The sequence below is a fragment of the Onychostoma macrolepis genome, chromosome 04 (genome assembly GCF_012432095.1).
Source record: "Onychostoma macrolepis isolate SWU-2019 chromosome 04, ASM1243209v1, whole genome shotgun sequence".
In the NCBI taxonomy this organism is placed as follows: domain Eukaryota; kingdom Metazoa; phylum Chordata; class Actinopteri; order Cypriniformes; family Cyprinidae; genus Onychostoma; species Onychostoma macrolepis.
Genome location: NC_081158.1, coordinates 14,626,615 through 14,729,602, shown reverse-complemented (window position 1 = coordinate 14,729,602; position 102,988 = coordinate 14,626,615). Strand labels below are relative to the sequence as shown.

Here is a 102,988-nt window from a genome sequence, read left to right as displayed (position 1 = left end):
AGTTTAGTCGAGCGTCCTGTCAGATTAGGCGGAGGCTCAGACCGGCTCACGCAAACGCTGTTAAATCGCTTCTGTGACAAAACATGATGACTAACATAAAACTATAAAACAAAAGTTACTTATTAAACTCAAATAAAATAAGAATAAATTAAATATTTCGAGCAGTAGCTGTTTGTTTGTGATTATCATTTGAATAGTAGCGCCGTGCATAGGACAATTTGGGTCATCTAAATCGGCGATTAAGATGATTAATTGTTACATTTCAGGTTTGTGATTGGCCAGAACATATATATTGCATTTTACTGCCAATATGACATAATTTTATAAGATGTTGCGTCCTAATTGCAGATTAGGACGCAACATCCTGTTCTAACTGCAAAAAAATACATAAAAATAATCCCTCAAGTAGTTTTACAAAACTGTCAAGAGGCTGGCAGAGAATCTGTTGTACAGACACAGGTTTACTTAGTTTACACACCACCACAGACATAGTGTTTGGATACATTCTTGGTCCTCAAAACAAATTTCAACACCACTGCAAACAATTAAATTGGCATAGTCAACAATTAAATGTAGTTTTTACACTCTGAATTTCTTATGTAGGCCTAAAACTCACAGTTACTAAATGAATTACTAGCGTCACAGCTCCACGTGCAGTGGAGTGTGAGCATTTATTGTGTAACTTAACAGGAGATTTAGAGCTACCATTTATCCAGCATTTACACACAACAATGAAAAATTAAATCCGAATTATTTCCTGGTAAGTGAGCACAAGTGTTTACGGTTAGTAGAAGTGTGTGGGTTATTCTTGGTTACAGTTGATGAGAAACTATTGTTTTGATCTGCAGGATAATCTTTTTTTAGTGAAGCCAGTGTGTGATAATTTCAAATGAAATTATATTATTTTTAATAATAATAATAATAATGAAAAAGATTTATGTGATAAAATAAAACAATAAAAAATGAATGTGATTTCCGTCAACACGCAGGGAACTTGTGAAAAGCACAGACACACATGCAAACGCAACATGACTCAGACTCACACACAGTTCTGTATGAGAATTTATTACACACATTTAGGCTATCTGACATGTAACAAAAACTCAGCTGTAGTGTTAATGTAGAAAATAAGTGACTATAACATCTACTGTTTTATCATGCAGCTCAAAGCATCATGGAATCTATTCTGATATATCACAAAGTTTCACTGATGATCCATAATAAACCCACAACCCCGGATAGAGCGGCTGGGTGAATGTGGTCTGGACTGTGTGGATGAGGCTCATTGTGTCAGAAATGCTGTAGAAGGACAGAGTTCCTGCACTGTGATCCACATACACTCCTATTCTTTGGCTGGACACTACAGGGAGATCAGTCTTTATGTTATTGTGGCAGACCGAGCATCTGGAGGGAGAGCAGAACAAACTCCAAGACTGATCATTACCTCCAAACACACACTCAGTACCGTCTCCCTTCCTGCTGATGCTCTTATATGAGACTGATAGAGACACACACATCCCACTCCACTCAAGCTCCCAGTAACAGCGTCCACACACACTCTCTCTACACAACACCTGACACACATCAAATCTGTCTGGATGATCAGGATACGGCTGCTCTTTATCAGTAACTGTAATTACTTTATTATTCTCAAACAGACAGAGAAATTCATTTACTGTGTTTGTATCCAAAGTGAGCTGGTAGGAATCTAATGGAGAGAAAACACATAACAGCAATTATGAATCTGTTTTATCTTTTAATATATTTGAACTCTTAATGGTCTTTGTTTAATATTTAACCAGATCATCTTTTAAATTATCGGCTGAACTCTTCTATCATGTTTTCATTCACTTTCTAAAGGAAATACATGAATATATCAGTGAGGATTTCTGCATGTTTTCTTAGCGACTTACACTGAAGCAAGTCATTCCTGGTCCAGGGAATCATGTTGGTGGATGTGACTATGGAAATCAACAGACATGAACAGTGTCACTGTTGTGTCAAGAAAATTTTATTAAAGGGTTAGTTCACCCCCAAAGTGAAAATTCTTTCATTAATTACTCACCCGCATGTCGTTCCAAACCCGTAAGACCTTCGTTTATCTTCGGAACACAAATTAAGATATTTTTGATGGAATCTGAGAGCTCTCTGACCCTCCCATAGACAGCAAGGGTAATACCACGATCAAGGCACAGAAACGTAGAAGGGAGATCTGTAAAATAATCCATGTGACATCAGTGGCTCAACTTCAATTTTGAGAAGCTACAAGAATACTTTTTGTGTGCAAAGAAAACTAAAATAACATAATTTATTTAACAATTCTTCTCCCCGAGTTACGTCTTCCGCCATTTTGGAGAGTTCTACTTAATCAGCGTTGTTTCCGTTCGGGGGGGAAAGCACGCGCATGAACGTAATCGCCGTAATCAGCATTGTTTATGCTTAGGGTAAAGCGTGCGTACGCTTTGTGATACTCTCCAAAATGGCAGAAGACAGTAACTCAGGGGAGAAGAGTTGTTGAATAAACTCGTTATTTTTGTTTTCTTTGCGCACAAAAAGTATTCTCGTAGCTTCGCAAAATTTAAGTTGAGCCACTGATGTCACATGGACTGTTTAAGTGATGTCCTTACTACGTTTCTGTACCTGGGAACATTACAGCTGCGTTGCTGTCTATGGGAGGGTCAGAGAGCTCTCGGATTCCATTGAAAATATCTTCATTTGTGTTCCGAAGATGAACGAAGGTCTTACGGGTTTGGAACGACATAAGGGTGAGTAATTAATGACAGAATTTTCAATTTGGGGTGAACTAACCCTTTAATCTATTCTTAAGACATTTCTAATATATGTTCAGATGAATCTCCAAATCTTTACCTCTTTCAGAGATCTTTTTGAGCTCCTCCTTGAGGACATCCTCCAGTTTGTCCCTCAGATGACAGATGGATTTTCTCACGCCATCAAAGGAAAAGAGAGAACTGAAGGGAATTATAGGTACGTCTGTAGATTCAAGAGGTGCCGAGAGAGACTTGACACTCTAGTAAACAGATATCATCAGCATTATTTTACCAAATAACCTGCATTGCTATCAGTCCAGCACTTTCTTCTAATCTTCATTATGTGACATTAAAGCCACAAATATTAGCATTCGCTACACACTATATGTGAAGGAAATAGTTTGGATGATAAAACATCTGCTTAGAACATAAATGTCCATGTAGCACATTGCATAAGTAAGTAGATTTGCAATGGAAAAGCAGTTTAAAATCTACAAGTATAGTGATTATTTATAACTCTTCATTGGTTAGTGGCACTGTCCTGAAACCTCACAAGAACCTTTAGAGCACAGTTTCAATATCAGGTTTTGTCTGGTTTCAGTACACCAAAGCAGTCAGCTGCTCATTTTGCTCTTGTGAAATCTGTTCGGGTCTTCTATAATAGCAGGAAGTTCTTCAAGATCTTGGTTACCTGCAGGAAATGAATGTGATTCTGTGTCTGTGAAAGCTGTTCCAGCTCAGTGTCTCTCCTCTTAAGATCAGCAATCTCCTGCTCCAGTTGCTCCAATAGTCCTTCAGCTCGACTCACTGCAGCCTTTTCCTGATCTCTGATCTGCTGTGTGACTTCAGAGCGGATTTTCTCAATGGAGAGTATCAGCTCAGTGAAGATCCTCTCACTGTCCTCCACCGCTGTCTTTGTAGAGCGCTGTTAGTAAACACATCGCAATCACACAGTGGGCTTCGGTGGAACTGAAAGAGCTCCATCACTGGATGAGTGTCCTAACTGAGACCTCTTAAACGTCTTTTCTTCTCTGCACTTACCTTATGAGACTCCACATCCTCTCTCAGCTGCTTAAGATCTTTTTTTCTCTGCTGGATTCTCTGATGGAAGGTTCTCTGCATGTCCTTTAACTGTTTCTGGAGGACAATTAAATGACAGTAAATGTTAAAACTACTATAATGGAAATAACTGATATTAATCCAGTATTAATGGTGAGCTGAAATGATTTATTTTTCTGAAATGAGATTATGAATTAACATAAAATGTGTCAGTATTATTTCATCATTACCTAGATATAAAGGGATACTTCACTCCAAAATTACTCACCCTCAAATCACACACAAGACCGCACTGATTTCTCTTTTACAGCTTATGATATAGCTCTCTCAGCATCAACCATGTCCTGTATTGTACTGCCATACAAAACTGCAGGATGTTGAGCCTCCAGGAGCAAAGTTGAACACCCCTACCGTATTTGATTTAGGCTATGTACACATGAGCTGATCAATGATTTAATTTGAGAGTGACTTAAATGTTCCACTGCTTCAGAAGGCTTGGAACAACTGGATTTATGTCTTTTTTGAGCTTGAATTTTTTTTTTTACACTATTGGCTTTCAAACTAGATATAAAAACTGATGTGACATTAAAATAAATCATATGAGATTGGAACAACATTAGGGTGAGTCAATGATGACAGATTTTATTTGTAATGGGGTGAACTATCCCTTTAAGTTCATACCTGTTGCTCTGTCCTCTGCGCTGCAGCTGATTCAATGTTGTGGTTTTTATGCTCATATTTTGTGCACAGTACACAAATGCATTGTTGGTCAGTGATACAGTACATGTCCAGCTGTTTATCATGTTCACAGCAGATCATCTCCTGCAGTCGTCCAGTGGCTTCAGTCAAATTGTGTTTCTTTTCTTTAAAGAAACTCTCATGTTGTTCAAGATGAGTTTGACAATAAGAGTTCAGACACACCAGACAGGACTTGACGGCTTTGTATTTTCTTCCAGAACAGACGTCACACTGCACATCTCCAGCTCCAGCATAACAGTCAGCAGGAAGTTTCTTCAGTCTCTCCACCACTTCAGCCAGGATGGTGTTTTTACCTAAAGCAGGTCTTGGACTGAAGGTCTGTCTGCACTGAGGACAGCTGTAGACTCTAATCTGGTCCTCCTGATCCCAGCAGTCTGTAATACAGCTCTTACAGTAACTGTGTCCACAGGGAATGGCAACTGGATCTTTCAGGAGTTCCAAACACACTGGACAGATAAACTCATTTTGATCCACTGAAATTCTGGCTTCTGCCATGTTACTGAATTGGCTATATACAGAGTGAGACAGACAAACACACAACAGCTCAACTACACTTAAGATTCCTTCCTTAAACTAATTTCCTGTTTCCTGGTCCTGTGTTTCAGTGACGTGTAAAACTGGTTTGCCTGCAAGTCTGTAAAGTCACATAACTAAAAGTCCACTAGATGTCAGTCTCAGACAGACCCTCATAGAATAAGAGTTACACAGAAGCAAGACATGCTTGAAACTGCTTCATCCTAATTACTACTTGTACTGCGGGGCAGAAAACCAGATTGTGTCCAAATTTACAGTTCTTTCATTACCCATGAATGTTTTCCCTTTGTGTAACATGAATGTGTTTCAGACAGGTGTTTCTGTATACCTTATCAGAGGTTGAAGTGGAAACAAAGGAGGGGCGCTGATCAAGTATTAATGAGAGTTTTAAGGCTAAGTGAATTGAAAATGCAAATGTTCTTAATGTGAATTTATTAGTCATGTTTAAATTGTATGGCTTGTTGAGGGTTGATACTTTTCAGTTATCAGACTAATAGTTTTCCCTAGATGGATTATAAAATCCAATAAACTTCATGATGTAAAAGAAGACGCCTGAACCACAGAGAAATCAGAATATTAGTCACGCTGTTGTTTCTATTTTTTGTAAGAATTTCTCCTACTTTGCCCCACAGTCTTTTTGTATTCTGCTTCACTGTGTTCATGTTTCATTAATTAATTTTCATATGTTTATACCAGTTTCCTTGGTTACTGATTATGTTCACCTGTTTCTAGTTGATTGATAGTTGATAGACCCTTGATTTCTTAAGGGTTAAAATAGTTCTAAACCCTGTGTAAACAGAATTCTGGGTTATCTTGCTTCACTGCTCATAATTTACCCAGGGTTAACAGTTAGTTTTGAGCACTCATATGTTGATATTTTGCACTGTGTTAACATTCTTATTGGCATATTTAAAGCAGTGTCATTGATTGGACCATTTTCAGTGGCTAAGAATTTTCTGTAGATCTTCCAAAGAGGGGAGGGGACAACTGAAAACCTTCTGGGCAGTAGTGATGACCTACTATAACCACACACAGATGCAGTATGTCAAAATGCTCTCTATAGAACAACAGTGAAAAGACACCAACAGTTTTTTGTGAGATGGTAATTCCTGAGTATTTTCAGAAAGTGCAATCTCTGCCGTGTCTTGATTGGTAGTAGTGGTGTTGACACTCCAGGTCAGATTTTCCTCTATGTTGATGTCCAGTAACCGGAAGTCCTCTCCCCACTGATAAACAGAGTCTGAATTTTTGTTTTGTTCCTTCTAAAGTCTATGATTAGCTCCTTTGTCTTGGTGGTGTTCAGGATCAGGTTGTTTTCTGATCCACAGAAACCGATAGCTGCTCCAGCTCATCCCGGTAAGTGGACTCGTACCCCCCAGAGATGAGCCCCGCCACAGTGGTGTCATTAGCAAATTAATTATGCTGTTGCTGGTGTGAACAGGGGTTCAGTCATGTGCATAGAGGGTTCAGGTTGCCTCTGGCAGCACAGTACAACACCCTAACACCAGTCCTAAATGCAGAATTCCTCTCCCTCAGCAGGCACTGCACTTCTTTGGTCATCCAAGGCTTTTTGTTGGGATAGAACAGGATGCATTCGTCCTAATGCAGCCCGGGACAGCTGTTGTATACTGCTCCAAGTCAAGTCAAGTCACCTTTATTTATATCCTATTTCCAGAATATCGATCTGGCTGTAGATGTTGTTCGCTTAGCAGGTTATCTTCAGGACAACACACACAAACAAAAAAACAAAAGGGAGAGCACTGAACTGCTGCATCTATGTGCACTGTTAGAACTGCTCTGGGCTGTATATTTGCTCTCAGTTCTGTGGCCTTTTCTTGAGCTATAATTGAAAAAGAGGTTCTTAAGTCCATATTGAGGCCAATATGTCAAATTCAGATCACTTTTTCAGTACCTTAAAAACTAAATTCCATTAAACATTAAAAAATTATTTTAATTTGATGTTATGTCTTGCCTGTTTTGTCTTATTTTGAAGTTTTCCATTCCATTGTTCCTGTTTTTTCTTTACTGTGTTTAGTTCCTGTTTTCTTAGTTTTCTAGGTTTTGTTCACCTGTGTCTCATTTGGTTCTCTTTTAGTTTGTGTATTTATAGCTCTCTATTTCAGTGGTTTGTTGTGGTTTGCAATACTCCTACAACTTTTCCTATGCAGTGTTGCCAACTTAGCCATTTCTTTTGCTAAATATAGCAACTTTTCAGACTACCCTAACAACTTTTACTTCCAAAAGCACCTAGCAGCAAATTTAGCTATTTTTAAAATTTATTTGGCAACTTTTGATAAGTGACTCAAACGACAAAAAATGCACACATTTTCCATCTAAATTACACAAAAAGAGAAAACCTAAGATATCTAGCAGTACACACATCACATGAATTAAGTTAGCTATTTGCAATTGTTCAGTTTAGTAATAATAATTGAATATTTTTTCATTTATGATACACCTTGTTAGTAGCTTGTACCTGTGATTGTTGATCAGTTAGTGCACTGTAAGAAAACTAGAAAGAAAGAAATCTAGAAAAATGGAAAAGGTACTAGTAATTTTCCAGGACATATCCGTTATTCATTATCCATTACTATTGCCCTATTTTTACAGACTCTTCTTAGAGTGTAGCATAATAACTGACTAATACACTGCTTAAAACTATAATTGCACAGAATGTATTTACTAGCTAATAAAAAAACAATAGAAACAATCAAACCAACAAAAGAGCAATAATGTGTAACTGCTGTGACAAATCCCGGTTAGTCTAATGCAGCACACATATATTTCATTATTATTATAAAAAAAGTAAGTGAAAAGTGAAAGGACGTGTGGCCAAGTATGGTGTCCAATTTGTGCTCTGCATTTAACCCATCCAAGTGCACACACACACCGTGAACACACACCCAGAGCAGTGGGCAGCCAATGTTGCGACGCCTGGGGAGCAGTTGGGGGTTCGGTGCCTTGCTCAAAGGGCCTCACCTCAGTCATAGTGCCCTGCACAGGCCTAAAATCTAGGCCCTAGCCCAGCCCTGGCCCGACAGCTTATCAGAATTCTTGGCCCGAGTCCGACCCGAGCCAGTCTTTTTTTCCCCTTCTCCCAAAACAGCTTATACTACTGTTTCAGCTATTAAAATAGTTCAGTTTTGTATGAAATGGCAAAATGATTGTATTTTGTTTCATTATTTTATAGTTAATTTAGAAAAACGCTTGGAACATTTTTTAAGTTTTTGTTTTTTTAAAGTAACGACCAAGTGGCCAGCGGCAGACAGTGAGTTGATCATATATGTTTGATCAATTTATCCTTCTCAAATCATCACGACTTGTCTAAAATTAAATCTATAGTTATAAAACAGCTCCACAAAATTAGTTTAAATGCTTAACCTAGATAAATGTGCAGTCGTTTGTGCGGAAAATGGAAGCTGAAGCACACTTTACAGGACGCGCAAGAGTGATCACTTGGATTGGAAACATTTCAAAATACGCTGTCATTTTTGCTCATAAAAGTAAGAGTAATAGGCTACATTGTTCGGAACTGTAAATGGTCTACTTTTATTTGTGTGCACTCAAAATATCAACAAAACGTGCTTTTATGATCCATAACGTGGATCAATTACAGTTGTGTTAAACTTGTGCTCTATAAATAAAATTTGCCTTGCCTTGCCTTGCCTTGCCTTATAAAATAAAGGGGGAAAAAAGTTTTGGTTTTGACCAGGAGCATTTCTGAAAAACCGAAACACAGCGAATACTTGCTTCACTGACTTGATAAATAGCATCTATAGAAAGCTTTGAATTACTATTTTAAAATGAAATAATTCGAATTGAAAACAAAAACTCTTTCACTATAAAATCCCTAAAGATGCATTTCTCTCTAAAGGCGCATCCAATGAGGAGTCAGGATCATCATCAAATGAATGAATGATCCAAAATGCAGTTTTTCCCGAAGTATTGGGAACTTTTAGTAGCTCCTCACGCTCCAACTTCTCCCTGATGCTCTGCATGGTCAACTGTCACCTGTATGCTAATGCGTGCATATATGCGTTGCATATTGCGTAGGCGATGTATAATATTTATAAAATAATCAGTATTTCATACAGTAGCCATCTGTGCTCTGCGTGTATATGGGCACAATAAAAGGAGAGAAGCTAAATGAGCCCGAGTCCAACCCGAGCCGTAGTCAAAAAAATAGGCAGAGTCAAATATCAGCAAACAGGTATAGCATGGGCAAGGCACAGAGTATTCCGAGGGCATGCGTGGGTCATCGAATAGCGAACAATATCCAGAGGGCTTGACAAGAGGGGTAATCCGATAACGAGAGCAATAATCTAGGCGAGGTGCAAACAGAGTCCGAAACAGCAAGCAAAGGGTTAATCCAAGATACGTGGCAAGAATCAGGAACCAGGAAATCAGGCAAGGCAAGACTATGACTAGATTTAGAAAACTATAGCAGGCTCCGTAAAGTAGCTATCAGCTATCACAGTGATAAACGCTAAACAATACTTGGCTACTTAACGAGGAAGTCCATGGCTTATAAAATATGTCTGATTGGATACAGCTGTGTGCGTATGATCAGGTGAGCATGTGATTAGTGAGATGGCTGATGGGAAATGCAGTCCATTGTGATGTGTGGTGTGAAAGTCAATATGATGGAAAGGCGACCTCTTGTGGCAGTCAGACGGAAGGCCGCGAACCAGATTCGTGACACAAGTCCGACTCTCTATCCATAAGGCCACGACTGCCTAATAAGTAGAATAGAAAAGAATAAATAATGCTAGTGTTAGATGGTAAAATTTTGTATATAATAAATAAAAAGAAAAGTAGGTAGAATAGAAATAGCATAGAGATATTACTAGTGTTAGGATCGAGTGTATATGGAAGAGATGTGTCTTTAGCTGTTTCTTGAAGATGGCTAAGGACTCACAGCTGCTCGGATCACATTGGGCAGGCCATTCCACCAGCAAGGAACACTTAAGGCTGTAAAAGTGTTTTTGTTCCTCTTTGGGATGGCACTATAAATATGCAGTTCACTTGCAGAACGTAAGCTTCTGAAGGACATGTAAATCTGAAGCTGTGAATTTAGATATAGGGGAGCAGAGCCAGTGGTAGTTTTGTAGGCAAACATCAGTGGCTAGGATTTTATGTGAGGGGCTCTTGGGAGCCAGTGCAAATTGATGAATAGAGGTGTGACATGCTCTTTTTGGCTTGTTAAAGACTAATCTTGTAGCCACATTCTGTATTAGGTTCAGAGGTTTGATTGAACTGCTTGGAAGACCTGCCAAGAGAGCACTGCAATAGTCCAGTCTGAACAGAACAAGAGCTTGAACAAGGAGTTGTGTAGCATGTTTCGATATAAAGGGCTTGATCTTCCTCATGTTGTATAAGGCAAATCTGCAGGACCTGGCAGTTCTAACAATTTGGTCTGTGAAATTCAGCGGATTATAAATCGCAACTCCAATGTTCTTGGCTGTCCTGGAAGGTGTTATGCTTGATGTGCCTAGCTGGATGGAGAAATTGTGATGAAGTGATGGGATAGCTGAAACCACAAGCAGTTCTTTCTTGGCAAGGTTGAGTTTAATATGATGGTCCTACATCCAGCAAGAAATGTCTGTTAGACAAGCTGAGATGCAAGCAGCTATCGTCGGATCATCAGGATGGAATGAGAGGTAGAGCTGAATGTCATCAGCATAGCAGTGAAATGATAAACCATGTTTCTGAATGGCTGAACCTAGTGATGCCATGTAGACAGAGAAGTAGTCCAAGAACTGAGCCCTGAGGCACCCCGGTAGCTAGATGTTGCTACTTGGACACCTCACACCTCAAAGATACCTTGTAGGACCTATCTGAGAGGTAAGACTCAAACCACTGGAGTGTGGTTCCTGAGATGCCTTTTGCCAGTAGGGTTGACAGGGGGGTTTGGTGGTTAACAATATCAAAAGCAGCAGACATATCCAGCAAGATAAGTATTGAAGATTTGGAAACTGCTCTTGCCAGTCTTAGGGCTTCAACAACTGAGAGCAGGGCAGTCTCAGTTGAATGTCCACTTCTGAAGCCAGACTGGTTGCTGTCCAGGAGGTTGTTTGTGAGAAAGGCAGAGATTTGGTAGAACACAACTCATTCAAGTGTTTTTGCAGAAGGGATACCCGTCTATAGTTTTCTAAAAGTGCTGGGTTAAGAGATCATTTCTTAAGTAGTGGGGTAATCCAAGCTTGTTTAAATGCTGAGGGAAAGACACCAGTGTGAAGGTATGTGTTAATGATGTGAATGAGACCAGGTACAACTGAAGGAGAAATGGCTTGAAGGAGATGAGATGGAATAGGATCAAGCGGACAAGTAGTAGGATGATTGGAAAGGATGAGTTTAGAGACCTCTGCCTCTGAGAGCAGAGAGAAGGACATGAGTGAATGTACAGTATGTTTGCTGGTAAGATGTTTGACAGTTTGTGGTGTGGAGAATTGTGCATTGAAATGTGTACTTAAATGAGAAGAACACAGCACTGTTGTGGCACAGTTACTAAACCTTAAGAATTTTTTTTCCAAGTATTTTTTTAATCTCAAGACATTTTTTGCTTCTTTTTTCTTAAAATGCCCATGTATACTGTAAGGTAATATGTAATGTAAGGGAAACAAGGTCAATTTAGCTCAAAGGGAATCATTTATGATTTTATAGGGAATTTGAACAGAATCACTGTTTCATGGCTGATCACTGATTTGGCCGGCGATTCACTGAACGAGCCTCATAACATCAACTCTGCACTGCATATTAAAATCCAAAATATAGTGAAAACACAATTAATAAGCACAGTAACAAGATCGGCAGTTAAAGACATTAACTTGTTAGCACAAAACACAAGATTTTTATTTTCAATATAAATAAGACTTTATTGGATAAATCTAAGACATGTAAACTAATCTAACACATGAACACACGCATTCACACATTCACACAAGTTGCAGAAAGAGAGAAAGTGAGGAAAGGATGAGTTTAGAGAATGAAAATGTGAAATCCCAAGTTTACAGCAATATTCACAATTGCATAGACCTGAACAACCATCAATCAACTACAAACTAAAGTAAAAGAATAAAATGATGTAATGAGACTAGGTGGTTTTTCTTCTCATCGTGGTAGCAGCTGGCATGCAGGCCGAATCACGCTGGAACGGCGCTCAAACACAGAAAGTGATGACAAAAAGCATGGCTAAAAGTTAGAAGCTAAAGAGAGGGATTTGATAGTGTCCTGAGTTTTTAAACTCGGCTTTTGGACACACCCCAACTGGTGTGTTGACCAACTAGATATTATCTTATCACGGGGTGTTACGCTGTTTCTCCTCCCAATACATAAATCAGTTATCTGGTCAGTCACATTATCTGAACTTTCCCGCTCTTGGAGAGTATAATTTTGGACAGGATTTCTATAACCAGAATATGATACATTTGACAAAGAATTGATTGATAGAAAAGTTTAAAGCGTGAATTTTCAATCTCAAACATACCAAACAAGAATATTAACCCTTAAGCTATTCCCTAGTTATTAAAAAGACATACATAATATGTGATTAAAACATGATAGTCTAATGTGTGGGTTACATACTGTACATAATATGGAGTTATGCATAGAAATCATTAGTTGCTCATAAGTCCTTTTAAGATGATTTTAGGTGCATATGGAAAAGACAGTCTCTAGTTCTGTGTAGAACAAAAAGGTCATGTTCTGTGAACAAAGGAATTTCAGTCTGGTCTGCATCTTGGGTGTGGGGACCCGCCCAAGAAAGTCTGTAGCTCGTGATTTCTATCACAGATTTACATGTGACGGTCACGCTGTGCATCTCTTTGACCATTAATCTTGATTATTTGCCTCCAAATTTGACACTCGCCTTCCTGCATTGGACTTATCAATACGTATTCTTTTGTTTTAATGTTGCAAATTGTTCATTGGAAGAGGCTTGTTGGTTAGGCTTGCTCCAGACTCATGGCGCCAGGGTACCGTGGACAGATTTATGACGTTGTCTTGTTATCCGGGGCCTCTCTGTGGACTTTCAGCTCCTCATGTTTCGATGTTCTGATCGAATCTTAAATTGTCGGATTCGCTCTGATCCTACAATAGACATATTTTATTTTATATCTTCCTTTTAAACAGTGCAAGCCTCCACTGCTACTTCCAAATTGTCATTTTACAACTAATTAACTGAGGCTTGAGGCCTTGCTATGCGGTTTATTAGTTAATAAAGAGAGAGAGTTTAATCTTGTGTGAATTACCTGTGCTTGCATGTCTATGTGGTTTTTTGTTCTTTTGCTGTTCTAGGCTTTAATGCCCTTTGAAATAACTGAAATAATTTGATAAAGTGAAATAAACCTGTAATCTGTTCAATAGACCTAGAACTAGGGACAAGGCCCCAACACTACAAAACAGCTTTCAGTCATGCCAGCTTAAACTTTTAACAGTTTTATAGGTTATTACAGTTTTTATATTAAATCATATACTTTAACATTATCAAGATAGCACTAGCTGTATGTCACCTTTCATGTCGAGATGTTTCTTTTTATTTAACACAACATTGTGCTCCCATTGAACGCCAGTTCTGTTTTTCATGACACACATTACAAGATATTTTAATGTAATTTTGTAAAACTTTTGCACACATTGCAGTACCAGCTCCAACTCCCTGCTTCTTTTTCTATCTAGGTACAGTGCTCCTTTGGTCATATTGCATCATTGCTGGATCGTACACACCATAGAACGTGACCAATCATAAGCATTCAACAACCCCATGGTTTAACTCTCTTTTTAAACTCTCTTCTTATTTATATCAACCTGTTTTCATCTGTATGCAAATAATACGGTTTTATTTTTAAGATAAGATATTATATCTGAATAGGTGGATTTTACATCCTTGTCAGAATTGCTTCAACTATGAGCTATAAGCAAATATTTCTTTGAGTACCATAGTGTGTGAGTCTAAGAGAGATTATTTACCAAAGTTTCTCCAGTTTACACTGAGGATCCTCCAGTCCAGCAGAGAGCAGCTTCACATCTGAGTATCTTAGTTTATTTCCAGACAGACAAAGTTCTCTTAGGTTTTATCTTAGAGCTGAATCCAAAGCAACATAACCTTCACCTGTGCCACCACAATCAGTCAATCTGTAGAGAACAATGACACTCTTCATTCTGTCAGAGTGATTTAAGAGAACAATATTTTTTCATTATTTACCATAAATGGAGGAGGATGCTGACATGTTTAAACAATCTTACAATCTCCTATTTCATTCTGAATCAGATCCAGATGTTTCAGGTGTGAGGGTTTTGATCTCAGAGCTGAAGCCAGAGCTGCACAACCTTCACCTGTGACACCACACCTCCATAACCTGTTGAGAACAATGGCACTCTTCAGTCTCTAAGGAGGATACACATCTTAGACAATCAGAAAGAGACACTTAATTCATAGCACATTAAGGCTATGACTACATTAAGACCAGCTCTATAAACATGTCTCAGGGTTAATTTCAATTGATTTAAATTGATAAATAATGCAGGAATCCTTTTTTATGCGAGTACACCAAAATCCACTCAACACATCTTTATGGTTTTTATGTACTCAGAATGTTGATTATAACATATTTCATTCTATTTATTGATTGATTGAAAGAAAGAAAGAATACAATTATTAAGAATGTATGCAATAAATTGATCAAAATGTTTCTATTTCATATGAATGTTGTCCCTTTGAACTATCTACTTATCAAAGAATCCTGAAAAACTTACACCAATATATTAAGCAGCACAACTGTTGATTACATTGGACATTAATAATAATGAAAAATGTTTCTTGAGCAGCAAATCAGCCTATCAGAATGATTTCTGAAGGATCATGTGACACTGAAGCTGGAAAAATGATGCTAAAAAATCTAGATCAAAGTCTGAAAAGTGTGTTATATTCTGTCAGGTGTGATTTAAGCCACGTATGTTCTGTTCCTGTGTTATGTGTTATTTTTGAGAACTGCACACTCGTGTGTGGGTGGTGTTTTTTGGGGGGAAAGTTGGATAAGTGTTTCTGTTTTTGTCTGAGCCCATGCTGTGGTTTTCACGAGCATTTACGTTAATAAAAGCAAAGCCTAGAATCATCAAGTGAGTCTTTTGACTTATTTTGATTGCTACAATATATTAAAACAGAAAACATTTATTTTAAATTGTAAAAACATTTTGCAATATTACTGTTTTTACTCTATTTTTGAACAAATAAACGCAGCATTGGTGAGCATGAGTGACTTCTTTCAAAAGCACTTTGAACAAAAATGTAGCTTAGTTAGTTTCATCTCATTTTAAATTTCAGATAATTGGAATCAATGTTTCATATAAATTTATTATTAATATTTTTTTTAATAAGCAGTTGTCTAATTCCTTATCAGAGCTCCTAACTATAACTATATGTGAATATTTGTTTGTGATTTCCTGCATGTGTGTGATTCTCAGAGAGATCTTACGTAAGTTTCTCCAGTTTACAGTGAGGATCCTTCAGTCCAGCAGAGAGCAGATTTAGTGCTGTGTGTCCTAGTTTATTTAACGACAGATCCAGTTCTCTCACGTGTGAGGAATTTGATCTCAAAGCTGAAGCCAGAGAAGCACAGCCTTCATCTGTAACGCCACAATTAATCATCCCGTAGAGAACAATGACACTCTTCACTCTGACAGTCAAAAAGAGAGACCTAAGACCTGTTCATACCAAGATTTGCACACCGTCTATGCATCTTCATTTTTTATGGAGATCTGTTCTATTATTTTTTTTTCTTCATACTATGAGAAAACTGGTGAACCAAGGAAAGGTTTTGGTCACAGTATGCTAAATGACAGTAAACAGCCAAGGAAAAATCTAGGAAACAACTCTCTTGTTTGAGTACTCTTGTATTTGGTGTTGTTTGAAACTCATAGTGAACAAAAAAAAAATGAATGGAATTGAAAACATGTAAATACTGTTTGACTTCTTTTATTGTATTTAATTGATATAACTCTCTATATATCAGATAATACACAATTCTATTTTTTTTTTTTAAGCCAAACTCCTCTCTGAAGACCTGAGTGCACAATCCTGAGTAAACTGATGCTTCGGCCACATCAATGCCACACTCTCTCAGATCTTCCTCATAGAAGATCAGGTTGCCCTTCAAAAGCTGCTGAAAAGCCAGTTTCCCCAGTTTGAGAATCATGTCTTCACCTTTTACTTTCTTCTCACAGTCCTTCTCATGTTTGATGTTGGTCTGAATACTCAGGAAGTGTGTGTACATTTGAGTGAGAGTCTTGGGAATCTCTCCACTCTCTGCTTCACTCAGTATCTTCTCTAGAAAAGTGGCTGAAATCCAGCAGAACACTGAGACGTGGCACATGATATAGAGGCTCCTTGATGACTTCAGTTGTGTGATGATACTGTTGGCCAGACTCTGATCACTGATTCTCTTTCTGAAGTATTCCTCCTTCTGTGGGTCATTGAAGCCTTGTACCTCTGTCATTCGATGGACACACTTAGAGGGAATGAGATCAGCTGCTGCTGGTTTGGTGGTGATCCAGATCAGAGCAGAAGGAAGCAGATTCCCCATAATGAGGTTCATCAACAGCATGTCCACTGAGGCTGATTCACTTACATCACACAACCTCACATCGCTCTGGAAATCCAGCGTCAGACGACACTCATCCAGGCCATCAAAGATGAACAGCACTTCATTGGATATTTCCATTTCTTTTGTCATTCAATTTGATGGGTGTGTCCTCTGTTTCTGCTGCTCTCCTGTATTGTTTCTCAAGGTGTCTCACCTCATGCTCATTACTGGTCTCTGCACTCTGACTCTCTGTGATGTACAGCGCTGTTTCAATCTCATTCAGGAGTGTTGGGTTGCCATGCTTTGCTTTTCCTTCATACAAACACTGAAACTTCTTCATCAGATTTGATTTGAATGTGCTTTTGACCAGTTGAGAATCATGACTGAAAGATTGAAATAACAGATTACAGCATGAATTAAAAAGGTAAATCTATCTATCTATATATACAGGTGCATCTCAATAAATTAGAATGTCGTGAAAAAGTTAATTTTTTCTTGTAAGTTATTTCAAAAAGTGAAACTTTCATATACGTTAGATTCATTGCATGTAAAGTAAAACATTTCAAAAGTTTTTTGTTTTCATTTTGATGATTAGAGCTTACAGCTCATGAAAGTCAAAAATCAGTATCTCAAAATATTAGAATATTTACATCTGAGTTTGAATAAATGAACATCCCCTACAGTACAAATTCTAGGTATCGCTTGTTCTTTGAAACCACAATAATGGGGAAGACTGCTGACTTGGCAATGATCCAGAAGACGAACATTGACACCCTCCACAAAGAGGGTAAGTCACAGAAGGTCATTACTGAAAGGTGTGGCTGTTTACAGAGTGCTGTATCAAAGCATATTAAATGCAAAGTTGACTGGAAGGAAGAATTTGGGTAGGAAAAGGTGCGCAAGCAACAGGGATGACCGCAAGCTTGAGAATACAGTCAAGCAGAGCTGATTCAAACACTTGTGAGAGCTTCACAAGGAGTGGACTGAAGCTGGAGTCAGTGCATCAAGAGTCACCACGCTCAGACGTCTTCAGGAAAAGGGCTACCAAGCCACTTCTGAACCAGAGACAACGTCAGAAGCATCTTAACTGGACTGTGGAGAAAAAGAGCTGGACTGGCTCAGTGGCCCAAAGTCCTCTTTGTTGTAAATTTTGCATTTAATTTGGAAATCAAGGTCCCAGAGTCTGGAGGAAGAGTGGAGAGGCACAGAATCCATGTTGCTTGAAGTCCAGTGTGAAGTTTCCACCGTCAGTGTTGATTTGGGCTGCCATGTCATCTGCTGATGTTGGTCCACTGTGTTTTCTGAAGTCCACAGTCAACACAGCCATCTACCAGGAAATTTTAGAGCACTTCATGCTTCCTTCTGCTGACAAGCTTTATGGAGATGCTGATTTCATTTTCCAGCAGGATTTGGCACCTGCCCACACTGCCAAAAGCACCAAAAGTTGGATCTATGGGGTATTGTCAAGAGGAAAATGAGAAACAAGAGACCAAAAAATGCAGATGAGCTGAAGGCCACTGTCAAAGAAACCTGGGCTTCCAGTGCCACAAACTGATCACCTCCATGCCACACCGAAGTGAGGCAGTAATTAAAGCAAAAGGAGCCCCTACCAAGTATTGAGCACATATACAGTAAATTAACATACTTTCCAGAAGGCCAACAATTCACTAAAAATGTTTTTTTTTTAATTGGTCTTCTGAAGTATTCTAATTTGTTGAGATAGTGAATTGGTGGGTTTTTGTTAAATGTGAGCCTAAATCATCACAATTAAAAGAACCAGAGACTTAAACTACTTCAGTGTGTGTGCATTGGATTTATTTAATACACGAGTTTCACAATTTGAGTTGAATTACTGAAATAAATGAACTTTTCCACAACATTCTAATTTATTGAGATGCACCTGTATATCTAAATGCCGTATGTCTGCCTGTGGTGTTTAATAAAATAGACACAAGTGAATAAATCTGAAATAATACAAATTTTAATAAATTACAATTATTTGATTTTATATTGAGACCATATGAAGACTTTGATGTACCTGCATCCTGGAGAAAGATCTTCTGTGTGGAATGTTTCCTCCATGATTCACTCAGGCTTCATGGAACTGCATGGGTAGGTCTGATGAGCCAGAAACACTGATTAAGACATACTGACAAAGTATTTTACTTTTATTTGTAATTTACTTAAATATAGTCTATCTGTCCCTATCTGTCTTTGAGAAGTTGACATAAACACTAAAGTCTCATATTTGCTGTTTCTTTCATTGCTTTACCCCATTATTGTGATAACAGTGCTGTCCAATGTACTTATAGCCGACTGCAGTGGTTCTCGACCAGGGGGTCCTGAAAGAAACTGAGTATTTTAGTATTCTTAATTCTAAATGGAATTCCTAATCCTTATCCAGTAAATCCAATTGTGTTAATGGATACATACACAAAGTTCTCTGTTAGTTCATACTGCATGAACTAAAAAGTACATACTCTTTTTAATTTAAAAACTATACTAATAAATTGTCATGTTACAAATAGCACTTAAAGAAACAAAGTATGGACATTTAATTTAATTAGCCTATATGAAATATAATAAAAACATAGGGGAGAGCGGGGCACAAAGTAACACTTTCTGACTTTCTCAAATTGTGTAAATCCACATGGGGTTCAGAGTATAATTTTTTATCCACTGTAATTTCACACTTGTCTAGTACAAATATGTTGCTTTTTTTTTCATAATTACAGTGTATAGGTTTTTCTTTATTTACCCTTTATTTTTCTTTATCAAAAATTGGAAATTTGACAACATGCCCCATAGGTGGGGTAGATGGTTACATCTGAGAGGCACGTTGTAACATGACCATAAATGCTTAAAATGTTATCTGATCTCATGACAAAAATTTACAAATCAAACTTAAATATTTTGTCAATAAAACAAAATAATTATTTATTTCAAATAAAATAATGGCGATTTTTAAGAATTACAAATAATCCGATTTTTGAGTTTGACAATGAACACTTTGCAACCATGCTTGGCAAAATGCTTTACATGTCTTGAAATAATAATTAAACATTGACTGTCAGTCTTTATTCACCTGTTTCTCGTCGTTTCTCATTCAAATGTATTAAAGTAAATAGTGTGAATTACATCGCTAATGTCATACAGTAACACGGCAGGGCACATTGTAACGCAGTGTAATGTACCCCATCAGCGCAACTGGAATTTAAAACCGGTTTGTGTCTTCTGTTAGTTATTGAAGCATTAAAAAATAATTTGATAAATAACAGATTGGAGATCAAAATAACAGCAGATTTGTCTAATTTTAAATGAGTAATAAAAACTGAGATGGAAAATTTACTTAAGCCAGAAATATAATTTTACTACAGTAAAATAAATGTTCCGCGATATCTTCAAAAGACTTTTGAATTTTGGCGCACTTTTTTTTTCTCTCTATATAATGTTGATAAGGTAACTAGTAAATCCTATAAATTTTGTTATGCTACCATGTGTGGAAATATTTAAACCACGTGTGTTACAACTAACCCCGTATTACTTTTTGCCTCGCGCTCCCCTACATTTACAATAAATAGATACAATACAGGATAGATACATATCCATACATCAATTCAAAATACATATTAATTTACTTACTTTAAGTGATGGTTACGTTGTCACTTTCATGCGCCGTACGTGTTTTCAAAATGTTCCTGGTTTTCCAAGTCAAGAGCGAATATATTCCTGCCTAAGCAGCAATAAAATACCGAGTGTAAAACTGCGCATGTGCGTACTTTCATTTTTGCTATAGCTGCTAGGTTTGCTTACTAAGAAAAATATCGATTTTTTTTTTTTTTTAAGATCATGAATATCAAGTCATGCACGAATAAAATCACATATATTAGTTATGGAGATCGTAGCAGAATATCTGCCCATTTCAAATCATAATTGATAATTATAATAACGCACGTACATGTTTATTGCAGGATTTTTTTTTTATGTTATTGAATACAAAATAAGATTATAACAAAATGGCACAAATAGTCTAGTCTGACACGAAACCTCAACATGTGTAAGGAGATCAATCTGTTTCATTGCATTTAATTTTATTTATTTATTTATTTTTTGTGCTTCTGAGAAATGTTTCATTCATTTAATTTATTTTATTTATAAACGTTTATTTATTTATGAATCATGAATTTGTGTATACAATATTTGGTCAATGTTACAATGTTATTGTAGTAATTAAAAAACCACACGCACGCACACACACACGCACACGCACACAGTCTTTCCTTATACCATTATATTGTCCTAAATTCCAAAAGATAAGTGTCCAGAAGGGTCTGAAAATGCCTCCAAAAGACGAAGTGTTACTTAAAGTAGCTACCCCTGCAGATAATATATATTTGTATGTGTTTTCTGTGTGCAGATTTCTATTCACTTTTGTCCTTACAGGACTTTTTTTTTTGGTCCGGCGTTGTGACGCTATAAGGCTGCGCCGCATTTCTCCACTCTCCGGCGTCTGCGATCAGGTTGTAGAAAGGTTTGTGCTTTGAAGCTTTTAAAGTGTTTAAGTGTTTTTAATGAATAAAAAGTGTTAATTTAATTGTATACTTGTTTAATTAGTTAATTTATTATTAAATTATATGTCATTATTTAATATATTACTATAATGCTTAATGTAAAATTAATTAACGTTATTTTTGGGCGAAATAGACAAGGCGCGTCTTAGTTTGTTCTCTGTATCGTGAATCAGTTCATTGTAAACAGGAAATCGGTCACTGGGAAGTGGTGATGCGATAAACGGAAACGCAGCTTTCGAAACTGAATGATTTGAACTAATTTTTTTTTTTTTTAATTATTATTATTTTAATTATTCACTATTTTTCTTAACACCAAATGTTGACGTCGTCTGCTGGTCAAAGTAGTGTAAATGCAATGAAAACGAACAAGAATAATGACAAGTTTTACTAATCAGTTAGGAATGTGAATGTGAAATATGCAATTTAGCTGTGATTTTGGGAGGTCTTGCTAATACGATCAATTAGAAACCATTAACTGTGTGTTCTTCTGTTAATTATTCTCATCTTAAATATGACAGAGTGTCCAGACACATGGAGAAATTCCCGGTAAAGCAACTGGGATCCACGTGACAAACTTTCATAAAGATGGCATTTATTAAAGAGGAGAGTGAAGACATGAGGATTGAAGAAACATTCAGAGTGAAACAAGAAGATACTGAGGAACAAACAGGTTGGTTTTCATTTTCAAAGCTGAACTCTACGATAGTTTTAAAGAATGTAATACGAGTGTCCTAATTAAAGTGCTTTTATTTGATGTGGAGCGGGTTGCCTCACGTGGGCAAATTTGTTGAAATTAAAGGTGCCATAGAATGCATTAATACAATATTTTAAATTGTTCTCTGATAACTACATAAAAGGTATGTGGCTTAGGTAAGGGCAAAAGCGTGTTTCAACACAATATTGCAGACACGGCAAGAGTGGAAGGCACTATTATTGTAATATTATGCGCTTTGTACTGTAATGTTTCCTCCCCTGTGAATGAGATATGAGATGTCCCTAAAATGTACACACTGCATCTTTACATAATTAAGAACCATTTTTTTGCACATCCAAAACATGTTCCAGTCTGTCACTCAAAATCTGTAATACAATCCAAACTGTGAATTGTGTGATCTGTTGCACCCCTTTTCTCTTGACTTGTTATTTGAAGGAAAAATACAATCACAGAAGTTTTTGATCATGCTGACTTGCCCACAGTGAAGTTTAGCTGATGTTTCTTTTAATTGGACTAGTTAAATTTAAATTTGGGCTATCAAAATCAGAAGAATGCCTGCCAGAAGGGCTACCAGGGATTTAGACATTTTCAAAGCCATGGACGTTTATTGTGAACAGTGCTATACAAATAAATATTGACTTGAACGAGCCAACTGCAAGATTCCTTCAATATTAAGGCCCGTTCACATCAAGCACGATAATGATAAAGATATAGTTCTAAAAATCGTTCTCAGTATTAAAGAATAGCAGAGTCCACACCACAGCTATAATAGTAAAGGCACAGAGAACATGTATAGTTGGAATCACTTTCAGAATGATTTTTTCCTGCTGATGAATGATACATACACTGACAATCAGAATCCATCTTGCTATAACGAGCTCGAGAATTTAAAGCGGCAGACAAGCATGCGCTTACAGATGATATCGTTTGCTGGTGTGGGCGCTAATATCGTTATCTTTAAAGTTATAATTCTTAGTGTGAACGGGGCTTTAGAGATGCCAAACAAGGAAGCATTGAAGTCATATCGGTTATTGGCTCTGATGCTGCCATTCTCTGCCTGAGTTAGACCGGGCCGATCCAAATCCGATATTGTGCATACTATTCTGTGTTACTGTTGTCGCACAAAAGGCATAAAAGCATTATAAAGTACAAAGTTTATGTGCATTATATTCTAAGTCTTCTGAAGGTATATGATTGCTTAATGTGGGATACAGATGAATATATAAGTTCTTACATTAAAGCTGCAGTCCGTAAGTTTTGCCTCTTTGTCGCCATCTATGTTTGAAAACCTGGAATTGCAAGCTGCTTGTGGAATTATCTCGCTTGCGTGGGTTGTGAGTTGGCACGGCTCCAGCGCGGATGAATCTAATGTTTCGAGTTGAATGTGTGGCTGTCAGTCAGTGTCGATGTTTACTGTACTTTGCAATCACAGATTCTAGCCTATGTCCTGGAAAATATGACCCAAATAAGAATTTTCACCGTATATTGCCATCTGAACAAGTAAGTAACAAGTCTGCCACGTTTGTTCTGACCAGCTGAGGAAAAAAGCATTACCATAATTCGCGCTACCAATGGTGATTTAATCTAAAGATCAGTTAGCTCATATCACATCCAACCGTGCAAAGTATTATTATTGTTATACTTTATTTTATTCTCAAATTATTAATGTTAACAACATCAGAATTGCGTGCCTATGAGTATAGTGTGTATTAATGTGTAGATTTCAATTTCTGTACAGTCTAATATCTAATTGTCATGCCATTCGAATTTCATATTAAGAAATTATTTTAACCCAAAAAGCAAATTATTCTCCCTTCGAACTGGTTTTCTTTAAAATGCAAATCTTGTGTAATCCCAGGCTATCTGTAATCAGAAGCACATTTAAAACTGAAATATTATTTAATTTCATTCACATGTTTCATAAACACATAATCCTTTCTGGATTACAATCCGCCATCAAAATGATACATTTAATTATTCTAGCTGCTGTGAGAAAAGGCTATAAATGATCCGTCACCTGCAGGATCCTCACATACGATAGCTAACCGGGATAACTTCTTCATGTTTACAGACGTGACGTAATGACGCAGAGCCATGCTCGAATTTCCCGCGAAAACCTACCCCTACCACTCAAATTAGAAAACATTATTATAAGCTAACCGTTGTGAATCGGGCTACAGTAAGGTGATAGTTTTGAACACTGGCTGGTTATGTACTTGCTCAAATATTGATTTCGGATCATTTTTAACCTAAAAACGTTACGGACTGCAGCTTCAAAGTTCATGTAAATTCTTTCTCTGCTGCGGCTGTCAGTAATTCTCCAGTCGGCATTCAATGTTGCGTTCAGTTACGACAGTCAACTCAGTAAAACTATCTCCAAGATTATTCAGTGCTTGTAGATGATTTTGCATAAAATGACTTTATCTTGCTGGAGTTTATTGTTGTTTCTAAATCATGTAACTTGCTACCGGGTATATGTTAGAACAAAACACAGGAGTAGAAAAGACTTTAAATTGTTTTTAACGGCCACAGTAACTGAAATTTAAAACTTAAAAAGAACAGATTGCACAGATGTAATACTTTTTTTACGCATCAATATCTCTTCCCTTTGTACTTTGAACTTCTTAATGCAAAGCACTGCATGCTGTGACTCTGTGTTGCTTCAAGCGCATCATTCTGTGCACTGGATGCATTTTGTCCTATCTATCATATGTTGATACCTCATAAAAAATATGCTATACATTTAAAAGAAATGTCTTTTAATTTTATAGTATACAGTGCTGCTTGAAAGTTTGTGAACCCTTTAAAATGTACTATATTTCTGCATAAATATGACCCAAATCATAATCAGATTTTATGGAAAAAAAATTTCAGAAGTCCTGAAAGTAGACAAATGAGACAAACATATTTTCATATTTTTAGAAAATTACTGTCTGCATTGCAAAAGTATGTGAAACTTCTAGGATTAGAAGTTAATTTGAAGGAGAAATTAGAGTCCAGAAGTGCTTCAATCAGTGGGATGACTATCAGGTGTCAGTGTGTGCTCTGTTTTATTTAAAGAACAGGGATCAGTTACACTTTATTTTGATAGTCCACTTTAGACATTTTACTAACTATAAGTAACTTAGTAACAACGTCAACTACATGTCAACTAATTCTCATTAATTTGCAACTACATGTCTACTAACTCTCAGAGTAGACGTTTAGGGTTAGTAGAATAAGTTGACATATACTTGCAAAGTTTCTCATAGTCAGTATTTTGTATGTTGTGGACTAGAGGTCTTCACGGGTCCAAAAATTCATACCCGAACCCGAAGAGACCCGTAAATGTGCTGCACTGAACCGACCCGGACCCATGTTTTATTTGAAAGTGGGACCCGAACCCAGCTGGGAAGACACAGACCCGACTGCACCCGATCGGCACATATTGCACAGTAAAGTGCTATTAAGTCAATAACCAATAAAAAAATAAATCCCTTACTACTGTTAGTAGCCTTCTCCCTGACTGCGATGCATACAATCCTTCTAGACAATAAATTTCCATCCATGGCTGTTCCTCTCTATTGCCGACTGAAAGAGCCTTCTTAATCCACTGATTATTGCTTTAAAAGTCTACATGCTGTCACGGTCAGTGACGGATGACTAATGCAACTTCGCAGTTTTTTTTTTTTCTTTTCTCCATCTCGAGTTAACTTCGACTGTGCAGAACAAGAAGTGCGTTACACTTTACTGCGTGCGTGTTCAATAACAGGTGCGTCTCTTCTTCAGTTTTGTTTCAGCTTTTTTTTTTTCAAAATCACTCATGAAGGAATCCATGATCACTGTCCGCGTGCAGTTGGCTACATTAACTCCGCCCGCATTCTGCTTCTGGCGGCTCGAGGTAACGCGTGTTTTTTTTTTTTTCTTTCACCTTATTTCCCACTCACAATTTTCTCATCCTAATTTTACAAACTGCAAGTTACAAAACACACGCATGCTGACTGACACTGATCACTGGCGTGTGCGGTGTTCTCCGATCGACTCTGGTATTACACACAATGTTAAACAGAGCCGGGACCCGAAGTAATAGATTGGGACCCGACCCGGACCCGACTGACCATTTAAAATATAGACCCGAACCCGTACGGGTCCCGGGTCTCGGGTCCTCCGTGAAGACCTCTATTGTGGACCCATCAAAATAAAGTGTTAGAAGATATTAAGCAGACAGTCTACTAATACTCTAATGACTGCTAGTTGACATGTAGTTGCAAAGTTACTTACTGTTAGTAGAATGTCTAAAGAGGACTATCGAAATAAAGTGTTACCCAGGGATCTATCAAAGTTTGATCATGCTTGTGGAAGTGTATCATGGCATGAACAAAGGAGATCTCCGAGGACCTCAGAAAAAGAGTTGTTGCTTATCAGGCTAGAAAATGTTACAAAACCATCTCTAAAGATATTAGACTAGACAAATCCACAGTAAGACAGATTATATACAAATGGAGGAAATTCAAGACCACTGTTACCCTCCCCACAAAGATCACTCTAAAAGCAAAACTTGTAGTAGTCCACGAGGTTGTAAAGGACCCCGGGGTAACTTCTAAGCAACCAAAGGCCTTTCTCACATTGTTTAATGTTACTGTTCATGAGTCCAAAATAAGGAGAACACTGAACAACCACGGTGTGCATGGCAGTAGGACCGCCCCGTAATACTCGACCGTTAGTTGACCAGAAGAGGCATTGGCGAAGTCACGCAGTACGTGACATACAGTTTGTTAATGGCTGGTCTATGTGGTAGCATAGTACATCGGGCAGGACATCCAAATGCTCAACTTTCATTCATCGACCTCAAATATGGAAGTGTGGAAGCTGAACAGTAGCACGCTCACTGCATGACAGATGGAGGTGCGGTTGGAAGTTGCTCTTCCGGCATTTTTGCTCATACAGATAAGAATAATACATCTTTCAAATCTGTAAAGACTCTACATTTATTTACGTGCACTCACAATAACAACAAAACATTGCACTTTGGTAAAATAATGAAAGCAAACAGGATGCACTTTCTGCCATCTCGGTCTTACATTTACATTTATTTAGCAGACGCTTACAAAGCGGCTCAAAATTGGGGAATGCATCAAGCGATTCATCTTGAGGCAAATAGACACAGGAAGTGCTCATAATACCAAGTTTCAAGCATTGTTCAAATATGTACAAGCTAGACAGGGAAAGATTAAAGAAAAGAGAAAAAGAACTTTTTTTGACGAAGTCAGATAGTGTTGTCAGCTGTCGCTTAAAAATTGTCAGGGAATCAGGATTCCGGAAAGAGGTTGGAAGATCATTCCACCAGCCAGGAACAGTGAACGAAAATGTTCTGGAAGGTGATTTTGTGCCTCTCTGTGATGGTACCACAAGGCGTCTCTCACTAGTGGATCTCAGATTTCTGGTGGGAATGAAGATTCGTAAAAGTGAGTGGAAGTAGGCGGGTGCTGAGCCTGTGGCTGTTCTATATGCAAGCATCAGTGTCTTGAACTTGATGCAAGCCATAACCGGCAACCAGTGCAAGGAGATAAAAAGAGGTGTGACATGGGCTCTTTTGGCCTCGTTGAAGACCAGTCGTGCCGCTGCATTCTGAATCATTTGTAAAGGTTTGATTGCGCATGATGGAAGTCCAGCTAGAAGAGCATTGCAGTAGTCCAGCCTAGAAATGACAAAGGCCTGGACAAGAAGTTGTGCAGCATGCTCCGTTAGGAAGGGCCTGATCTTTCTGATGTTGTGCAATGCAAACCTGCAAGATCAAGCAGTTTTTGCAATGTGGTCTTTGAAAGTCAGCTGGTCATCAGAGATTACACCCAGATTTCTGACCGAACTTGATGGGGTAATTATTGATGAACCTAGCTGGATGGTGAAGTCATGCTGTAGAGTTGGAGTGGCAGGGAAGACAAGAAGCCCAGTCTGAGCTGTAGGTGACGTTTTTTCATCCATGCCGAGATGTCCGCCAGGCAGCCTGAGATCCGTGCAGCTACTGTTGGATCATCTGGATGAAATAAGAGATCATCAACATAGCAATGGTAGGAGAAGCCATGTGCCTGTATGATGGGTCCCAGTGATGTAGTGTATATGGAGAAGAGGAGGGGTCCAAGAACTGATCCCTGAGGAACCCCAGTGACCAGTTGGTTTGCTTTGGATACCTCCCCTCCCCAGGGCACCCTGAAAGTCCTACCAACTTGAGCGCGAAACTCAGAAACTCTGTCTGCATGCTTTACAGACATAAAATAATATATCTATAGAGAATGAAATGTCTACTTTCAAATGAATTCAGATGGAAAACAAATATGTAATCCATATAAAACCTGCATATAGGCGCGTCCACTACTGTGGAGATGACGAGTCGGTGTCACGAACTTCCTCTCTTAAATTGAGACTGTAAAAATGTTAAAGCATCCTCCTTACTGTTTTTCCCTGACACATTCATAAACATTACTTCTGCCAAGTTGCTGTGGCAAGCTTTATACAATGTGGCAATTAAATGCTCATTATTATGATTTAAATGGTTTATTAATAAATGTGCATTTAGTCGACTAATGCTTCAAATTAACGACTACTTGTCGACCAGACAAATTTTTAGTCCAAAAGGACATTGCTGGCCATCTGCAGTTTCCTAAGATCATGTGGACAAGCCAGAGGGCTATTAGAGAAATGTTTTCATTGTGCAGAACTGATCAGCAGTTACAAGAAACGTTACCTGCAATTATTTCTGTAAAAGGGGGAAAAGAAAGATTAACATACTTTTGCAGTGCACAGATATGTAACAATGGATACATTTTCTCAATAAATAAATGACGAAGAAAATAGTCGTCTCATTTGCTTGTTTGGGTTCTCTTTATCTACTTTCAGAACTTGAAATTCTGATTATGTTTTTGGTCATATTTATGCAGAAATATAGAAGATTCTAAAGCGTTCACAAACCTCTTAAGCAGCACTGTATATTTATATATAAATACTGTTTTTCATAAATGGATTTTCATAACAATACAAATAGCAACGTGTAACATTTTAACAGATTTAGTGCTACACTTTTATTTGTTCCGCAGTTTTTTTTCACTAAAAACTGTGCACAGATTTTTCTAGAATAACTTTTGCTGCTGAATTATCCACTGACCTAGTTTATTTTATTTTATTTTTTTGTCATAGATTAAGAGTATATATTTTTTTCATATTTATTTGTATTTTATTTTTCTTTATTATGAAATAGTCTGTATTTGATAGATTGTGAGTGAGTGGTTATCAGTTCCATACAGAGATATAATAATTCTAAATTGACTTAAAAAAACTGCACTGGTATCATAGTTCAAAAGAAGATATCAGGTGTCAGGTAGCTAGCTTGAAGCCAGTGGGGCTGTCGGTAAGAACAGGTCCAGTCTAGTCAAACCAGGTATAGGAAAGTTTATTGTACATCCAAGGAGGTTTTGTGCATCTAGATGTGTGGGTGTGCGTGTGGTTTCTATAAAGGGAATAGATACATTTTAGTTTACCAATAAAGTGTGCCAAATCAGGTACAAGGCAACCACAATGGTACATCAACTGCTCTTTAGATAAATAAAGTACATGCCTAAACAGAAGCAATCATGAAAATAAACATTAAGCCAAACTTAAGTTATACAAAATATCCAAGCATCAAACAAAGGCACTTACATGGTCAATTACGCACACGCAGGAAAAAAAACACAGAAAGGAGTAAAACTCAGTCCTCTGCACTGTGTAAACACATGCAACAAATGGCAAGCTGTGGACACAGGTGCAGCTAATAAAGTCTGAGAGATAGCTCTAATTGGCTTGAGTTTGGGTGGGTGGAGCTTGGGGCTAACAGGGAACTGAACAGGCTAAGAGGGGTGTGACACTGCATTGAGGGTGCAGATTAGAGACAAAAACTTCTTAACAATAGTGGTATTGGCCAATACTGAATCTCGGGTATCAGAGACGAAAAAGGTGGATCGGAGCATCTCTAGGATGTTAGACACATGGTGCCCCTCAGGTATTCAATAGGGTTCAGGTCTGGAGACATACTTGGCCACTCCATCACCTTCAGCTTCATCAGCAAGGCAGTTGTCATCTTGGCAGTGTTTTTGGGGTCGTTATTATGTTGGAAAACTGCCGTTCGGCCCAGTTTCTGAAGAGAGGGCATCATCTTCTGCTTCAGAATGTCACGGTACATGTTGGAATGCATGTTTCCCTCAATGAACCGCAGCTCCCCAGTACCAGCAGCACTCATGCAGCCCCAGACCATGATGCTACCACCACCATGCTTGACTGTAGACAAGACACAATTTTCTTGGTACTCCTCGCCAGGGCGTCACCACACATGCTGGACACCATCTGAGCCAAACAAGACTCATTGCTTAGACTCATCAGACCACAGGACATGGATCCAATAATTCATGCTCTTGGCCAGGTTGTCTTCAGCAAACTGTTTGCAGGCTTTTTTGTGAGCCAGCTTCAGAAGAGGCTTCCTTCTGGGATGACGGCCATGCAAACCGACTTGTTGCAGTGTGCGGCGTATGGTCTGAGCACTGACAAGCTGATCTTCCACTTCTGCAACCTCTAAAGCAATGCTGGCAGCACTCATGCGTCTGTTTTTTGAAGCCAGCTTCTGCACCTGACGCACAGCACAAGGACTCAACTTCTTTGATCGACCCTTGCGAGGCCTGTTCCGAGTGAAACCTGTCTTGGAAAACCTCTGTATGACACTAGCCACTGTACTGTAACTCAGTTTCAGGGTGTTACCAAACTTTTTATAGCCTAGGCCATCTTTGTGGAGAGCAACAATTCTAATTCTCAAATACTCAGAGAGTTCTTTGCCATGAGGAGCCATGTTGAACATCCAGTGGTCAGTATGAGATAATTGTACTCAAAGCACCAAATTTTAACTGCTCTAAAACAAGATACACAAATTTGTATGGTCCTCTCAAGCAGACAAAAACATGAACATGATGAATAGGACGTGGCTTTGCATGGTTAAACGACGTATAGCTGTTTTCACATAGGGTGTACTCACTTTTGTTGCCAGCTTTTTTGACAATAATGGCTGTATGTTGAGTTATTTTCAGAGGACAGTAAAGTTGCACATTGACTACTCTAAAATGTATCCAAGTTTCATTTCTATAGAATTGTGCCACTGGAAGCCATGCATGCTCATGCCATCACACTGCTCCACCATGTTTCACAGATGATGTTGTATACTTTGGATAATGAGCTGTTCCAAGCCTTCATACTTTTTTCTTCCCATCATTCTGGTACAGGTTGATCTTAATTTCAGCCATCCAAAGAATGCTTTTGCAGAAGTGGTCTGGTTTTTTAGATGTTTTTTGGCAAAGTCTAATCTGGCCTTGTTTGCACCTTGCAGTGAACCCTCTGTATTTGTTCTTGTGAAGTCTTCTCTTGATTGTAGAAGTCTTTTCGATTTTCCACTGCATGGTACGGCACGGTATGGTTCAGTATGGCTCACTTTTGGGGGGTTTTCCACTGAGTACAGTACCTGGTACCTGGTACGTTTTTTAATACCACCTCGGCCGAGGTTCCAAGCGAACCGTACCGTTACCAAAACGTGACGTGTAAACTCTGCTGATCACTGATTGGCTGGAGAAAATCGTCACTGCCTGCGTCATTGAACTTGCGGCACGAGGCACAACAGACCCGCTAGATTTAAATCAGCACAGCCATCGAAGGATCGAACGCAACTGTTTTGAATGAGCGCACCTTTCTTTTAACAACCAAAAAATGGCTGTTTCGTTGTCTGTTGAGAAAGTACAGACTGTCCTCTCCTTGATAGCCGAGGAGCAGATCCAGCGAGAGCGTGATGGAGCGACGCGGAATTAAAAGGTTTTTCAGGAGTCACGGCAGTAGAGGCGGCACAATATAACGACACGTGAATAATCCTTCCCACTCTAAAGTGGTACTAAACTGCAGTGGAAATGCAAACCGAGCTGAACTGAGCCATGCCGTTCTGAACCGTGCCGAACCGAGTCATACCACGCAGTGGAAAAGCGCCATTTGACTGTGACACGCATACCTCCTGGAGAGTGTTCTTCTCTTAGCTGGATGTTGTGAAAGGGTTTTTCTTTACCGTGGAGAGTATTGTCCGATCATCCACCACTGTTGTCCTCCATAGATGCCCAGGCCTTGTTATGTTGCTCACTAGTGCATTCTTTTTTCCCCAGAATGTACTGTTGAGTTGGCCACTCCTAATGTTCCTGCTATCTCACTAATGGATTTGTTTTGTTTTTAAAGCCTAACAATTGTCTTTTTCACTTGTATGGAAAGCTCCTTTGACCACATGATGTGGGTTCAAAGCAATAGCTTCCAAAAGCAAATGGCACACTTAGAATCATCTCCAGACTTTTTTCCTGCTTAATTGATGTAGAATTAACAAAGGAATAGCCTACGCCTGTTCATGAAACAACTTTTGAGTCAATTGTCCAATTACGTATGGTCCCTTGAAAAATGGGGAATGTACAGGTGCATCTCAATAAATTAGAATGTCGTGGAAAAGTTCATTTATTTCAGTAATTCAACTCAAATTGTGAAACTCGTGTATTAAATAAATTCAATGCACACAGACTGAAGTAGTTTAAGTCTTTGGTTCTTTTAATTGTGATGATTTTGGCTCACATTTAACAAAAACCCACCAATTCACTATCTCAACAAATTAGAATACTTCATAAGACCAATAAAAAAAAAACATTTTTAGTGAACTGTTGGCCTTCTGGAAAGTATGTTCATTTACTGTATATGTACTCAGTACTTGGTAGGGGCTCCTTTTGCTTTAATTGCTGCCTCAATTCGGCGTGGCATGGAGGTGATCAGTTTGTGGCACTGCTGAGGTGGAATGGAAGCCAAGGTTTCTCTGACAGTGGCCTTCAGCTCATCCGCATTTTTTGGTCTCTTGTTTCTCATTTTCCTCTTGACAATACCCCATAGATTCTCTATTGGCGCTTTTCCACTGCATGGTACGGCGCGGTACGGTTCAGTACGGCTCACTTTTGGGGGGTTTTCCACTGGGAACAGTACCTGGTACCTGGTACTTTTTTTAGTACCACTTCGGCCGAGGTTCCAAGCGAACCGTACCGTTATCAAAACATGACGTGTAAACTCTGCTGATCACTGATTGGCCGGAGAAAATAGTCACTGCCTGCGTCACTGAACTTGCGCCACGAGACACAACAGACCTGCTAGATTTAAATCAGCAGCCAGCGAAGGATTGAACACAAAAGAAAGGTGCGCTCATTCAAAACAGTTGACAACCAAAAAATGGCTGTTTCGTTGTCTGTTGGGGAAGTACAGACTGTCCTCTTGTTGATAGCCGACGAGCGGATCCAGCGAGAGTTTGATGGAGCAACGCGGAATTAAAATGTTTTTCAGGAGTCACGGCAGTAGAGGCGGCGCAACTATAACGACACGTGAATAATCCCGCCCACTTTAAAGCGGTACTAAACTGCAGTGGAAACGCAAACCGAGCCGAACTGAGCCGTGCGGTGCCGTTCTGAACCGTGCTGAGCCGAGTCGTACCACGCAGTGGAAAAGCGCCATATGGGGTTCAGGTCTGGTGAGTTTGCTGGCCAGTCAAGCACACCAACACCATGGTCATTTAACCAACTTTTGGTGCTTTTGGAAGTGTGGGCAGGTGCCAAATCCTGCTTGAAAATGAAATCAGCATCTTTAAAAAGCTGGTCAGCAGAAGGAAGCATGAAGTGCTCCAAAATTTCTTGGTAAACGAGTGCAGTGACAAAAAACACAATGGACCAACACCAGAAGATGACATTTCACCCCAAATCATCACAGACTGTGGAAACTTAACACTGGACTTCAAGCAACTTGGGCTATGAGCTTCTCCACCCTTCCTCCAGACTCTAGGACCTTGGTTTCCAAATGAAATACAAAACTTGCTCTCATCTGAAAAGAGGACTTTGGACCACTGGGCAACAGTCCAGTTCTTCTCCTTAGCCCAGGTAAGACGTTGTCTGTGGTTCAGGAGTGGCTTAACAAGAGGAATACGACAACTGTAGCCAAATTCCTTGACACGTCTGTGTGTGGTGGCTCTTGATGCCTTGACCCCAGCCTCAGTCCATTCCTTGTGAAGTTCACCCAAATTCTTGAATCGATTTTGCTTGACAATCCTCATAAGGCTACGCTTCTCTCGGTTGGTTGTGCATCTTTTTCTTCCACACTTTTTCCTTCCACTCAACTTTCTGTTAACATGCTTGGATACAGCACTCTGTGAACAGCCAGCTTCTTTGGCAATGAATGTTTGTGGCTTACCCTCCTTGTGAAGGGTGTCAATGATTGTCTTCTGGACAACTGTCAGATCAGCAGTCTTCCCCATGATTGTGTAGCCTAGTGAACCAAACTGAGAGACCATTTTGAAGGCTCAGGAAACCTTTGCAGGTGTTTTGATTTGATTAGCTGATTGGCATGTCACCATATTCTAATTTGTTGAGATTGGGTTTTTGTTAAATGTGAGCCAAAATCATCACAATTAAAATAACCAAAGACTTAAACTACTTCAGTCTGTGTGCATTGCATTTATTTAATACACGAGTTTCACAATTTGAGTTGAATTACTGAAATAAATTAACTTTTCCACGACATTCTAATTTGTTGAGATGCACCTGTACATATTAAAGAGCTGTAATTTCTTAATCTTCCAATTTTGATGAGAATATCCTCAAATTAAAGCTCAGAGTGTGGACTTTAAGCCCATACTCATTTTATAACTGTAGCTTGAATATGTTTTGGTCAGCAGCTAAAATAATAAAAAGTGTGCATGTGTCCAAATACACACAGACCTTGACTGTATGTATGTACAGAGGCTCAAATCTAAGCTTGTGTAGTCATGTTTAAAGCTTTATCTATTAATTCTGAAGCTCATTTATATCACATATTATCTGTCTGTGTGTGTGTGTGTGTGTGTATGTATGTATATATATATATATATATATATATATATATAAAATACTAATTTAAAATAATAACTTTTTTATTTTTATTAAAACGGCTTGTGTAATGAATTACAGGCATAATAATTATAAATGTTTTACTATGTGGTGCCCTTTAATTTGGAGCAAGAGAAACTGAGGGAGTGACTTACTGAGTGTTAGAGATATGTCACGTTGCTTGAAGCTGATTGGTCAAATTTTGGTTTGAGATCTTTAAATCAGAACATAACCTGCCTTAGAGCAGGTTAGCCATGGAGCTTAAGTTACTATGGCAATAAACACTGCTAAAAGCCAAACCACTTTTATGGTGCCTAAAAATTGTCACAAACTAAACTGAAACTTAACTGGCTAGCAAGCTAAAGCGGCTTTATAGTTTAAACTCCAGTTCTCCTGGGTTAAGCTGTGTTTAATAAATGGTATTACAAGAGGATTCTAGCATTCATGTTGTTGGCTTTGATGCTTTAATGCATTCATGTTGTTGGCTTTGATGCTTTAATGCATTCATGTTGGTTTTGGTGTCTGTTGCCTTGTGCCATTAAATTGAGGTCAACTTGTATTTGTATTTTTTCACCGTAGGTCTGAAGACACCGAAAGATGAGAGTCAAGAACTGAATGAAATTGAAGAGAAAAATCACTACATGAATCATGATTTCATTATTGGAGAAAAATCCAGACAGACAGAAAAGATTTCATCACAAAAAAGTTCTCTGAATACAAAATCTAACAAATGTTTCACCTGCCGTCAGTGTGGAAAGATTTTCAATCAAAAACAAAACCTCAATGTCCACATGAGAGTTCACACTGGAGAGAAACCTTTCAGCTGCCAACAGTGTGGAAAAACTTTCACTCAAATAGGAAACCTTAAAGTCCACATGAATATTCACACAGGAGAGAATGCTTTCACCTGCCAACAGTGTGGGAAAAGTTTCACTCAAAAAGGAGCTCTTAAAAGGCACATGAGAATTCACACTGGAGAGAAGCCTTACATGTGTCAACAGTGTGAAAAGAGCTTCACAACAGAACTAAACCTTAGATATCACATGAACATTCACACTGGAGAGAAGCCGTTCACGTGTGATCAGTGTGGAAAGAAATTCACACGTAAAGTAACCCTTACTTGCCATATGGGTATTCACTCAAAAGATAGCCATTTTAAATGTCATGAGTGTGGAAAGAGTTTCAGTCATAAAGTAAACCTTAAGAATCACTTGAAACTTCACACGGGAGAGAAGCCTTACACGTGCGTTCAGTGCCGAATGACATTCAGATATAAAGCAGCCCTTAATGCCCACATGACAACTCACACTGGAGAGAGTCCTTACACCTGCAAACTGTGTGGGAAGAACTTCACACGAGAACTAAACCTTAAGCATCACATGAACATTCACACTGGAGAGAAGCCGTTCACATGTGATCAGTGTGGAAAGAGTTTCATACGTAAAGTAACCCTTAGTCGGCACGTAAGGATTCACTCAAGAAAGAATTGTTTTATATGTGATCAGTGTGGAAAAACTTACACAAGCATGAAACGCCTAAACACGCACGTAGTAATTCACTCTGGAGAGAAAGTTTTCAATTGCCAGCAGTGTGGAAAAAGTTTCAGTCACAAAATAAGCCTTAAGGCTCACATGAGACTTCACACTGGAGAGAAACCTTACACGTGCCCTCAGTGTGGAGAGCGTTTCACTTATAAACCATCCCTTGATTACCACATGAGAGATCACACTGGTGAAAGGCCTTATATATGCAAACAGTGTGGGAAGAGCTTCTCACAAAAAGGAAATCTGAAGACTCACATGATAATTCACACTGGAGAGAAGCCTTTCAAATGCCAGGACTGTGGAAGGTGTTTCAATCGTAAAGTAAGCCTCAAGACTCACATGAGAATTCACACTGGAGAAAAGCCTTACACATGCCCTCAATGTAAAAAGCGTTTCAGATATCAAGGAGACCTCAAACGTCATTTGCAAGCGGGTTGTGGAAAGAAATTGCAGTGTTCTGAGTGTGACAAAAGCTTTAGGAAAAGTAGCAATTTCAAAAATCACGTGTGCATTCGCTCTGGAGAAAGACGATTTAATTGTGGTCATTGTAATAAAAAATTTATTTTGCCATCCCGCCTACAGATACACCTAAAAAGTCACACAGATGTGAGACGCTATTTGTGTTCCTTGTGTGGTAAGAGGTTTAAATGGCTGAGCGGTTTTAAATGGCACCAGAAATTACGGATCTGTCGGAAATTAAGGCTCCGTTCACACCGTAGCTGAATGTGGGCCAAATCTGATGATCTTTACCTCTTTATAGTTTACATTTAGACTTTATTTTCTTTTGTCATGTACACATGAACACCTCTGAACTCCACACATTTGACCATCTCAATTTCTAATATTGAGTGTTTGCAGTAGATGCCCACTAATTTTGCTTGTATTGAGGTGTTACTCCATTTCATATATTGATACCTTGGGATCAAAATATTAGTAATATTAAACTTCTATCTTGCTATGGAATGCCACAATGTCACTGAAAGATTGTAAATAAAAGTATACAAACTGAATGAAATTAAAATTAAACTGCATTATTTGATTGGTCTTTAGTGAGACAATGAACAGGTAAACATCTTTTCAGTCTGAGGGGACATCAGCTGCCCATTTTTCACAAGTTGATATGATTCTTTAGGGTCTTCATGAAATGTCTGTAACACACTTTGGTTGAAATTCCTCAATGGTCATGTAAAAACACAATTTTTACCTTGTCAAAAACAGCTCTGTTCACAGCGATCCTTTTCGGTGATAATAAACTATGATCATATTAAATGATAATAAGCTACAGCTTATCCCACCTCTCTCTTCTGTGGGGCATGTCAACAAAAGAATCGCCTTGGACTCCGTATATGGCTTATAAGGTGGTCTTATTCAAACAGCTAGCTATCTACATAACCAGCTGCAAACTGAAACACAATTTCAGACTAAAAAATTGCTAAAAAATACAGTGAAAATTTCATCCAATGTGCCCTTCGATATGAATACGGTTGGGGCCCATCTTATGACATGAAGCTGGTTCCAGCTTTGGGTTGTGTAACAGCTAAACATTCTAGAAGTCGCACTGCTAATCCTGAGTTTCTTCGTTTTATTAGGCAATCAGGCTGCAGGTAAATGTCATGATTTTTTTTTCGGAGTGTCTATTTACACTAAGTGCATATAGCCCGCCTTGTTGGCAAAGGCTATTTACACTAACTCACGAACGTGTGATTGGGATAATCAACACTGAAAAAAGATGCTCGTTCAACATCAGCTTCAGTGGTGTAGATGGAAAGGCGTGTGCTTTTTGACGCGTTCGACCCGAGTTCGAACCCACCTCTTGCCGAACTTTTTTTTCTCCCTTTTCAAATCTCATATCGCATTGGAAAGGCATTTATTTTCAATAAAAATGAAGGAAATAATCAAAAAGTTGAAAATAAAGTATCGGGTACGGTTAGGGTAGGTGTAGGTGTAGGGAGGGCTTTATTGTCCCAATAAGGTGGCATCCATTTAATAATTTCAATTAAAACTATAATTTACACTCAATACATTATTACTGCTTACTGTTTTATAATGTACTACAGTACTGAGGTGCAGATAATTGCCACTATTTGCAATAAGTAGTATATAAATAGCAGAAAATCTTGCTATTTTAATATAGTGTAAATAGAATCTATAGCTATGTGCACTTAGTGTAAATAGCATATTGTTAAAAAATACTGCTATTTTCACTTAGTGCAAATAGCTGCTGCCTCTTTTTTTTTCTTTTTTCTTTTTCAAATCAGATCTTTTCAGGCAGACTGTTCACACTATTCATTGCAAGTGATATAATCAGATTTGTGTGTCCAGACATAACCAACTTATCTGCATGAGTTTCTTTGGTTTTACCCAAGGCTTAAAAACAGATGCAGGAAAAATGGAGGTGCATCCTCGATCTCCAAATAAGTGCCTTGTCGTGTCACAGTGCAGAACTCCTCCATCACACAAGAAGAACTCAGGGATGGAAGAAACTGCTTTATATAGTGATGTTCTGTGCTGTAGTCACACCTGGCTTCGGCTTCATTTGAATACGGTGTGAATATTTCTGGCATTTCCGTTACCAGTTTTGATGTTATTGTGTGTTGCGTGAAGAGTGATGCAAAAGACAATTTGAAATCTCATTGTGTGCCCAGAATGTGATGCATTTATAAAAATCTGATTATAATCACATTTTAAAATACCTTTGTATGTGGTTTTAATCAATTTGAAGAAAAAAAAAAAAAAATCATGTGCTTGTTTGTTTTTCCTGTCTAGACTTTCAAAAAAAACAACATATGGATAATATCTGGATATGCAAAAAATCATATTTTTGCTGACTGTCTGAATCGTCTGTTAAAGCTTCACAAATTGCAGTAAAGACCAAATTATTCTTCAGACTTGAAGTGAATGCTTGGCATATGCGTGAATGCTTCTGTCATTATCTGAGTTAGAGAGTGATTCATTACCTTGTAAAAACTTCGCACACATTTGAGTAGGATAAACTTTTTATCCGATAAGAAAAAATGCGCATAAACTACGATGGGAACACATTTACCGAATAAATTCCACCATGCACATCAAAGAAAGTCGTGACTTTTATGGGATAACTGTTATGGGATGGGATAACTTGACTAATCTGCGGACCGATCTTGTTGCACAGCATTTGAAATGTTGTTTTGGTTGTTCTGAAATGCCTGAGTAAAGTCTGTCATCAAAGTATTTCAGTATAATTGTCTTACACCGGCGCGTTCCCAAACAGCAGGCATCCACCTCTGAAAGCAATGACCGCATTTATTGTGTTTTGTCTGTTCGCTCTGAGGTGCATTTTCATATATGACTTAGTTCACACTGCAGGTCTTAATGCTCAGATCGGATTTTTTGCTGAAATCCGATTTTTTTTGCGCTGTTGTTCACATTGTCATTTAAATGCGACTGCCATCATTCTCATGTGTGAACCGTATACGACCCTGAAGTGACACGCATGCGCAGAAGGCGGCGTGACGTCAGACGCAGCGCACTGTGTTTGCGGAAATAAAAATGGATGCTGCTCGTGTTAGTGTGTGTTTAGCAATTTTTAAGTTAATGTGCAATCGGAGCCTAAATAACGAAGTGATAAGAAGAATAATATTAAGAAGAAGGAGAGCACGATTTCCTCCAGCGCAGAATTGTGACGTCTGTTGCATTTCAATGACGTAAAAATCGCATGAAATGCGACATGGCCGTTCAGACTGAAGTCGTATTGCAAAACATTGGATATGTATCCGATTTAGGACCACATATGAAAGTGGCCTGGCCTGATTTGAATAAATCGGATTTGTGCTGTTCAGACTGTCATAAGAAAATCAGATATGGGTCACATATGGACAAAAAAGTCGGATTTGGGCCACTTCAGCCTGCAGTGTGAACTAAGCCTATGTGACCCTGGACCACAAAACCAGTCTTAAGTCGCTGGGGTATATTTGTAGCAATAGCCAAAATTACATTGTATGGGTCAAAATTATCCATTTTTGTTTTATGCCAAAAACCATTAGGATATTAAGTAAAGATCATGTTCCATGAAGATATTTTGTAAATTTCCTACCATAAATATATCAAAACTTAATTTTTGATTAGTAATATGCATTGCTAAGAACTTAATTTGGACAACTTTAAGGACAATTTTCTCGATATTTAGATTTTTTTTGCGCCCTCAGATTCCAGATTTTCAAATAGTTGTATCTCGGCCAAATATTGTCCGATCCTTGTGGTCCAGGGTCACATGAATTACATCATATATGAAAATGCATATATTAAGTGGCTTCTCCTACTTTTCTTAGTGATATATATATATATATATATAGTGCCAGTTTATCAGGAAGTGACGATTTTATTCTCTTTGACTCGTTGAAAGGAAACGGTGCTTTATTCGCAAATGTTTTATGCAATATTCCAGTTTTGCGCATAAGTTAAATTCGAATCTTTGGATGGAAACATAGCTAATGTCATTGATTAAGTGCTTTGTACCAACCTTAAATGAGCATTAACATCATCAGGTGGTGATCAAAGGTCAAATATTTTGACAAATGACTAATTTGGTTGAGTGGTCTTTTCTCACTCATAAAGACACTTGCCATAATCTATTGGCATAACAATGTAACCTGCAAGTTGCCAAAAAAAAACATCAATGAAATTTGAGGACTGGAGCTGTTGTATAAATAACATTTTAATTAAAAAAAACAACTGTAATAGAATGTTAGCACATTGTTTGGGGAAGAGCACATCCTCAGCAGGAGATACACCTTCAGACTAGCCTAGTCAAGTTTTGCATCAGTGTCATTTTGTGTACATGTAAGCTGTCTGAAAAATCTGATTAATCTAGAATGTGTTTGTTTCCCAACAATGACTACAATTATTTGAAACAATCATTTGCCTTTATATAATTCTTTTTCAAAAGATTCATGGTATATTATTAATAACCTATTTTTATCAACAGTATATTTTAATAAAATCTTTTAATTATCATGACCTTCGTGACTAATGCTTTGGTAACATGGAGCTGATCCACAGTAAGAAAAAATAAGTTAATTTGAATATATTTTTTGCAGCTGAACTGAATCTTTATTATTATTTAAATTCCTATTTACATTTATTTTTAAGTATTTGTAATTGTTAAATCAGCGTTTTTATATGCTCATGTAATTTTTTTAAATGTATTTTTATCTGTGCTTTTTTAGCTGTAATTTTCACTGACTTAAAAGGTTTGAACGAAGCCCATGTTGGGCTTGATGCGTCTCAGGAACAAAATCACCTGTGAATGGATGCCTTTGTTGTTTACAACAGAGAGGGAGGACGCACGCGTGTGCAGAAGGTGGTATCATCAGCCATTGCAATGCCAGGTTCATTTAAAGTACTTTACTGGCTGCTGTTAAACTGCTGGTAAAGATATTTGGTCTACACATGCATCAGTTCACTCTTGAGTTTGCTATTGTGAATACCTCCTCATACTGTTTGTCTGAGGCAATGGATTACAAGTAATAATGTAAATAACGTTCAGTTTCAGAGCGATTGTTTTGCTTCATAAGGAGCCATCAGTATTTATTTTGTCCTCCGTTTTAGTTTTTTGACTCTCAGAGTGATGGCACCCATTGATTTGGGTAAGTAAATTAACAGCAAATTTTTATTTTTGGGCAAGTTCTTCTTTTTTTTTTTTTTTAAGTTATATTTATGGGCTTTTTTATGCCTTTAATGAACAGGACAAAAGATTGGCATTGTGAAACAATCGTGGCGATTTCTGTGATTGTGGCTCCTAATCGGTGCTCTTATGTCGTACAGTGAGAGAGGTTCTAAGACGGCCGTTGTCAAGGTCTTGCGACCAAAGATAGCCTACGATACAGCATGATCATTGCACACTGTGTTTGCTGGTACGATTCACATTTACTGACCAACCAATAAAAAAGCAACATGAAATCAATGCAACATGGCGCTAAAACATAAAACTGTTTACGTCAAGCTCTTATCCCTTCCTCTTTCGCCGTTTCACTTTTTTTCAGCACACATAAAAAAATACAACTGCTAAAGTTTATCATGCTCTTTTTGTTTACCACTAGCGCATGCTGAAGACGTTTTATTATTTTATAATAGTAATGTGCTTAGGAAGGTACGAGTCATCGTACAGTCTACACACACGTTGTAGCCAAGTTATAGTATTGCTAAAATCGTGCAGTGTGTTTTGGCATTAAGAAAAAATCCAATCAGCACAATAGAGGGTATTCACTGACGTCACTTTCCCGCCGGTGCGCACCCCCTCAGCCGGACTGAGCAGCAATAGAGCCTACAGTACTGCATGACTGAATTTAATAGGGAAGCTGTGAAAACGCAAGTAAAAAAAGATAATCAGTTTAAACTAAAGGTTGTTGGACTTGATATAGTGTTCCTTACAACTTATCAAAGATCCAGTGAATATCATGGATATTGATGTGCAGCCAGTAATTGTGTTTCCTGACATTTATATGTGCCTGATTTCGACACCGGGGACACACATAAAGCAAATTTGCCAGTGAATGCATTTTGTAAATACAAAGTAGGTTGGTCTAAATCCGGGTGACCACTTATATCAGTGTTATATTTATCGTCCAGCCCAAAAACCTGTATAGTTTTTGTCAGTGTTTATTTAAAAACCTCCAGTCATGCAGAATATAAGATGGTAAATGCTTAATTGATGAGTAGTCGACATATATAACAATACAATATCTAGGGTATGATTTTGCTGCAAAATTCAACATTAACATAAAATGATAACTACAAATCCATGTTTCGCTGCCTAGAGTCCATTTGTTTCTTTGAATTGCAGGGATCCATTTGCTTCTCTTTTCTATAGCTTTCAGCAGTCTGTAAAATATACCTCAGATTTCTTGCCAAATCTATTTGTTGTTTTAGATGTGTTTTGTGTGTCCTCGCACAGCTTTCACGCTGAAAACCAATGCTGTCATTCAGTCTTTTTGCCACTCAGTGGGTAGAACTGTAGTCACTCCAGCTGACGGTGACGTCACGTGCATACCCTCTATACTCATGAGGCCAACAGCGTTTTAGCCAGGTATTCACATAACAGCAAGCAATATGCATTCTAGCTGAGACAAAAGGGCAGGGATGTGGATATTGTGTGAAGCACAAAAAATAGGAGTGTGCACCATGCTCATGGATGATGAATTGCATGCTACCACATGAAAAAAATAAGCATTCTTAACTACTTCTGTAAATCTATGAAGTAGACTCTATAAATCTACATTATACTTTGGTTTTTAGGTGTACAGTAGGGTTTACAAACAGTGTGTAACAAATTTCATCATCAGCATAGTATGAGCATATCTACATGCAAAGCCATTTTCTTCTAACCGCATACACTGCACACTCAGCTCATGCTCATGGGGGGGGGGGTTTGCACTTGGACACTAGTTTGTTCACAAAGTGGCCCTGGCAATTGTTTCACATTTGAAACATAGAACAGCTGACAGAACAACAAACAAATTACTGGAGACACAAAAGATGCCTACATTGACAAGTTGTTGTTTAAAGGCGCCCACAATTCTACTCTAAACAAGTAAATTTTTAACAAGACATTTTTATTACTAATAACTTCTGGAGAGAAATAGTGCAGACACTGGACAGAGATTAAACTTTCTAGTGCACCTGTGTTCGCACATGCTATCAAAAGGAGTATACTAGGCATCTGCATCAAAGCTGATGTATACTTTAACTTTTAATGCATTTTTTGTAATGCTGTGCAGTGTTTATTTCGTTAACGAAGATGACGACGAAAAATATTCGTTAACGAACCTTTTTCTGTTACTAAGACGAGATGTTGACGAGCTAAAATTAATATCTGAAATTAAAAACTATGACGAAATTTATGCCGCGTCTTCGTTAACAAGACGAGATGGGACTAGAATGTTATTTGAGGACTACTGGACATTCAAAATACATCTTATAGGCTTAGTTACCTGTCTTGTCTTTCAAAATGTGCGTCCCTGTCATTGGATTACAATCAGATGAGGTGCGTTCGCATATCTAGTCTTGTTATGGCAGCCGCAGTGGATAGATAGGCTACCAAAACTAGAACTAGCGATCTGAAACAATGGCCTCAGCACCTGAAGGGTTAGGGACTGGGTAACCAGACGTTCCGTTTTTCCTGGGAGTCACAATTTGTGGTCGATTAACTTAAAAGTTAGTGAAGGCGGGATAGACAGAATCGCACTGATAGAAGCGCTCTCTCACGCACACACTCCACTTCAGTTCTCAGTGCTCAAATACGAAACAGCAGTCCAAGTGTCTATTGTGTAAAGTATCTCACGTAAATACAGTCGGTTATGGCTTAAGTGAGCATAAACAGGTGGGTGGAAACTGAATGTGTGTCAGTAAGTATTACATGCATCCGTCTTAAATGTGACCTATCTGTGTCATTAGTTAAGTATAATTAAGTATAGTTAAGTAAACCTACTGTATCTGAAAAATGAGTTTAATTTGTATCTCTAACAAAAAAATGAATATTTATTCCAGTTTTTCCAAATTCAATCCTTGATTCAAATTTCTCAAAAGCTTGATTTAAAGAGAGAAGAATTAATGACTATTTTTGTTTGAAGACTACATATAAAATGGCTACCAAAATAAATGTTGGTAACTGCAGTTTGACTAAAAGTAATGACTAAAAGTTTACTTTTCGTCGACAAACTATGAAAGACTCAAATGACTAAAATGTGACTAAGACTATTAAGCATTTACGTCTCAATATAAAGACTAAGGCTAAATCAAAAATGCCTACCAAAATTAACACTGATGCTGTGTTAACTGTTCATTATATAAGCTAAAAACACAAGACAGGAGTGGGACTGCTTTTACACAACTTTGCTTCCAGATGTCACCAGATGATCCCAAACATCCATGTTAAAGTCCAGATAACATATCTTTAACTGTGCATTTTTCAGTTTTTCATTAAGTTTATGTCCTTTTATTTATAGTCTTTCTTATACTGTATATTGTAGCAATTCACAGCAAGACAGAAGTTTAACCAATATTACGATTCAAGTATATGGAATGGAGCGACGCCTCTATAGAATCAAAATTAGAGGGTGTCTTCCGTAACCACTCAATATTCTATATAGCAAAGGAGATGGTGAGGTGTGGCCACAAAAGTTCATAAGTACATGAGAAAAGGAAATAAGAAGTCTCAAGACAAAAATATACAGAGGCAAATGGTCATGAAGCTGGACACTCAGATTTGGCCCGCATTCAGCTGAGGTGAAATTTTCAGTTTCACACAGATCCGTATTTTCTGATGCCATTTTAAATTGCTGAGCCATTTAAACCTCTTACCACACAAGGAACACAAATAACGTCTCACATCTGCATGACTCTTCAAGTGTATCTGTAAGTGTGATGGCAAAAGAAATTTTTTATTACACTGATGACAACGAAATCGCCTCCCTCCGGAGTGAATGTGCAGGTGATTCTTGAAATTGCTATTTTTCCGAAATCCCTTTCCACACTCGGAACACTGTAATTTCTTTTCAGAATGAGTTTGCAAATGACGTTTCAAGTCTCGTTGATATGTAAAACTCTTTTCACACTGAAGACATGTGAAAGGCTTCTCTCCTGTGTGAACTCTTATATGAGTCTTAAGATTCCCTTTAAGTGTAAAACTTTTCCCACACTGAGGGCAGGTGAAAGGCCTCTCTCCAGTGTGAACTCTTATGTGAACCTCAAGATTCGCTTTGTTTGTGCAATTCTTTCCACAGTGATGGCACATGAAAGGTTTCTCTCCAATGTGAGTTGTTACATGACTCTTAAGGTGATTCCTGTCTGTAAAACTCATTCCACACTGATAACATTTAAAACAGTTCTCTCTTGAGTGAATCCTCAAGTGGTAATTAAGGTTTCCTTTGCGTGTGAAACTCTTTCCACACTGACCACATATGAACGGCCTCTCTCCAGTGTGACTTCTCACGTGGGCATTAAGCGTTGCTGTATATGTGAAATTCTTTCCGCACTGAGGGCATGTGTAAGGCTTCTCTCCAGTGTGAAGTCTCATGTGAGTCTTAAGGCTTACTTTATAACTGAAACTCTTCCCACAGTGATGGCATTTGAAAGTTTTTTCTCTGGTGTGAATTTTCATGTGAGTCTTAAGATTTTTATTGAATTGGAATCCCTTTCCACACTGTTGGCATTTAAAAGGCTTCTCTCCAGAGTGAATTATTACATGTCTGTTCAGGTGTTTCATGTCTGGGAAACTCTTTCCACATTCATGACATATAAAACAGTCCTCTCTTGAGTGAATCCTCATGTGGCAATTAAGGGTTACTTTACGTGTGAAACATCTTCCACACTGAACACACATGAACGGCTTCTCTCCAGTGTGAATTCTCATGTGAGTCTTAAGATTTCCTTTTAGCGAGAAGCTCTTCCCACACACTTTGCAGGTGTAAGGATTCCTCCAGCGTGACTTCCCATGTGAGAATCAAGGGATGCTTTGTACGTGAAACTCATTCCGCACTGAGGGCATGTGTAAGGCTTCTCTCCAGTGTGAAGCCTCATGTGAGTCTTGAGGCTTACTTTATGACTGAAATTCTTTCCACAGTGATGACATATTAAACCATTTTCTCCCGAGTGACTTCTTGTGTGGTAATTAAGGGTTACTTTACGGGTGAAACTCTTTCCACACTGATCACAAGTGAACGGCTTCACTCCATTGTGAATGTTCATGTGATACTTAAGGTTTGGTTCTGCTGTGAAGCTCTTTCCACACAGTTTGCAGGTGTAAGGCTTCTCTCCAGTGTGAATTCTCAAGTGACTTTTAAGGTTTCCTTTTTGAGTGAAACACTTTCCACACTGTTGGCAGGTGAAAGGTTTCTCTCCAGTGTGAACTCTCATGTGGACTTCAAGGTTTTGTTTTTGATTGAAACTCTTTCCACACTGACAGCAGGTAAAATAACTGTTAGATTCTGTCTTTTGAACTCTTTTTCGTGAGGACGTCTTTCCAGTCTGATGGGATTTTTCTCCAATTATAAAATCTTGAAGCTTCTCACACTTATCTTTCTCTTCCATTTCATTCAGTTCGTGACTTTCTTCTTTCAGTATGATCAGATCTAAAAATGGAAAAACAAAACAAATAAAAAATATTATGTAAGTTAACACAATTGTAATGTCACAAAATAGACATCAAAACCAACATAACCAGAATTAAAGCATCAAAACAAACATATAGCATCAAAACTTACTGAAAAATGTTACTGAAAGAGGTGTTTCCTGTAATCTCAGAACTTTCAAGAGGATGTCTCTTCTCGCACAAGCATTCGTGCAATGTACTTCACATCATTACAATTAACAATATGTTAACTTTACGTCAAGTGAGAACGCATGAATGTATGACAGTTGGCCAGAAGCAATGTTTTATAGTTTTGAAAGTAAAACGTCATTATTTTTCTCCAAAACCTATTGATCCACTTCAGAAGACACCGATTCATCCACTGGGGTTGTATCGTTTGCCATCGTGGTTGTTGTGGGCTTTTTGAACCATCAGCTTTTTGGGTTGCATTATATAGACTCACAGAGTTGGATTGCTTTACTAAAAATCTTTGTATGTGTTCATTTAAAGAAAGTAAGTCAGGTACCTATGGGATGGCATGTTGAGTAAATAATAAAGAGACTTTTCATTTTTGGATGTAGCTTCCCTTTAAAATACAATGGTTGTCAATACATAAAAATAAGTAATCATTATTAAACTCACAAATTTGCAATATATAAATCTTCATTCACAACTTGATCCGTTATTTTAATAATGACCACTTCAATTTTAATGTTATCAGTAATATTATTTGTTTTTGGTACAAATCTTAGGTTTTGTGTTGATTCTGCAAAGGATGTGTCATTTTTAGCTCAAAAGGTCGAGATGGTAGTGGATTTTCACTTACTTGGGTTGGTGCCACACAAAGTCTATTCTATAATACATAATATTTTGATAACACGGTATTAGTAGGAATAAAATATTGTAGTTTTTCCTAATCTTCTTTTCTCAAAAAAAGTTTAAAAAAAAAGTTCAGCCAGCAGTGCAGAGTGCATGCATTTAGTAACTTAGTTGCTAATTTTTAAATGAAGGTACAAAATAAAAGCTGACATCAGGCTTCCAAAAACAAGTCAGAATACAAAAGCTCTTGCCATCAGTGAATTGAGAAAATGTCAAAAATATTTTTTATCAGCCATTAAACTATAGTCACACCAGCACTGCTTTTCATTAGATAGACTGTTGTATAATTAAGTGATAGAAATGAATGGTTATCATTATTTATTGTCATAAATGTTACACTAAATATTTTCTTTTTATTAGGCTCCTTATTTCATAATTTAATGCATGACACGTTGTAAAAATGAAGGCAAAATTTAAACGTAGGAGCTTCTTGTCGGTGCTCATAGCCTTGTGGGTAGTGCACTGACATACAGCGTCACTGCGCTACGGGCGTCCCAATTTTGTATACCAACTCGAGGACCTTTCCTGATTCCACCCCCCATCTCTCGCCTACTTCACTCCCTGTCAGTTCTGACCTGTCCTATCATAAAAAAGTTGAAAATGCCAAAAATAAATCTTAGGGTGTATTCACACCAGGAAAGTCTGCTAGTTCACTTGCTTTGGTCCGGACCAAATACAATGTTGATTTTTTTTGTTTGGTGCGGTTCGCTTTCACACTGCCCTTTTTGCAAGTGAACCAGAAATTGTAAACACAACTAAGGTCATTCGTTCACTGGACAGAAATTCTCAAGCAGGGAAAAACAGGAAGTGCAAAAACAGGCTAATCATGGAGATCTTTCGTAGTGCAATTTTTATTCTTTTACTGATTTGCTGTTATGAGATAGAAACGCAATATGAAGAGCATCATATGAGACAATGTCATACGATGCTGTAATTACGACTTGCCAAAAATAAAATCTATAGATATGAAATACTTAAAAGCATATGAAAATGTTAGTTTAAACATTTAACCTAGATAAATGTGCGCTATTAGGCGCATATCCAATCGTTTGTGCAGAGAGTGGAAGCTGAAACACGCTTCAGGACATCAGTGGAAACAAATTAAATATGCCGTAATTGTTGCTCATAAAAGGTAAGAATAATAAATTCTGCTTTTCTAAAATAAAGAAAACTAATAGGATGCGCTTGCTGTCCAGGTCTTGAACAGGAGCGCTTCACAAAAATGAACCGAAACTCAGTGAATATTTTCCTTTCAGACATGATGAATATATGTATAGAAAGCTTTAAATTACTACAAAACGAAATAATTCATATCCAAAACAAAAAATGTCATTATAATCCGTAGAGATGCATTTCTTTCTAAAGGCGCGTCCAATGAGGAGATGGCGAGTCAGGATTTTTAACTTCATCTTTGAGAGACTGACTCAGAAAACACTAGTTTATTAATAAATAATTCAAATATCTCCTTACTATTTCCCCAGACACATTCATTGTAACTTTTGCTGGGGCTTAGCAGCAAGCTTTAGCCTATTTAGTGCACCATGGTCACGAAAACTCATATTTTACACACGTTTTTAAGCATTGCGGTTTAAAAACAAGTGATTTAAGCTACTGAAATGCAAACAACAGCGCTATATGCGCGAGCTGTGTGTTTCTAGAGCGTGATTTCTGCAATTGGGTCGGATCGAGGCCTGTTCATATTCACACCTTAAACGAACCGTACCAGAGTTCATTTGGAAGCGGACCGAGACCACCTCTTCATCTGGGTCTCGGTGCGGTTTGGTGCGTACCCGAGTGCGATTGCTGTATTCACACCTGCCTAAATGATCCGCACCAAAAGGGGAATCTAACTTGAGTTTGTTTCAATCGAACCAAACAAGACAGGTGTGAATACACCCTTAAAAAATAGTAGTAGGAGGAGCTTCTCAGGTGCAGTTTCTCATTACTATCAGGTTAGTCCTGTGATCTCAACACGTCTTCACACGAGGCAACCTGATCTATCAGGGCTTGAATTTCGGCGCGGGATTGCGGGGATCGCGCATAATTTAAACCATTCCCGCAAGTTTAACTTCTATAATGCGAGAAATTCCCACACAAATATATTTGCTTCATCTCAGATTATATTATGAAATACATCTACAGACGTGAAAAAAATAACTGGTTCACAGCCTGTCTTTTTTTTTTTTTTTTAAACAGCGCTGCACCGGCCTTCTCTGTCGTTTAGTCCTGTAGAGCATCGGCGTGTTCTCCGTGGCCCGCGTCGCACTGATTCACACAAGGCTATGTAACGTGCTCTAATATCCTGAGTCATAATGAGCTGCTTGTGAAGATAGTATCGGCTTCCAAATTATATTATTTTCAAACATTAAATGCTGTTTTGCTCTTTATAGTGTGTGAGTGGATAGAGCGCGCCTGCCGACTCAATACAGCAGCAGCGAAGCGCGAGTAAATCATCATCTCCTTATCTTAAAATGCGCATTTTAATCGAAAGCTAACGTGAATGAACATAAGATAAAATAGACTCTTGTTCACTCATCGTCATCATCTCTCACGTAACGACCCATGTTTCAACCTCTAGAAGACGCCAACAGCTTGGTATGCATAATATTTGTCCTTGTGTTATTTAATTTATGTCGGAATAAAGATCATTCACTGAAATTGTTTTTAATTTTTGGAGAGCTTTTTTTCTTAAATAAAAACAAATATAACACTGATTAGATTATTTCACAATGCTTAAACGTTAGGGGAAAAAAATGATGTGTCTATAGAAAGTCAAGAAAGAGATTTCTTTTTCATTCAGAAGGCACAAAAATGAAAGCAACTCAAAATATGAAGCATTAAGTGATATTAAATTTATCCAAAAAATTCCAAATTAATTCAGTTCAAGTGAAGGTTTTTGATTGTTTGAACACGTGACTGCGTGTTTCTGCTTGTTTTCTACTGTTATGCGCAGCATATTTCCCGCGCATCCGTACAATACACACACACGATGAATTAAACGGTTCGGTGAGCGCTTTTTAAATATGGACCGATGGCTGAAGCGAAAGACAAGTTCTGATGATCCAGATCACGGTCCAAAGAAAAAAGTGTCTGACCCCAAAAAGCTGACAAGCAGCCAAACTGAAGATCCACAGAAAAATGAGGTGAAGCAGTCAAAGGATAAATTTCAAACGAACTGGCTAAAAATTTACCCTTGGCTAGAAATAAATGATGGAATAATGAGCTGCTCAGATTGTAAGATGTACAGCAGTACACAATTTACCAGCCAATGCTACAAAACATCTACATTAATTAGACATGCCAGTGGAACGGGCCATACAGCAGCTTTAAAGAGAAAGAAAGAAGCAGAAACATCCAAAAATGCTATGGCTAATGCTATCCAAACTGCACAGCTGCAGGGAGAAGAGGAGTTGAAGGGATTGCTTAAAACTGCTTACTTTCTTGCAGAAAATGAACTGGCCAATTCAAAATTTCATAATCTTGTGAAATTTATGAAGGAGATGGAGTGTCCTTCTTTCAAACATCTGAAGACAGACTCAAGCTATGGAAGCTATCTTAATGACAAAGCATTGTCAGAAATGCACCAGGCTATTGCAAGTACACTTTGTGATGACATTGACAAGGGTGTCCTAAAAAGTCCAGTGTTTTCTTTAATTCTGGATGAGTCCACTGACATAAGCAACAGCAAACGACTGATTACATATGTAAGGTACATCGAAAACAACAAAATTCAAACAAAGTTGTTTAGAAACTCTGAAATTATGGATGGAAAAGCAGACACCATTGTTGAGGATGTGAAGCGACTGCTAACAGAGAAGAATTTAGATGGAAGAAAACTTGTAGCAGTCTGTACAGATGGTGCTGCTGTTATGACAGGATGCCGTAAAGGAGTTGTTCAAAAACTCAGAGAGGACTACAATTCTGAATTGGTAGGAGTGCACTGTACAGCTCACCGTCTTTCTCTCTGTGCAAGTGATGCAGCCAGATCAGTTGAACAGGTGAAGAAGTTTCAGCAAAATTTAAAAGCAATTTTTGTGTTTTTCAGCAGCTCTGCTGTCAGAAGCAATAAACTTCATGAACTGCAAAGACAACTAGATGAGCAACAACTCAAGTTTACCCAACCTCACACAGTGAGATGGCTATCAGTTCACAGTGCAGTGTCAGTGGTGTGTAGATCCCTGAAAGCCCTAAGAGATGTACTGGAACACATGGCTGCCTCGAACAGTCAGGACTCAGAAAAAGCCAAAGGGTTATTGATTGCTGTTCGGCAGTTCAACTTTGTGGCCCTGTGTCACATGATGAAGGATGTGCTTACACATATAGTCCTTCTTTCCAAGCATTTTCAAAGGGAAGATTTGGACTTCTCCACAGTCCAACCAATGATCCAGGGTACCAAAGAAGCATCGAGACAATTAATAACCCATCCTGGTCCTGCAGAACAAGAATTCTTCAGCTGTCTTGAGGGAAACAAATTTAAAGGAGACAAACTTTTTGAATGCCATACTCAAAAGCCAGCTTTTGATAGCATGAAGAGCAGGTATGTGGGATCCTTGATTGATGAGATTGACAGAAGATTCCCTGCTGACACAATAAATCTTCTTTCATGGTTCACAATTTTGGAGCCAAAGAAGGCCATCGCTGCTAAACAATCTTCAGAGAATTTCAGTCTCTACGGTGTAGAGAAATTAGACAACCTGCTGAAACACTTTTCATCGAATGTGAAAGTGTCAGAAGCTCCCCAGGAGTTCACAATGCTGAAGCAAGTCATGGTCTCCTGTGATTCATATACTTCACTGTCTTTTCAGCAGTTTGCAGAGACTGTGTTAAGTGAACATAGTCATGTTTTCACTGAAATGGAGAAGCTCATTCAGACAGCCATGGTCATACCAGTTGCAAGTGTGTCATGTGAACGTGGATTCAGCACACAAAACCGGATCAAAACTAAATTCAGAAATTCATTGAACAATACAAGTCTCACAAATCTTATGGTCATTTCAGAGCTTGGACCTTCTCATGAACAGTTTGACTTCAACAGAGCCATCATCAAATGGAAAGAGATGAAGAGGAGGAGACAGAGGAAAGAAGTCACAATGTCACAAGCAATGGAAAAAAGTGACTAAAATTTAACTGAAACATGAAAGACACTGAAACTGAGATACATTAATATATAGTTTAAACAGTTCTTAACGTTAATTTGAAGGATAGCATGACGTATTTTGTATGAAGTTTTGAAAAAGCAAAGAACTGAACTGATCTGAAACCCATGAAATACACTGAAATTGAGAGACCTTAATATATAGTTCTTAATGTCAGTTTGAAGGAGAGCATGGTGTATTTTGTATAAAGTTTTTTAAAAACAAACAAAGAAATTGAACTGAAACTGGAATATACAAATACAGTGATTCTTAATATATAGTTTTAATACAGTTCTTAATGTCAATTTGAAAGAGAGCATGTTTTGTTATAATTCTTTGAAAACCAACATACATTAAAAACTGTAGACATAAATAAATGAAGATGATTAATTTAGCCCGATGTGTCAATTTATTCTCCCCATGTGACCCATGTAAGGGGGGAGTTCCCCAGTTTAAAATCCGAAACTCAGGCCCTGTCTATGTCAAACAAAATCACTTTAATCAGGCAACTCAAAGTATTTTTCAAAAATATCATTTATTTCTGAAAAGTGGAACATTTCAATAAGGAAAAAATGAACGGAGTTCACTTTTAAGAATAAAAACCAACCTGCTTGTTCCTCAGCATCTTCTTGTTTCACTCTGAAGTCCTCTTCGATCCTCATGTCTTCACTTTCCTCTTTAATAAACGCCATCTTTATAATAGTACGTCAACTGGATTTTCTGTGTTTGGACACAAACTGCGTGTTTAAGATGACATTGCTTAACAGGAAGAATAAAAACCAAACTAAATCTCTGGATGCTTCTCAATCAGCTCCCTAGTTCAGCAGTCAGCGCGCTGGCCAGGGAGGTCAGTCAGAGTGACAGTTAATAGTCTTAAATGGTCTGATTAGCCAAGCCCTTCCAAAAAAACTAGCCCATCAAATTATTAGACTAATTATACAGACACTTCATATTTAGTTAACTGGTAGTTAATGATTTGTAGATAAATTTATAAGATTACAACTTCATGAAAACATTTGCAATTTGTTAAAAGTTGTCAGTACACATTGTAAAAGTTGAATTTGCTCAATTTTGAGCAGCAGTTGATGGTAGTGTGCTATGTTTTGCAAATCGCTTAAAAAAAGAAAAAGTGAATCATTTTCTAAGCAATTCATTGAATTGACTGTTTCAAAAAGTTCCGGTGTTATGGTTAACCTGGGGGCTGTTTCATAAAACCAAAAATTTGGTTTAAAATAAATCAGACTAAATTAAATAAACCTGGCTTATTTGGTAAACTTGTTTTATGAGTACAGCCCCCTGGTGTCCATGTTCAGTTGTTTCTTCTGCTTCAGATAATAATTTTCTTATCTCATAAACACATTAAACTTTTAATTTTTTTAAACTTTTAAATGATTTTGGTATTATTGTGGTTTTCCTCTGCATATTATTTTTAACATCAGTTTTCCACAATATTTCTTGAATGCAGACAATCAAAAAAAATTGTTTTTGTCTTCTGGGAAACGTGTAAGTATTAGCTTCCGAAGGGCAGTGCTAAATGAAAAAAAAAAAATACCTTTGCACCCCCTGCTCTTAATGCATTGTTTCGTTCTTGAACATCAGTAAATCTTTTCACCTTTTGTAATAGTTGTGTTTGAGTCCCTCAAGTTGTCCTTAGTGTGAAAAGATGGATCTCAAAATCATAGTCATTGTTGAAAAGGTGTTAAATATGCATGAGATGCTGGAAAACCTGAGAACGTGAACAGTGGACAGTTTAACTGTTTAGGACTCTTGAACAACTATCACAAAACATGAAAACAATTGTGGATCAAGTTAAGATTCAACATATCCAAATCTGTATGTAAAGTTTTGAATGGGGCAATTTTTTATAAATTCAGTTATTTGTGTGTAAACATCTGTTATGTGAAATAGCGTATTCAGGACAGTACTCCCAGGTGGGGAAAAAAGTACACTTCCATAATGTACTTAAAGTGCTCTATTTTCGCGCACTAATATACTAAAAATGAGTCTTTAGTACTTCTTAAGATCATACAAGTGTACTCAACTGTACTATTTTGGAATTCCATGAATATGAATTAGAATGTTAAAATATCTCTGTATTTTAAAAAAAAATTTATGAAAATGGTTCAAGTGTACTACAAGTGGTAACTAAATATACATGTTTTAAATACAGAGATAGTATGTTAAAAGTGCATTTTAGTTCATATTCATGGTGTCCCAAAATAGCACAGTTGAGTACACTTAGATGATCTCAAGAAGTACTAAAGAATCATTTTTAGTATATTAAGTACAAAATTAGTGCACGAAAATAGAGCACATTAAGCACATTATGGAAGTGCACTTGTTTTTCACCCGGGCTAAATAAAAATAACGACTTTTTTTTGATCCCTCTTTTGTTAAAATTAAAACATTTTTGCATATTCCGCAAGGACTATTAAACTTATGAGAAGAACTGTAGCTTAAGATGCTTTTGCAGAGTGTCAGAGTTAGAGAATCACCAATTGCTGTTTACATTAATTGCCCATTACCGTTTACATTCATGTTTAAATGAAGAAAATAATCATTCAAATTCAAAGTAATCACTTTGGTAATCTAAAAAAAAAAAAACTTTTTGGATGTAACTGTAATTTGATTACCACCTATTTAAAATGTAGGCTACCTATAATTAAATAGTTACGTAATTTAAATTTCAAAATATGAGTAACTAAATTACATGTATTCTGTACACTGACTCATATTAACAAGCATGCTTGTATTAGCAAGTGAACATGAACCACATTTGATTACATTTTATGAAACTTAAATGATATTTTCTCATCAAAATGCTTGTCCCCCAAATATAATGTCACATACTAGCCTACTTCATAAATGATAAATGATGCGGTTTGCTAAATTAAAGCACGTGGAAGAAAAAAAAAACAGTTTAATGTTAATATTGTTAGTAATTTTAAGGAAATAGGAATAATATCGTATGACACGTTATCTTGCCGTTACACAGCCACGCAATAATAAAATATCCAGTTAAATGAGTTATGCAGCTTCTTATATTAATAAATAAGCGGCCGATCTTTAAGTCTGCATAAAATTTACAGCTGAACACGGACACTAGTTAAATAGTTAAAAACGTTTCTCCCATTACTACTTGCCAGTGGCCGAATTTGTTTTAAAACAAACTGATTCATGATACAGGGAGCCAAATGAGACGCACCTTTTGTGTGTGAGGATGCGTTTTACTCACAAACAATGCGCCGTTCATAAAGGTTAAGTAAAAATATTGTTACTTTCAACAATAAAAATCATGTTACACCGCACGTAAAACGTATACGACTGACTGAACGGTTTGTATCATTTTAAACACCTTGCATGCGTTAAAACACAAACCTTGTTTCAGCAGAACGCGGGACCGCGGTGCAGCCTTATGACGTCATTTCGCCTGTCCAAAATAAAAGTTCTGTTCACGCGCCACGGTCAAAAAAAAGTGAATAGAAATACGCATACAACATATAATAAGTAAAATAGATGTCAGAGAAATTCAGAGTTTGTTTATTGGTGAAATGCCTGTTTAAACATGTTGTCCAGTGATTTTTTTTTCCAGTTTAGTTTGATGTATTTCTACTAGATCCATAGTAAAAAAAATGTTCAAAAAAAAAAAAAAGAGAGAGAGACTATTTTAAAAACAAAAATGCAACAGTGGTAATGTGTTCAAATATGTTATTAATATACAATTCATGCAAAGTTTGGAAAATGCTTGATGATATCCGCAATAAGGTTGGAAATATGCTTTTTTTTTTTTTTTTTTTAATGTCCAGTGTGACGTATATATAATTATTTATGAATAATTATATATTTGTTTTTATTATTATATATTTATATTTTATATAAATATATTTTATCCATTGCGGAAATGAGTGGTGCCCCGCAACAGCGGTTGTGTCTGGTGTAGACACAGTGAAAGATTCACTTATAATGTTAGTAAAGTTCTTTGCACATGAAATTGTCATATATTTTTGTTGTTATGTTGTCAGTAAACACCCAGTTTTGATTCGCTAATTGCATAGGCAAAAAGTATTACAATGTGGAGGAATTAAGGAGGAAAATGGGACATATTGGCAGCTTTGTTTCAAGAAATGTTATTTTGCTGTAAAGAGCCATTTTTGAGGTTTAAAACGTACCGAATGTTTTTATGGTACAGTGACTTATATGTTGAAAGATCAATTTAATTTAGTTTCCTCATCTTATTACTTCTTCAGTTATGAAATTTTATAAACCCCCTTTGTAACAGGAGGACACTTTACAAGGCAGTGTAAGAGCTGCCTGAATGGCTTCCAAAGGTTTACAAGGACTTCTCATCAGAACATTGCACCACAAGGGCAATAAACCCAGACATCCCACTAGTTGATTCTAATTTTGGAAAAATCCAAGAAGGCAGTCCCAACTCCGTCTAACATCCAGTGCCAGTGAGCTGGACAGTAATTTTTCTTGAGCTGTAGCCAGCTGCCAATTTGTACCAGCTGCCAGTCACCAACAGCAACTACATCTTCAGTCACCGGAGCCTACGTTGGACATGGCTAGGAAAACAGAGGATGCCACAAGGGAACAGGGTGACTCTTTGGAGTGGTACGGAGATAGAAAGCTATCACCTCTTTGCGTTTCAGGGAGGTGTGTCGTCTTCATGGCCACAGCTCTTCAGAACACCTTGCTAAATAATTCACAGAGGAACAGCACAAACAGCAGCAAAGAAAAGAAACCTAGCACTGGAGCCTGTGACCAATTCCAGAATACTGCAGAACAAAAAACACTAATTTCTGGCCTTTTGAGTTTGTCATCTACCCTGATGCCCCTGGTTAGGGTCATCACCTAATGGTGTTGTGTTTGACCCAACTGAAAGACCGCCCTCTGGCCAGCTTAAAATAAAATGCAAAAAGCTATGTTGATTGTAGCTATCTAAAACTGCACAGCGGCACTATGCAGCAATAACTGGCAGGTCCAAGGCCAGCTCTTGATTACAGGAATGGAGTGGAGTGACTTAATTGTTTTTGCCGAAGACAACATGGTAATTCGGATGTGGTGGAATATTCAATGAAGTAGTCAGAGTCATAAGAGAAATAGACTTAGAGGGCCATAAACTTTAAACATGTTAGAGGGGATAATGATTGCTGCTGTCAATGCTATTCTTTATTAGGCTATGCTTTTTTTTTTTTTAAAACAACTACATCACCATGTCTTGTCCTTAAAGTAGTGCCTATTTATACATTTGAAGCATATTGTATGTATTATAAACAGTGAAATAAGCATGCATTTGACCAAAATTCAGAATCGTAACAAGCTGAATATCTAGCACAGTGAATGTTTATGGTTATCAACCAATGTAATATTACATTTTATTCTTTCAGACAACAAATCATTTGAATGCAACAAGCTCGTAATCACGACTTCATAAGTAGGAAATAGGAAGTTTCCGATAGAATGAGAAGAGAGCAGAGAAGCACTCTCGCTCAGCACAGTGGAGTGCATCGTTTTGTTAACTTTATGATTTATTATTTTGAGTCTTTGGGACGTGGTGACACACGACCCTCTCACAATATATTGCTTAACAGATCTATCACTTTTGCCACTCAGAAATGTTCACGCAATCCTGCTGCACACATCAGAGGTTCTGCGCTCTGATGTGTGCAGCTCACACTACATGTGTACCGCGCCTGAGCCCAACTGAACCGCGCTCTGGACCACCTCGTCCAACCGAGCCAGGGATGGCTAAACAAACTGGGCATGGTTCAAAACGCCTAGTGTGAGTACACCCTAAGAATCCATAGATTTATGATTTACTCTTTACTCATTTACGAGGGCAGGGCATTTTGAAATATACATAGATCCATTAAACAAGTAAATTATCATTTTATTTCAGGGATGTTAAACCCTGCTCCTGGAAAGCTACTGTCCTGCAGGGCTCAGCTCCAACCCCAATCAAACACACCTGAATCAGCTAATCAAGGTCTTTAGGATTACTTGAATTACTTGTTTGATAAAAGGGATAGTTCACCCAAAAATTTTAATTCTGTCATTAATTACTTACCCTCATGTTGTTCCAAACCCATAAGACCTCCGTTCATCTTCGGAACACAAATTAAGATATTTTTGATGCAATCTGAGAGCTCTCAGACCCTCCATAAACAGCAAGGGTCCTTACATGATCAAGGTCCAGAAACGAAGCAAGGAGATTGGTAAAATAATCCATGTGGGGTTCAACCGTAATTTTACGAAGCTACGAGAATACTTTTTGTGCGCAAAAGAAAAAAAAATCTTTGACTGCTCATGACTTTACCAGTGGTCCATTCTGGTAGTTGACCAGAAATCAAGCAACACAATGCTGCTGCATACTGACAGTGGTATGAGTTTGTCAAACAGTTTGCTTTCATTCACCTCCGGATACACCTCTCAACATGAACCCTCACTCTGGCAATTGACTGTGCCTGCTGGACACGGGCAGGTCATTAAACCTAGCAAGGGACAAGGTAATCCACAAAAAATCCTTTTTCAACCGTAATTGCCATGGGGTGAGGCATTTGACAGTTCCTGTCTGAAAATCTCCTGGTCGCTCATAGAGCCTGCATACAAGCTAGTTACAAAGTTAATGGCACTGTGTGGTACAATGCCAATCACAACCTAGAGTGTATTGTGTGATTTATAGTTGGAATACACCTCACTCTGAAGAACAAGAGTCAGGGAATGCTGCAAACTCTGCTGGTAAGGGAGCTCTGACTTCTTGCTTTGGTATCCATTAGTGGATGGAGCCAAATAGATGGATGGTGCCTATCATGATCATTCCTCTTGAATCTAAATGCACACACGTTACGCTGGTGTGTGGCATGAGCATAATTACGCTACAGACACTACATCTGGAACTTTATTTTCTTGTGTGAAAGATATGTTTTTGCATTTGAATCCCCCTTCAGAAAAACATGGAAGGGTATTGTTTTGATGGCACACATAATATGTCTGGTCACCTCGCTGAGGTGCAAGCACATCCTAAAAAAATTGTCCTGGCTTGTTGTTTATGCATTGCTGCAACCATTCTTTAGATCTGGCGCTGCAAGAACTCGTCAGAAAAGCCAAAAACATTTTGGAGTCATTTTTCGGAGAGCAGGATATAACCAACCTACTCTGGCTGTCCCAAACAAGGTTGTGTTTCAGAGCTGAAATAATACTGAGAATAATCCGTGCCTATGGCCCTGTTTTACAAACTCTAGATTCACTTCAGCAGGACCTCAGTGTTCGTGGTGAAATGCAAGCAAAATATCAAGGCTTCTAAAGCAAGTCAGAAAAGGGAGAACATATTTTGACCTTCTGCATCGCGAGGCACTTTTTGGTGCTTGAAAGGCTGCGGCAAAAGCCTTTCAGAGTGTGCAAGCAAGTATTGCTGGAGCACTGGAATGTGTAAAGATGCTAAAAGGGTACATGTCCTGAGATGAATAGTTTGTGGCCAAAACTAAATCATGTACAACTACAAACAATCTTAAAATGCTACAGACGTTTTTAAGATGCAGCAGTTTTTTTTAACATGAAATGAGTTTTACAAGCTTTTACTTTTTCCACCTTATCAGTACATTTTTAAATCACATATTATAAATAGAAAATTCTTGTATATATAGACATACACATATAGGTTATATGTAGATATTACAATTTTAAAGTTTGTTATTAGAATTTTAAAAAGCCAATTCTTGGTGTGCTGTACAAATCAACTGCAAGGCATGTATTGGGTTAGTACAGGAGCTGTATTGTCCAGTTATTAATTTTTTGGTTTGTTTTTTATTAAATTTGTTATGTAACATTTACTGTAAATGGAACTAAACCAAAATGTCTTCTCTTCACATATAGCCAGAAGAATCATCTGACAACAATTCTAGTGAAACTGAGGTACCTACTGTGACGCTGACAATTCAACCTCATTTATATGTATTTCCCTTTCCCTGATCTTTAAAATCGCACATCACATCAGCCTTAATAAATTACACAAAGGTTTGGTCAAAGAAATTGGTCAGAGAATTTTAACATCACTGACAAAGGCTTCTGGAAAATATTTATTCCAGAGACCAAAACTTAATTTACTAAAGTGTATGTTAAAAGTGGGAAAGTTATATATAATGTGTAATTCTAACCTTTTTTTTTTTTTACATTTCCAATAAGGATATACGACAGATTTTAGAGGGATGTGCACATGGGTCTTCCATTCTCTCGTCTTTGGAACAAAACGACAACTTATGTCTTGAAGACAGAAGGAAAATGGTTCGAATTTTGGTGTCCCATTTAATGGAGAAGTTTGGAGAATAGTGAGTGATGTTTTATTCATTGTTCCACTTTACACGAAGTCATTCAGTCATAAGCTGTAAATATAGTTTACTCATAAGTAACCTAATATCTATACAATCCTTTTACTACTCCATCACCAGACCAGACTGAAAAAAAGAGCTAGCTCTGGCCCTGGCCACACAATTCTCATGTCTTAGAGATTCAGAGAGCAGTGGATATGTGAGTATGCCCAGCATTTGTCAGAACTATGGTCACCTTCACATTGCAGTAGAATTTGTGAATAACATGAAGATATATTGAAGTCATTTTTGGGTAAACTATCCCTTTGACAGATTTATGTTGATGTTTTAGGGAGTATGGTATACTCCAGGGCCATCCAGCCACAGGGTTTTTGGAGGAACGACTCCGTAATATCAGAAAGCGCCTCCACAGTCACAATAGGTTGTTTGCAATCACGTGATTCTGATGACGCGCGAAATGCAGCTGGAGGGCAGGAAGTGATTTTTCTCCATAGGAATCAGTAGCAGAAACTCAAAATTCCTGTGTTTTACATTGTTTAAGGATGCTTAAATCGGCCAAACAGAGAAACCACAAGGAGCTTTTATTGTGTAAGAAAATGTGTTGTTTGTAAGGGGGGAAAAGTCAAGAAACTGACTGAAAAACATGAAAAAGTGGCTTGTAAAGCTGCGTCTGCGGTCGGGATAATGCTCGTGTGTGCAAATGGTTAATATAATAAGATATAATAATTAGGGCTGTCAAAAATAGCGCGTTAACGGCGTTAATTCGTTGTTTGTTGTTAATTACGTAAATTTTTTAACGCATTTCACGCATGCGCAGTGTGACAAATTATTCAGGTCAGGAAAGTGGTTGGGAGCTAGAGGCGAGATGGAGCAAGGTGAGCAAAGTGGGCCTATTGACGGATTCAAATATAAAAAGAATGATGATGGTACAGTTAACAAGTACAAGGTTATTTGCAAGATTTGTAACAAGGAGTTTCAATTTCACCGGAGCTGTTCAAGCTTGAGGTACCATGTCAACGCCAAACATGCGTTTGCTGGGCCGTCAGGTTCAGCAAGTGGTTTGCGCCAGACCACGCTGAATGTTCGCAGGCCATTAACAAAATCAGCCTCAGATAATTTGACCAACACAATAGCAAAATGGATTGCAAAGGATTGTAGACCCATTAGCATCGTAGAAGACTCAGGTTTCCTTGATGTTTTGCAAGTGGCGTCTCAAGACTCATACTATAAGCCACCGTCAAGAGCCACAGTTATGACGAAAATCCACGAGCTCTATGAAAACGAAAAAGAAAAAAGGAAAGAGGTCTTGGCTCAAGTAAATCATATCGCCCTGACAGGAGACCATTGGACATCAGTGAGTAACAACAATTACCTCGGAGTAACTGCACATTTCATCAGTGACACGTGGGAACTGAAGTCTTTTGCGCTGACTATATTAAAAACTGAGGAGCGTCATTTTGCGGAGGCTTGTAAAGAACAGTTCCTGTCTGTTGCACGTAAGTGGGACATCGAGGGCAAGACGACAACCATTGGGACTGACAGTGCACGCAACATGGTTGCCGCAATTCGACTTACACGCTATGAACACATGAACTGTGTCGCTCACATGGTGCAGAGAAGTGTCACAGTGAGTCTTGCTGACAGCGGCTTTGTAAATGCTTTGGCCAAGGCTCGCAAAGTTGTCGGTCATTTTAAGCACAGCCCAGCAAATGCTGCGGAGCTTCAAGCACAACAAGTCAGCCTGGGAAAGAAGCAAGAGCCATTGATCCAGGATGTTCCAACACGTTGGAATTCGACGCTGGAAATGGTCAAGCGCGTGAGCAGAAATAAAGAGGCTGTCATCGCAGCCCTGGACAATCAGGAGCACAAACTCGTTTTGCCGATCGCAGCAGAGTGGGATAAACTGCAGAGGCTGGAGACACTTCTAGAGCCATGCAGGTAAATCAGTCTGTAACTTATCAAATAACATTGCTTTGATTATTTTCTGGAATGAATTAAACCAAGTCAAATATCAATAACATGTATGTATGTAAAAAATAATAATGATAATAATAATAATAATATGTTGATAACCACTGTTCTAATAATACACTGTCTCTGTGTGCATGTGTGTGTTTGTGTGCGTAGGTATGTAACTGAGCTCCTGGGTGGAGAGGCCTATGTCTCCTGTTCTGTGGTACTACCTTCCTCAAGATGGAAGCCTGTGATGAGGACCCTGCATATGTGGTGAGATTCAAGACCAAGTTCAAGGAGGACCTAGCATCCCGTCAAGAACAGCTCAACAATGCATGGCTCCAGATTGCTACAGTTTTGGATCCTCGTTTCAAAGACTTGAAATGCCTGCCCAAGACAGACAGGGAAAAGGTGTGGACCACACTTGAAGGGATGCTGCAACAAGAATCACCCAGAAGGTCTTCACAGACACATGATGATGGGCCACCCAGGAAGAAAATCAGCCTTCTGCAAATGGGCTCAGATTCAGAATCAGAAGATGAAGAGGTCCAACCTGCCATACAGAGGTACAGAGCAGAGCCCACCATTAAATTGGAGGACTGCCCCTTGAGGTGGTGGGCATCTCATTCAGGAGCCCATGAGAAGCTGGCCTCACTAGCTCACAAATATCTAGCCACTCCTGCAACCACTGTTCCCTGTGAACGACGTTTCTCAGTTGCAGGTCACATTGTGAACAAGAAAAGGTCAGCTTTACTTTCAGAAAATGTGAACAAGTTAGTTTGCCTCTGCAACTGGCTGAAAGATGATGAAGCTCAGTAGATTTGAAAGGTGATGTTCAAACAAAAAGACCAGTTTCAGTGCAACATGTTATAGTAGTTAGCAACTGGATTTTTGAGCAACTGGATTAAAGAATGGAGGAAAAGGTAAAAGATTGTTCTTTGGTTTGATTTAAAAGTTTTATTGAAAATGTTTTTTTCCACATAAAAATGCAACAGATGACTCAAATTGTGCAAAAATGTGGTAGGCAACTGTTATGATTTGACTACATTTATTGCTTTCTGTTCAATTGAATACTGTAAATTGTACATCCTGGTTAAGAGGAATGCCAAAGAGGAAGCGATGGGACATTACAAAGACAAATATTATGGTGTGTAGTATGTTTCAGCTTGATTTAAACCACCATTATTTGGCTGTGTTAATAAACAGACATAATATGAAAATTATGTATCTGTGTCCTGTTATTTATCTTTTGGTATGCATTTCAGAAAAAAAAATGGTTAGGATTCAGGTGTAATTGCAAATAGTGATTAATCCTGATTAATCCACTGAAAATTCTGATTAATTTGATTAAAATTTTTAATCATTTGACAGCCCTAATAATAATATATTAAAATATTAATAAATATATAAATAGATTGGACTGCCACCTCTCGCGCATTCAGCGTGAGACGGTCAGAATTTACTCTAAACGCCACACGCAGACACGATGTAAATAAGATATCATTTGCAGTTGTAAGAGCTTCATATGACGGAACATCGTGGGATTGCGATAAATTGAAGTGAGTGACAGCTTTTTAGTGATTAACATTATATATGAAAGCGCTATTTGCTCGCTTTCTAGGCTATAATCGATTCAGAATTTAAATAAGTTGTTTTAAGTGCTGCTAATAGGACCAACAGCCACATCCCAGATAGCAAAATACACTCGGGCCAGCTCCGGTTAGATTCTCGCCTGCCGGAGACTTACCCCTTTGCCGCACTCGGGCCGGATGCCTGTGGACTCACACGAGCATTATCCGACTCGCTCCTCCCGACCGCAGACGCAGCTTTACAAGCCACTTTCCCCTGCGTTTTTCAGTCAGTTTCTTGACTTTTCCCCTCTTATGAACAACACATTGTCGTACACAATAAAAGCTCCTTGTGGTTTCTCGGTTTGGCCGATTTAAGCATCCTTAAACAACACAAAACACAGGAATTTTGAGTTTCTGCTACTGATTCCTATGGAGAAAAATCACTTCCTGCCCTCCAGCTGCATTTCACGCGTCATCAGTGACGTCATGTGCAAACAACCTATTCAGCATCAGGACAGCAATCACAGACCACAAATGAGCGCCAAGCTCATAACCCTACAATAGGTCAGTGCTATAGTTACCCACCATTGGGTTATCTGTTGGGTCATTTTTTACCCAACTGTTTTAAGTGAGTATGTTTAACTGTGTCTACTGCATCTACAGAGAGATCATTTTTAGCACTTTGGCATCTCAAAATGTGGCATCTAAATTCTGTTTCTCAGGGAAGGCTTATACATTTGGCCTTGATACTTGCAGGGCCGTCTCAAGCTCTCAGTGTCCCCTCTCAGTGTGCTCGCAATTACATTTAGCGGGGAGGGTTCTCCTCAGTTCGTTCTCGCTCAAGGACAGCTGTGGCTAAATGTTCATGGAGACATTTTAGACAACATAAACATTCACAACAAATGAAAGACAAAGACTTTCACTTTTGGTGTTCAATAGGCACAAGTTTTTGTGTTTATTTTCATTGCTTGTTGCTGTGCAGGTTCTTTCATTATATATGAAAATTTAAACAACAACTCAACTGCCCTTATATTTAAAGGCTTAAATTACGTCCTAGACCTGTCCGTTGTATTACGATTGTTAGCAGTATCGATAATGTCAAAAATATGATATGCAAAATGTCTCGGTGTGTATTCTGTTTAAACGAGTGTTCTCACCAATACGGTTGTTGTGCATAGACATAATAACACACACACACACAGAGCCCCCCCAACCTAAAACCTATTCCTGCATCCCTGGAAAAACATATATGACTAATCTGTTGGCATACAAGAGAGTTATAGCAAATGGATGGAGATGGAATATGGTACAAAGTACTATAAAAGGTAAAAAGACATTTCAAATACCAGTTTTAGTAGAAAATAATGTAGTTGCTGTATCAGATATACAGTATCTCACAGAAGTGAGTACACCCCTCACATTTTTGTAAATATTTTATTATATCTTTTCATGTGACAACACTGAAGAAATTACATTTTGCTACAATGTAAAGTAGTGAGTGTACAGCTTGTATAACAGTGTAAATTTGCTGTCCCCTCAAAATAACTCGACACACAGCCATTAATGTCTAAACCGCTGGCCACAAAAGTGAGTACACCCCCAAGTGAAAATATCCAAATTGGGCCCAATTAGCCATTTTCTCTCCCCGGTGTCATGTGACTCGTTAGTGTTACAAGGTCTCAGGTGTGAATGGGGAGCAGGTGTGTTAAATTTGGTGTTATTGCTCTCACTCTCTCATACTGGTCACTGGAAGTTCAACATGGCACCTCATGGCAAAGAATTCTCTGAGGATCTGAAAAAAAGAATTATTGCTCTACATAAAGATGGCATAGGCTATAAGAAGATTGCCAAGACCCTGAAACTGAGCTGCAGCACGGTGGCCAAGACCATTCAGCGGTTTAACAGGACAGGTTCCACTCAGAACAGGCCTCGCCATGGTCGACCAAAGAAGTTGAGTGCACATGCTCAGCGTCATATCCAGAGGTTGTGTTTGGGAAATAGACGGTTGAAGGGGTGGGGGGTCAGCCTGTCAGTGCTCACACCATACTGCATCAAATTGGTCTGCATGGCTGTCGTCCCAGAAGGTAGCCTCTTCTAAAGATGATGCACAAGAAAGCTGCAAACAGTTTGCTGAAGACAAGCAGACTAAGGACATGGATTACTGGAACCATGTACTGTGGTCTGATGAGAGCAAGATAAACTTATTTGGTTCAGATGGTGTCAAGCGTGTGTGGCGGCAACCAGGTGAAGAGTACAAAGACAAGTGTGTCTTGCCTACAGTCAAGCATAGTGGTGGGAATGTCATGGTCTGGGGCTGCATGAGTGCTGCCGGCACTGGGAGCTACAGTTCATTGAGGGAACCATGAATGCCAACATGTACTGTGACATACTGAAGCAGAGCATGATCCCCTCCCTTCGGAGACTGAGCTGCAGGGCAGTATTCCAACATGATAACGACCCCAAAACCTTGCTAAAGAAGCTGAGGGTAAAGGTGATGGACTGGCCAAGCATGTCTCCAGACCTTACCCCTACTGAGCATCTGTGGGGCATCCTCAAACGGAAGGTGGAGGAGCGCAAAGTCTCTAACATCCACCAGCTCCGTGATGTCGTCATCGAGGACTCCAGTGGCAACCTGTGAAGCTCTGGTGAACTCCATGCCCAAGAGGGTTATGGCAGAGCTGGAAAATAATGGTGGCCACACAAAATATTGACACTTTGGGCCCAATTTGGACATTTTCACTTAGGGGTGTACTCACTTTTGTGGCCAGCGGTTTAGACATTAATAACTGTGTGTTGAGTTATTTTGAGGGGACAGCAAATTTACACTGTTATACAAGCTGTACACTCACTACTTTACATTGTAGCAAAGTGTCATTTCTTCAGTGTTGTCACATGAAAAGATATAATAAAATATTTACAAAAATGTGAGGGGTGTACTCACTTCTGTGAGATACTGTAAATAAAGTAAATCTATTAGGAAAAGTATTAGAAAGCTCTTATAAAACAGAATTAGGAGAAGAATTTGAGCAAAGTAAGAAAAAATGCTGATATTATGAAGAAGAACTACAAGTTTCATTACAAAGCTGTGCTAATGCTGTACCTGGACAGAATAGTCTAAGTTATACAATGTTTAAACATTTATCAGATAAATCATTAAATTTGACATGGAAAAAGGCAGTAGGAATACCAACTGTAAAGCAAGGGAAAGATCCAAATATACCTGGAAGTTGTTGTCCAGTAGTGTTGACTTTGTAAATTAATGAGTAAAAATGATAAAGAAAAGGAAATATTGTAAATATCAATGTGGGTTCAGGAGTGGAAGATCGACATTGTATGCTTTAGTAAAAATAATATAAAATGATAATGACATAAAAAAAACAAATAGTATTGAAAGGAAATTCTATGGTATAGAGAGAAGGCTTGTTAAAGGGTAACTCCACCCCAAAATGAAAATTTTGTCATTAATGTTGTTCTAAACCCGTAAAAGCTTCGTTTGTCTTCGGAACACAATTGAATATATTTTGGATGAAAACCGGGAGGCTTGTGACTGTCCCATTGACTGCCAAGTAAATAACACTGTCGAGGCCCAGAAAAGTATGAAAAATATCGTCAAAATAGTCCATCTGCCATCAGTGGTTCAATCTGAACCTTATGAAGCGACGAGAATACTTTTTGTATGCAAAGAAAGTAAAAATAACGACTTTATTCAACAATTTGTCTTCTCTGCGTCACCGTAGCGCCATTTTGGAGAGTATGCGCTAGACGCAAACTGCGTACGCTCTTGTGTTCAAAAAACGAGGTGCCTGCTCTCAGATAAATGAGGCCTACGATTAATCAGATGCAAATATAAATACAAAACCAGTTCTAAATGAAAGAAAAGAAGTTGACAGAAAGATTGATTCCAATATTTGGTGATAATATAGCATGAGCGATTTATAAGCAATTTTTTGAGGCCAGGTAATTTTTGACCGGGAACACAAGTGTGACTTTGTGCCATTTTGTACAAAATAAAAGCCTTTCAAAACAAACTCCCTGATTAAACATTAAAGTACACTAGTGTGATAAACATTGCAAATTTTCACCAGTTTGTATTTAATATTGTGAAAATTATTCATAAATAATGCTTTTTTCACTTAAAAAATGAGGTGCCTACTCTCAGACAAACGAGAGCTACAATTAATCAGATGCAAATATAAATACAAAACCAGTCCTAAATGAAAGAAAAGAAGTTGACAAAAAGATTAAATCCAATATTTGATGATAATATAGCATAATGATTCATTTATAAGCAATTTTTTGAGGCCGGGTAATTTTTGCCCTGGAACATCACAAGTGTTATAGGGTTTTGAACACAACACAAGGGTTAAGTTTATAAAAGAAAGTAAATTAAGTAAGATAATATTTTGGGGCCTTTTCCCCTCTTCCCCTCATCCTTTGTATATATCCTGATCCACACTCTAGTTCAGTCTTCTTCTTCTTCTTCTACTTCTACTTCTTCGACGTTTTATGGCGGTTGGCAAACCAGCTTTAGGTGCATTTACCGCCACCTACTAGGATGGAGTGTGGAGCATTGATGTTAAGGAAAAAAAAAAAAAAAACATACAAACAAACAAAAATAAATAAATAAAACATTCAACTTAATAGTAGTAATTTTTTAAATCCTGTTTATTAACTCTGTATCTTTCAGATACTTAAATAATATGTGAAACATGTCTATAGTCACATCTTTAACAATTTCTGGAGTAAGGTCTGATTTATTTCTATATGAAGTGCTTCTGTAAGTTGTAATCTTTCATTATCATATCCTTTACATTTTATTAAAATATGTTCAACTGTTTCGGGAAGATCACATTTAACGCAAAGTCCAGACTCATGTTTACCTATTTTATATAATGATTGATTAAGTGCAGCGTGTCCAATTCTAAGGTGAGACATTATGCTGTCTTGCTTTCTATTCCCAAAAACTGTTTTTTGAATATTATATAAATGTTGTCCTTTATTCTCACCATCCCATTTACTTTGCCACATATCTTTTAATGCTTTTTTAATTAACCCTTTTATTTCTAATTTACTCATTGGAACATTACATTTTTAAATGGTCTGGATGTTTTCATGTTTTTTTTGCTGTTTGATCCACCACTTCATTTCCTTCTAATAAAAATGCTATTGCATGGTGTTAATGTACAAGATTAGACATGAAATCAAGAGTCTTCAGACAGATGTACAAATTCCAACGTTTATTTAACAAATGGGCAAAGTGGCAACTCTAAAGCATATACCAGATGTGTAGAGGTTAATTAGTCAGTCACATTCGTTAAGTGTTGCACGGAAACATAACATAGTTAATAAAACACATAAAATCATCAAATTTACCTAGACATTAACAAATATGACAGGTAGCTTTGAACAAGACTGCAGCAAGATACTTGTCGACAGTTGTGTAGCATCCATGAATGCTGTTCCACGTTGTCCCATCAGTGAGCAGGTATGGCTGTGTGGTCTCTTCTATGCAATCAAGGTGTTCTTATTAGTGCCTGCAGATCAAAGACAAAAATAACAATTAAGGTCAGCTCTCCAATTGATTTTATTTTTTATTAGTCTTTCATATACAACACATCTGGCAATATTTTGAGGCAGAGTGTGACAGAAATGTACCTTTTTGAAGATATTTTTCAGCTTGATAGGAGGACATTTCTCCAGGTCCCTTGCAGCCTTGTGGTGACGGTGGAATCAAATGAAGGAGACAAATTGATGCAATATCGCTGTCCCATTCTATATAACAGATATGACAACTTCAGCAAAAAATGCATGAACATAGAATATAGATAATAAATGAATATAGATAATCTTATTCTGAAATATAGTCTAACCTTAAACATTGGTTTCATCCTCCTTTACAGCTGATTCCGAGGTCAATCGTGTCCTTGAAGGTCTTGGGAAAAGCCAGGAACTTGGCTTCTTGGGAAAAAAAAATAAAATAATGACAATATCTCTCTCAGGAACCATTCTGCTAAACTGATTGTGTAGTCACACAGTGGCTCTGCTCACACCTGGCATTAGCATGAATCTTGGGTGATGCACAAGTGAACAAGCACAAGACGCATATGGCCACATTCTTTTATTACAGGGTTAGTTCAAAAATGAAAATTCCATAGTTTACTCAACCAAGACTTTCGTTATCTTTGAAACACAAAGGAAGATATTTTAATAGAATATAAGATTCCTGTCCCTTGATTGACGGTCCACGCAACTACCACTTTGATAATTCATAAACTTCATAAAGAGATCTAATCCATAAAGAGATCTAATCCATACGTATCATGTGGTTTAGTCCAAATTTTCTGTTTATGATCCCTGATCAATGTTCAAATGTGAAAAAAAATAATAATTAAATCTGTTCATTGTATAAAGCATGACTAAAAATTGTGACTAAACCGCTCGATTCATTTGGATTACTTTTATGATCTCTTTATGAACTTCTTGAAGCATCCAAGTGGTGGTTATGTAGACTGTCAATGGAAGGACAGTAATCTCTCAGATTTCATTTAAAATATCTTCATTTGTGTTTTGAAAATGAATGAAAGTCTTGCAGGTTTGGAATTACAGAGAGTGAGAAATGACGACAAGTTTTCATTTTTGGGCTTTATGTGTTTTGATATCTTAAATTAATAATCAGTAAATTCCAGGTGTGAGCATAAGCAGATATTGTGTGGCTGCCCAGTTACATTTTAATTTTTCATATTCGTTTGTGTGTTTAAAATTTTTACTGTACACATAATAACATATAAATGACACAGACTCACAATTCTGGCTTCATCTTCAGCATTCTGCTCCTTTCTTGAAGGGCTTCCATCACTCACACTCAGTGTCATCAGACTCCCAGTCTGCAATCTTATGGGAGGAGCTTCCTTCACTTGACACTGCAGACGTCTGGGGCAATTCTATTGAAAAAAACACACTTATTTCAGTAATTTAATTTACATTAGAACTGTAAATATGGTAAAATAATTATGATTACCCCTAATTTTGAGTATGCTGAGAGCTGTCTATAATATGGGTGTCAAATCATAAACTTATTTTTATTTACATCCTTAATTCTAGGGTCAATTAAACGACTGTTAAAGTTAATAGACATAAATCTTTGTGCAATATTCACATGGAGGCATTCCTGAAACAATTTAAGTATTTATTTAATCTGATTATTAAACAAATTTATATAATTTTAATGAGTAACATGAGTAATAAGGCATCTTAAAATGAACATAGTGTACTACATTAGAATAAATTAACACGTTTAGAATTTATCATTATTATTTATAATGTGAAAAGAAAATACAGATAGATTCAGACATATCTTTCTAAATTAAAACTTAACTTTGTACATCTGGAAATATTTAGGACATTATTTACCCAAAATAGCATGCCATATGAATTGATAAAGACTAGTTTCAAGCATGCTCTGCCCATGGGCACTGAAGGAAATTGAAAGACTGACGGATTTAAGTTTTTAAACGCGCTCTAATTTCACAGTTTTGCATTAGATAACCCCAATTAAATGACTGGTACATGTCCCGCGTTACACAGCTCCGTCTGCAGAAACACTTGACGCGACGCGACACTTCAACACGCTGTTATGCGTCTCAAAAACGAAATTGTTAGCGCGTAAATGTTTAACAGTCCCACTATTACCGTTTCAAAGCACTCAATGCTTTCAAAAACAAATATAAATTTACCATTTGATGAATTCTCTCCTCGGAATAGAAAACCGCCCAAATGTGGCTGCTTCAGACTCGTAGTAAAACCAGGCCTCGGCGGGAATGAAGGAGAGAGGATCTGTTATCGAACCAAAATGAAAGAAGCTAAAAGTATATATATAACATAAATTGTAAACACATTCCAAAAATTATTTTACAAGTAAAATCACCCTATTTCAGGAAATCGAACCCGCATTAGAAACTTTCACACAGGCTAACCTTGCATCTCTACACCTCACGAACTTAACAAAACACTGGCAGTTAGTAATTTCTAAATGTGTTCACCACCAATCAAATTTTGAGTAACATTATCAACAAAAAGTATTTCTCCCATGTAAATTTATAAAGAGAAAAGCAATCCAACTTGCCGTCTTGGTCGCCTGAAGATAAAATGGCGTTGTCGCTTTGCAAGGCAGCGGTCCTTTAAGGGCGGAGTCAGATAAATTTGGCGGGGTTTTTTTTTTTTTACACTTTCAGTGTAAAAATGAAAGTACATACATATTACACCGTGTGACAACACTGAACACCAGTACTGTTTAACACTGTAGATTGTTAATTCAACTCTCTGGGAATTAATAACTTTTAACACTGCAAATATTACACTGCTGATTTTACTGTGTATATGTGCAGGTATCCATACAAAAGAGATAACTGTTTTTGTTTGTATTCTGAACAAACTTTCTAAAATGTCTGATAAAATGTCTTGTCTATAGTTGAAGATTTACCACTCTTTAAACTTGATAGTGCTGAAAAAGAGTCTGAACATATGACCACTCCAGGTATATTAATCTCTTCAACCCACTAAAGAGCCAATAATATGGCAATCATTTCTGTAGTATAAACTATAGGTGATTAGATGTTCTTTTTGCTATTCTATACCTGAACCTTGGAACATATATTGCTGCTGCTGTGTGCCCTGTTTCAGGATCTTTAGATCCATCTGTATATATATATGACTTACTGATATATATTTCTGATCTAAATATTTATGTACTATTGAAACTTTAGATTCTTGTCTGTTTTTATCATTTATACTCACTAAAACCTGAAAATCAACTACAGGCATTGGGAAAAAGGTGTTACAGGCAACACAACAGTATTGCAAACATCACAGTTACTTATTCCAATTTGATGTGCCTCATTATTTGCTTTCCATCCAAAACTATTTAGATTTACATATTCATGTTCCCAACAGTTTTCTAATACTTTTTTTTAACTGGGTGTATTTCTGAATGCCCTTTTACAGTAGCCCAATATACCAGTTTTAGCTTCAACCTGCGAAATTCCAGTGGAATCTCATTCATTTCAACCTGTAAAGCTGATACAGGAGAAGTTTTAAATGCTCCACAGCATAATCGCAATGTCTGGTTTTGTATTTTATTCACCTTATCTAATAGAGATGCTGAGGCTGTTACATAAACCATACTCCCATAGTCTAATGTAGAACTTATAAGTGCACAGTATATACTTTTCAGAGACTGTCTATCAGCTCCCCAATCTATTCCCGCCAAACACCTCAGTACATTTATTCCTATTTTACATTTATCTACTATCTGTTGAATGTGTTTTGCAAATGTTATCTTTGAATCCATCCAAATACCTAAAAATCTAAATTCAGATACTTGTTCCAGTTTTTGCTCATACAATTTTAACAACTGGTGTTTTCTTCTTTTTTGAAAAAGATATTATTTTAGTTTTTTCCACTGATATTCGGTATCCCCAAGTACTTTCCCGCATTTCCTCTAGTCCAGTCGGTGGCGGTAATGCACCAAAACACCAAGAAGAAGAAGAACGATACAAGAAGAAAAAGGAGATTGCGCCGCGGTCCTGTGTTTGTTGTGATTCAGCTGAAGAAAGGTTTGTTTCTAAACATGTAGGAGTTTAAATCGAAAAAAAAAAATTAAGTTATTTAGTCAACTTTGTAGTTACAGGAGCTTTCAACTGTTTTAATTGTTATCGAATACGGTCATGTGCTTTATTTAATTTTGCATCCACACGAGAAACAGAACGGGTATATGTCTCATTTAGCTCCTAATATCGCTAGCAGTATGTTGTGAACAAAAATCAAGAACGTTGGCAAGTAAGCACGGAGGTCACATTTGTACGAAGCCTTCTTGTTTCAGAAAAACGACCATTACATCACAAAGTAAGAAAGAAATTACGGCAATTGCTCCTTGTGAGGATTGTCAGTTTTATAATGGCGGTTTTCGCCAGAAAACAACTGCTGTTCAAAACAGCGTAAACTCAAGTACAACGCAAACATGTACAATGGCCCTTTTAAAACCAGCTACGAATGGTTTGTTGAATGTGTAATCTGTTAAATGTAATATGCAGTGCTGACTAGAGAGCTGATTGAGACCTACCCAGAAATTTAGGATGTTTTTATTTTTATTTCCGTTAATTATTCTCATCTCAAACATAACAGTGTCCAGAAAAATCTCCCGTTATAAACATGGCGTTTATTAAAGAGGAGAGTGAAGAGATGAAGATTGAAGAAGCGTTCAGTGTGAAAGAAGAAGATATTGAGGAACAAACAGGTTGGTTTCTAATTAAAGGTGAATTTGGTCATTTCATCCTTATTAAAATGTTGATCACTACAGAAGTGCTGTGTCCTATAGGCGCAGCAATTCGAAAAAGGGCGCAAAAAGGGTCTATTTGTTGTTGAAATGTATTAATTTACTTTATAGTGGCTGTCATAACTGGTTTAAAAAAAGATTTATTAAAACATGCATTAAATAACTGAGACATCACTAACAGATAAGGTAAAATATGAATATGGGGGGGATATAGGCTACTATTTTTATGCCCCCATTTTTTTTTTAAAGTGAAAGGAGGAATGCCTTATAAACAGTGACATTTAAGACTTGCATTTAATTCACTGCAAAATTATGAAATTAATATTAGCCACAACAGAGGTGCAAATTTTGCAATACATAATTCACATTTTAAAAATTAAATAGACCGCAGCAATTAACAATTTGTCAGAACCTCTAGTAAATTACAAGCTATTTGTTTAGTTGTCTACTAAGAATCATAGGAGAATATGATCTCTATTTGAAAAAAAAAAAAAGAGATAAATTTATCCAGAATTGTACATATTCCTATGTTTGACTGACTGTTTCTCCCATGGCAGTGACGGGCAAATGTAATCCCCCCCTCCCCCATACCATTTACAATTTTTATATATAGTGAAAAAAATCCATTATAAAACACTTGTGCTTTTAAGCCAAATACAAGCTGAAACGACTCTCCGCAATCTCTGATCTCGGGTTTTCTCTGTATTAGAGCTGTTTTAAACTGTTTGAACGCGTTCGTTTACTGGATCCTTGGACTGAATAGTTTACAGGAGTTTACCGGTTTAAAAAATATCTGATCGCAAAAACCTGGTCCTTTTGATTTTTCTTTTCATATTATAATGTAGTGATTCAAATTAGAAATCAATAATTAATTATTATTTTGCCACTCTGCGCGCCTCCCGTGACTCTCACGCCCCAGACCGACTCTGCTTGCATTCACGTGATTTGTCGAGATGAGAGGTAATTCATGGTGCCCCCTCCTGGGTAGTCTGATTTTTATAGTATCATTTCCAGTGGTGTAGTGGTGCCTGGAAAAGTGGGTATACTCTTAATATATGCCCCAATTTTTTTTTTTTTCAAATGACCCGGCAAAGGATGAACCGACCTGTGTCATAAACAGTGACATGTAAAACTAGTTTTGCATATTTAGTTCACTATTGTAATATTTGCACACTGTCACTTAACTTCTGCTGCTTGAGTAAGGATCATATGAAAATAATATTATCCACAGAAGAGGTGCAGATTTAGCAATAAATAATTAAAATAAATAAACAAATATAAATAGACTGCAGCAACTGACATTTTGTCAGAACCTCTAGTAAATTGCATGCTATTTGTTTAGTTGTCTGTTCAGAATTGTGGGAGAATTATGATCTCCATTTGAAACAAACAAAACAATCGTGATTCTCAATCATTTCAGAAGTGAGGGGACAGAAATGTCAAATATGATAACTTTTTGTCTAATTGACAGGTTTTATTACAATTATTATTATTTATTAATTATTCCTCTTGCTTTTAATTGGCTGAGAAATCAAATACACTGCTTGACTATTATATAGTTATATAATATTATATAATTTATAATATTTTTCCTGTATTTTCCTAATGACAATTTTATGATTTGTTTAGCCTATATACTACATTTTTCCCCATGTTTATCACAGAATAAGGCAGAATATATATTTTGTAGCCTAGTAGCCTATCTATTGCCAAGTGTAATAAATGCTATCAATTAGCACTGCATTATTCAGAATCAGATGCTTTTTATTACCTGGAGATGACTTGAAAACACACATAAACCATATAGTTGCAATCATGTGTTTACATTCTTAACGTTTCTTTTATTCAGCTTTGCAACAGTAGAGATATCTTTGGCTACAGCGATAGCTGGATTCTTGCACGTCGTGACTCGTAAGTTAGTAGCTACTTCTACGAGGCCGATTTGGACTTTCTGCGAGAGTGCCATCCGCTCGAGTAGCCTATAAATGAAACATACACTGCATGAGAGTGTTTACGTCTCGTTCCTGACCGCATCACTGTCTTTACTGGATGTTTTAGAGAATATTTGCATTTATTCACATACGATTGTATTAGTTACTCATATGCTGGACTGTCATGATTTGGCTAGTGCAGGACGCGCACCAGGATTTAGAAGTGGGTATACAGAATCTCGACTGATAAAGAAGTGGGTATACGCCGTATACCTGCGTATACCCTCCACTACACCACTGATCATTTCTAATTACCCTGACACTTATGTTCTGACTCTGAGCGATAAAGATTAAAATATAAAAGTGCCGGTAATGCGTCACATTTCGAGCACTGGTTCTGTTATTAAAGAGTGTTCACTTTGGCTGTCTTCATTCGAAGTTGTTGTTGTTGTTGAAGAGGCAGCATCTCTGTCAGCATCTTGTCTGGGGACAAAGCAGGCGCGGGTGCAATCATCAATCATATTTAAAGGGAAGCCGGCGCGTCCTGACCGCATCACTGTCTTTACTGGGTGTTTTTAGGGAATATTTGCATTTATTCACAGATGATTTGATTAGCAAATCATGTGGTGGACTGTCATTATTTTGGCTAATGCGAGACACCACTGAATGCGCATCAGAGGGTATTTAGAAGTAGGTATAGGCTACGCAAAGCCGACTGATCAGCCTTATACCTGAATATTCCCTGCACTACACCACTGAGACTGACGAAACCATACATCAACAGATTCTTAGCTTATTGACAAATATCTGATCTTGTAAGATGTTCTCCCTTTACACAGAGCACTGTCCCACTATGTCTATATTGCGTCTGTCGGTGCAAGACCAATTCTGCACGTCTATACGACATGCAAACTAGGTCTGCTATTTGGACGTCTAACCAAGACCCCATTTGGACGTCAATATGCAGTTCTACATTTGAACGTCGGACTAGGTAACTTTTTTAATTTAAAATTGACATTATTAATGAATGTAATATTTATTTTATTTAAGACAAATATCAACATTGTTCTTATCAGCATGGTTAATGAATATCAATATAGGTTACTTGTGATGAAACATTATTTGTTATTTAAATATTTATTTGTTGCGTACATGATGTCTAAAATGAGTTTAAGTTTGATGTAGAAAAGACGTCCACAAAGACCGCATTTGGCCTACAATTAGCCCTTATACAGAGGTCCTGTGGACATCAATACTGGACGTTCATTAGACGTTGGAAAAAAGACGTCATCTGGCGTCACAATTTGCACCTTCAGGGGACCAAAATTGGACGTTCAAACACGAAGTACAAAAGACGTTGTTTGGACGTGTCTTTGCTCAGTGGGATACGCGTGATCACCAAATCGAAAGTGAAAGGCGCGAGCGCTCATTCAAAAGCATTTCAATTTCGCGCATGTTGATAGTGGCTCCCTGATGCGCGAAAATACAGTATTAGCACGTATGTGGGTGTGGGCGGTAAGAAAATGAAAAAGAAAAAATATATGAACCTCAATTGAATATCACAACAATTTTGTGATTGGTTGTTATGTGTGGGGCCAGGGTGGGCCAAGCTTCTGATTGGGTGGGCCAGGCCCACCCTGGAATCCCCCAATTGACACAAACAGTGGTAGCAGTCAGATAGATAGAAACTTGTGCTTATGCTCTTCCACAAATGCAACCATAATTCTCAAGCTGTCCAAGAGAATGTTGTGTCTGTTGTCAAAAAGTCTAATAGCACTAGAAGAGGGTTTGCAAACAAAACTGAATCACGCCGTTAATTCAGGCAGCAGGACTGAATGCAATTGCTAAATAAGTATTTAACAAGTCACATAATGAATCATTACTGCTTAAAAATGTAAGTTGAAAACTCAACTGTTAAAGCATGAAATAAGACTGAATCAGTGAATTTGAGTTTAATGTGGGTATATTATCAGTACAGTAATCAGTACTTAAGTTAATCAGTAATTAAACATTTGTAATCATTCAAAGAAATATTATCCATTTCTATTTGTGATTCAGAAATGAAGGTCATATTACTAATGTTGTCCACAGGAGGGAGCCACAGGATAGCAAATCCTTATATTTTTATAAAGTTTAATGAAACCCAATATAATATGCAAAAATAACTTCCTAATTACTTGTAGACCATTATTTTTACTAGGGCTATGATATGATTACATTTATATAAAGACTCATAATATACTTGAAAAGAGACATGTCCATTGTGTAACTACATCTACACAAGCCATTGTGCTTGGACCCTGATGATCGCCTCAAGTTAAACTGCATTGTTTCAGTTCCCTTCTGTGTCGTTGCCCACAACGCTTCAGTGACAATACTTTGAAATAACAAACTTATTTTGCATCCAGCTAGCCAACTCCGTCCAAGCAGAAATTGGAACCTGTCCACTTGAGCACCTTGTGAAAGGATTTTTTGTAAACTTAAAATTGAATTTACTTAAGAAAATGGTTTGAGTTCTAGGGCTTTGAAAGAGTGTTATTTGTACTTGTAATCCAAAGGTTGCAAGTTCGATTCTCGGGCCGGAATTGTAGGTGGGGGGAGTGAATGTTCAGCGCTCTCTCCACCCTCAATACCATGACTGAGGTGCCCTTGAGCAAGGCACCGAACCCCCAACTGCGCCGCAGCATAAATGGCTGCCCACTGCTCCGGGTGTGTGTTCACAGTGTGTGTGTTCACTGCTGTGTGTGTGCACGTTGGATGGGTTAAATGCAGAGCACAAATTCCGAGTATGGGTCACCATACTTGGCCACAGAGACACTGGTAAAAGATATGATTAGAGATACACTGATCGACCAGCTAGGGACCAGAATTAGCCATTTTTCCCAATGACGATGATCAATGTTTTGATCTCACACTTACGGCGACTGATTATCTATTTATATGTCGCGCCAGATGATGAGGCTCTCACAATCTGAGTGAGTGTGAGAGAGACTCGTGCAGAAATCAAAACAAATGAGCACAACAGCACACAAAGAAAGATAGATGCATACTGCTGTAGTAAAAAAAAAAAAAATTATAATATATGATTTAGATACGCAACATTGCAATCATGTTGAAACATTTTGGTCGTGCAATTTGATTTTATACAATAGTAGTTCAACAAACAAGAAGTTAAAATTAAGTGACTTACATTTTAGACACAATATTGACTGTTTTTAATCAATTTCGCTGATAAAAATAGTTCCAATCAAAACCAACAGTTTTGTGTCTCTGAGTAACACAGCTGTGTTTCATTACTGAACGAATCCACGTTTTTGAACGAATCAAGTGAGTCAATGATTCAGTAACCCATTCATAAAGACAGTAGTGACTTGCCTCGTTTCTGAATGAATCAGCCATTTGAACAAATGTTGAAAAAAGGACTAATGACTCACTCATTCAAACAGTCATGTGCTGCCACCTACTGGTTTGGTTTCATATTTAAAACTATCATTGCATTTTTCCCAACATTTCCTATTTGTATGTTTAAAGAAATATTTAAAATATTAATCTTAAATTCTTTATGCATTCAAAATTTTGCAGTGTAAATGCATTTATGGCACCTCAGCTTCATCAAACAGTCTGTGTAAATGCATCTAATGCCCAGGGCTTAAAGTTCTAAAGTGCTGGATCTCCGGCGTGCAGCGTTTGGCTGCGAAAAAAAATAAAAAATCCTACATTTAAAAAAAACATGTTGATATTACTGTCGACAGTGTCGAGTCCATGAGTTCGCCTACCAATGGTATGAGAGGAGCACAGCTTTCACTCTCAACCAAACTAACATTAGCCAATCAGAATTTTTTGTTCTTATAAACACGAGACACGCATAATAGTAGAAAGAGTCGCAACCCTGATGAATGGAGAAGCGCAACAAAAAGCTGCGAGGCACAATGGTCAAAGTCCATCTAGCGCATGTTTACATGGAACAAGTAATTAAAAAGCAGCGGAGCTTTGTAAACAGCTCAGAGTAATCATGTCATCTCCATAAGAACGATATGATTGCAGAACAAATTTTACCAGACTTTTTGAAAAGGTCCTGTTCACATATGATCTCTTAATGGCAATTCTTCCGGTAATTTACCAGTAAAGACTGTATGTGTGAAAGGGGCTAAACTCTTCCTCTGTATATGCTGTGAGAATTGCTTAAAGTTCATCTGGGAAAACAATGTGTATTATCTTACTAGATTTGGAATGTAAATAATTTATAAACCTTTGCCAACACAGGAGAATACATCAACCTATGTCTAAATGCCATGTTGTACATCGCGATTTCAAAGTAAAATTTTCTGCATGTGGCCAAATATTAAAATTGATTGGATTAAAACATTGTTTAATCACGCTGTAAAGCGAAACGTCACCAGGCCGTTGGCGCCCTCTGCATGTATTTGTTATAATTTACTTATGTTGGTTATGTTCATATGTATAGGTATATTACATTATGTAGCCTATTTTAACTGTGTTGTTCAATAAAACCATGTAATTACTTGGTTTTGATATCTTATTTGAGCCAATTATTATTGCCTCATCGTTAGTTTATATATAAATAATCATACTACAGCCAGGTTTTCACTTAGGTCTGTTTGTGTTAATAAAAATAGCAGATTACTCAATTGTCAAAATAATCAGTAGATTACTTGATTACCAAAATAATCATTAGTTTCTGTAACAACTCCGGCCTCTGTGGTTCCCCCTGATCGTCACCAGAGGTCGCCATCACCTGAGTATTGACTTCTCTCTCCGAACTCCATTTTCCATCATCTCCGTACCAGGACTCTGATTACTAGTCCACCTGATGCTCATCTATGAGACTACTTTAGTCACACACACACACACACACACACACACACACATGCATCGCGAAGTCTTGTATTGCCCCGCCTGTCATTTCTGAGCATTCTTACCTTTCTCTGTTGGATTATTGTGTTTTGACTCTGGACTGTTTCTCTCGTTTTGGATTGTTCTCTGCCTGCATTTTGACCCTCTTGCCTGCCTTGTTACTCTGCTCTTGTCTCTCCTCTGATATCCTTGTTACTGTTACTGACCACTGCCTGTACGACTGTGTTAACTTTTATTAAAGCTGCAAATGGATCTTCCCTCTGATGACTCATCATTACAGTTACAGCCATAGATTAGTTAAAATATTTCAAAATAAAACTGTATTTTTACTTTTTGTGATTAAAAGACAAATATTTTGTCATTGAAAATTTCTTAAAAATAGCATTCAAATTGTCTTGTTCTAGTGAACCAATTATCTGTATTTTGTCTCATCTCGTGATCTAAATATATTGTCACACCCCTAGTGTTGATAAGCGGTGATATAGCTCATAATTTTCCAAGTGTATGATATAGCTTTCATTCTTCAGGTCAACCATGAAAAAAAAAATGTTTCAATAAGGAAAGCAATAACTTTGCCATAGTATGCTTTCAAATGTTTAAGTTGCAACAGTCATTGCATGCTTTGCATGTGCTGCCCCCGCCCCCGGGAAAAAGTTCAGGCTCAGGATTTTTTTTTGCTTTAACCCCTGAATGCCACTTCAGATGCAGCTTCTGTGTTTCCTGCAGTGGAAAGATGGCGTTTGTTCATACTGATTTCATTTTAATGGTCACAGCCAGTGTTGGGGAAAGTTACTTTTAAAAGTAATGCATTACAATATTGCGTTACTCCCTAAAAAAAAGTAACTAATTACGTTACTTGGTTACTTTTTATGGAAAGTAATGTTACGTTACTTTTGCGTTACTTTTTAAATATGAGCAGGGCTTGATTGTTTTTAATATAAGAAGTTCTATTAATAGCAAATGTAAAAGCTCTTTCGCACCAAAAAGTGTAATGAATAAACCTCAGGCTGAAGGAAAAGTAAATTCACATCTGTACAGTAGAACGCAGGAGAAGAAGGTGCAACACTCTTCAGCAATAAAAAACAATAAAGCACAATTGTTAGTTTATCTAAAGTTATTTTTGCTTATTAGTATGGTTGAACTGGATCATCAAAAGCTCAGCAGCAAAGACATTGGTTAATAAAATGGGATTTGATACATTTGTGTTATTTAACATATTTAATTATTGCAGGTTTGCTTTATATTGAGTTTGCATTTCACTGTTTTAATTCATCTTGATGAATACTAAATCTGTTTTTTTTTTTGTTTTTTTTTTGCGAGTGGGATGAATTAATGCACATTCAGATTTAGTCGAACTACAGTAACATCATGTTCACACAGCGCACACAACGCCTCTGATTTCTCCCAATATGAGGACAGGAGACTTGTCAGTCAATAAATGGGAAAACAAAGTAACTGGCGTTACTTTTTTGAAAAAGTAACTCAGATATTCTCTTGCAAAATAAAAAGTAATGCGTTACTTTACTCGTTACTTGGAAAAAAGTAATCTGATTACGTAACTTGCGTTACTTTTAATGCGTTACCCCCAACACTGGTCACAGTTCTACAGTTTCTTATCATTCTACTGGAATTAAGTGAAACAATGTAATAATTTGATGTGAAAGATGAAATGAAAAATTGACTCTTTTTCAAAATTGTTTTAGAATTCTAAAAAAGGTTTTAGAATTTTTATCATATGTTAATGTAAATATCTTATGTAATATAAATTGTTTATTTGTTTGCTGGTTTTTATTGTATTTGTTATACTTGTATTATTTTTAATTGTTTTTGCCATGAAAATAGCCTAAGATGCTGACATGGCATTAAATAAAAATTTACTACTACTCTTTTGTATTCATTTCATTCATTCATTCATTCATTTATAATCATTTATCATTAATCTTTATTTGATCATTATTCAATTTAATCATATGTGACCCTCTCTGTGAAACCACTGCTAAAGTCACATAATCTAATGCTGAGATAAAGAGCGTTGAAGTTGTGATAGCCATAAAAATGATGAAAATAGGTCATTTGTGTTTAGTGCTGTAAATTATAGATTAAAACAATGGGTTCGAGATACAGTTCTCTAATTTAAATTTTTAACATAATAAATGCTGAAATTAATGATTTTATTGACACTACGTTTTATTTTGTGCAAAAAAATACCGGAGGTTTGCTTTATAAATATTGATTTCAATCATCTCTGAGAACTTACTTTAGATGCAGAAACATATCATTTGATTCAGAAACTTCTTTTCTATCATTAGAAACTGCAAACAGACCTTAATATCAATGCACGCGAGTGAAAACTGCGACTACAGCCGGTGTGGATTTTTTTTTCGTGGTATCACCGAAATTTCAAGAACAGCTTATTTGTTTTGTTACTCAACATTCTGCCAAGTTAATCAGCTTATTTTAAGGACATTTTATGCCTAATACGTGTTAAAATAATTTGGCTATTGGATGATGATCATGACGGGCAACCCTGATGCTGCGGGTTTCAATAGGCCTATAATACATATTATTACTGTTTTATTGTAGGCTAAATAACTTATGTATTAATAAAAAGTGTTGAATGTCCTACGGAAGCAAAGCACGTGTGTCTGATGTTTCGGGTTCGTTTTTAATAGAAAAAGAATATGCATGAATGAGAAAATAAAGTGCAGGATGTGCTTGATATTAAATGAGTTATTAATCATAATAAACAAAAAACGATCTCAATGCGTTACTGGCACTGACTGACACATACCTGAAGCGTAGTGATGTTTGTTGCTTTGTCCCATTAAAATGTGGCTAACTTTTATTTGTCTCTTTCCCACTGTAGACCGGATGGCACTGAAAGAGGAGAGAGAAGTACTAGATGAAGTGGAAGAGAAAGTTCATGATTTCAGAACTAGAGAAGAATCTTTCAAAAGTTCACAGACTGAAAAGGCTTCCTCACGAAAAAGAGCTCAAAAGACAGGAATTTTCTTTTTTACTTGCTTTCAGTGTGGAAAGAGTTTCAGTCAACATGAAAAACTTAAAGACCACATGGGAATTCACAATGGAGAGAAGCCTTTCACCTGCAAACAGTGTGGAAAAAGTTTCACTGAAAAAGGAAACCTGAATGTTCACATGCGAATTCACACTGGCGAGAAACCATACGCATGCCCCGAGTGTGGAAAGAGTTACTCTTCAAAAGCAGCCCTTACAAGCCACACGAGAATTCACACTGGAGAGAGGCCTTACACCTGCAAATTGTGTGGAAAATGCTTTACAGCAGAACTAAGCTTTAGGTATCACATGAACATTCACACTGGAGAGAAGCCGTTCAAATGTGATAAGTGTGAAAAGAGTTTTGCACGTAAAGGAAGCCTTAATTCCCACAAGACCGTTCATTTAAAAGAGAACTGTTTTACATGTCATCGGTGTGGAATGAGTTTTCCTAACCTGAAACGCCTCAACAGGCATGTGATAATTCATCCTGGAGAGAAGCCTTTCAAATGCCCGCAATGTGAAAGGAGTTTCCGATTCAATAAATACCTTAAGACTCACATGAGAATGCACACTGGAGACAAGCCTTTCACGTGTCATCTCTGTGGAAATAGTTTTGTTCATAAATCAAGCCTAAAGACTCACATGAGAATTCACACTGGAGAGAAGCCTTTCACATGCCCTCAGTGTGGAAATAATTTTGCATATAAAGAATCCCTTGATTGCCACATGAGAACTCACACTGGAGAAACCCCCTTCAGCTGCAAACTGTGTGGGAAAAGCTTCTCACAAAAAGGAAACCTTAGGTATCACATGAGAATTCACACTGGAGATAAGCCTTTTAAATGTGATCAGTGTGGAAAGAGTTTCAGACATAAAGGGACCATTAAGAACCACATAAAGTCTCACTTAAGAGCAAACTCTTTTATATGCCATCAGTGTAGACAGAATTTCGCCAACAGAAAAGATCTTAAGAAGCACATAACAACTCACATCGGAGAGGCACCTTTCATGTGCCATCACTGTGGAAAAAGTTTCACACTTAAAGGAAGCCTCAAGACTCACTTGAGAATTCACTCTGGAGAGAAGCCTTTCACGTGCCATCACTGTAGAAAGACTTTCAGATTCAAAGGAAACCTCCAGACTCACATTCGACTTCACACTGGAGAGAAACCTTTCACGTGTCTTGAGTGTAAAAAGTGTTTTACATACCAAAGAGACCTAAAACGTCATTTGCTAAGTCATTCTGGAAAGAATCTGCAGAGTTCTGAGTGTGGCAAGAGGTTTGTAAAAAGGAGCAATTTCAAAAATCCCCTGCCCATTCACTCTGGAGCAAGACGATTTAATTGTGATCAGTGTGATAAAAAATTTATTGTACTATCGCACTTAAAGATACACCTGAAAAGTCATGCGGATGTGAGACCCTATTTGTGTTGTTCATGTGGAAAGAGATTTAAATGGCTTAGCAATTTAAAATGGCACCAGAAAATACGTGTCTGTGTAAAATTAAGGCTACGGTCACGCCGCACCTGAATGTAGGCCAAAAATGAACTACTGACGTTAGAATCAAAATATTCAATAAACATTTGTTCTGCTGTGAAATGCCACCATTGAAGATTATGAATAAATGGACGAACTGAATGATATAATGAACATTGCACTGCATTGTTTGATTGATCTTTAGTAAGAGAATGCACTGTTTAATGTATGTTGTCAAATACGATATGAATACGGCCAAAGGAGCTCATTTGATGACACCTGGAAGCTGGTTCCAAATACAAGTCTGTGGCTGTGTCCGAAACCGCATACTCTCTTTAGTGGGTATTTATTGTGAATAAGTGCTTACTTTTCAAGGGTAAAAAAGTACGTTCTTTCCCTGAATCTGCCATGTTTGCTTTGTCACGTGACTTATGACATCATCACAAGCAAAGATTTAAAGAGGCCAAGCTAGATTCTCGCAAATACCTTCATCAATTACATGACTTATCTGCTGATTTGATCGCCGCGTTTTCATTTATGCCGTTCCAAAACTCAGTACAAAGGAGGCGTCGGGCTGCTGCTCGAAGAGCACGCCTTTGGAGACGTTTGTTGATTTTGTATTCAGAAAATGTAAGTAAAAAGTAGCTGTTTATTGCATTCCTGCACCCACTTACACACGTGCACAATAGTATACTTATTTGTAATAGATTTTTTTAAAACTTAGACCACGTTCACACAGCAGCAGAATACGGTTGTCAATCCTGTATTTGAGTCCTCCTTAATACGGTTACGTTCACACACAGTACGGTTATTTACAGGCGTGACAACCGCATTCTCGGAACACGCGCTGTGTGAACGGAACAGGACTGGACAACTAGTTGTCTGTCATGTCATACAGCGCGCGAGAGCCGCTCTGCCGCACAAACGCACGTCTACAGTGTGTTTCGTGTTTTCATGTGTGTTTTCGGTAATTTACAGTGACGGAGAAATGAGCTGCGTGTCATCTGAAAGTTTTAGATCAGTCAGTTTTTCACTGGAGCCGCTCCCGTAAGTTTTGTGTTTCAAATTCAAATGCTCCGCTGTCCACCCAAATTTAATAGCTACTGTCAGTTAATGAAGGTTTGACGAAGAACTCGCCGCTCGATTGGAGTCTTGTCGTGTCAGAAAGTGATAAGACTTTCAGTTTTAAGGACTTCGCTATCTTTGATTTTACTTTGGTCACTGTCGCTATGGTTACTGTTAAGGAATATGGGCTTGACTCCCGTTGCATGTTCATACAGACAGTATTCTAGACACAACTGTAAGCTGCTGTGTGAACAAGACATTTCGAGACTCACACCTGTAGTAAAGTAAGTAAATGCGAAGTGTGAACATAGCCTTATAATTAGACAGACAGATGTGTCACATGGCAATTTATTGAATTCACAATATTCAAATATAGGCAATGTGAATACATGAGTAGGTTTAATTTTTTTCAAGAAAAGATGAATAAAGATGACTTTTTAGTTTTACTGACAAAAAAAGAATATGAATAAAATAAAATATTCCAATGAATAAATACATTATACACAAGTATTAATTTGAATATACATAAACAACATAATCAAAACTTACACGGCACAAATTTATTGTTCTATGAACTATGTACACATCAACAGATGGTGACCCCCACATCATCTTACTGCCACCTGAACAGAGCTGTGCCAATCCTGCAGCTGTATTTTGATGAGGCAGTTGACCTCCGTCTTTCTCGCCAGTCCATCTTGTCCCTCACTGCTGCAATTAGGCTGGATTCCGACCATGGGTGGGAAAGGGACATTGAGGTGCTGCTGTTCCTCTTCTGGCTTGGTCATGCGGCGTCCTTCAGGGTGGTGTCTCGGACCTTCGATATCCCCAAATCCTCAGTGCATGTCATTGTGCACAGAGTGAGCTCTGCAATCATCAGGATTTTGAGGACGGAGTGATTGCTTTCCCAACCGGTGATGGCCTGGTAGTGGTAGGAGAAGGTTTTACCCAGCTGGCAGGGTCACCAGCTTTCATCTCAGCATTTGGTGCAATTGACAGCTGTCACATCCGTCTTACATCTCCAGCGACTATACTGGCAGCCTTTATCCACCTGCAGGCAAGTGCATCCTTTAGGGTTGTGATGGTGAGGAAATTTTCCCACCGGTTAATCGACGTGTGACAACACCGGTAATACCGGTATCACCATGGTGGGGGGTCGTTTGAGTTTTCCCTCTTTTCCTCTGGTTTTAAATAGCTTGTAAAAATTTTAATTTCACTTTTAAATTTGCGGCAATTCGGTGTCAAGCAGTTGTTTGTTTTTAGTTCGTTTGAGTTTTTCCACTTTCCCTCACTTTCCTTTGCTGCACCAGCACCATTGACAGATGAAGAGATGATGGTCAAGTATTGGAAGTATATCTAAAAGTATAAAGAACAACTTTTGCTTTTGTATTTGTAGGAAATAAAGATGACCAGAATAATTTGTGGCATCTCGTAGCTACTCTCCTCCATCTGGCATCCCTCCATTCCATACAGTAATCAGTTTCATTTTCAGAAGGTGCCATGGTGGAGATATGCTTGTCATCAATGCATCCAACCACACTGGAAATTCTGATTATTGGGTTATTTCCAGTGGTCACAGAAAGATGTTATCAAGTAAACGTCATTTATCAGATTAGCCTCATTTAAACCGTTTCCTGTGAAACCCCTCTTTGACGGATTTGTGCCCTGGAAAAAATTCTCAGAATGAGTGTGAGAGGGATGCACACTTTCCTTAAAATCTGCATACAGCGGACTTATAATGTGCTCTGCATCTCCGATGTTTTAAAGTGCATTTTTCTTATTTTGCAAATTATCTGTCAATGGGGTAAAAAATTAAAAATATTCTTGTTTCAGTTTGCATTAAGATTATTTTTCTTACCCTATGGCGTACAATTTTACTTGTTTTAGCCTACGTAAAATGCACTTAAAAGGAAAATCCCCCAGGAAACAAGACTAAATATCTTAGACCATTTTTCATCTATAAAATGCATATTAATAATTTTTAGATATTTGTACTTGAAATAAGACAAAAATACTCAGTAAGAAAAGCATTTTTGCAGAGTGAATGAACAAATAAGATATTTAAACATTGCTTACGCTTTAAAATGGGGGTGTAGACCGAAAGAAACTCTGGGTTTACCGAAGAAAACCTGCTCCCAACCAGGTTAGGTTCACAGAGTAAGTTACCTCTCTTTCAGAAACGGCCTTGACTTACCCTGCTTTCCAGGGTTTGACAAACCACCCATTTTGAAACGGAAAACCCAGAGTTTCCCTCATTTCAGGGTTAACATACTCAGAGTTTTCACTTAACCTCCTTTCTGAAACGGACCCCTGGAGACGCTGTTTCGTTGTGAAAGCGAAACTACTTTGTTTGGGTTTCCAAAAGAGGGCACAACTAGAAATAAGTGGTTAAGCTGTATTTACAAAACTGTTCCAGAACAGTACAACCCAAACATTTGAGTGGGTGCAGCACATTTTACAGAGGACTATTTTCTGAACATGGGAGTAGCCTGCCAGCTATGCTCAAAGTGGGGCAATTCCAACTTTGCAAGGACAGCCTGGCGCTTCTGACTCAGCCTGCAAGTATGTTTTCATATTTAAAGAATTTGCCACTGACTATTCAAACGCGAGTTTTCAGCTGTTTAGAGTAGTGCTTGTTGTTTGTAGTTTCTCTGATCACAAATGCAGACATGGTAATGTTTACGGGCGTGATGCAACGCAATGCGTAAAAAGACAGTATAAGTCATTATAATCAGTAATTATGTCCCCACTGGATGCAACAAATGCCTCGTTTGTAATTGCTTGTATTGTTTTTGTGTCGTCGCGCCGGGACATCATCACAATATGGTAAGGGGCATAATATTTCCGTCACACGCTTGAGGTATTTGGCCAATCACAACGCACTGGATAGCTGGTGAATCAGAGCACGCCTCGCTTCTCAGAATGATGAGCTTTGTAAAAATTGGCACGTTTCAGAAAGCCGGGGCATAGAGGTGCAACAGTAATGTACAGTATGTGGAAAATAATGTGTTTTTTGAACCTTAAACCGCAAACACATTGCATTACACGAAATACACAAAATAATGTTCTTTTTAGCAACATCATATGACCCCTTTAAGGTACCACTCACTCCCATTATAAAGCTTGTAAGGAGCCAGGATATTATAGAGCCAGGATATTATAACTCCTGTTAAGCGTGAAAACAATTTGCAATCCGTTGTGAACACATGATAAAAGCAGGCGTTTGTAACTGTTGTTCCAGGTCGTGTATCACAGAGCGAATTAACTCTTTCACTAATATTACTGAACAAGCTATGTTCAACCAAGACTTTGCCTTTCTTACACAGAACAACCTCCTGCACAGCAACCAGTCTAGTTTCAGAAGTGGACATTCAACCAAGACTGCCTTGCTCTCAGTTGTTGAAGCTTCTAAATTGGGGTTGATATGAGCCCTACAGGGCTAGGTAAGTGGCAAGGTGAGTAATAGAAAGGGGGCTTTTGCATCGCATATTCTAGGAACTAGCCAGCATGGTGGTTCCTTGAGAACCAATTTATCCCTCGGGCCATTTACCTTGTTGCATTCACCTCGGCACCAGGAACTCCAAAACGGCTGACAGTGATGTCCTTATGCGTGGCATTTACAAACAACATCCGGTGATTGGAGGATGCCATGATCGGAGCTGTTTTTGTTGTGTGTCGTGGGATTCATGATAATAGATATGGAAAGTAAATGCACAATTTACACGATTGAAAGAGCATGAACATCTGACTAAATCTCATATGACAACTTAATGTTATCAACAAGGGTGAGAAAAGAAAACAACACTGCAGACAACAGGTAAATGCCATTCTCATTGTTTTCCATGTTCGTGGGTAAAATATTTTTACAATTTAAAAAAAAAAAAATGCTGGGTAGCCAGTGTTTCATATGCGTTTGGCCAATCAGCATACCCTGACGTCACTGATAGTTCCTATAGAACTTTTTTAGACCCTACTCTGAAGTAGGAGCTAATTTAGTTCCCCCAAACAAAGTTCCTAGAACTAAAACCATTCCTAGTTCCTAGTAGATATAGACATCTACTTTAAGGACACAGCAGCAGGATTATTAAGCAACTGTCACTTTATGTTAATCAAACAACAAAAGAAAAAGAGAACTCACTGCTTTTGACCGAGTAACTTATATATGCTTACCACATTGTCTTGATTTAAAAATGTTTAGATATTTGTAATGGAAAACAAGACAAAAATACAAAGAAAATCATTATTTGCAGTGTTTCTCAACTCTTGAATACTGTAGATATCTACAGGTGCATCTCAATAAATTAGAATGTCGTGGAAAAGTTTGTTTATTTCAGTAATTCTTTATTTATCAACAAATTAGAATACTTCATAAGACCAATAAAAAAAAACATTTTTAGTGAATTGTTGGCCTCCTGTAAAGTATGTTAATTTACTGTGTATGTAGTCAATACTTGGTAGGGGCTCCTTTTGCTTTAATTACTGCCTCAATTCGGCGTGGCATGGAGGTGATCAGTTTGTGGCACTGCTGAGGTGGTATGTAAGCCCAGGTTTCTTTTGACAGTGGCCTTCAGCTCATCTAAATTTTTTGGTCTCTCGTTTCTCATTTTCCTCTTGATAATACCCCATAGATTCTCTGTGGGGTTCAGGTCTGGTGAGTTTGCTGGCCAGTCAAGCACACCAACACCGGTCATTTAATTAAAGTCTTTTGGCAGTGTGGGCAGGTGCCAAATCCTGCTGGAAAATGAAATCAGCATCTTTAAAAAGCTGGTCAGCAGAAGGAAGCATGAAGTGCTCCAAAATTTCTTGGTAAACTGGTGCAGTGACTTTGGTTTTCAAAAAACACAATGGACCAACACCAGCAGATGACATTCCAAATCATCACAGACTGTGGAAACTTAACACTGGACTTCAAGCAACTTGGGCTATGAGCTTCTCCACCCTTCCTCCAGACTCTAGGACCTTGGTTTCCAAATGAAATACAAAACTTGCTCTCATCTCAAAAGAGGACTTTGGACCACTGGGCAACAGTCCAGTTCTTCTTTTCCTTAGCCTCTGACGTTGTCTGTGGTTCAGGAGTGGCTTAACAAGAGGAATACGACAACTGTAGCCAAATTCCTTGACACGTCTGTGTGTGGTGACTCTTGATGACTTGACCCCAGCCTCAGTCCATTCCTTGTGAAGTTCACCCAAATTCTTGAATCGATTTTGCTTGACAATCCTCATAAGGCTGCAGTTCTCTCGGTTGGTTGTGCATCTTTTTCTTCCACACTTTTTCCTTCCACTCAACTTTCTGTTAACATGCTTGGATACAGCACTCTGTGAACAGCCAGCTTCTTTGGCAATGAATGTTTGTGGCTTACCCTCCTTGTGAAGGGTGTCAATGATTGTCTTCTGCACAACTGTCAGATCAGCAGTCTTCCCCATGATTGTGTAGCCTAGTGAACCAAACTGAGAGACCATTTTGAAGGCTCAGGAAACCTCTACAGGTGTTTTGAGTTGATTAGCTTATTGGCATGTCACCATATTCTAATTTGTTGAGAGAGTGAATTGGTGGGTTTTTTGTTAAATGTGAGCCAAAATCATCACAATTAAAAGAACCAAAGACTTAAACTACTTCAGTCTGTGTGCACTGAATTTATTTAATACACGAGTTTCACAATTTGAGTTGAATTACTGAAATAAATGAACTTTTCCACAACGTTCTAATTTATTGAGATGCACCTGTACTTATTTAATGCACTAACAAGCTGAAGAGTTGAATCAGGTGTTTTAATTAGCGAGACATCTAAAACATTCTCAGAGGTGGGTTCCAGGAATGGAGTTGAGAAACTTCAGCCCTGAGATCAGCGATGAGAAATCTGAAGCTGTAACTAGCTAACAGATGAGCCCCAACAGCCATATGCTTACCTGTGCATGCAGTGCAATGTTAATTATCTCATTCATGTTTTGTCCTTTTATTTATAATCTTTCGTTCACATTGTTGCATTTAGCAGCAAGACATTTTTATGTACATTTTTATAATTCTGAGACTCAAGCAAATAAATTAGGGATTCCTCTACACCATCACAATTAGAGGGTATCTACTGCAACTGCTTGGTATTTAAAACAATAACAAAAAATAAAGATCAGGTGTGGCCACATGATTTAATAAAAGGTCTCAAGGCAAAGTAATCAAGTAAAGGACGCAAATGAAAGACATGGCAAAATGTTTAAAAAGCATCACCTATTCAGACATTTATCTAATACTTGACACATTTGAAATGTCATGTGAACAGCCTCACAAAAAAATATATATTTGAGCAAAAAAAAAAAAAAGATTTAGCCACATTCAGCTGTGTTGTGAACGTAGCCTTAATTTTACACAGATACGTCTTTTCTGGTGCCATTTTAAATTTCCAAGCCATTTAAAACCTTTTCCACACAAGGAACACTGATAGCGTCTCACATCTGCATGACTTTTCAAGTGTATCTGTAAGTGTGATGGTGAAAGAAATTTTTTATTACACTGATCACAATTAAACTGCCTTTCTCCAGAGTGAATACGCTGGTGATTTTTAAAATTGCTCCTTTTTGTAAATGTCTTGTTACATGCAGAACACAGGAATTTATTTACAGAATGAGTTTGTGATTGATGTTTTAGGTCTCTTTGACGTGTAAAACTCCTCTCTCCAGCATGAACTCTCATGTGAGTCTTGAGGTTTCCTTTAAACATGAAACACTTTCCACAGTGATGGCATATGAACGGCTTCTCTCCAGTGTGAATTTTCATGTGAGTCTTAAAGCTCACATTATGTCTGAAACTTTTACCACACTGATGGCATGTGAAAGGTTTCTCTCCAGTGTGAATCCTCATGTGAGTCTTGAGGCTCACGTTATGACTGAAACTTTTACCACACTGATGGCACGTGAAAGGTTTCTCTCCCGTGTGAATTCTCATGTGAGTCTTTAGGTTTCCTTTATGTGTGAAACTCTTTCCACAGTGATGGCACATCAAAGTGTTTTCTCCAGCGTGACTTATGACATGCCTCTTAAGGTGTTTCTTGTCTGCAAAACTCTTTCCACACTGATGACACACAAAACAGATCTCTCTTGAGTGAATCCTCATGTGGTAATTAAGGCTTTCTTTGCGTGTGAATGATTTTCCACACTCGACGCATATAAATGGCTTCTCTCCAGTGTGAACTCTCATGTGAGTCTTTAGATTTCCATTGTGGGAGAAGCTTTTATCACAGAGTTTGCAGGTATAAGGGCTTTCTCCAGTGTGACTCCTCATGTGGGAATCAAGTGTTGCTTTATATGTAAAACACCTTCCACACTGAGGGCATGTGTAAGGCTTCTCTCCGGTGTGAATTCTCATGTGAGCCTTAAGGGATTTTTTGAATTGGAAAATCCTTTCACACTGATGACATTTGAAAGGCTTCTCTCCAGAATGAATTATTTCATGGCTGTTTAGACGCTCTAGATCTGTAAAACTCATTCCACACTGTTGACATATAAAACAGTTCTCTCTTGAATGAATCTTCATGTGGCAATTAAGGGTTACTTTACATCTGAAACTCTTACCACACTGATCACATGTGAACGGCTTCTCTCCAGTGTGAATTCTCATGTGAGTGTTGAGGCTTATATTATGTCTGAAACTCTTTCCACACTGATGGCATGTGAAAGGCTTCTCACCAGTGTGAATTTTCATGTGAGTCTTGAGGCTTACATTATGTCTAAAACTTTTTCCACACTGATGGCACATGAAAGGCTTCTCTCCAGTGTGAATTTTCATGTGATACCTGATGTTTAGTTCTGCTTTAAAGCTTTTTCCACACAGTTTGCAAGTGTAAGGCTTCTCTCCGGTATGGATTCTCATGTGCCTTTTCAGGGTTCCTTTTTGAGTGAAACTTCTTCCACATTCTTGGCAGGTGAAAGGCTTCTCACCAGTGTGAATTCTCACGTGCCTTTTAAGGCTTCCTTTTTCAGTAAAACTTCTTCCACACTGCGGGCAGGTGAAAGGGCTCTCACCATTGTGAATTCTCATGTGGACTTTAAGGTCTTCGTGCTGACTGAAACTCTTTCCGCACTGAAAGCAGTTGAAATAACTAGTTCCTGACTTTTGAGTTCTGTTTCGTGAGGAAGTCTTTTCAGTCTTTGTGCAACTAAAAGGTTTTTCTCCAGTTATGAAATCATGTTTTTCATTCTGATATTTCTCTTCCATTTCATTTAGTACTTCACTCTCCTTCTTTAGTGACATCAGGTCTAAGGAGAAAAGAGAAAAATACAAGTTATCCCCAGTTTACTGACCCATAGCAAAAGACATCAAAACATTTAGACATTTATGGTGCCGTATGTAACTTTTTGACTGTACTAAAGCATAAAATACCATAATATGTTTGCAGATATTTAGGAAACATGCCAAGTTCATGTATTCGTTTCTCCGAAAAACAATGCTACTGCCAGATGCTCTACTTTGCAATGTTTGTGTTCTGTGTTGGAATATCCGTTTTTGTTTTTGTCTGTGTGATTCCACCCACTGCCAATTTACCCAATTGTGATTCAATAGCCTGGGTTACCAGTTGGCAGAAATCCAAGCTTATTACAGCCATGGAAGCCAGCAAATGAACTGGGTCAAGATGACAGATTCTCCCAACCTAAAAAGCCTCGCCATTTATCCGAAAGCTCTATGACCAGAGGCATATTAAAAAGCAGAAAAATTGACTCATCAACTTAGTGTTACACCGTGTCCTAAATGGACGCAATACGACGCGATAAAAGGTAGCTTTTCCATATTAATGAGTTTTTGTCTTGTTTTGTTTCTAATTTAGAAACTGTTTCTATTTCCACGACGTCGCAGCTGAAACAACAACATACAAACTATATGACAGAAGATAATCTCTGGTGATTATGTGCTTCATTCAAAGATAACGTCAAAGATGAGTTTTAAGGGATAAAAAACACTGAGCAGAACAAAGATGTCACACGTTTTAAACCTTTTAAAACCAGCACAAAAATGTCAAAAAAAAAAAAAAAAATAGGGATGTCCCCGAATAGTGAATAGGTATTTGGAAAGGCATGGAAAATGAACAACACGTTCTACGGAGCCGCTAAAGGGACATGGTTTGCCACTTGCTAGCGGTTGCCTGTTACATTACAGTTCATAAAATTTCACTTGCCACACAACAGCGTAAGTAGAGATGAATGATAGGATGATGGCGAATGATTTGCAGATCCTGAGAACCACTGACAAACATCTAACTTTGTAAGATGTGTGGTAAATACTGCCGCTCCGTAGTGTACACACAGTACCTGTGATCAGTGGCGTGCACAGACCTCCGGAGGGGCAGGGGCGAAATGGTGTTACAAGGGCACAATCGCGGCTGGGTGATGGGTTTGGTCCCCCTCGGCTAGGGGTGGGTGATATGGCAAAAATATCATATCACGTTTTTTTTTTTTTTGTTGTGTTTTTTTTTTTAGAAATATCACGATTCACGATTTTAATCACGATTCTTTGTCATGTTGGTTTTTCTATTTTGCAAGCTGTTTGAGCATTACAGCCAAACTAATTTCCCCATTATAAAGACAGCCTTTTAAGGTAAACTATATATAAAAAAAAGGATGGTGGATACACACAATCTACAACTAAAATAAACAGTGTTTTATTTTCAGGTAGGCTACAATAGGTGTATTTAGCAGAAGCATTCAAGAAATTGAATGAACAAATATAAAAATAAAGCAACTGTATTATAGTTTTTCAGTCAAGAGTAGTGAGTGATTTTTCTCTTTGTGTTTGGTGTTTTATTAACATTAAAGGAATAATTCAGCCAGAAATAAAAAGTGTTATGTTTATACCATAATTTACTCACTCAAAAGTTGTTTTAAACCTCAATGAGTTTCATTCTTCTGCTAAACATAAATACTATTTTGAAGAATGTGGAAAACCAAACAGTTGCTTGTCCGCAGTGACTTCCATAGTATTTTTTCAATGTGGATCAGCAACTGTTTGGTTACCCAGATTCTCCAAAATATCTTCTTTTGTGTTCAGCACAAGAAAGAAATTAAAACAGGTTTGGGACAACATGTGAGTGAGTAAATAATGACATAAATAAAATTTTAGAGTGACCTATCCCTTTAATTACTGTCGGCAGCATGTTTAGTACTGTACCTTTAAGACCTGCTCCCATCAAATATACAGGTACGCATCCGTTTCTCTCAGCTGTTTACTTTCATTTTAGACATAAACCTTGTGTATGTATAGACTCAGTTGGTTGTTTTGACAGTATTAGCACAAAAGATAACTTGGTTCAGTAATCAGGCACTGTTTGACGGGCTTTTTCGCGTGCATGCTTTGGGTGTATGTGCTCAGAAAAAAACGCATGTCTGATCACCGCGTGAATGAAACGTTTAACCAGGAAGGCTTTAAAGCAGATGCAAATAATGTACTTTTGTGATTGTGAATAAGTGCAGTATCCTGTGAGAGTAACTCTACCGCTGAGTTTACACTGATGTGAATGTATGTCGCGTTGTACAGTATATTGATATAGCTGCGCCAGAACTGCTGCTGATAGAATGTGTGCTGTAGCACAATACTATGATATTTCTTCAAAAAAGTAGATCGTGCAGACATTTTTATCATCCACGATCAAAAATCGTCATATCGAACACCCATCCCCTCGGCAGAAATCGCAGACCAGGGGCACCGGACCGCAAGGGCACTTTACCGTCGGACCTCAAAGGGGCAGGGGCTCGCAGAGGAAAACAACTACAGAGAACAAAACAGCACTGATGGATATTTACGATAAATTTTTTTTTTTTTTTTTTAAACTTAAAATATCCTACTGTTGGTACGAATGGCCACTTATTCATGACACATCTTAATTTTCTCAAAGTTACTTCTCAATATGTAGCCTTTTGTTTCAGTTATTTGCAGACATAGCGTAGAAGAGAGAGCGTGTGTGTGAACGACAGGCAGAATGCACTGTCCATAGATCAGTGGTTTTTCAAACCGTTTAATGCCAAGGATTCGCAAAAATAATAATCCCCTTAAGGCCCGGTTTCACGGAGATGCTAAAAACAGCAAGAGGACCGTCAGATGAAGCTATAATACTTGCATATCGGTGAAACAGATCTGTGAAACTATCCAGTGCGTATTAGAGAGCGTAAAAGGTTTGTATTTACATGTTTTTACTGCGTTTAGAGTTTAATCTACTTCATGTAGCGTTTATCTGTGTTCTTAGGTATCTCAATACGGTTTGTTTTACTGACAGAGGTACGCTTGGTACGATTCAGTGAAAGAGCTGTCCAAATGAATGTCAATGGATTCAGACCATTTTGCACATTTGTTTAGCCAGTTCACTGAAAGAACTGACTCAGAATTCATAATTAGTGGCATGACAGAAATACGGCACACAAAAACTCATCTTTCATCACCATTTGACTTCATCCTAAATTAAAAAACAAAAACAACTTTTTCCTCTTTCCTTAATCCTTCCCTGTCTAGTTTGTACTAATCTGAACAATACCTGAAACTTTGTATTACAAGCACTTCCTGTGTTTATTTGCCTCTTTATGATGAATCACTTGTTGTTTTCCTCAGTTGGAAGTCGCTTCGGATAAAAGTGTCTGCTAAATGAATAATTGTAAATGCAAACAATATCTGCTGAAATATTTGCAGGGCAAACGTTTCTCAGGTCAGCTGTAGCGCTCATGGTACGCACACTGCATACAACCACAGGTGGTAGGGAATTTCTACTGTATTGGAATATCCCTCAGGTCAACGAAACTCCACCGGACCTAGTTCTACCCAACTTAAACTGTTTTGATTTGCAGAGTGGAAAGAGTGATCATGATCAGCCTTGCAGACTCAGAAAACAAGGGCGAGGAGGAGTACGACTGAGAAAACAGTTCCTCTGACAGAGACGCTAGATGGAGGAGTCCGTCTATATATAAATCAAAGATATTGTAAAAATGTCCTTTTGAGAGAAAGACTGTGTTCCCAAGATGCTGAACTGCTGTCAGTATCATTGTGCCCTTCATATCAGTCACATGATTTTCCACAAATATCCGTTACTGCTGTTTATATACATCCTAACCCTAATCAAACACACCTGAGCATGCTAATCAGTGTCTGCAGAATCGTTAGAAAATCACAGGTAGGTGAGTTTTATCAGGGTTGGAGCTAAACTCTGCAGTGCATTGGCCCTCCAGGGCAAGGTTTGAGGAACCCTGGTCTAGGGCAGTGGTTTTCAAATTTTTTTCAGAGCGACCCTATTTTTATCTTTTTAAATTGACGCGACCAATATATATATATATTTATTTATTTATATAGAAGGAAGGAAAGACAACTGCGCTACGGACCGGTCTCGAGTCCCACCATAGAGCTCCGGAAAGGATGCTCTGTTCCAAAATCAAATCACTGTCGGTGCTTCTGCAATTAGTGAGGGTGCTTGCCTTCATGCACATCTATTCTGACATATATTTTGTCCAGTCCATAGTTATGATTATCACAATGTCATTGCAATTTCGAGAGAATATGTGGATGTCACTTCCGAAAGTTTGTTGCAACTTAGTACGCCATATTGGTCCTCTTAGCAGCACGAAAAACCACATTTTTATTCAAATTCTGAATGGAGGCTATATACAGCAAAGAAAGCATGCAAAGTGTGCTTCCTTAAAAAGCTGTAACTCATTTCAGTTTATCGCGATCTCTAATTCCGCTATAATCAATGAATCTGTCAACACAGCACAGTTAATCTCTTATTTACATCACCTACACTTTGTTCATTATAATCAGAGGATTTGCGTTGCGAGCTTCCAGAACTCTGGACTGAACAAGAACACTCGCGTTCTGAGCATTGAGTGGATTCTGACTCACTAAAGCTCCTCTGATTGGCCATTGCGTTATAGAATCAACAGATATGTCTCTGATTTGCTACAATGTACAACGCCCAAAACAGAGCGCAAACAGAAACACACATTTGATTCTGACCTGAGGCGGCTGCCGGTTTGTTGCCGGTTTGTTGTTTATGTTATTTAATTGCTTCTTTCCTGAGTCTTGAACTTGTTACATATGTTTTCCTGGCGACCCATTTTTTGGGTCGCGACCCAGGGTTTGAAAACCACTGGTCTAGAGTCCTGTGTTGACATCGATTATCTTACTGATGTTGTCAGCTGTTATGTTTCTTACTGTGTTGAAAACATCATCCCTGAAAGTAAAAAAACATTGTGCATTTCAGGAAGGAAAAGCTTGAGATTAACTGGTTAAAAAGGGTGAAGTGAAACGGGAAATAACGAAAACAAAAAAGGGCCGAGAAGATGGAATGGGAGTTAAAAAATAAAATAAAAATGTAATTTAGGCTAAGTCTGAGATGGTGTGAAAACCATTATTGGTTCTAAGTCTAAACAAGATTTTTTTGGTGTCTTTGGAAAGGTATAGAGATGATTATCAGTTGGCTCAAGTGTTTAATCAATTTTATGTGAGGTTTGACACTCATGATTTAAGGAATATTATCTGTGAACAGAAAAGGAATATTTTATATTATATTTTTCAACTGTCCCTTAACCAGCAGAAAGGGTCAAGACTTCAGAAAACCTCTTAAGTTAGACCGGTGGCTGAAGATAATCACCCAGTAACATTAAATTACTTTTGGCCAGTTTCATTCACTTCTTTAGTAATGGATAGTTTTAAAAGGTTGCTGAAAAAGAGCTTCTTACAAAGGAATAAGATTCACTTGATCAACTACAATTTGCATAGAGGGCCGGGGGGTAGAGGATGCTTTGTTTAACATGGAATTTAAGCACTAAGGCCCATGCTGGAATTTAGCTGATTTTTCATAAGCTTTTAATATGATTCAACCCCACATCTTAGAAAATATGTTTTTGAGAACTGGCTTTGGTTTTAGCATTGTGGGATGGATCCTAAATTTTTAAACTTATCGAATTCAGATTGTCAAGATTGTCCAAGTGTAATGTTGACAGGCTCCTGATGAATCGTATATTAAGTCATCCTGGTATGGCAGTCTTGGTGTGAAGGCACAAACTGCTCAGTTAAAAATAGTTGATACCAATTGTACATTCCTAGGTGTTCAGCAGAGTCACAAAGAACATGACTAAACTGCACACTCCAAAAGTTAGTGCAGTGTATTATTCATATTGAGGATACAGCAAGTGGAAATATATAGTCAAAAAACGTACATTAATTGACAATTGGCAAAAGTATTAATTGAAAATAATTTACAAAAGTATTTACATTTTGCATAAAGGCTTGTCCTCACAGCATCTAAGTCTCTATTCAAATTCACAGACTTTACTGAACAAGAATAAGTAAGGATGCACAGGAACGGAGAGAGCGCAATAAATAAAATCAGACAAACAAACAAAATCACAAATTCTCACATCATCCTCATCAACCCCACATCAGCTCTGCAGGACAGCCTCCAAGAGTAGAGTTGAAAATGTATGATGTAGTGTGCTGCCTTCTTGAGCAGTGGTTTTCAATCCTGGACCTTGTATCTCACAGTTGAGTTTACAGAGCTCTCTCCCTTTGAGCTGATGTTCTGAATCAGGAAGACATACAAAATGTGCAGAGTGCTAGGTCTCTCGGACCAGAACTGAAAACTACTGATCTTGAGCATCAAAAAATCTGCCTGTGCTTTAGTTTTGCTTTATAATCATTTTTAAATTAGCAATGCTTTAAAACAACAGGCAAGCAGTTTTTTTTTTTACATAATATATCACTTATCTTACAGAGATTCATTCATTCATTTGTTTTCATAGACTTAAACTGGCAAATTTTTTGTAGCCCAACAATGGGCAAGATGTGCAATACGTTTTTTAATAAAATACA

General features: G+C 37.8%; 7 protein-coding genes and 1 long non-coding RNA gene across 21 annotated transcripts in view; 3 read left to right on the top strand and 5 right to left on the bottom strand.

Annotated features, from left to right (window-relative positions):
• Positions 1-883: 883 nt before the first annotated feature.
• On the bottom strand, positions 884-6,767 carry LOC131538662 (tripartite motif-containing protein 16-like). Its single transcript, XM_058772652.1, has 6 exons — positions 4,509-6,767; positions 3,810-3,905; positions 3,460-3,693; positions 2,869-3,028; positions 1,914-1,961; positions 884-1,708 (listed from the first exon to the last, which is right to left on the bottom strand). Exons 1-6 carry the CDS (start codon positions 5,079-5,081, stop codon positions 1,182-1,184), a joined length of 1,638 nt encoding a protein of 545 aa, XP_058628635.1. The 5' UTR covers positions 5,082-6,767; the 3' UTR covers positions 884-1,181.
• Positions 6,768-14,191: 7,424 nt separating this feature from the next.
• Positions 14,192-20,672, bottom strand: LOC131538512 (NLR family CARD domain-containing protein 3-like). Its single transcript, XM_058772381.1, has 5 exons — positions 18,738-20,672; positions 16,080-17,082; positions 15,694-15,793; positions 14,364-14,505; positions 14,192-14,229 (listed from the first exon to the last, which is right to left on the bottom strand). Exons 2-5 carry the CDS (start codon positions 16,847-16,849, stop codon positions 14,192-14,194), a joined length of 1,050 nt encoding a protein of 349 aa, XP_058628364.1. The 5' UTR covers positions 16,850-17,082; positions 18,738-20,672.
• Positions 20,673-20,907: 235 nt separating this feature from the next.
• Positions 20,908-38,030, top strand: LOC131539127 (gastrula zinc finger protein XlCGF57.1-like). Of its 2 annotated transcripts, XM_058773467.1 has the most exons (3): positions 20,908-21,230; positions 21,789-21,940; positions 35,530-38,030. In XM_058773467.1, exons 2-3 carry the CDS (start codon positions 21,856-21,858, stop codon positions 37,215-37,217), a joined length of 1,773 nt encoding a protein of 590 aa, XP_058629450.1. In that variant the 5' UTR covers positions 20,908-21,230; positions 21,789-21,855; the 3' UTR covers positions 37,218-38,030. The 2 variants fall into 2 exon arrangements, with proteins under 2 accessions (XP_058629450.1, XP_058629451.1); XM_058773468.1 differs by lacking the exon at positions 20,908-21,230 and having other exon boundaries at positions 21,271-21,940.
• Positions 38,031-38,116: 86 nt separating this feature from the next.
• LOC131539129 (gastrula zinc finger protein XlCGF49.1-like) lies at positions 38,117-57,086 on the bottom strand. 4 transcript variants are annotated; one of them, XM_058773472.1, is made up of 4 exons: positions 56,991-57,086; positions 54,220-54,332; positions 47,006-47,599; positions 38,117-46,925 (listed from the first exon to the last, which is right to left on the bottom strand). In XM_058773472.1, the coding sequence occupies exons 2-4, from the start codon at positions 54,302-54,304 to the stop codon at positions 45,730-45,732; spliced, it is 1,875 nt and encodes a 624-aa protein (XP_058629455.1). In that variant the 5' UTR covers positions 54,305-54,332; positions 56,991-57,086; the 3' UTR covers positions 38,117-45,729. The 4 variants fall into 4 exon arrangements, with proteins under 4 accessions (XP_058629455.1, XP_058629452.1, XP_058629453.1 ...); XM_058773469.1 differs by having other exon boundaries at positions 46,769-47,599; XM_058773470.1 differs by lacking the exon at positions 56,991-57,086 and adding an exon at positions 56,848-56,933 and having other exon boundaries at positions 46,769-47,599.
• A 6,697-nt stretch (positions 57,087-63,783) lies between these two features.
• On the top strand, positions 63,784-64,843 carry LOC131539657 (zinc finger BED domain-containing protein 4-like). Its single transcript, XM_058774327.1, has 2 exons — positions 63,784-63,877; positions 64,067-64,843. Exon 2 carries the CDS (start codon positions 64,133-64,135, stop codon positions 64,709-64,711), a length of 579 nt encoding a protein of 192 aa, XP_058630310.1. The 5' UTR covers positions 63,784-63,877; positions 64,067-64,132; the 3' UTR covers positions 64,712-64,843.
• A 5,854-nt stretch (positions 64,844-70,697) lies between these two features.
• LOC131539354 (uncharacterized) lies at positions 70,698-73,621 on the bottom strand. 4 transcript variants are annotated; one of them, XR_009270835.1, is made up of 6 exons: positions 73,388-73,621; positions 73,197-73,296; positions 72,267-72,404; positions 71,334-71,421; positions 71,119-71,235; positions 70,698-70,997 (listed from the first exon to the last, which is right to left on the bottom strand). It is a non-coding gene; the product is annotated as an uncharacterized LOC131539354 (long non-coding RNA). The 4 variants fall into 4 exon arrangements; XR_009270836.1 differs by having other exon boundaries at positions 73,437-73,621; XR_009270833.1 differs by having other exon boundaries at positions 73,197-73,621.
• Positions 73,622-74,948: 1,327 nt separating this feature from the next.
• Positions 74,949-87,278, top strand: LOC131539353 (gastrula zinc finger protein XlCGF57.1-like). Its single transcript, XM_058773895.1, has 3 exons — positions 74,949-75,074; positions 75,643-75,754; positions 85,466-87,278. Exons 2-3 carry the CDS (start codon positions 75,670-75,672, stop codon positions 87,145-87,147), a joined length of 1,767 nt encoding a protein of 588 aa, XP_058629878.1. The 5' UTR covers positions 74,949-75,074; positions 75,643-75,669; the 3' UTR covers positions 87,148-87,278.
• Positions 87,279-93,940: 6,662 nt separating this feature from the next.
• The window catches only part of LOC131539589 (gastrula zinc finger protein XlCGF26.1-like), a 16,599-nt gene continuing 7,551 nt past the window's right edge, over positions 93,941-102,988 (bottom strand). For 2 of the 7 annotated variants that reach the window (XM_058774217.1, XM_058774218.1), the window contains one exon: positions 93,947-96,405. In XM_058774217.1, the coding sequence (XP_058630200.1) occupies positions 94,487-96,405 (1,919 nt within the window). In that variant the 3' untranslated portion in view covers positions 93,947-94,486. Of the gene's footprint in view, positions 96,406-101,131; positions 101,303-102,988 lie in introns of those variants that run through there. The other 5 variants (XM_058774220.1, XM_058774219.1, XM_058774222.1 and 2 more) reach the window with 4 other exon arrangements.

Coding starts and splice junctions, on each gene's coding strand:
- LOC131539657 (XM_058774327.1), top strand. CDS start 64,133: ATGGAAGCCTGTGATGAGGACCCTGCATATGTGGTGAGATTCAAGACC.
- LOC131538662 (XM_058772652.1), bottom strand. CDS start 5,081: ATGGCAGAAGCCAGAATTTCAGTGGATCAAAATGAGTTTATCTGTCCA. Junction 3,694..3,809: donor AGGATGTGGAGTCTCATAAG/GTAAGTGCAGAG, acceptor GTTTACTAACAG/CGCTCTACAAAGACAGCGGT. Junction 1,962..2,868: donor CAAAAAGATCTCTGAAAGAG/GTAAAGATTTGG, acceptor TGATTTCCATAG/TCACATCCACCAACATGATT.
- LOC131539127 (XM_058773467.1), top strand. CDS start 21,856: ATGGCATTTATTAAAGAGGAGAGTGAAGACATGAGGATTGAAGAAACA. Junction 21,941..35,529: donor AGATACTGAGGAACAAACAG/GTTGGTTTTCAT, acceptor TTTTCACCGTAG/GTCTGAAGACACCGAAAGAT.
- LOC131539353 (XM_058773895.1), top strand. CDS start 75,670: ATGGCGTTTATTAAAGAGGAGAGTGAAGAGATGAAGATTGAAGAAGCG. Junction 75,755..85,465: donor AGATATTGAGGAACAAACAG/GTTGGTTTCTAA, acceptor TTCCCACTGTAG/ACCGGATGGCACTGAAAGAG.
- LOC131539129 (XM_058773472.1), bottom strand. CDS start 54,304: ATGGCGTTTATTAAAGAGGAAAGTGAAGACATGAGGATCGAAGAGGAC. Junction 47,600..54,219: donor AGATGCTGAGGAACAAGCAG/GTTGGTTTTTAT, acceptor TTCCATTTTTAG/ATCTGATCATACTGAAAGAA. Junction 46,926..47,005: donor GCCTTACACATGCCCTCAGT/GCGGAATGAGTT, acceptor ACACCTGCAAAG/TGTGTGGGAAGAGCTTCTCG.
- LOC131538512 (XM_058772381.1), bottom strand. CDS start 16,849: ATGACAAAAGAAATGGAAATATCCAATGAAGTGCTGTTCATCTTTGAT. Junction 15,794..16,079: donor ACAATAAAAGAAGTCAAACA/GTATTTACATGT, acceptor TTTGACTGTCAG/AGTGAAGAGTGTCATTGTTC. Junction 14,506..15,693: donor TGAGATCAAATTCCTCACAC/GTGAGAGAACTG, acceptor TATCCTCCTTAG/AGACTGAAGAGTGCCATTGT.